The sequence below is a fragment of the Anastrepha obliqua genome, chromosome 1 (genome assembly GCF_027943255.1).
Source record: "Anastrepha obliqua isolate idAnaObli1 chromosome 1, idAnaObli1_1.0, whole genome shotgun sequence".
Classification (NCBI taxonomy): domain Eukaryota; kingdom Metazoa; phylum Arthropoda; class Insecta; order Diptera; family Tephritidae; genus Anastrepha; species Anastrepha obliqua.
The window spans coordinates 24,935,457-25,079,635 of NC_072892.1; the positions used below are offsets into that span (position 1 = coordinate 24,935,457).

The 144,179-nt window shown below is 36.7% G+C and overlaps 1 protein-coding gene across 1 annotated transcript; it reads left to right on the forward strand.

Annotated features, from left to right (window-relative positions):
* Positions 1-9,220: 9,220 nt before the first annotated feature.
* LOC129235492 (uncharacterized) lies at positions 9,221-90,402 on the forward strand. Its single transcript, XM_054869358.1, has 18 exons — positions 9,221-9,488; positions 12,775-13,037; positions 28,185-32,113; positions 55,039-57,491; positions 57,565-58,150; positions 77,051-77,311; positions 77,413-77,603; positions 77,672-78,022; positions 78,090-78,184; positions 78,249-78,471; positions 78,536-78,627; positions 78,722-79,455; positions 79,540-79,691; positions 85,255-85,322; positions 85,407-85,546; positions 85,622-85,743; positions 89,540-89,902; positions 89,975-90,402. The coding sequence occupies exons 1-18, from the start codon at positions 9,370-9,372 to the stop codon at positions 90,132-90,134; spliced, it is 10,302 nt and encodes a 3,433-aa protein (XP_054725333.1). The 5' UTR covers positions 9,221-9,369; the 3' UTR covers positions 90,135-90,402.
* The last annotated feature ends 53,777 nt before the right edge of the window (positions 90,403-144,179 follow it).

The following is a 144,179-nucleotide window of genomic DNA, read 5'->3' on the forward strand; positions in this document are numbered from 1 at the left end:
GAAATGAATCTATTTGAAAAAAAACCAGAAAACTCTGCATAAAAACTTTCAAAACTTTTTTTAACAGAGTAATCTGTTCAAAGACGGCTGTCGTAGCCGAATGGGTTGGTGCGTAACTACCATTCGGTAGTGCTCAGGTTAGAATCTCCGGGCATGAAACATCAAATGATAGAACACTTTTTTTCTAATAGCGGCCGTTGCCTGGCAGGCAATGGCAAATATATGAGTATATTTCTGTCTTGAAAAAGCTCATAAAAAATATCTGCCGTTCCAAGTCGGCTTACAATTGTAGGTCCCTTAGACCAGGCCGTGTTAATGATTCGCGTTAAAGAATTTTTGGCTTCGAATTGTTGCCCATTCTCATAAACTCTACGGGCAAGCTATGCCCTATAGATTTTCAACAATACTCAGATATGCGGAGTACAGTGGCCAAGCTAAAGCTCCGACATTTTGGCATGCTAAAGATTCAACCACACTTAAAGTGTGTGCAGGTGCATTATCCTGTTGAAAGATCCAATTAAAAGGCCCAAATGTCCCACGAATCTCGGGAAGAGTTGATTCCAACGGAGCTTAATGCTGTTTCCCGTTACTTTGTAGTCTACAATTTTCAATTCGATCGCGTCATAGTACGATTTTGCTTCCCATACCATAATATCACCTTCAAGGTTGTGATGTCGACTCAAGTACCTTTCCTCATAAGTCATGGAAGTAGTAGAGGATGAACGATATTCAAAACACCATAACTTTTTTGTGTGAAATTAGTTTTTATTGATTTCAAAGACAAAATTGTTGAAAAATGATTACAATTTTAACATACATTCACTTTAGCTCGATATGACCACCTTTTGCCTTGACTATAGCCTTCAAACGGTCAAAAAATGAGTTGCATGCTGCACGAATGTGATCTTGAGGTATTTTGGCCCATTCTCGTATACGAGTAATCGTTTTTTTCAGCGCATCCATACTGGCATATATTTTAGTCCTCACCTTGCTCTCCAAAATGGCCCCGAAGGAATAGTCCATCGCAGGGCCGTAGAGAGCATATCCGGGCCCCGGGGGAAAATTCCGGGCCCTGGGGGAAAATTGCAAATGCGGGTCCTTTCCAATAATGTCTAATTCATATAAATACGTATAATCTCGAGTCCGGGCCCCTCTGAGAACTCCGGGCCTGGGGGAAAAAGTACCCGATCCCCCCCCTCCCCCCCTCTCGTCGGGCCTGGTCCATCGGATTTGCGTCTGGCGAATTCGAAAGCCATTGTGTGGACGAAATGAAGGGTGGCACATGATTTTTTAACCATTCTTGGTTCACACGAGCTTATGAGACGGTTCCTGTTGGAACGTCCATGTTCTACGACCGAAATGTTTGCGTGCCCACGGCTCTAAAGCAGCTTCTAAAACATTTTCCCGATAATAAGTCGCATTCACTTTGACAACAGGCTCGATAAAAACGATTGGAGAGCGTCCATCAGCGGTCACTGCGGCCCAAACCATTACTTGTGATGGGAAATTGCTTCGAGTGGTCAAACGTAGGCTCAAATTCCCGGATGAGCGTTCGGTCAAGTAAACACGATCGTTTTGAGTGTTTATGAACTGCGCAATTGGGAAATTTTTTCATCAGAAAACACAATGTTAGGAAATTCGCCACTTTCGTGCAAGCGCAACAACTCCTTTGCTCTTTCGCACCGAACTTTTTTTTGTTGGGGTGAAAGATCGTGTGCCTTTTCGAACTTGTAAGCCTTGACTTTGAGCTCATTTTTCAATATGCGTCGAATGCTGTCTTGCGATATTTTCAGCCATTTGGCAATTTTTCTTCCACTTCGACGAGGATTTCGTTCAAGTCGAGCCTTCACTATCCGAACCATTTCTGGCGTTGTTGCGGTTATTTTTGGTCCACCTCCATAGCGTTTTGCAATGCTACCAGTATCATATAGTACGATACACAATTTCCATTCACCGGGAGCGTTATTTGTAACAGAACGCTAAGCCATGTGATCCCTTGCAAAATCGATACTGCGAAATTTACCAAAAGGTGTTTTTTTGTAATTTTTTATGCGTCAGATGTGCCGCTTTTAGAATAGTCCTTCGAGCAGTGGATTGCTGGCTGCAAAATTTGCCATTTCTTTAATTTTTACTATTGGAAGGGCGGAATTTAATGCAATCCTTTGGATTTTGCGCTTTTTTTTCAGAATTAAGAAGTTTTCTACCAAACATAATGAATGCCTAAAGAGCGATCGATGTAGGCCACCTGTAGGCGCTCTTATTCAAGTGAACCAATAAATTAAGCGCAATTTTACTTCTGCCAAATACCGTTGGTTGGAATATTATTTTGATGCATGTTTATTTTCGAGCAGAGTACAGTCTTCACTTTGGCTACTAAACCAAATACGGTTGCTTTAATAAAAATTTTATTCTATACAAATGAATGTCTCCTCTAATCAAATGAACCGGACTGTATATGAATAAATTTGGTTTTTAAAAATATTTTTTCCAAGAAATCAAAAAACAAAATCTTATCAAAAAATTATAAAATCGAATAAGCGCGTTAAACTAAAAAATACCGAAAACCAAAAACTTAGTTAAAAAAAACTTTCCAAATCAAAAGAAAAAAACATATGTAAGTAGAAATTATGAAATGCAATAAGTACATTGAACCAAAAGAACTTCTAAAACCTCCGTAAACGAAACTTTTTTGTATACAATTTGAAGCTGAAATGTTTGAAAATGTTAATTTTACCATTTCAACACTACAATTTTTATGTGAGATGTATGTAAAAGTTTTTTATGTACGTGTTTCATGTAAATTAACGCGACCAGCACGTATTATTTATATGATACTCATGTATAAGTATAATTAACATGACATTTGAGCATTACGCACGTGAGAGTAACGTTAAAAATGCATTTAAAACATGAAAACATGAAACAATGAAAATCATATCGAAATGGATTTGTTCTTTAATAAATTTAATTTTGCATTTTTCTGTAATAAAAAGATATGTACAGCTCAGTTATACGAGTAATTATAATATAAACCGGCGTTAAAAGTTCGTATTTCGCAAGATCAGCTTATTTTCATGCTCTCAAACGCGCCTTGAAGGTGAAAAGTTGGTGGTTTTACCAGTATTTGACGTACCACCTCAAAACCCATTGCTTATATGTTATTGTTTATTTCGTTTTGTTGCTTTTGCATAAATATTTCATCGACCTCTTCCAAGAAATTTTCATGAGTGTCTACAAATATTTAAGTATCATCCAGAATCCATTAGGTGCATCGAACAACAATTTAAAGTTGCTTTGCTCTCAATTAGCTGTATTTGGCGCTGATACTCTCAACCGACTGCACCCACACATTACCTGATGCGCGTGAATGTATTTGTTTTGGCTGCATCTGGCATATATTCGCACTACTGGCTGTCATCGTCGACATTTCAGCTCGTTTGTTTACGAATTTCCCACACAAGGTGTACGTACGCTTCTCAACGGCTTCAATTTTATGTTCTGTATACATTCGTGTGTATGTAAGCACATTTGCTACTACTACACGAATTTCACTGCTTCCCAGAATGTGCTGAGAAAAGTTTGTTCGTTCAATTGTGGTTTTACTATTAGATCTTTACATATGTATGTATGTATGTATGCACGTATTATTCGTTGCACTTTTCCTTTCCTTAATCGTAAACACAATCAATACAAAAACGAATGAAAGCGACGTTAATTAAAAACGAGTCATGGAATTACTCGCCGGTTGAATTGAATGTGTAAACAAGCCGCTAGACTTGGTATGCATGTATTTATATGTACCTACTCGTTTGCATCTCTTGGCTATACTAAAAATAGTCGGCATAAGTCGACGGCGAAGACTTGGTGTTTCTGCCGAAATTAAATAAAGACAACGAACGATTGAAGGAATTAAGAAATTAATGTTACCAAAGCGAAGAAGATCTCTTTTTTTGCCTTATTTTGCCTTAGTGATGGGAAAATCTAATAACAAGCATGTGGATGCTCACATACACTTATATATTTTATTGCCGTTGTAGAACGTGGTGCTCATTTTAATTGCTCATGCGATTGGGGAAATATGGGAAGCATATGCAGTAGCACGAGATAGAAAGAGATCACTTTGACTTTGTGGCAGGGAGCTAATTAAAGTGGTATTTTTTGTGTTGAATGTTTAGAACTGCTGACGATGTCGATACATATCCCACATGCGTTATTATATCACATACGTATGTATGTATGTACATATGAATATTGTATTATGCACATAACAAACTTCAAAGTGCTCGCCTTTTTCAGGTGTAAATGAACTCTGAACAAATTGAAATTACACATATGTTGTGTATGTATGTATATTTGTTTGGGCACATACATACATACATAATATACATATTTAATAACACGACCTTGATAAATTACCCAGTAGCAAAAGGTAGCAGCTAGTAAGTAAGTTGGTGAGAGCCTTACTGTTGAATTCTTCAATGAATTTTCACACATCGATGTCCTGGGAAACTCTGAACCAAGGCAAATTCATGCACTGTTTTAAATAATTATTGCACTGGGGATTATTGACAAATTTTGATACTTTATTTGTTCCTCATTTTTATATGCATTGTATATACATTTTTGTGTGGAAATATAGCTATAAGAATTTTTAGAAATATTTCGACTAAACAGTTTTATAGCCAAGCGAATTCTGGTGTAATAAACTATCAGTTTCAAGTGGCTAAAAAATTGCGTTGATTTTTGTTAATTCTTTTGCTTTCGGTGTCGGGTGTTTTCTGCGATATTAAGGGGACAGATACCTGTAAACGGCTGTATTTTGCCTGATTTTCATTAAAATTATTTAAAATGAAAAAGCCAATATATTTTTTTCAAAATTGGCATACAGTTTATTTATGCATTAAAATATTAAAGGGTGGTTAAGTTTCAAAGGCCGGTGTTGATTTTGAATAAAATACAATTTTTATAGGAAATTATTGTCACTTCTCTTTATTATGATAATATTGGTATGACTCAATTACGTATGGAAGAAAATGTTGGCCGCGGCCCCTTATCTAAAGGGTGGTTAAGTTTCAAGGGCCGGTGTTGATTTTGAATAAAATACATTTTTTTTAGGAAATTATTATTATTTCTCTTTATTATGATAATATTGGTATGACTCAATTGGAACAAAATATCGGCCAAATGGCCGCCGCGGCCTCGGCGGCACACCTCCATCCGATGGTCCAAATTTTCGATGACGCTGAGGCATAATTGAGGTTCTATGCCGTTAATGTACCGAATTATCCCATCCTTTAGCTCTTGAATTGTTGCTGGCTTATCGGCGTACACCTTTTCTTTTAAATAACCCCAAAGAAAGAAGTCCAACGGTGTCGTTGACGTTTAGGTGTGGTTCACATTCAACATCGGCCCTTGAAATTTAACTACCCTTTATAATTTTTTTTTTTAATAATTTCAACTGCCGGATGTTCACTCAATGCTTCCAGGAAGGCCGCAGCGGGGCTTCTCATCGGCGTCAGTGACCTGAATACAAAAAACCAAAATTTTTTTGTTTATTAATGTCATAATTTCTATATAAATTAAAAAAATGAGGGGGGAAAAATTCGCGGAATAAAATGCTTAAACAAAAAAAAATTAATTTTGGAGTGAATTTTCCTACTAGTTTTGCTTCGAAAACATTATTTTATCGAAAAATTTTACAGGTATTTGTCCCCTTAAAACAAAAAAAAAAAATCATATTGTAATGTACATAAAAAAGGCTATCGGCAGTTTGACATTTCAAATCAATTTTTTTTTTCAACCGAAAATGTGGGCTTTGTTAATAATAATATAATTGGCGCTTACACTCTTTTTGGTTGTTTTCCCGAGCTCTTCCTCCTATTTGTGGTATGCGTCTTGATGTTGCTCCACAACAGTTAACGTTTTAAGTCGACTCTGAACGTCAAATGTTTTTTATGAGGAGTTTTTTCATGGCACTCGTCGATTTGCCACGCTATTAAAAATAACTTTTTTCATTATGATGTTTCGTGCTTTGTTAACAGTATTCAAAAAATTTTACACAAAATAAAATTTTATAAATTTTTTTTCCAAAAAATGTTACAAAAAGTAAACTTTTTTATACAGATTTTGTTAATTAAAAATTTTTTATACATTTTCTTTAATAAAATTTGTTTTTAATTTTATAAATTTTTTTAAATTTTTGTAACATTTTTTAATAAAAAAAAATTTCAAGAAATGTGTAGCTAAAGCTTTTTTCCAAATTCGAATTCGAATCGAAACTGAATCTTTTTCAGACGAAACTGAAGGTGAAGTTTAGTAGTTCTTTTAAAAATCCGAAGTATATTCTTAATATTTTTTAACTTCATTTTGGTATAAAGAAGTTTACCAATTGAATTATTAAAAATTTGTCTCTTATCTATGAATTATTTTCTTTAAATTTCTCTATAAATATTATTTTTAAGGCATATTATTGATCGTATAGGCAATAAAATACATTGTTATAAAAAACGGGGGAAAAAGGGGAAATATAAAAATAAAAAACGGGAAATGTTGCCAAGCAAATATAGAAATGCTTGTCCAAAATAGCATATTTTTGCCTTCCATATAAAAATCAAATTTCAAAAATCAACAAAAAATTTGGAGCCACTTAAAATTTGCTCTTTATTATACTAAAATTTAATGGACTGCAAACTGCGTACCCAAATTTTTATTCGAAATCTGATAAAAAATTTTGAAATTTTGATGAAAATTTTACGAATTTTTATAAGTCTTGTACAAATTTTGAAACTTGAACCATTATGGATGGTATTTACTAAATTTTTATCAAAAAATAATTTAAGTTAAGATAAAAGTCAGAACTGGTCAAAATACTGAGGTGCGATGTATATTTTTTTGCGCGTGCTGTATGTACTTAGGAATTTGTGTTTCAGATCTCTATGGTTGTATGTATGCACGAGTTTCAATTCGACTTGCTGTGTGTGTGTGTGCTTTATTTGCACAGCCTCTATAAACAACCAAGAATACTTTCATATTTCATTACTTATAATTTACTTGGGTTTTATAAAGTTTGGAAATTTTTGTTTTCAACAATTCAGAAATTTATTTTAAGATACACATTTTAAGCGTACACAATTCTTGAAATGTTTGCCCAAATGAGATTTGTTGTAAGCGCTGAAAGGAAGACCCGATTCGAATAATGAGAAAATGTGCATACGCACTCATACGTACTGACACTCATACGTACTGGCAAACGCATGCACTACTCGTATTATCGCATATCATTTATCATGGTGTGCAATGCGTGTCAACACTTTGAAATGCGTGCGTTTGTTGTAAACTAAAAATAAGTGCAACAACTTGCAAATGAGCAAAATGTCTCCACGCGGCCACTTGCGAACATTTTGTACATTCTACACGTATGAGTGCGAGTACTCCCCGCAGGCATGCGAATGTGGGTTAAGTGTTTCCCTCTATGCGTAAGTGAGCATGAAGAAGAAGAGCAAGAAGTTGTACCTGCCTGGCTGATTCCCCTTTGTTATTTCTATTATAGTACTAGAAATACCCATGTAAAGAGTATTAAACAAAAATTGTAACTCTTTCCCTCCACACAAGTTATTAGTGAACAAAGTCAATTAATTCTACACAATCCTAGTGACTTGGTGTGTTTATGCGTGCCATATGCGCTGTAGGTAACTTCGCATAAGAAACAATCTGCCGTTCTGAGAGGACATACCAATGATAGGAGAGGCGCTCGGCCTAACATCTTCTGTCTGTTACACACACTGATTCTTTTTGCATCATAGGCTCGATTTACATCGATAGCATATCCCCTCTTGAAACTTTGATAGCGGCAAATATTTAATTCTTGTATACAACGGATTCATCGAGATGAAGTTTGGAATAAATTGAAGCACGTACTACGCATCTTAAAATGCCAACAATATGCTTCTCATCTAGGCGGACAGAATTACTGCGCCTGGGAATAGCAAAACCCGCATTTTATTATGATCTTCACAATGAGACTTTACAGAGTTACAGTTGGTTTACATTGTCGCATGATGGCATATAATTTGATTTCTCCTCTTCTAAGCTAATTTTAAAGCCCCTTAGCAAGACACTTGTTACAGTAATAATGTTACACCTTTTTTGTGTGTATTCTGTTATGTTCTCTTAATCTGTAATTGTTGTTATTATTATTATTGTATTATTTCTAGGGGATATACATATACAATATAACCCTATCTTAATTAGCACACTACTAAGCTACTAGGAACTTTGTTACTAAGCATTATTGTTTGTTGATTAATAAATTGAAATGAAATGAAATGAAAGCGTGACTGGTTAGAAATTAAAATACTTATTGCGAGAAAAGAATTTTGCTTGTATTATTTTAGCATTGTAACTAAATTTCGATTTCGGTCTCCTTTTATGCATATACGAGCACATACACTTACGAGCAAAATAACAGAATCGCGTATTTTGGCTAGCTTTGACTGCATTTATTGTTTTTTTTTTTTAATTTTCATTAATTTTTTATGAAAATTTAGCTCACATCAACACATAAATCAAAGTTTCACAGTCACAAAATTTATTAAAATTCGACAAATTTTCATCAAAATTTCAAACTCTTTAATCAGAAATTTTGGGTACGTAGTTTTAATTTAGAATTAAATTTTTGTAGAATAAAAAGTAGGTGTAAATTGGCTCGACACGCGCGTTACTTTTTGGTATTTTTTTTGTTTTTGCTGACGATGCTTTGCATTTTCCTTCATCTAATGAACGCTCCAAATTATCGTTGTACAAATCACCCGCTAAAAAAAAAAATATCTACAATCAACGCGAGCTTAAAGCCACTTCAAAGTTGCACTTTATTATACCAAAACTCAATGAGCTATAAAACGGCGTACTGGAAAACTACCAAATAAATCTGGTTAAAAAATTTGAAATTTTGCTGAAAATGCGTTAAGTTTTTTGTTTTCGATTTTGTGCAAAGTATGAAACTTTAACTTATATGGTCAATGTTGTAGCATGAAAATATATAAAATATAGTTTTTATAAAAAATTTATTTGTACACAAAAAAAAAAAACAACGAATAGCCTGCACAACAAGTCGCGCTGCTATTATTGTGAACGCAGGTGTACACATATACCTAAATGTTTGCTATTTATTCTAATAATAGAAATTATTTTTGCACCTCTTTGTAATGTTGAATGTTTTTAGGTTTTCTTCCAAATCAATCTCCATATTTGCTTGGCGTAATCTTTCCATCACAGCAAGCCGCTCATTAGCAAATCTGTAAAGTTACCTTCATATTCAATAATACAAATGCAATTAAAAAAATTTCAGTTAATGTTGGGAAATTAAACAAAATGCCAGAAACTTGCTGTAAGTTTGCCAAAGAATGCCGAACACAGAATTCCAATGAAGTGAGTTCGAATGAGAGTGCGAAAAGTGCGTGCAGCTACAAGCAACGAATTGCGTTGAACAGGTGAAAATTTCGTATTTTCAGATGTTGCTTGTTTTGCCTCTGTTATTTATCCCGCATGCTTGTGTTGCCCCTCCTAGTTAGTACATGTTCCTTCGAATTTTATATACAAACATACATATGAACCAATGTAGTTAATATCCAGGGATGGCAATCGTTGCTCTCCTAAGTTAAATTGAGTTACTATTTTCGAATTCTTGACTTCTCACTCCAGCTTAATGATAATTATGGTTTAATTTTTTACTGAAGAATATTGATTATTTCTTAATTTCAATGGTTTGGTAAAGAATAATGGTTATATTTTGATTTTCAAAATTTTACTCACGAATAAATTTTCAGTTTAGTAATTAAATTTTATTTTTCAAGGCGTAAAACTCAAAACGCGATGCAGTCTGGCGTTTAAATTTGTTGTTGTAAAAGAGTAAACTATTATTAGTGAGAGCATGAAATATTAAAAAGTGTATACTAATGTGGTAAAGTTTTATACAGGGTGGTACAAAATTAATCACACAAATTTTAAATCGTAAATAAAGAAATAAATTAAATAAATTAAATAAATAAATAACTAAATTAAAAAACTAAATAAATGATTTAAATATATTAAAAAAAAAAATTAATTAAAAAACTATAAATAAATTAATTAATTAAATAAATAAATGACTAAAATAAAAAAAGACTAAATTAACAAAAAAATAAAAATAAAAAATAAAATAAAATAAATAAAATGATCTCGAAATGGAATGGATTGAGGCACAATCATCCAATTTATGGTTGAAAAGAGGAAAGCTATTTTCTGAAACAGAAGGTTTCGTAATCGTTATCCAGGACCGAGTTATCCCAACAAGGAATTTCCGAAGGTCGATACATGGCGAGGCAATAGAAGATAGATGCCGAAGGTGCGGCATTTACGGCGAAACAATCGACCATATAATTGCTGGATGTAGCGTACTTGCCCCCCGTGAATTTGTCATGAGACATAACAATATAGCAAAGATTCTCCACCACCAACTTGCGATAAAACACGGTCTCTTACAAGAAGTCTTGTATTTTAAATATGAACGAAAGGCAATATTGGAAAATGCAAATTTTAAACTGTACTGGGATAGATTTATATCCACAGATCAAACAGCAGCTGCCAACAAACCTGACATCATCTTGTTCGACAAGACAAATAAAACGATCGAAGTAATCGATATAGCGGTGCCCCTTAATCGCAACATCCAAAGCACATACTCCACCAAAATATCGAAGTATGCAGCTTTGGCCACAGAACTGAAACGGATGTACAAAGCGAGGGAAGTGAATATAATTCCAATAGTTATATCCTCCACTGGATTAGTGCCTAAGCATTTAATAAAAAACTTGAAGAAGTATGACTGCCATTACCTCTTAGAAGACATGCAGAAGTCGACCATACTGGAACTTGGACTACGCCCCCTGGAAAATTTTATCCGGGATGTGTAATCTTCGGCAATAGCCGAGATGGATTAAGCTCAAATAAAATAAAATACAATAAAATATTAAAATAAAATGAAATGAAATAAAATAAAATAAAATAAAATTAAATTAAATTAAAATATAATAAATATTAATAAATTAAATGAATTAAATAAATAAAGTAAATAAATAAATAACCAAATAAATAAATTAAATAAGTAAAATAAACAAAAAATAACTTAATAAATAAATAAATAAATAAGTAAATAATAAATAAAATAAATAAATAAATAACTACTTAATTAAATTAAATAAGCAAATAAATAAATAAAAAAATATAAAAAAATAAAAATAAAAAAGTAAATACATAAGTATCATACATATCATACATAAATAAATAGAGCGCGTAAAGCTCAAAATAAAGACTTCCATCACTCAAAATTATTTAATTTTTTTTTAATAAAATAGTATAAAAAAATGGAGGATTAATTTTGCGCCGCCTTGTGAAACCTATAAGATGGCAATAATACTGCTCCCTCTTGTTCTTCTTGTTATAGTTATTATAACTTCGCATGCTTCTAGTATAATAATTTTGTTTACATAACGGTTGCTGGAAACAGTATGAAAGTATCGAGATAGATATAGAGATGCATACACCCGACGACAAAACTACTTCGACTAGTTTTTAAATTTTTTTCAATTGTCACTATTTTTGCATAAAATCATTGCTCATTGTCTAATAAAAACTATATAAGATTAGTTTTCCCATTTTATGTAATAATTTAAAAAATCAACAATATTTTCAGCCCAACTCCAAGGTTTTTAATTACAGTTTTAGAGCGATTTTTGGAACTCAGTGTTAGAGCTCATTCATTTTGAAATAAAAATTCGTAAATGCAGTTTTGAAGCCCATTGAATCTTAGTGCAATAAAGTAAAAGTTTGAAGTCGCTAAAACATTTCTTTGATTTTTGATTATTTTTTCCCCCGACGGTGTTGAGTATTTTTTCCATATACAAAGAATGTCGCTAGAAACGAGAAAAAATATTAATAATCTACGCGATTTATTTTACTTATTTATTATTTATTTATTAGAAACAATTTGTTCTATCATTTTGGTGTTTTCATACGTAGCTCCTCTGAACGGTAGTCAGGCACCAACCCATTCGGCTACGGCGGCCGCCCATTCAAATCCTAGACTTAATTTAATTTCGGCTGCATGAAGTTTTGAATTTAAGTAGTAAAAAATAATATAAAAAAGAGGGAATGACCATTACATTTTAGTAAAAAAAAGAAAACATAAAGAAAAATTCATTTTGAAATTAAGAAGCTGTCGTTATTCTAGAGCGAAGAATAAAATTATTCTACAGCGCAAACAAAATTAAGATAACACAAAATAAAAATAACAAGAAAACAAAAACCAAAACCAAATTTTAATCATTCTTCAAGTTTTGCAACTTTTCCAACTTTTGAGTCGCTTTGTAAAAAAAAAACGATAAATTTCCATCCCTGGCTAAAATGTATGCTTTGGTTCAAACAAAATGAATTGCCATAGTCTGAACTTATATCTACCCATAAACCAGTTTACAAGCGCACTGTTCTCATATAGCGCACACTTACCCTATGAAATGCTTACAACCCAAAAACGCAGCATACTTTCAGGCACTAATGCATTCGCTCGCCCTACCTGTAGGCAAATGCAAAATACATAGCAAATATAAAAACGCTTTTACGTAGCTTTAGCCAGCACATTTTCTAGCGATGTTATTTGAAACTAAATTAACGTATGCATAAGTCTACATGTGTATGTGTATGTGTATGTGATTATTTACGTGTTTTACTATTTCTTTGCAGACCAAAATATGCGCAAACTGACGAGGTGACGCAACTAAATTCAAATGATATTCAATATGCGACTACTCCCAATGCGACCACTAAGGAATGCAGTGGAGTGTCTAAAAGTCGTTGCTGTTTCTTAGATAGTAGTGATTCTGTATACGAGGCAAAAGTTACATGTTGTTGTCCAAGTCATTCGGAGGAATCGAATTCGTGTTGGAAATCGAAGCGAAGACAGATAATACGAGAAAGTTCTCATGCAGCTGGTTTGGACATAAACGGTTCGTATGTAGATATTTAACACATATCTGATTTCATTTATGCGTGCACACCTTAGTGCTCTGTATGTACAGTTTAAGTTTAGTGAAATGAGTTTCGTGTGAATTTTTGCTATTTTAGAAAAGCCGCTACCGAAAGTGATATTTGGTAAGAAACACAAAATTCCAGATACTTTTAGCATACAACGAAAATCGGCGAATGCACAAAAAAATTACTAGAATAATTCATAAAATCTGTGCAAAGTCAGAGAGTTGACATTACTGGCGCGTATCGAAGTTATGTTTAATTAGTAGCAGCTAGACCGGTCTATTCCCTTGTGTTTGACATTCCATTGAATCGAGGAAGTCGAGTGATTTTCCTCTTCTACGATAACGCACCAGCTCACCGCTCAGCAGATGTGGTCTCAAAATTAATGAAAATAGGATCCCAACTCGTTTCACATCGCACCTATTCCCCAGATTTGGCTCACTCGGTTGCCTCGAACTACTATTTGTTCCCCTATTTGAAGAAATGGGTGGCGGGGAAAAAAATTTTATATTCAAACCAGGAGGGGATTGCAGAAGTGAATGGATATTTTTCAGGCAATGACAAATCCTACTATGAAGGATGATATAGGAAGAGATCAGGAAACTAGAACAGCGTTGGACTAATTGCATAAGCCTAAAGGGAGGCTATGTCGAAAAATAAACAAAAATTTACCTAAAAAAATTAAGTAAAAATTACCCCTGAAATATTTCAAATGTACGAGAAACTATGGATTCTCATTAGGAAAGCTGCATACTCGGTTTTTAATTTGCTCAACAAGTTAATTATTTTAAGGAATTTACAGTTTGAAACAACTAAATTTTCAAAAAATTGTTTTAAATACAATATATATATAAATTAAAAAAAAATATATAAAAAAGAAATATATAAATGAAAAAAAACTATAAAAAAAAATTTAAATAAAAATAAATATAAATAAAAATAAATATATGAATAAAAATAAATACATAAATAAAAGAAATATATATATATATGCAGTGGACTCGATCTTAAGCAGTCCCCTATGGGACTGAAAAATTTGTCCGCTTATGGGAGGTGTCCACTTAAGATAGGTGTCCGTTAGGAGAGAGTACACTTTAAATAAAAAAATATATAAAAAAAAAAAAATAAATAAATATATAAAAGAAAAAAAAAATAAATAAAAAAATATATATAAATTAAAAAATATGTATAAATAAAAAATATTTAAATAAAAAAATATATTATATACATATAAATAAAAAAAAAATTAATTCAATAAAAAATATATAAATAAAAAAATATATATAAATAAAAAAAAAATAATAATTCAATAAAAAATATATAATATAAATAAAAAAATATACAAATAAAAAAAATATCAATAAAAAAAATTATCAATAAAAAAAATATATAAATAAAAAAGATATATAAATAAAAATAAATATAATTAAATAAAAACAAAATATACACATAAATAAAAATGACAACACTGCGTTTGTATCGATTTAGTATTTTGTTGATTTCCCTTTTGTTTTGATAACGGAAGACAGTCTTCGGGGCATCGACTCAACTTGTTTTTTTGTCACGTCAGATGAAATTTTATCCCACTCTTCCTTTATAGCGAGTTTCAGCATATCCATATTGGTGATTGTCCTTTTCCGGATTTGGTGATCTAAATGCTCCCACAAATGTTCAATAAGGTTTAAGTCCGGTGACTGTGGAGGATGATCCAATGTCTTAGGAGTACGATAAAGCAGCCATTCTTTTACTATTTTTGCTGTGTGCTTGGGATCATTATCTTGTTGAAAGATCCAAGATTCCTGCAAGTCTAATTTCTGCACACTGGTTAGTAAATTATTTCGTAAAATATTTAGATAATCTGTTTTGTTCATGGTACTTTCAATAAAAACCAAATTGCCAACTCCGCTTGCCGCCATACATCCCCACCCATCACCGAATCCCCACCGTGCTTACCTGTGGTTATCAAATTTTGGTCGGCATACTCTTTATTTTTGGATCTCCAGACTTTAATCGTTTTTTCTGTCCAAATACCTCGAACTTACTTTCATCGCTAAACGGGACATTATTCCAGAAAGAAGCATCCCGATTCTCGTATTTTTTCCATAATAAAGACGTTTTTTTTCGATATTTTGACGATATTAGCGGTTTTTTTCGTGGGAGACGACCATGTAACCCATTTGCGTGCAACGCTCGACGCATTGTACTGGCACTTACGCTAGTATCTGATGTAGTTGAAACTTCTTGTGATATTTTGACCGCACTTTTAAAGGGATTTTTCTTCACATCACGCACTATAGACCTTACTTCAGACTCATTTAAAATTTTTGGACGGCCTGCACCTGAGCGATTTTCTACTTTGTACTAATTCAATAAAAAATATATAAATAAAAAAATTTACAAATAAAAAACTTTACAAATAAAAAAAAATATGAATAAAAAAATTATCAATAAAAAAAAAATATATAAATAAAAAAGATATATAAATAAAACTAAATATAATTAAATAAAAACAAAATATATAAATAAAAATGACAACACTGCGTTTGTCATAGTCATTGGCGTCCCATTGAACAAAGATATTCATAAAACGTACATAGAGTAAATTAGCAAATACTCCGATTTGGGGATTGACATCAAGCGGTAGTGCAAACTGAGAAAGGTCTTTATATTGCCACTGATCATATAGGCCCACGGATTCGTTCACGTAAATCTGGTGAAAAACCTCAAGAAGTTCAAACTGTAAAAGCAACTTATCTATGACCTTCAAAAAGCGGCTCTGCTGAATTCTTGTCACATAATAAGAAATTTCCTTAAGTAAATTAGTAATACATATTTATTGTTATAATATTTACACCTAAACATATTAGTTCTATTTTAATTTAGAGTACGATAGTATAAGAACTTGTTAAAACAGTGTAAACATTTGACTGTGGCACAAAAAAAAAAAAAAATTTAAATAAAAAAAATATATAAATAAAAATAAATATATAAATAAAAAAATATATAAAATATAAAAAAAATTATATCAATAAAAACAAATATATAAACAAAAAAATATTATATATAATATAAAAATAAAGGTATATGTATATATGTAGAGCAATACATACCTCAACTTCGTCCTGCTTGCCGTTTTATAAAACAAAAACAAAATTAGTTTCACTCCCCTGCTATGAAATAAAGTATACGCAATGGATACCTTCGCTTACATTTACCCCTTCGGAATTTTAAAGCTCGTTAAAAAATTCAATTGAGGGGCAAGTGAAAAGCAGATCTATAATTTCACGCACATATGACCTTTTTTCTGAATACCAAAAAAAAGTTCATTGTAGTGGCAGGATACAAAATAAGCACTTATTTGATAGTCGGGTGCCTTCTAAGGGTAAGGCGGAGTATATTCTCGAACATCTTTGTGAAGATTTGGAATTTTGAAGTAGTAGTTCCATGGCTTTTCAGAAAACATTGCCATTAAGAGGTTATATACAGTTAGAATTTTCAAAAAATCGATTTTTTTATTTTTTTTTCTTAATGTACATAAATTTAAGAATACACACAAAAACTTTAATATCGTTCCGGTGAATAATTTCGAAGTTACACGCAAATTTGAAAAGGCGTTTCAGAGTGCTTGAAAGTACAAGGTACAAAATGGTGTTTTCAAAGTCGGTGAGCAAAACTGTGACTCAAAAACGCCTAAGCCGATTAGTTTCAAATTTTAACACGAGCTTTGTTAATTATATATATCTTTTATATTAGTACTTAATCCAAGATTTTTTCTCACCGATACAATTTTTTTATAAACAATTTAAGGCCGAAATTTCGGTCAAAAATCGATTTTTGTTTTAGAAAATGGCTTTCTCCTTCGATTAATTATTAGATTTAACATTACTTTAACGAAATCTGTTCATTCGTTAATTCAATTTCAGAGGATCCAGTTCAGTGGATATAGTGGTCACCGCAAAACGTTTTTTTTGAGAGAGGCTTTCGGAGATCAGCTGTAGCTCCTTTCTAAATAAATATTTTTACTAATGCTAAGTCTTAAAATATTGTTAAAAGATAAGATAAGATGTGTCCAAATTTTTAGATGAATAAATTTAAAAGTTTTCTCCGACAAAAATTCTGGAAAATTCGCTTTTTTCGGCCTTCTAACTGTGTATAACCTCTTAATTTTGATGCGTCACTTAATCAACTTTCACTCAAAAATAAATTAGAAAAAAATCCCGACATCATAGTTCCTTTTAAGGTGGGTATTTTTGCGTTGCTAAAGGTCACGGGAGTCACAGATTTGTATTATAGGTATTTGAGTCATTCCAGCAGAATTTCATAAAAAATGCAATAATTCTAAAAACTTTCGGCACTAAATAATTTTTTTTGATTAAATTTTTCCATAACCTCATGAACGTTTTATCAATCAATGTGCGAAATATAATGCAGTAATAGTTGTAGTAATATTACAAACCTCAATTCCGTTCTTCTTGCTGTTTTATAAAAAAACTAGCGTACCCTCCCCCGCTTCGCTAGGCGATAAATTCAATGATTTGCTAAAAGAGAATAAAATTAATACAAAACAAAGCAAGTTCTTTGATACAATTTCATTCGAACTTTATTGTAACACTTTTTGGTAGACAACGTTTTTGGTTTTTCCATCTTTCGCGTAAATGAATAATGACGATGGTTTACCTACTCGTGAGCAAGCTACATACGTTTGTCCATGAGAAAAAATTCGGTATTCTAAATTAATACCGCACATTTGTAGAGACTGTCCTTGCGCCTTATTAATTGTCATAGCGAAGGCAAGGCGAATAGGGAACTGCAAACGTTTGAAATCGAATGGTAAATCCGCCGGAATCAGTGATCTTCTCCTTTGTACTTCCCTTTCAAAATTGTTGCTTCGATAACGTTACCCATTACCTTCTTCAAAGCGAGTCTGGTACCGTCGCAAAGTCGTGGCACATTACTGTTGCGCAGCATAATAATCGGTGCTGCAATTTTTAATCGTAAATTATAAGCTGGTAGGCCTGGCAAATCGAGTGAGTTTAAGAATTCAGTGGGATAATTTACGACATCATCTTGATCAGTAATAGAGTCCATTGACTTATATGCAACTATGTCACCAGGTATTTGATCTAAAATAGCTGAATTTATATCATTGAAGTCCTTATTTTTCCCAGCTAAAATTGCTCTTTCACTGAGCCAATCATGGTTTTTGTAATGTTGAACTATGTTTGGAAATACACTCTGTATCAATGCCTCTTTAGACAGTGCAAAAGTGCAGAAGTTGTTAGGCAATGTAATCATTCCTGTTGGATCGACAGACATTTGGCCATTTCCGATTTTCAGTAATTGGTGTGAAAATTCAGCTGCTGATGGATCGTTCTGTAGTTGAACACGTACGTTTGTAGCAAGTGTAAGCGTGTTTACATGTCTCCATAAATACGATGATTTTAAGCATGCATTGATTTCATCTGCAGCCGTAGATTTTGGGATCACAGGTAATGTTTGCCTGAAATCTCCAGCCAATAAAATCATGGCACCTCCAAAGACTGTTTGGCTTCCTCGTAGATCTTTCAAAGTTCTATCAAGTGCTTCCAATGGTTTCTTGTGTGCCATAGTACACTCGTCCCATACGATGAGCTTACATACTTTAAGAACTTTTGCCATTCCAGATGTTTTCGAAATATTACATGTTGGTGTTTCATTTACCTGCATATTTAAAGGCAACTTTAATGCAAAGTGTGCTGTGCGATCGCCTTCCAGTAATGTAGCCGCAGTTCCGGAAGAAGCGAGTGCCAATGCAACGTTATTATCTGATCGAAGTGTTGCTAATATCAATGAAATCAAAAAGGTCTTTCCTGTTCCTCCAAAAGCATCCAAGAAAAACAATCCATCAGTTCCATGGCTAACATTATTCATGACTGTATCATAAACATGTTGTTGTTTATACACGACACAAATCGTTTCACAATAACGAAAAATTCGCATATTTATTCAAAAAAAGTTGTACATATAAAATGAATGTTAATTCGGAACTTAATCTAAGAATCGAGCAATTTTCACTAAAAACACAATTTGTACAATATTTTAATTTTTTCTTTTTTTTATATGAAGAAATTATTAAAAAAAAATTTTTTTTGCTAAAAACCTTCCTCTAGTGGATCCCTATAATATGAAAAAAGAACGAATAAAATTGGCCTCGTATCGGCCCAAAAAAATGCGGACAAACGAACATCATTTCATTTTTATATATATAGATTTAGTAGTTGAACTTTCCTTCTATGAAATAAAGTATACGCAATGGATACATTTATTCACATTAGTTTTAGTTGGAGAAAAAAATCGTTGGATTTGATTTATATAGAATGAAGCCGTAAAAGCTATCAATATTTATTTTCCCCAATTGCTGGCCTCATATAGGCCGAATGAGCGCTTGGTATTACCAGAAATGTTAATGATGGTCGAACTCTCACTTAATTGGCCAGGAGTACTTCCAAAGAAGTTGGTTAAAAGCTGCAGTGAAATAGTCTTTCTGCTCCTTTATAGATGGCTGACCCCAAATTTTCGCATTGACTGGCTTGAGTCTCAACCTACTGAGTGCTGGATTCACACATACATGAATGTAGTAGGTGTTTCATGGTTGTTGTTGTTGTTGTAGCAGCTTACTATGTTTCATGGTCTTCCCCTGTGGCTTACATTTGCTTCACTTTTTCTCCTTCGTAAAATCCATTTGGAATGCATTTGCTGTTACGAAACGGTGCCCCGTCACACAGTGCTGTGACTGCCTTCGAAATTCGAAAAATTTGTTGTTTTTTTTGTACACAATCGAATTTGGTCTCATTTAAAAAGGAATTTTTTACTACAGAATTAAAATATTGTTAATATTTTTTGGTTAATACGAGTACAATATAATTTTTGTGCTATCAGCGATCTATCCTGATCCGAGTGTAGTTCTGCCATGAAAGATGAAGAAGACTTAGAGGCAAACCATAAAAATATGCGAAAAAACATAAAAATATGTGGGATTAAGTTTCTTTAACTCGTATGAAACGTAAATTTTTTTAAACGTTTTTTATTTCCATAAATTTAAATAAAAACTTGATATTTCTATTGAAAAAATAAATAAATTAGATAATATAGATTATTACAAATATCTTATAACATTAAACTTATAATTCTTTATCGGAAGTCTGATTTCCAATAAATGTATCAAACCACATAAATTTATAAATCACTATTTTGAAATTTTCGGAGGAGTTTACTTTAGTGGTTTCTTGTTGCCTTCTAAAGGGTTTAGAGTTCGTTTTCTTCCTACATGTACACCCACTCATTCTGTGTCAGACGCTTATTGTGAGACAGAAACTAAATGGATTTTTCGATGATAAAAAGAGTTCATATTTGCCATGTATTTTATTTTCCACCCACCCTGCATATCTGTCGAGCATTCCCCTATCCGCCACCTAGGCATGTGTCCGATGGGACACTGGCAATTCCTGAAATTTTTGAACTCTTACTTACTTAGGTGGCCATAACAACCTGTTACCGAGTTACGGCCGACCTCACTAGCTCTCCTAGCCTCTGCTCCGCGCGCGCCTTCTCCAATTCTGTACACCAAGCGAGCATAGGGTTTCCTCCACCTGGTCTTTCCACCGGAGCAATGGTCTTCCTCTGCGTCGGCTCCCTTGGGCTTCGCCCTCGAACATCTTCTTTGCGGGAGCTTCTTCATCCATACGCACGACATGCCCTAGCCAACACAGGCGCTGGATGACGATGCGTTGAACTACGTCAATGTCGGCGTAGAGCTCATACAGCTCGTGGTCCATTCTTGAACGGTAGTCTTCGCCAACGCGCCCAGGACCGAAGATCTCACGAAGAACTTTTCTCTCGAACACCCCAAGAGCGGCTGCATCGCTTTGTGACACTACCCATGCCTCTGCGCCATAAAACAACACGGGTATGATGAGCGTCTTGCAAAGTGTCAGTTTGGTGATGCGAGAGAGGGCTCGACTACTCCATTGCTTACTTAGCCCATAGTAACACCTATTAGCAAGAGTGATTCTCCGTTTGATCTCCAGGCTGATATTGTTGTTGCTGTTAACGGCGGTGCCAAGATAAATAAATTCTGGCACAACTTCGAAGGTATAGTTGCCCGAAATGACGTGCGTTCCTCCACGCCGTGTGTTCCGCGTTGTAGACAGCATATACTTCGTTTTACCCTCGTTCACCACCAGACCCACTCGTGATGATTCCTTTTCGATAGCAGAAGACGCAGCGGTGACATCTCGCTTACAGCGGCCGATAATGTCAATGTCATCGGCGTATGCAAGGAGCTGGACACATTTGTAGAAAATAGTGCCATTACGATGCACACCTGCTTTTCGGAGCACCCCTTCCATCACGAAGTTGAAGAGGTTGCATGACAGTGGATCGCCTTGTCTGAAACCTTGAACGGTACTGAATGGCTCGGAGAGGTTATTTCCTACCTTGACGGAGCTGGTTGTGTTGCTCAACGCCATTCTGCAAAGCCGTATGAGTTTCGCTGATATACCGAATTCAGACATGGTGGCGTACAGGCAATCCCTTATCGGGCTATCGAACGCAGCTTTATAGTCGACAAAGAGATGATGAGTGTCGACTTGCTTTTCATGGGTCTTTTCCAGGATTTGGCGTAATGTGAAAATCTGGTCGATGGTGGACTTACCACTTCCGAAGCCGCACTGATAAGGCCCGATCAGTGTGTTGGCAAACGGCTTAAGTCTTCCACAAAAGACGCTAGACAGGACCTTGTAAGCGATGGTTAGAAGACTGATGCTCCGGTAGTTGGTGCAGATCGTCGGGTCATCCTTCTTCAGTACAAGACAAAGAACACTGAGATTTCAATCGTCGGACATGCTTTCCGCTAGCCATAATTTGCAGATGAGCTGTTGCATGCTCCCTATCAGCAAACCCCAGCGGGTTAAGGGGTTAGAATTTTCCCGCGGTAATGGATGCCTGTCGTAAGAGGCGACTAAAATCCACACCCCAGTCTGTTAGTTATGAGCATTAGCTCAACTATAATAGACTGAGGGAAACAGGTATAGTAAACGGCGGGGGGGACCCCATTAAGGTCGAGACCAGTAAGATCTTAATTATGGCAAACTGGAATGGAAAGGAATTTAGTTCGACATGGGCTGGTTACTGTGTTATTCCAGGACTTTAGTAGGCAAGGGTGATACCTTGCCGAAATGGCTCCTGGGTTAATGTCACGGTAGCCCCCGTCTTGAACAATTCAGCGGGCAAGCCGTCAGCGCCAGCCGGTGGTGGAACGTCCAAATTATCGTCGATTAGCGGTATCGGGTCATCTTCTACAGGGGCGGAATTGTGTGCGTCATCGCCAGCAAGTAAATTGCAGAAGTGTTCCCTCCATATGCCCAGTGTGGACTGGGTATCCATAACCAGATTTCCGTTTTCATCTCTGCAGTATGATGCTTCGGTCTTGAAACCTTGTGTCAGACGCTTGACTTGTTGATCGAATTTTCGAGCATCATTCCTGCCCCTGTACTCCTCTAGCAGCTCACGCTCACTCTTCTCCTGTTCTCGTTTCTTGCGTTTTTAAACTTAGCGGCCTAAAATTTATTTACTCATTCACAAAAAATGATCCAAATAAGCCTCTCTCTTTCTACCCACTCTTTGTTTTGCGCTCAAAGTGCTGTGTAAGAGAATCCAGGGGAAAATCTTGCGCACTTTTTACTTCACCTAATATTTTGCTAGGATTTTTAGCACACACGCACATAAATGTATTTTGTTTGCTGTAGCTACAATATTAAATTAAAATTTACAAATTTCGAATTTAGATGGGCCGTTTAATTGTACAAATACATTTGTTCCACACGACTAACTTTCTCCTGCTATGAGTAGTTCGAAAATGCTGAGCCAATCAATTCACAATAAAGTCATAAAATGCAGTGCAATAAAAGCGACTACACTACATACAAACATACATACATCCATATATTTACTTATTATACTTACATGCACTCATTCATGTGGATTTTACATTATTTTTAGACGCACAGACTCATCCGAAACGAAATCCAGCCTTTGCTTGTAGTAAATGCGAGTGCACGAATTAGCAAATGAAAATAAATAAATTATTACTGAGTATTCCGAATAATAAGAATGTGCACCCAGATGATTTGCTAAGGAAAAGGCGGAGCGCGCATAAATTATGCAACGTCAATCTTCTTAGAAAAAAAAGTTGGCGTTATAGTATTTCAAATAAAAAACAGACTAATTCTCCGAGTAGTAAAGGCGAAATAATTAATTATGCCCACAAATATATCTTTACAGTTACTCACATATGTATGTATGTATGCATGTGTGTACATACGCGCATATTCCTGCAAATATAAACACATGAGATGTTATTTTGAGTAAATTCAGTCGGCACACATTTCACATTTCAAATTCCACCTTTCATTTTACATTTCACTGGCGCTCCTATTTATTTTCGTATTTTTTAAGTCCCGAAATTTCCCGGATTATTTGCCTACAATCGAGATTTCAAATATCACCTTTTATTTTATATTTCATTCGACATTTTAGTCCCGATTTCTCGGGATTATGTGCTTTCGAACGGGACTTCACATTTCAACTTCCGTTTTGCATTTCATTCGCACTCCCATTTATTTTGGTATTTTTTCAGTCCCGAAATTTCCGGGATTACTTGCCTACAATCGAGATTTCAAATTTTACCTTTCGTTCCCGCTCCTATTTTTTTTTTAAGCCCGAAATTTTCGAGATTTGTAATTTCTTTTAAAGCACATGAAATGGAAGCAGAAAAATCTCTTTATAGCAAAAAAAAAGGAAGATTGACTTTAACTTTTTGGCAAATATTTAAAAAAATTGTTTTTGTTTTTTCTTTTTAATATAAAAGCCCCTGTAGTAAAAAGTAAAAATTGAGCCATTTACTGGTTGGGGTAGGAATGTGACAACTGATAGTTTTTTTACAAGCAAATCACTCGCTTCAAAACCTTTCAGAAAAAATACGACTTTATGTTAGATGAAAGGACTCGTTCAAATAAAAATAAAAACCGAAAATACAAAAAATAAATAAATTCCCTAAATTTTCAAGTTTTCTTTATAGATATATATAATTGGCGCGTACACCCCTTTTTGGGTGTTTGGCCGAGCTCCTCCTTCTATTTGTGGCGTGCGTCTTGATGTTGTGCCACAAATGGAGGGTCCTACAGTTTCCAGCCGACACCGAACGGTAGATATTTTTTATGAGGAGGTTTGCCATTGACTGCCGAGGGGCGACCGCTATTAGAAAAAACTTTCTTAATTTTTGATCTTTCACCGAGATTCGAACCGACGTTCTCTCTCTGAATTCTGAATGGTATTCACGCACCAACCCATTCGGCCACGGCGGCCGCCGTGGTTTTCTTTACTAATCTAATATTTACGCACTGACAGTATACAAAGTTAAGTCAAATCAGAAAGTTCTTTTTTACTTAGGCACTAAGGATACTTCGCCAAAAATTGAACAACCCAAAAAAAAGCTTCCTGAAACCCTTTCATTTTACAATCGCTCCAAATTCGGTGTGGATATAATGGGCCAAATGTCTAAAAAATACGCTGTTAAGTAGGGATCTCGGATATGGCCTTTACAAGTATTTTTTTTAATATTTTCGCCAAGGCTGGCATTAATTCTTGGATTCTGTACAAAGAACTAATGGGGAAACGGGTATTACCAGGAAGGAATTTTTATTTCAACTTTCCCATGGATATCAAGATTCATTCGAACCAGAAAACCTCAATGAATTACTGACGGCAGATTAAACTGAAAATTCTACAAAAAAATGCTGTCAAATGGGATTTTGCAATGAGAATAAGCCACGCCTATCTTTGTTGATTGCAAAAAATATGTTTTTGGGAAATGTGCTTCAAAAAATTTCAGTTTGCTTAAATTAAAAGCACAAAAAAGGCTAAGCACGAAATTACTATTAGTTAAATTTATCACAAAATGTATAAAAATTCTGTAAATAGAAAATAAAATCTGAACTACATGATTCTAAAAACCCAGTAAATCTTTTTTGTTGTGGTTTTTTTTTACCTTGCTCCTCACGGGAGCATAGGGCCTCGACAAGACTCAGTCTTGCGTTGCCTTCGTTAGTCTATTTTGATTTCTGACAGGGTAGGTGATTAGCCTGCCGCTACTAAGTAATAAATATTTTATTTCAAAAGACGACCAGGTCAAATCACCGGTTGGCAGAGATTAGGGTTGAGCATTTGGAACTACCACTAAATTGCACTAACACAAATTGTTTAATGATAGTTGAAATAAGTGTTTCATTATCACTATTTTTCAGTGTTTTGATAATCTGCTTATTGCATTCATGATTTAGTGCACCATGCCCAACCCTGGTAAAGATAGGTATTCATCAATGCTTAGTATATTATGTCTTGTGTTTATGTAATTTTTTTCAAGTGAAGTTGTTGCAAAGCAATGGAAATCTAAATCCCGGGGCCAATCCCATTATATCAGGATTGTAATACCGTGATCCCGAAAATTTCGGGATCGTAAAAGTTGCAAAAAATTACATTCGTAATTAAAGTGGTGCAAATTAATCATCCAATTTTATTTATGACTAACTTTCTTAAAAAAAATAAAAAAATTTTTTTCCTAAAAATATTATAATTAAAAAAGAAAACCAATTTAAAAAATATTATGTTTTTACTTAAAATATTTTTTAGGAAAAATATTATTATTTTTAAATATTATAATAAAAAAAATTTAAACATTATTTTTTTATTAAAAATATTATTTATTATTTCTAAATATTATAATAAAAAATAAGTAATTATAATTTGAGTAAAAAATAATATAATTGGTGCAAAATTAAACATCCAATTTAATTTTTGAATAACTTTCTTACTAAACAAAAAAAATTTTTTACTAAATATATTATAATATAATAAAAAAAAAATTTTTTTTTACCGAAAATATTATAATAAAAAATTTTTTACTAAATATATTATAATATAATAAAAAAAAAATTTTTTTTTACCGAAAATATTATAATAAAAAAAATTTTTAATATTTCTTTACTAAAAATATTCTTTTTGTAAAAATATAACTAAAAAAAATATTATTTTAGTAAAAAATAATATAATTGGTGCAAAATTAATCATCTAATTCTATTTTTGAATAACTTTCTTACTAAACATAAAAATTTTTTTACTAAAAATATAATAAAAAAAAATTCTTTTACTAAACAGATTATAATAAAAAACAAAAATTTAATATTTTTTTACTAAAAATATTATTTTTGTAAAAATATAACTAAAAAAGAAATATTTTAGTAAAAAATAAAATATTTTTTGCAAAATTAATCATCCAATTCTATTTTTGAATAACTTTCTTACTAAACAAAAAAACTTTTTACTAAAAATATTATAAATATATTATAAAAATTATAAAAAAAAAATTAAATAATAAAACTTTGATAGGGATATCTGCCCAAAAGCCATTACAACACGAAAAAGTCATTGCTTGATGAGGTTTGCAATCGGAGCATATAACTGGCTCAGATTTTTCCCAAAATTCAAAGGAAATTAAGATTTCCGTAAGTGCTGAGCACCACAAATAAATTTGCAGATATTTTTGGAACCTCTTTATCAATACCTAATGCATCATGCCAGGAGGTGTACTAAGTCATACAACGCGTGAAACTTTCAGTTTTTCGATTACCGAATTTTTTGGTGACTGAAGCACCTAAATGTGCTTGCCAATTGACCTCCTAGATCTGATTAGATTCCTTCAAAATACTTCTAAGAGGCTACCAGTTGCTAGTCTACAGGTATGCCGATGGATTCTAAAATTTACTTAATGATTTTTTGACATTTCTTTGTGTTATGTCTTATAACATTTTTACGATAATTTACGAAATATTAAAACAAAAATATTTCCAAAAATAAAAAATAAAAAATAAATTAAAATTACAAAAAAAGAAAAAAATTAAATTAAAATTAATTTTAATAAAAAAAAATTCCAAAAAGAAATTTACAAACAAAATATCGAAACAAATTTAAAATTGACTTTTTTGTAATTTTAATTTAATTTACATTTTTTCTTGCAGTTTTAATTTGGTTTTTGTTTGTACATTTTTTTTGTAATTTTTTTTCGAAATTTTTTTTTGTGTAATTTTAATTTAATGTTTTATTTTTATTTAATTTTAATTAAATTTGTTTGTAAGTTTAATTTTTTATATTATTATTAATTAATTTTTTATTTTATTTTTTATTTAAAACAAAAATTAAAACTTCAGCACCAAACAAAGTTAAATTAAAATTTCAAAAAAAAAAAATTACTTTAGTTTACGTTACTTTGTAATTTTAATTAAAATTAAAGAAATATAAAAAAATAATTAAAATTCAATTCAATTCACAAAGTTTTCAAACATTTGAATCGATTTCTATCAAAATGTCAAACTTTTAATAGAAATTTTTAGAAAAATTTTCAGTAAACAGTTCTTAATTTAGATATAATTAATATTATATATAATTTAATTTTATAGCCCGTTGCATTCTGCTAAAAGAAAATGAAGGTTTGAAGTGACTCGAAATTCGCGTTGATTTTTGAAATTTTTTTGCCGGCTTGTGCATATCCTTTATATAAAAAAATTTCGACGAATGTTGAAGAAAATGCATAACGGCGCACAAAAAAATAAATTATTAAAAATCACCGTGAATTTCGAGCCACTTCAAACTTTCATTTTGTTTTAGTAGAATTTAATGGGCTATAAAACTATGTAGTTTTGATGAAAGTTTTTTTAATTTTTTGTAGGTACAAAGTTAGAAATATTAAGTTATACGGTTTTTGTTGTATATTTCTATAAGAAAATAAAAAAATTCTTATAAAAATAAGTAAAAGGTCATGTAAGCGCAGCTATTATTGTGATCAGAAGTGTACATACTCACGTTTATCAAAAACAAAAAAAAAAAAAACAGAAAACAATTTCTGACATGCACATGTAGATGTGTAATACTAAATTATGATTTGTGTATTTTATTGGTAGCCGCACTGATTTATTTTTAAATAAACTGTCTCATCTTTTTCTGTTTTGATTTCTATTTTTCAACGCATGCAGCTAGGACAACCAACGAGGCAGCACCAACACTAGCAGCAACACCAAAAAGAATAGCAAAAGTGACTTCGTCACACTTGCCAACATTTCGAGGCAGAAATGGGAGCTGTGGCAGCCACACGTTGCTAACGGCCCTGCAACGAGAGGCGCACCAGCAGTGTGAGAGAGTGAACAGAAAAATTTCCACTTCGCTCCCAACAACGCCAAATTTAAGTCAGTTGCGGCGGCCGAAACCTGTACAATACCAGAAGTTGGCAGTGGAGGCCATAGATTTGGATGATGCGCAACAATTGCAGCAGCTGAGGCAGTTGCAGAATCAGCAGTCCGCTAACAGCCTGCAACAGCTGCAGATGTCAGCAACGAAATTGCAAAACACTGCGCGTGTTACTAGCACAGAGTTGTCGGCACAACAGCAAAAACAACAACATCAACAGCAGCAGCAGCAGCAAATGATCATACCGAATGTGCTGCCGCCGGTAGTGGGAGTCGATGAAAATGGCGCCAATAAAGTGAGGCAAGTACCAGCAACGGCGGCCACCAAACAAAAGATATTCCCCAAAACGAACAACAATAGCAACAATGAAAATCGAAATGAGCGCGCGGCAGGTGAAAAGTTGTCTACATTGATGTCACGCACACTGGCAGCGCCAACGGATTTGTCGACACAACCACTGATCGAGCAACATACAACCGACTACAACAAAAACAATCAGCATGATCAAAATAATGGCCACGCGCCCTTATTATCATCGCTGTTGCCACCTCCCGTACCATTGCCGGCCCCACAATCATCATCCATTGCAACGTCGACAACCACATCCGCCACATCGGCCAACTCAACTGACTCAGCCCACTCGGCGGCAGTCGTTGCCAAAAACACGCTCGCTTTCTGTGAGCATTGCTGTGAAAGCGCAAGCATGGCCAGCGGCGATTATGCTCAGGGCGCATACGCTGAATGTAAAAAGAATTCGAGTGATGAGGACCACGATCGATGCTATCGCGAGTTCACCGATTCAGTCTCCGATCTGTCGTCATACCGATTCGTCTCCGATGAGGATGAAGTAAGCGCGTGTATCGCCGTGAACGAAACAACTGCAAGCGAAGAAATATTCAGCCAGAAAACTAAACATCACAATATCAAAAACAAAAACAATAACAATAACAACATAGAACAAGACAGCATATTAGCCAAAAACCAACGCCTCTTGTCCTCGCAATCGCAATCGCACTCGCGGTCATCCCCGTCGCCGCCGTCGCCGTCGGCACCACCGCTGTTGCCATCGTTGTCGGGACAGACGAATATTCCGTCGCCAACATTGTTGTTACCCGCCGCCGTGCAAACAACAAAAATAGCCGCGTTGCGTCGTGCTTCGCCCACCATTTGTTGTTATACAATTGACAAACCCGTCAGCATACATCATAACGCGACTGTTTTGGAATACATACCAAGCGATACAAAGCGAACGTCGCCAACACCCACGCCTGGGAGCGCATCCGCAACTGCTCCTGTGCCAATTCCTACAACTAACACCATTAGGAGTGCCTACAGATTGAAACCGCAAGCAAGCGAGTCAAGTGAATTCCTTTACCCTGAGAGCCTCTTGTCCATATCGTTACCCAGCAATTACGGCAGTGTGAGAAGCATTGAAAGCCGCCACCTACAGCATACACAGTGGTCACCTCAGAATTTCAAACCTCCTCCACCAGAACCACCACCTAAGCCAAAACAAGGGGGCAGACGAATCTACCAATCCACAATATATTCGAGTTCAAGTGCATCAGTGTTGGAAAATCAGAGACAAAGGGCAGGAAACTTTCACGAGCAGATTTGTGGCAACTATCAAAACTTTCAAAGGGAAGCCCAAAATATCGAGAAGTCAAACGAGTTAGTCTCTACACCTACGCAGACATCTGCATTTGCTCCCAGCGGCGCTGGAAATGGATTTCCTGACGAGTTTCGCAACTCCGATGAACAATACTCGCGGCAGTTGTCGCGTTCCCTCGAACGCTCCGTTTCACCAGAGCATTGTGAATTATTGAGTTGCTTTGGAACGGTTAAAAATACCCGAAGAGAGTCGGCAAACATCACATCAAATGCAAATCAAAACGACAAGTTTTTGGGTGACGTACGAGGTAAAGAAAATAGTCGCCTCGACGAAGGCAGCGTAAAAAGAAGCGAACCAGAAGTCGAAATAGAAAATGACAAGGAAACGAAATTTGTCGCGCGTAGTTTAAGCGATAGCAGCTGTTTGGTGTCGGCGGCAACAACGCCAATTGCCAATGAAAAGTGTGCCATCGAAAACAAAAATAATTCCCACCAACATCAACTGACGCAGCAACCACGTCAACAGCTAGAGGAGCCACTCATACAACCACCAACACCACCGTCATATAATAAGAATAATTATATTAACAACAACAACAACAACAACAACAACAACAACAACAACAACAACAACAACAATAACAACATCAATAATAAACAGCGTTATTGTGGCGACTCCGAGCAAAGTCAACGAAGTGCAACCAACAGGAAGAAATCAGCGTCGACAAGTGTTTATGCTGTCGCCACTGTAAGTGATGGCGCGTTTGATATACCTGACACGCATGTAGAGCTTAGTGGTAGGAATAGCGCCTGTGGCGAATGCAACAACAACTATAATTGTAAAGCAAGGTGTCGCACTGTATACAGCCATACGGCGCCCGCGTCATCTGCACATCCTTGTGTTACAAGCGCCGAACCGTCGTGTTACAGCTCGCAGTCATCAGTAGCCTACTTGTCTTCGTCGCTACCGAAACGTACATTGCGTTACGATAGTTACGGTCGTTTGAAGTCGGAACGAGTTTCACGTCTCCCCACTGGGACTAAGTCACTGGCCAATGGTCGCAAGGCGGCTAGTGAGACGCGTTTGCATCGTGTAAATCATAATGCCCCCTCAACGTCTAAATACGATTTGCCACCCTCTTTGTCGGCCAATAATATTAAGCTAACACCGACTTTGTGCCGTAAATTTAACTACTTGAGTGATAAATTTGAAGACTGTGTTGTGGAGCGTGAAGAACTAGAATTAGACACGACAGCTGCACGAAGTGAAAACAATCTGCAACAAAAGCAGCAACTAATTGTGCAACATCGCGCTAAAGATCTTGCCGATGTCGAACAGATCTCAACGGAAGCGAACTCAAATACGACGGATGCGCTGCATGCAACCTCTGTCCGAAACACGCCATCCTGCCACGCATTCGATAAAGAATTGAACCTAAATTTTACAAAGACTATACCACCGGAGCAACAAATTTATAAATCTTTCAGTGATACTCAAAATTTTGTGGCAAATCACAAACCAAATCAATCAAATAACATTAATAATATTATTGTGGCGAATCAATCGAAACGCTTTTTTAGTGACTTCTCGCTCAAATCGGAATTTGCTGAATCAGATAGTAGTCTGCCGTGTCAGTGTTCCTCTAACCAACCCACTTCACCCACAGATACGACATCACCCACTTCGCCTGCATCGCCAATCTCACAGCTTTCGCCGAAATCGTCAGGTGGTTTGAATCAAAAAAATTCGCAATCTCTACCAAGCGTTCCGCAGTCGAACGGCGCACAAAGCCCGCTTTGGCTTAGTAGCGAAACTATTGGTTCGTTGCGTCAGTCTGAGCCGAAATCTGGCTTGGACGATTTGCAATCGAATTGTAGTGATCAGACAACAATTTTCCACTTGGACAACGAGTGTTCGCTCTCCGCTACATCTTTGTCGCCAACATCACAAACTCAACGCCAGTCCCTCGCTGGGTACAGTGCTCACGCCTTACGCAGTCCAGTTGTGCTGAAACGTATTCCAGCTATACATTCGTTCGGGTATATTCCGCCAATCCAGTCGAGCTTGCAGTCTAGTGCTAATGTACGTGAAAACGACGAAAGAGAGGTGAGTACAAGAACTAAGTTTGTTTGACCGAATTGCAAAAAAAAAAACAGAATAATGCGCTTTGTCCCTCCCGTAGCCTCTTCAGCTATCAATTTATGCCTTCGCGTGCATTTCTTCTTTTTATGGCACTTGCTAGCATTTGGGAACTGAGCGATTCCATGTCAAGTGATCCAAGTATTTTGGACATTGCAATAAAGGCTTCTCCAAATTGGTTTATTTATAGGCTTGAGAAGAATAAGAAGTAAACTCGACAATTTTTCAAAATTACTTAAAGATTTTTTGACATTTATTGTGTGTTAAAAATTTTGGTGTAGGGTTTTCATATTTTATAACATTTTTATGAATGCTTTTTTTATATTTTTTAACGATAAAATCGTCCCCTTAGTATAACAATAGCCTATGTGATCATAGGCTATTATTTTTTTATTGAATTTTTGGATTCTCCATCGTCGATTTTATATGTGGTCAAAATTTGGTCAAATTCTAGTTCCACAAAGTGCGTCAAAACGTCAGTCAATAATAATAAATATTTACAGACATAACGAGATTTGAGTGAGAGCTACTTTCGACAAAAAGTTTGAAATTCATTTTCTCAAAACATCAAAAAATTTATAGGCTATTTTAATACTAAGGGGACGAAATATAAATACACAATTTGCTTTTTAATTTTAATTTAAAAACAAAAATAAAAAATTTAATTTCTATTTTATGAAAATAAAAACATTTCCAAAACATGTTTGTTTTAATAAAAAATAAATTAAAAGTACAGAAAAAAAATTACATAAAAATTACCAAAAAAAAAATCGAAAAAATTAATTTCAACTAAAAAAAGCTCACAAAATAATATCGAAACAAATTTTAATATTTTTTTCGAAATTTCTAAACAAATTTTAAATAATTTTTTTTTTTGTAATTTTAATTTAATTTTATTTTCTGTTTGTAGTTTCAATTTAATTTTTGTTTGGACATTCTTTCCTTCTTTTTTATTTTTATTTTGTTTTGCAATTTTAATTAAATTTTTTATTTTTATTCAATCCTAACTCAATTTTTTAACAAGTTTTATTTAATTTTTATTTTGGCATAGTTTTTTGTGTTATTTTGGATTTCTTTTATTATTTGTTAATAAAAACAAAAATTAAATTAAAACTACATCAAAAAAAAATTAAAATTAATATTAAATAAAAAAAAAAATTAAATAAAAAACATTTAATTTTTTTGTAATTTTAATTTAATTATTTGTAGTTTAAATTAAATAAAAATAAAAAAAATTTAATCAAAATTAAAAAAAATTTAATTAAAATTCAAATTAAAAAAAAAATTTAGTTAAAATTACCAAAAAAAAATTGAAAAAATTAATTTGAACAATATATTCAACCAAATTGGAATATGAAATTTCCAAATGAATTTAACTGTTTTTTGTAATTTTAATTGAATTAAAATTGTTTTATTAGTTTTAATTTAATTTTTGTTTGGATATTTTTTTAAATATTTTTTTCGCTTGTTTTTTTTTTGTAATTTTGATTAAGTTTTTTATTTTTATTCAATTCTTATTACATTTTTTTTAAGTTTAACTTAATTTTTAGTTAAATTTTTTGTATTTGTAATTGTTTTTAATTAAAACAAAAATTAAATTAAAACTACACCAAAAATATTAAAATTAAAATGACATAAAAAAATTTAATTTTTTTTGTAATTTTAATTTAATTATTTGTAATTTAAATTAAATTACATAAAATTAAAAAAATGATATTAAAATTAACTTAAAATTTTGAAATCAACCATTAACAATGTAAATATTTTTTTTTAATTTTAATTCGTTTTTTAAAAATAGAAATAAAGCATTTTGTTTTTTAATTTTAATTTAATTTTTTAATTTTATTTTATTTTAATTAAAATTACCAACAATTAAATAAAAATTAAAAAATAAATTTTTGTTTGCTTTTTTAATTTCATTTATTTATTTTTGTAGTTTCAAGTAAATCAAGTAAATTTTTGTTTGAACATATTTTTTTGAAATCTTTTTTTAATACAAAAAAAAGTGGAATTTTATTCAATTAAAAAAAAGGTTTGGAAATTTTGTTTGAAAATATTTTTTCGAAATTTTTTAATTTTAAGTTAGTTTTTAATTTTGTGAGTTTTTGTTTTTGTAAAAAAGTTAATTTTTGGTTCAAAATTTGTGGGAAATATTTTGCTGTTTTAATTTTTTAAACCACCTTCCTCTTAGATTTTTTTAAATTTTTTCATTAATAGCTGAGACTAGGCCCAACTGCTACACCAACAACAATATTTAGGTCCAGTAATACCTGAAAGTTTCATAGTGGGATTCCCATAATTTTTTAACGCTTCGATCTATTTACATACGGATGTATAATAATATACGGGCATGTATGTATGTATACATGTACCTATGCCAGCGCTTCGCTAGGGCAGTATTTTGCACTAATTTTTTACTGGTTCGCTGTATGTATTTGACTACAACTCGGCAAGCCATAGGAATTCAGAATATTTTAAATTTTCTCCCAAAACAAAAATTTTTTTAAGTACTTTTTAATATGTACGAGTATATATATATATATATATATATATATGTATATATATATATATATTATATATATATAATTGGCGCGTACACTCTTTTCGGGTGTTTGGCCGAGCTCCTCCTCCTATTTGTGGTGTGCGTCTTGATGTTGTTCCACAAATGGAGGGACCTACAGTTTCAAGCCGCCTCCGAACGGCAGATATTTTTATGAGGAGGTTTTTCATGGCAGAAATACAATCGAAGCTTTGCCATTGCCTACCGAGGGGCGACAGCTATTATAAAAATGTTTTTCTTATTTTGGTGTTTCACCGAGATTGGAACCAACGACCTCTCTGTGAATTCCGAATGGTAGTCACGCACCAACCCATTCGGCTACGGCGGCCGCCGAGTATATAGGTATATGCGAGTATATTATATAAATGCTAAAAAGAACCGAAAATATTTCGCCTTAAAAAATTTTATACCAAAACTTTCAGCACTGAATAAATCTTATTATAAGTATCAATATTTTGAGGAGATTTAGCACCGTGACTTGAAAGATTTATTATGCATCCCGCCCTTCATAGATTCAGAGTATTTTTTTGAGCCCAACCTCCTCAATATGTTTTAGTTTCCCGTCGCCTTTTCTGTATCTGTTTCGCCTAGTCTATAAGCGTTGAGTTAACAGCTAACCAGTATCCGTTAACGCGAACAAATTCTAGTCCTGTAATTTCAGTTTGAATAAACTTTAGAATTATACTTTTTTTTCAAACTTTTTTTCAAAATTAATAGTAGTGTAGTAAACTTATTATAATTATTTTTAGTTCTCAGGTATTGCACTTCTTTACGTTACAAAATAGTTGGCCACAGCAGCTATGCAGAAGTTGTAGTTAAGGCTTGGTGGCACTGGGCTAATAGATATTTTACTTTGAACAGCAAATAATACAGGGAGAACTGCCTAAAATCAGCTAAAAAATGCATTTATTTTATTGCTGACATGTTGCTACTAATGAAACACGAAAATTTATTCATCTTTTTCATGCTGCAATAAAAATTTAAGATTTGTTGGGACAGTAGACGAGACTATTTTTTAATTTTGTAGCAGCCGAGGTAAGCATAAAATCATACACTAAAATACGCATTCCACATGAAATAAAGACAATCACTTGTTTTGGCGATTTCTTATTTAATTTATACTCGCATAATCTTTGCATTGTAAAACAAAAAATGTAAAAAATATTGGCATCCGGTTTTACTCTATTTTGCGATCGGAATACATGAAAGCTCAATTCGCTCCGCTGCATTTGCTTCGTTAAGGCTTCTGGGAAAGGTATATTCGTTTTCTAACAAGTTTTAGTTAATTGAAACCAAAAGACTTAGATAACACACTAAATTTGATTAAACTGTCGTAAAATTTAAGGATTATTTTCTGGAGTCCCAAAGTGTTTTCTTACTTAAGTTCCCATTTACTTCTCACTTCTGTTCCTTATTCACGTGTAATAGTTGTTAATCAATAATTTTCATTTTTAATTTTTATTTTAATATTAATTAATAAAATCCATATAAAATTCTTGGTCGTGAAATATGCGAGCAATTTCATAATGATTTCGCGACTAAGCTGTGCTTTGTTCAGCCTGTGAAAAAGTTCGCAACATGTTGTCAATTTAGGCAACATGTTGCTAGCAACTTTTTCTTACTACTGCTTAAATTGCGTTTGTTATTGGAAATTTCTTGAAAAGTGAGAGTTCGACGGTTTTAAAAATTGCGTTCAAATTGAAATGTAGCAAAAATTGTAGTAAAGGAATGCGTAAATAATGCAAATACCCAAAACTCAGGCAAGAGCAAGAAGGTGGTTTCCAGCGCCTTAATGAAAAAGTTGCTTGAATAGTGGGTGCAGCCACCATTTCTGCACCCACTATTCAAGCAACTTGTTCCAGAAGCGACATTTGTTTTATTTAAAATTTTCTTGTTTTTAAACTTTTTAATTTGGTTTGTTAAGTTTTTTCAATAGCTGCAGTTAAATGTTCAGGTGAAATAAAATGGTGTTGCCAGCGAAACTTCAGGGCTGTGAACAGACTCTTTATAAAATATTATACAGCTCTATGTGGAAATTCTGATGTAAAGAAGATGCTGAAATGGTAGTTAAGAACAAGCAAATCATTTTCTAAGAGCTCTCTTAGCCAAGACATAATTTCACATAAATTACGAGTTTCTGATTAGTCTAAACTCCACTTAACTTAGAAAACATAGACGGCTGTAGATTCTATGATGATTTGATGATTTTCAATATTAATATTAATATAATACAACTTGTTTCGACTTGATTTCAGCCAAATTTCAAAAAACAAATTATAATAACTCATATTGTAAAAGTTATCGCTGTTTGTGTGGAGCCCGTTTCTCCAGAAGTACCTTGCGGTGATCGTCACAAGTCCTTGGAGATTCATCTAAAAGCAATCGGACAAATGAAATTAATTTTACTAATAGATAATCTTGTGCCTGATCGAAGCTTTTTTTTTCAAAATTAACAATATGGCGAAAAAAATGCCAATTAATTGTTAAAAAAAATCGAAATTTTTGAAAAAAAACATTCTTCGATCAGGCATGAGTGTTTTATGTTTTTCAAAAGCAGTGTAAATTTTATTAAAATCTAACAAGCGGGTTTCAAGTTACAGTGATAACCAGTTCATAAAACATAGTTTTGAGAAAAACGCATTTAAGAGGTTACATGGGTTTCGTCGGATAAAAAAAGACCTATTTTGAATATTCTTTTTTCTGCGTAAAAAATTATTTATTTAATTCAAACTTTTTTCTGTCTTATAGATACATATTTAAAGAATAATTTCTGAAATTTCGGTCAAATTTGCTTGACATTTTGTTTTTTTTTTAAATAGTTGTAATTGAAAGAAAAAATCCTTCGTTCAAGCACGAGTAAATTGTATCTCGAGCACTTGTGTAAAATTTCATCAAGATCGGTTGAGTAGTTTTCGAGAACATTTGACAACCGACTTTGAAAACACAGTTCCGAGAAAAACGCGTTTAAAGTTTTGAGTAACAATAAAAGTGGCTTGGAGCGCACACCTTCCAAAGGCTGTATCTCCGAGACTATTATTCGGATCGACTTGAAAATTTAGGATAATATTCTTGAGATGTTGAAGAAATTAATAAGCCAAAAAGAAATTGATTTTTGAACCCACGAAACGCATGTAACCCCTTAACGTTTTGTTATCGATTTATGTCCCCTTTAGCGCCCTTTGTTAATTGTTGAAGAACTCAAAAAGTATTTGTCGGATTGGCTTCGAATTTTCACACAATATTTTTAAGATATTATACTTTACGAAAATGCAAAAAAAAATATTTTTTTTTTAAATTCCCGTAAAAAGTGTTGCACATCTTAAGGAATACTATGTGTTTGCTATTTTAGCTTTTCTAGCTTCTGCAGCTTTTACGTTCTTTTTATGCAGATTTTGACTGAGAAGATCCCTAGTGAAATTTTCCGAGGAATAATTTTCTAGAACATTTGAGCCCTCTAGCAAATTTAGAAATGCATTATTCTTCAATCTTCTTCAAAATAGAGTCAAAACAACCCTATTACAAGGGTGCTAACGGGTTAAAGCAAACTACAAAAATATTCCTCGTGAATTTCCTCCATATACCAGGTTGATACCTATGAATTGAGAATTTCAAACGTTTATTAACAAAAAATGGTTACAAATTTAATCTTCAAAATAATAGCCATCGCTAGCGACACATTTTTCCCATCTCCCAGGCAATTTGTGGATGCCGCGCCAAAAAAATTGGACGTCTTTGGCCGCAAACCAATCATCGAGCCATTTTTTTACTTCTTCGTGAGAGCGCTGCTCGAAAAGTGCGTGGCCCATCGATGCAAACAAATGATAATCGGAAGGCGCCAAGTCTGGTGAGTAAGCCGCATTCACCTGGGAACCGCTGATACGTACGTCTTCACCTATTCCCGGGTCGCTCTTGTTCGATGTGGCGGTGCATTGTCATCAAGAAAAATTACTTTGTGACGCGGATCGGCATATTCTGGGCGTTTTCGGTGTATAGCGCTGTTCAAATCGGCCAATTGTCGTTGGTAGTGTGCACCGTCAACTGTTTCACCTGGTTTCACCTGGTTTTAACAGCTCGTACTAAATCATATCACCAGAAAACACACAGCATTGCCTTGTGGCCGAAGCGATTTGTTTGGCCGTTGTTTTTGGCTTGCGCCGGGCGGTCCATACGATCGTTTACGCTTGGGATTGGAGAAACACACCCATTTTTCATCACCCGTAACGATTCGATGCAAAAAAGAATTCCTTTTGAACCGGAAGAGCAACATTTCACAAGTGGTTTTTCGGTTCTTTTGCTGCCTTTCAGTCAGTTGATGCGGCACCCATCTTGGTAATGGTTTTTTGGGTCACTCCCAACTGCTCTGCCATCGTTTCTTGCGTTTAACCATCATCTTCATCCAACAATGCTTGCAATTTGGCGTCCTCAAATTTTTTCGGTGGCCGGCCACGGTCCTCGTTCTCCACGCTAAAATCACCACTTCGGAATTTTTCAAACCACCTGAAGCACTGTGCTCTACTTAGAGCATGTCCACCATAAGCTTCTATAAGCCTTTAATGAGCTTGAGAAGGGTTTTTTTTTCAATTGATAATCGAAAATCAACGATGTCCGCAAATCGTAGTTTGAACGCACGAAATTCGACATTTTTAAGAGCGACAAAAATGCATTGTTGTATGAAACGTAACAAACAATGAACTGAATATTGATGACAGATGACAGACGAAAAAAAACAAGACATTTGGGAAGGTTTAAATATACGCCTAGCGACATCTATGCACTAATAGCTGAAAGTCTTATTTCATAAGTATCTACCTGGTATGTCCAAATTAGGTATTTTCCGAAGATAAGTATTCTAGCCGTTTTTTCCACTTTGTCGAACAGTGCTCAGCTACATACAATAGTTTAAAAAATATTTGGGCTGACAATACAAAAATCTTTCGAGATTATATGGACTATATGGCAATAGTATCTACTTTTATTCTGAGTAGCAAGCATTGTCTCCCAAAAATGGCTGTTGCGTTGTGTTATTTATTACACCATTTATGAAAAATCTAATAAGAGGAGCTTTTTTATACAATCGGAAGTACAATAGGAAGTTTGTCATTGCCCGCCGAAGAGCAATCGCTACTAAAAAAACGTCGTCTTTCTTTTGTTGTTTCGTGCCCGGAGTTTCGAACCTCGGAACTATTGAATGCCAGTCACGCATCAACCCATCGGCTACGGCAGCCGCCGACTGGCTCACTTCGCTTAAAAATTACGCACTTTTTCGGTGAGGCGCATTTCGAACTCCATATCCATGTATACATAGGAAGTTGTGCCTGTTTGGCCGCTTAGAAATGGAAAGTTATCTTTCAAGGTACTCTGTACATATACACTTTCAAGTGTCCACACTAGGCCCAAAAAGTTATCATACATTTCGTATTTCAAACACAATCTTCATCTATAGACCCTTTATTGCAATAAAATTTGTAAACTTCTTAAATAAACACAAAATTGTTTATTTTCAAAATTTCAAAATTCCAAATTTCACGTGGTACACCCTATACCATACACATAGGTACATATAAGACTGCCATTACGACGTACTTCTTCCAAGTGTGGCAATTGTACTTCTGCAAACTGAATATATTTTAAAAACAAACAAATACATTTCTGTTTTCCCTAACTTATTTTAACGCAAGTCCGCATACAAGTCTGTTTAGTAGTAATAACAGAAATTTTCATTTACTCACCCTTATTTATTTTTATTTGATTTGAATTTCGATATTCATTGAATCGCCATTAATGGACTGCCAGTTCGATTGTCTGCGCGCCACGCTGTGCCAGTACGGTCAAGATGCGCTGAATCTGCAGCTAATTTTATTATGATTTATGACAAAAACATTTTGGGCTTCTGTTTTTGTAGCAAAAACAATCGTAAATTATGGAGATCAAGCAGAAATTATGGAAAACTAATGGAAAATGTGGAGGAAATTAGTCAAAAAGGTGCAGAACTCGAAATGTGTATATTTGGACACATACCTATATGTACATTTAAGGGGTGGGCGAAATACTTTTTTTTTTCAGGGCCACGTATTTTCCTTCATGCAAAGTATGATCGACATTTTTTGTAAATTGAAGAAAATGGCTGACAGTGACTGTAAAAAAAATTGTTAAAAATTAATGGTATTTTGTAGCCACTCGCAAATTACACTTTGTTATACTAAAATTGAATGGGTTGTGCAATAAAACTGCATACTCGAAATTTTTCTAAAAATTCTGATTAAAAAGTTTTGGTGAAAATTTGGTGGATTTTTATAATTTTTGCATACAGTTTGAAAAAACGATTTGTATGGGTGTTGTTGTTGTACGAAGATACCAATTTTCATGAAACAATTAATTGACGCCAAATAAACCAAAGTAAAATAGCCCAAACTGGTCAAAATGTCGCACACCTATTTTATTGCCCTTGAGTGTATGTGAACGCAGCGTTGACTATTTTCGAAAGGCTAAATAGTTGAGTGGAAAGGCGAAGAGAGTTGGTGGAGTACACCAATAAAATAAATATATTAGGTGCGCAACTAAGTTGTTTGTCAATGGATGCCGTCAGCAGTGTTTGCTAGTCGATTCTAACATATCCTAAACGTCAAAAACCAAGCTTAGACATATGGTAAACAAACTGCTTCGACACATTAGTGATTTTGTTTTGGTATCATATACTTTTGGTGTTGTAAAAATTTCTGATTTTGTGCCGAATAATCGTCATTTGCGGGAAGTGTTGATTTTCCCTTTCATACGAAAAAAAAACGGCGGTTGAAGCGCATCGAGAGCTACAAAAAGTTTATGGAGATGCTGCTTTAAGTGAAACAACGTGCCGAGATTGGTTCCGTCGCTTCAAGGACGGTGGTTTTAATGTTGACGACCCTCCGCGTGAAGGAAGGCCAAAAAGCTTCGAAGACACTGAATTGAAGGCATTGCTCAATGAGGATCCATGTCAAACGCAAGAAGAGCTCGCTTCAGTATTATGAGTTACCCGCCAATCCATTTCCAAGCGATTGCATGCTTTGGGAATGATTCAGAAACAGGAGACTTGGGTTCCTTATGAGTTAAAACCAAGGGATGTTGAACGCCGTTTTTTCGCCTGTGAACACCTGCTCCAGCGGCAAGAAAGGAAGAGGTTTCTTCATCGCATCGTGACGGGTGATGAAAAATGGATTCATTACAGTAATCCAAAGAAAAGAAAGACATGAGGACTGCCCGGTCATGCTTCTACGTCGTCGCCTTGGCAAAATATTCACGCTGCGAAGGTTATGCTATGTATTTGGTAGGACCAAGTTGGTGTTATTTATTATGAACTGTTAAAACCAAGCGAAACCATTACTGGAGATACCGAAGGGATGTATCGACTTCAATTGATTGCGATTGAGCCGAGAAGCGACGGCATGAATACAATACGCGGAGAGGCATGAAAAACTGATGACAACGCTCGGCCTCATGTTGCCAAACCCGTTAAAACCTACCTGGAAACACTGAAATGGGAAATCCTCCGCTCCCCACCCGCCATATTCTCCAGATATTGCGCCGTCCGATTATCACCTGTTCCGATCGATGGCACATGGTCTAGCTGACCAGCAGTTCCATTCATATGAATGCATCAAAAATGGCTTGACCTGTGGATTGCCTCAAAAGATGAACAGTTTTACTGCGACGGTATACGAGATCTACCAGAATGATGGAGAAAAGTAGTAGCCAGTGATGGGCAATACTTTCAATGATTCACTTGTAACCATTTTTTCAGAATAGAGTTGTATTTTCATCAAAATAACAGCGAGAACTTAGTTGCGCACCTAATGCAAAAGCCAAATTATTTTTCTTTCTTTGTGGAATGGAATTTTATTCGAAGTAAAAGATTGGTTGACCGTTAAAATGTCAGCTTTAATGCGTTTGTGTAAAATATAGTGCTTCATATCGGCGCTAACCAGTTATCTTAATGAAAAAAGTAGTAAAATTAAACTTTAGATCTATTTTGAACTAAATTTATCTTAGCTTCTCAACCGTATCTAAACTTTTCATTCGTTTTCTAGGTCAGCTATCTTCCTATCAAGCGGCCACCGTAGCCGAATGGGTTGGCGCGTGACTAACATTCGGATTACGGAGAACGTAGTAGAAAAAGATTTTTCTAATAGCGGTCGCCCATCGGCAGGCAATGGCAAACCTCCGAGTGTATTTCTGCCATGGAAAAGCTCCTCATAAAAATATCTGCCGTTCGGAGTCGGCTTGAAACTGTAGGTCCCTCCATTTGTGGAACAACATCAAGACGCACGCCCCAAATAAGAGGAGGAGCTCGGCCAAAGACCCAAAAAGGATGTAAGCGCCAATTATATATGTATATATATATATCTGCCAATCCCATCTCTGCAACTCGAACCCATTAAATGTGGCTAAAAGTCGTTAGCCATAGAAATGACGTATCCATTATTTTTGAGAACTCCTTAATTTTCTTCTTGATTGGCACGATAACCGCTTACGTGATTTTGGCCGAGTTTAACAAAGTGCGCAAGTCGTTTCTTTCTCGTGCTAACTGGCGCCAATTGGAAACATCAAGTCAAGCCAAGTTCTTCTCCACCTGATTTTTCCAACGATGAGGTGGCCTTCCTCTTCCTCTGCTACCAGCAGTTGCTACCGTATCGAATACATTCAGAGTCAGCGCGTTTGTATCCATTCGAACGACGTGACCCAGCCAACGAAGTCGCTGGATCTTTATTTGCTATGTCTATGTCGCCTTGAAGCTCATACAGCTGAGGGAACCAAAGTATTTATGCCCCCAGAATCTGCGGCTACTTTAACTTCGCTACAAAACTCGTACCGTAAAGATTTGAAGATTGAAGTGGTGAAATGGTTGAAGTTCCAGATACTACCCAAATATCACTGAAGCGCAGTTTTGATACCATTATAAGACTTGCAACCAGCAGCTATCTACACCCACCCAGAGTTGTTGATGTAACGGAGAAGGTTGATGGGATTTAGGTTAAAGCACTGTGCCACGCTGTCGAAGAAAGTAGCACCCAGTGACCTTCGTCGTCTGGCTGCCAAGCCCCGACATTTACGGATTCAATGGTCTCCTTCTCTGAAAGGTCCACACAACTTCTGCAATGGGGATTAAAGCACAGCTACAAGTTTGGGAATTGAATGGTATGGAGGCGGGAATGGTGGATTGATCGGGGTCGCTCGAGGGAACTTCTAAGGCTAACATAGCCGCAGATCTCGAATTTGGTAGGTATCCCTACTGGACACTCTCCGTTATGTGTTCATGCGATGACACTTGGGATTGCTTCAAGACCTTTCTGCAGAAGCTATCTGGAGGATGAGATAAACCGTCTTCTCAGCTGCCCTGCCCTCGTCGGGCAAAAATTTATACATCTGGGCTCTGACTTTTAATACGAACGTAGTTAGTCACTGTTGGTCGTCATCCTCTCATCCAAAGTCACTTCTTCCTTTTTCCGCCTGTTTGGTTCTTTTCCTTCTTTTGTTTTGACGGCGCTATATATTTCTCATCTAACGAAGGCTTGAAATTTGTTTTATATGGGTAAAGTACTCAATACTGCCAAAAAAAGGAAAATTTGTATTTTGTACAAAGTTAAATGAGCTATAAAACTACGTACACGAAATTATTCGCAAAATTCTGACTAAAAAGTTTTGCTGTTCGATACGAAGAACCAAATTTTATACCAATACACTTGACCTCATGAGTTGATGAAAAATGCTTTACTCGATTGAATCTTTTTTGATCTGTAATCATATGGAAGTCGCTAGGGGCCAAATCAGGTGAAAACGGTGGATGCTCCAACAATTCGAACTTTAATCCATGGATTTAACTCATGGTCCATTGTCGAATGCTCTCTCGTCCTGATGAAAAAGGATGTTTTTCCCTCAGCAGGTCTAAATGGTTACAATAATTTTCAGAATTTATTTTTTAACCAGTTTGCAACTAATCCACAAACAAAATTCCTTTCGCATCCCAAAAAACTGATGCTAATACCTTCTTGGCCGATTTCTGGACACAAACTCGTTTTGGAGCCGAACAATCAGATCACACCATTCTTGAGCCTCTTCTTTTGATTTAGGATCACGCTGGTAGATCCAAGTTTCATTCGTAATGATGAATCGATGCACAAAATCCACTTTATCCTCTCGAAAACGCTCTAAATGTGGCTGAGAAAGTCGTGTTGTTGCACGTGTTTTTGTTCCATTGTTAGCGAATGCGGCACCCATTGCACACTCAGCTTTCTGGAATCCAATACTTTAGTCAAATTATTGCTTCCATAGCCCAATGAGATTCCTAGGGCTTCTGCTAAGTCCTCTTCAGTCACTCGACGATTTGACAATACGATATTTTGTACTTTTTCCACGATTTCTGTTGTTGTTGCTGTTTTTTTACGTCTTTGGCGTGGATTGTCTTCAAGGCTTGTACGACCTCGTTTAAATTCAACAACCCATCTTTCAATTATACTAATTGATGGCGAAAAGTCCTTATTTACTTTCAACATTCATTCATAAGTTTCCTGTGCTTTTAAATCTTCCAAAAATAAAACCTCAATCACTGCGCGATACTTGATTTTTCCATTGTAGAAAATACTGCGACACGTCGATACTGAATGGCTTCTAAACAAAGAATGAATTGACTAATTGAAATAAGATTTCACATACGTTCATATGAAGAGTGCACCAATATAACAAAAAAAAAAAAATTTGGTTAGGAGCCCTTTCTTAACGAGCCGCAAAACTCATTGAATAACGTAGTAATTTGAACACAGTTACAATGGTCTGCAGAAACCGCACCACATCATTTATTTGAACAAACTTGCTTTCTATCATTCACTTTGTAAGTAACTGTTTTATCTTGAAAAAATGTGCATACTGCCAGCAGATACATAGTTTGAGTCCCACCGTGGACATTAAGTATTTTAAAAACGGTCGCGCTTTGGCACGTAGACTGAGCTAAATTAGAAACGACAGGAACTTTGTTCCGATAACTTCGAGTTCATTTATTGAAAATAGGCCCCTCAGGCCTCTACTGTTTGGCGCGATCTAAAAGCTTTTCGAAAGGGTGTTTCAGCACATTGACCAGAATGCCCTTCAGGATGTCAGTATAAGTCTTTTGGATGGCCTCCACGGACGCAAAACGTTTTCATTTCATGGTCATATGCAATTCTCCGAATAGGTAGAAGTCACAGGGAGCCATATCAGGCGAGTACGGTGAGCGATTGAAGGTTAAATTGCGATTTCTAGTCAAAAAATCAGTCACTAGAGTGGATCGATGAATTGGTGCATTATCATACAATAAGCGCCAGCTTCCTCCTGAGATGTAACAAACGCTTCAAAACGCCAGGATAGAAAATTGTATTGACGATTTGGCCCATTGGCACGAATTCCTTGTGGATAATTCCCTTGGAATCGTAAAAACAAATGAGCATCGACTTGATTTTTAACTTTTCCAAACGCGATTTTTGGGGTGGTGGCTCGTCTAGGGCATTCCATTCGGCACTTAGACGCTTAGTTTCAGATTCATGTTGGAAACACCACATTTTGTCACCAGTTACAATGTGGTAAAGGAAGTTCGCGTCTTTTCTCGCCTCTTTAATGAGGTCTTTCGAATGTTGAAATCTGAGCAATTTTTGTTGCTCAGTTAACTTGTGCGGATTGAAACGTGCATAGACCTTTCGTGAGCCGAAATGATCAGATAAGATGCGATAGATCGATGTTTTGGAGATATTCAACTACGATTCCATGAACTTCAACGCAGGAACGAAGATTTCGGTTCATTTTTGATAAATTTACAAACAGTTTCGATGGAGTTTTCGGTGATTACTGATTTTGAGCGGCCCGTATGTTCATTGTCATTTATGCCCGCACAACCATCTCCGAAACGTGTAAACCACTCATGAACTCTGGCACAAGATAGACAATCATCGACATACACTTTTTTCATCAATTCAAATGTTTCTGTAAACGTTTTACCGATTTTAAAACAAAATTCAATATTAGCTCTTTGTTTGAACCTCATTTTTGTACCGATGTCACAAACATACTGACACTTTAGACGCAATAACTTCGCTTCCACTGAACCGAATGCCACCAAGCTTTGACAGGAAGCCAGCGAGGGATATAACTTCAACGCGCTAACTCATTAAAGAGATGGCGCCATCAAAACGATTCCTATGACGCAAGTATTTTTTATTTTGGGCGTCACCTTGTATATCCTGTTTATTTCTGCTATGAAAAAGCTGCTGTGTTCAAGACTTCGTTTTCGCAGCGGTCTGAAATTGACAATTAAGATTTCGGGCATGAGGAAGCTGTTGGTGTTCAAACTACCTATGATTTGACACGCATCAGTCCATGGCAATTAATTTGATGAAACCTCAACCAAACAGTTTTAAGCAATGAAAAACGGAAAAGTAAAAGAGCTCTGTGCATTTATAAAAAATCGAACAAAATTCGTTGAAAAATATTCAAAATTTTTCGCATAAAATTAGGCGATTTTGTGGTCAAATTAGCATCAGAGGTGGATGCGTTTTAAAAAGAAAATTGTGTTTGGAACACCCTTTCATTCTTTATTCGGAAGAAATATATGTACATATATTTTTTGGATAATGTTTGGGGAAAAGTAAACTTTAAGAGTTGGGCATGTATGTATGTATGTGTGTATGCATTTAGTTTGTGGCCGATCGTTGCTCGAACATTTTTATAAAATACTAAGTAACTTAAATCTCGAAAATTTGTTAGTTCCGATCACAAATTCAAAATCTTCGCTGATCAAATCATAAGTGAAACCTCGTAGAAAATATACATACATACATACATATTTGTATAAAATAAACGGCGTGAAATTGTTGTGTTCTGTGCATTATACATACATACATACATACATACATACAAACATACGTACATCCATACGTTTGTTTGTATGCATCTGCTGAGTAATTTCGGTCGTGAATAGCCCACTGCGTACCTACGCAAAAGCACACAACACATACATACACACATACATACAAGTCCATTTTCACAAATTCACCAACAAGAAAAATATTAAATGAAAACTAAATGAAACAACACAAGAAGACAATCTGAATATGAAAAGCCGAAAAGAGCAAAGCGAATAGGTAAGAAAATGCATAGAAAATTTGGAAAAAAGGAAGGCATGAAAAACAAAAGCCAAGGAACATAAATGAAAATCAATGAAAATTCATTATAGACATACTTACATATAAACACATACACGCACACACGCACACACATAAAGCTGTACACATTTTAATGTAGATATATTTTAATTATTTGTTTGTTTGTATGTGAATGCTTCGTTGTTTCTTATTATTCGCCCATCTCGTGGGCTCCCCTCGGCGCCTTCGAATATTGTCGGGCGTCAAAAACGAGCTGCCAGCCGCCAAGTCAGCGTTGATCTGATCGTTACATTTGTGTGGGTATATTTTTGTTTATGCTAAAAATACTGTTGTGTTTGTAGCCATCGAAGTATTATTACATGCAATGAGAAAGAAACGTCACGCAATAGAAAAGTACTATGGGCCGAAAATGCAATTTATACGCTCTAAATTTGGGAAATTTTTGGAAATATTTTGTATTGGCGTGAGAAATGTATGTATGTATGGGATGCAAGGTGGCCCAAAATTAATAACTAGCACGCATATACAAGGTGGCGCAAAATTAATCATCCAATTTTTTTTTTCGATAACTTTTTTACTGAATAAAAAAAAAAGCTACTTAAATTGATGGAAATCTTTATATTGACTATATTAAGTAGTAAAGCGATTAATTTCGATGCGCGTTAATTTAATACAAACTTTCTGTCAAGACTTTCAGCGGGACAAAGCTGTCAAAATAACATATAATTAAAAAAACAACACTACAGGGTTGCCCATATTTGACGGACCCATGTGTTTTTTGGGCCCGTTCCAATCGACGAGGCTTGTCCGCAGGCAACAATCTTTGCGTCAATTGAATCTTATATGGGAATAAATGCAAATCAATGCGGATAATTCGTTGTAAAGTGGTCCGAGCAATGCCCAACTGCTGAGAACAGCGATTTTGGGATGTCCTTGGCGACGTCTCAACACTGGCCCGTGTAAGAGCAATATTCTTATCCGATCGCCTTGGTCGTGCAAACCTTGGTCGTACCTTTCGTACAAACGTTTAATGGTGTTCTTAGAAGGCACACTTTTCACATTATTTAATTTTTTATACGCACGTTGAGTTTTCACAATTGACAATTTGGAAGCGCTCGCGGTGCGTGTATTGTTCCATGGTAAAAATCTGCTTGGACTCACGCTTCCAACGCGGTATGTCATTAAGCGATATGACGTCTCTGTCTAAAGATACAGGGTTGCCAGATGAGTCCGTCGAAAATTAACAACCCTGTATATGAATCACCCCGTACAGTATGTTCAGCTCAAATTCTAGCCGGCAGTTCTACTAATGTGGCGGGTTAAGCATTTTGAGCTCAATATCGAATATGCATTTGACAACAACCAGACAATACAAGAACAATAGAGAAGCCATTAAGAGGTTTTGGAAGAGTTTTGTTTTTGTTTTATAGTCGTTCTTATTACCAAGGAAGTCTTTCGAAGATGGATGGACGATGGAAAAAGAACGAAAGCCTGAGCAGCTAGTTTCCCTTATGTTTTTTTTAAATAAAGATTTTTAAAGAAGATTTACTCTTAATAAAAATATAATCAGCTTTCTTGACCTTTACCCTTGTAGTCGGTCATCATCTAAAGAAAAAAATTCAAAAATTTAAAAATTTTTTCTTGAAAAAAATTAAAAAATTAAAAAAAAATTGTCTTCACAAAAAAAAAAAAAATATTGTATTTCTTGAAATAAATTCAAGAATTCAAAAATTCGTTTCTAAAAAATCTGTTTATGCAGCGTAAGTTGTGATCACTTGAAGGTCCAGATATTCCTTATGTAGTCCAGAAATTGTTTGATAGACTCTGTAGCATGACACTCTATTTGCTCAAATCCAAAACCGTTAAAGCTCGTGACCTCAATTTTAGCCTATTAGGCGTCTATAATCAGGCCTTCCAGCGCATACAGCATTTCCTGCAAGCCAATAATGCCACTACTCTTCTTAGATAAGATAAATTCTCTGTCAAATTTGAACGCAATCTGCCCCTAGTTCCAAACCGAAGACCTATGCGAAGTGGTTAAGTTGCTTTAGATTAGGTTACGGTGTTTGCAATCTCCATAGGGATGTAGACCGGCCCACTTAGGCATGGAGGCTCATTGTGATACCACTTGCTTGAGCTCAAGCCTCTACCTCTACCTGCTGCTGTGGTGAAATTACTTCGTCTCTCCAATAAATAAAATATTGTGAATGGTTACAGGTAGCGGATCTGTTAGGCATCCAAAGAAGTAAAAGTTTAGACAGCGATGTCGCGTTCCGGCAAGAGCGAGCCAGTGACAGAGGAAAGGTTCAACACTCTTCACTGCCGTCTCGTTTCTGCAGCTGCAACAGAAGTTATTTGAGAGAAGCTGGTCTAGATTGATAAGGGAACTAGTTCTGTGTTAATTTCTGCTAGACCAAACCTGTCTAGTTACCTCTTACGAAGTGGAAGATTGGTTGTTAACTCAATTGGGTCGTAGCGAGTAGCTCGGCATTTTTGTGCTAAAATCTCTTCAAACTGGTACGCGAAATGTTTAGTTACTAAGATTTATGCTGAGTCGATTTTCATATTTTTAGCATCACCATTTTGGCCTGTATGTACCATCTCTGTGTGATGAAAAAGCAAAATATATTGCGAAACACTTGATTTTTGCCAAATAACATTGAAATAGAGATCCAAAGTTTTGGAAAACCATTTTGGGGAATGACGAGTCCAAATGTTATGTGTTTGGAAATGAGGGAAGATCCTGCGTGAGGCGTTCACCACTGCAGGAATTGAAACCGAAGTGAATTAAAAAAAGCAGTAAAAATGTTTGGCCCAACGGTTATGGTGAGGGGATGCTTTTACAACATCAGATGCTGGTCCGAGTGTACAAAATTCAAGGGAAAACAACTTGAAATATGTATAAGGAAATCTTGTAACAACACTTTTTAAGAAATTACTCCGACAATTTGACGCTTGCTTGGGACCTCCGGTAAGATAACGATCCCAAATACTGTGCTCGGGTAGTAAAATAGTGGACTAGCGCCAATTTTGTAATAACTCTTCAGTGGCCGGAGTTAAGCTACGACCTAAACTTACTAGAAAATGACAAATAAGGCTTCCTTACGGCAGATTATCCAGGAGGAATGACAAAGATTGCTCTCGTTCCCACGGAAGTCGGTTCTACGTTACTGGAACGATCTGGATTTATATCCGGCCGAGGACTGTCACTCCAGCAGCATTTTCTATTTCCATACAGCATCATTTTCCATTTTCCCTACATTTTCACTGACAGCCAGGCGGCAATAAAATCCCTTATAAAGTAGGCGACAACCGGCTTAACGGGATGATACTCGGTCATTTCGCCTAAATGTAAAACTTGGTACCGAACAGGCTAATGAGTACACAAATAATTACATATGGATACCCTTACAGACATGTAAGCTACTCATTTTTGAGAAAATTGTAAGAATAGCGAATGAAAGATAGCGTAACGGATCTGCAGAATCGCTCGACAATTGCGGCCGCAATTTGCAGCATCTCTGCTAAGCCAAAATAAACTATAACTATGATTGTCGATAGTAGGGAGACACCCCTAGAGTCTGAGCTTCTGAAGAAGCTGTCTAAACAAAGAAGAGGGAAAGACGATCTCGCACTTTCTGTGCTTTATCCAGGCGAAGATTCATTACTTTAGGTAGAAAATTTGTTTACTGAGTTTGAAGATCTAGTACTGTGGAAATCAGGGAGCTTTTACAGTTTTTGAAAAATTCGCATTGATTTTAAGAAGATCAGCAAAAATTCTCCATGCGGTATCCCAATGGGTAAGAAGCCTGAGTGTGTCCCATAGTGGACAGAAGCTACAACCGAACCTCATCTAAGGTAGTTTAGTTAATCAAAATATAAACTAACATGCACATGACTGATTGATGAGATAAATGGGCATGAAATCTGTGGTAGAATATATTATTTTGCTCTTAAACATTTAGTGATAAACTTTAATTAAAAAAAAAGGATAGCAAAAGTTGTGTAAAAATTGTGTTATTTTAATTTTTAAATTTCTTCCCAGTTGTCTTTTAAAAAAATGTCTGTAGTATTACTTACTTAGGTGGCGCCACATGGCTCGGTTTTGGCCGAATCCTAAATAGTGCGCCAGATATTTCTGTCCTGCGCTCGCTGAAGGGAGTTAGGAATCCCGAGCGCTGATAGGTTCTGCAGCACTTGGTCCTTCAGAGTAAGATGTGGCCTCCTTCTTCCTGTTTGCCGTTCTGGGCCTCCTTCTGCCTCTGCACCAAATAGCAGGATGGGAATGATGACTGTTTTGTAAGATGGCAATTTGTTCCTTCGAGAGAGAGCTTTACTTCTCAATTGCCGACTGAGTCCAAAGTAACACATGTTAGTAAGAGCTGTTCTCCGCTTGGTCTTCAGGCGGACATCATGTTTACTATTGATGCTGGTCCCAAGGTAGACAAAGCCTTGTACTATAATGAAACTTAATTATATGAGCCCAAGTGTAGTGAAGTGGTTTACTTCCTCTCTCAGATGCTGAGTGGACACGACTGCTCTCAGTATTATCGGTATAGGTTTGATCCATCCGCTTCACCACATTGCCCTACCTGCCCATAGGAGTTTGAAGACGCGCGACACTTACTCTTCTACTGACCAAGATTCGTAGGAGAATGTGAGGAGTTAGCCACGACATTTGGAAGACCGTCAAGTGAGACAAATTTAGCTGGCAGAATGTGCAATTAAAAACCTTGTTAGGAGCTACATGCAAGTTCGCCAAGCAAGTGAGAGTTTTTTTTGTGATGGGTGAGGTAGGGTTCAAAATGCCTTCGCATTACTAAAACAATTCCTACTCCTCTTCTGGGGAGACTCCCTTCCCGGAACTACCTTGCATTACTTCGGAAAGGCCCAGAACGGTGACTATTAAATGGACCAATACTGCTCATGCTATAGGCTCATCTTCTAATGTCTCTGTGCCATCACACCTGTGGTATGTATGGCATGCTCTCAGGTTCCTCTCACATGGGCATATGGATGTTATACGCCCATGCGAAAGGAAGCAATTGGGTTGAAGACGCGGAAACCAATAGAAGGTGGTCTATGACTACTAATTGTAAGGTCTTCAATGCTCTCTGGCCTTAAAAGGATAAAGTGTCTGCTTGGATTCAACAGATCAACAACCAGCGTCGTCATAGGTGTTGTAACGGGCCACTGCACTATTGGCATCCTAGCCTGTAGAATGGGTGTACCTGACAATGGCTTCTGCAGGAGCTGTGGAGATAAAGAAATTGAGTCGGTAAATCATCTCTTCTGTGAATGCCCTGCACTTCAAAGAAGCCATGCCAAATATTTGGCGATTATCTCTTTGAAATTTACAAAATTCCTCACTGAAGAACTTAACCTTCTTAAAAAGATCTAAGTGGTTTAAGCAACTTAGTTAGGGGATGGCAATCAAATGTAGCTATGGCAATAGGCCTTATGGTCTTGTGTGTCTTGTCTTGGACAAGCAACCTGGGTAGCCTAACTTAATCTACAGCAGCGACGTATAACCTCCATACATCATAAGTGGAGAGCTTGGACGCAGATTTCTTTTGTGGTTGATAGACATAATAGCGGCCTCGGTAGTCTAGCGTAAGTTCACTAGCCTGCCATCCCAGCGGTTGAGGGTTCGAAACCCACGTAAAGCATGGTTCTCGCACTTTTCCAAATTTACCTGCTGGCCCTGTTTCTAACAAAAAAAAAAAAAGAAAAAAAATCTCATCTCTCAACCCCAAAAACATATCCTTTCCATTCTTACTCCCGTACAATAGTCAGCGCATTATTTGCATTGTTGCTGCTAATACAAGCAAAAACAAACAGTTACATATTGCATCAGTGGCGCCAGCAAGAGGAAGCGGGCAATCGCGGTAATAGCGCAGACACACCAAATTTAGCGAAGTCATCAACTATCTGTGCGATCCTTCTGCTAGAAAAATGTGAAACACAGATGGTGCTCTAAGCAGCAAAGAAGGCGTTGTTCCTAAGCAACGACAGGTGGGCATTCCCACTATTTAGGACTGGTAGCGGCAGGCTAATCACCTACCCTGTCAGAAATCAAATAGATTAACGAAACCAACGCAGGACTAAGTCTTGTCGAGGCCCTATGCTCCTGAGGGGAGTGTACAAAGAAAAAAAAGGAAGACATAATCACGACTCCACCCTCGTTGTAGTGCAAATGCGGTGCTGGGGTGGAGGTCTGTCGAAGAGGGGAGGTTGGTTTGTTTGGCTTAGTGGGAGCAGGCGCCGCATATCATTGGAGCGACGGATTCAATCAAAATGTTTCTGACATTTTTATTTTCCACTTCCCAAAAATAAAAAAAAAAAACGCATATGTATCTCGCACTACCAAATCTATGCATCTTTGAAGTTGAACTGTATTTTGCATAATCAATTCACCGTAAGCTGCATGTGTATGTGTGCATAAATGCCCGTATTTTGATTTTGTTTAAAAAATGAATGCAATTTTAACGTTTCATAAATTAATTTTATATTTATCTACAATAATTTATTAAGTTGCCCATTGTTGTTGTACAAATAAAGCAATCAGGCATAAACAAATTATGCACCCATACAGTTCTACTCGTTGGCTCACATATTTCCACATACACGCGCAAGCACACTCACACAAATTCAGTTGGTGAGCGCTCGGCATGAGTAAGCCCCATTGAAATTGCCACAGATGAAAATGATTTTCCTGAAGCAAATAAAAAGGAAATAAACGCCGCAACAAATAAAGCAACAAAATTAGTGTAATTGCCATAATGGCGGTATGTACGCATGTACACATTCGTTTTTTCCTTATGTGTGCAAAAGGCTGTGTGTGAGTGCGCGTAATCCGTTCGCCTTGTACGAATGAATATTGCGAAATTTCACTTGCTTGTTTTTAGTTTTTATTTTGCACTTTGTCGAGAGCTTCCATTAAGTAGTCCAGGGCATGAAAATTCATAGAAAACGGAGGCCTATTGAAAGATGTTTTCGAAATTTACATATGTACGTAAGAACTAAGAGTGAGTCCATTGTTTATTAAACAGTCAGGCGCACCTACTATATACATACATGCACAAGTGGCATTCGCAAGGGACGGCGGGCGCTTATTTTTTGAAAATATGGCAATTGCGTGCAATAATAAACTTTTTGTTTATTTTTCCTTGCAGATTAACATGGAGAAGCGTAGGAATACCTTAGATCGTTTTCAACGTTTGGGCTTCGGTCGTAAATCCACTCCAGCATCAAGTGGCGCATCATCGGAGAGTAGTGGCTCCTCACGTAATCGCAAGTCAAACGAAAAATCAGAGAGATTGAGAGAATTAACAGAGCTGCTGCGCGGCGGCAATAGATCGTCGCCCACCCCACCGCCAATACCACCGCCTCGCAAGCCACGACACGGCTCTCATTCGGCGACCAATAGCTTGGAGCGCTCCGACACGCAAATGCATGCGCCCGCTGTGGGCACCGCCTCTGCTGGCACCTCATCTCTGGACAATACGCCATTGTCATTTATGTCAACCCGCACTGATGACATCTTGTTGATGGACCAAGAGGAGCAAACGATGTCAAGTGCGAACGACTCCACTAAGCGTGATGCAAATGACGATGAAAAGGGCGATTGTGGTAGAAGCAACGCACTCTCGACATCAGCAAAAGCAGAAGCAGCCACTGCAGCGGCAACACTAGCGCCAACAACCAATTTGTACGATACACTCAAACCGAATACAAGTCTGTCGAATTTCGAATCGTTAATGTCGATGAGCAGAGCGAAATCAAAGTCGCCGCCGCCGCCGCGTTCCTCAGGCGTTAGCGTGAAAAGTTGCTCTGTGAATGCCAATAGCGCACAGCTGGCCAACAGTACGGATATAGGCACCAAGTTGACGAGACCAGAATCTCGCACGGTAATCGGTTCTTATGCCCAGAAGGGAATACCATTTCGTTCGGCGTCGTTTTCGCAAATCGACATATCGTCTGGAAAGTACAAAAAGTCTTCGTGGAGTGCATTGCGTGATCGCTTGTGGCGAGATAAAGTAGTTGGATCGGTTGATTCAGCAACTAGTAGAAAGAACCGAGGTAATGAGGAAGCGGTGACAGTGACAGTGGAAGAGAAAGTGCGATCCGAACCCGATTGGATTTACATACCGTTGAAGAAGAAAATTGAAATGAGTATTAACTTGAACTACGGTCAGGATATGAAGAATCTAGAAAATGTCAGCGAATCACCAGATACCATACTCGAGGAGGACATATTCAATACCGATGTGGAGCAAACGTCAAGTATTACAGAAGAATGCAAGGCCGCCGCGTTCAAACCTAATCTTGTAATAGCCCATGCCAAAATGGAATCCTTAACAGATACAATTCAATCTGAAAATGACTATGCGATTGAAGCAGGGGAAGTAGCTGTTGCCATTGAGCCAGTGCCTGCTGTTGTGGAGGCGGAAGCGGGTGCAGTTGAAAAGGCAAAAGTTATTGAGCAACCAACCATACTTGAGCCCATTAACGCCGAAGGTAGGGAAACGAATGTGGCAACTGTAATGGAGGAGAGAATTCCACTGGAATCACCGCCCGATAATTTTCTGCAGACGGCCACTACCTGCCTAATTCCGGTGCCCGTATATGAGTGCGCTGCGCAGGACTGGCGTTTGGAGAACCCGCCACAGGAATGGGTGGAGGTACAGCCCGAGGAGTTTGGCATAATACCGGAGACAATAGAGCCGCTGCTATCACTCAGTGATTGTGTAAATGTGAAGCCTGTACCGAAAACGGCGCAGGAATACCGTGTGGAAAATGTGCCGACAATTTCGGTAAGTCGTTCTTCAGAAGAGGCGGACGATAAATGCATTTTGCGCAGAAAAGATGCCTTAGACGATGAATTCTGTAATCCTGTGGAGAGACGGCAAGCTTCAATAGATACTGCTGAGTTGAGCAAGAGATATAGCCATGATGATATAGACGTTGGCACAGAGAAACGGGCATCGTTGGATGCCATCACCACACGACACAGTGCAGACGAACGTAAACGCATTGATAAGTCCAAGCGACGGAAGGGCATGTACATTGACAATGCTGCTTGGAGCGAGTCTCCCGATGGCGATGGCCACGGTAGGGGCTTGGCATTGGACATTTCGTTGGCTAATTTTAATGCGATCAAGCCGGACAAATCAGAGGAATGTGGCATTATGTATATTAACAGTCCACCCACTGATGAGAATCGCACGCCGGGCTCACTGTGCTCACCCGAAATAAACACACCGGAATCGGATAAACCACCAGTATGGACAAAGGCCGATCGCCTTGCCAGCTTTAGTCTACAAAGTTCGGAGGAGAAGGATGACATGCAGTGTGGAATTGGTAGTGGAAGTGGTGGTATTTTGCGCAACAATAAAAGTTTTCCTTTCTTACGCACAGACTCGGTGTCCGATAATGAGAATGAGCGCGGACCAATGCATGGTCGCGAGCACACCAGTCCCAGTCCTGTGCCTGGTGATTACGACTTCAAACGCTATTCCAAACGACCATTGCGTGGACCTTACGGCCAAATGCTGGAGAAAGAAATGAAGAAGCCCAACAAAATGCATTTCGAGGAAATCTTGGAGGACCTGCGCGAGTCCGAGAAGTAAGTAATGGACAATTATGCAATTCGTATGTCATAACTATTTTAACAAATTTCCGCTTTTACTCACCCCCAGCTCAACACAATCGCGTCGTTCACGCATCGCATACGACGACTCCAGCACCATTACGATGAGTACTACCCGTAATATTCCGCACCATTCGAATTCGATGCGTGTTCGCAAATCGAATACGTTTCTGCCAGTACCCGCCCATACAAGAGCCGCATCCACACCGTCACAAATAGAGAATACAAGTAAAGGTGCGGGCGTCGGCAGCTTGGAGAAGATATATGCGCACGAGAAACGCTACCAAAGTACGCTGGACAACTCAGTGACATCAGATGATAAGGATTATCTAGATGCCGGTCATCATTATCAACACCATCATCCTCATCATCATCATCAGCGCGAGGCAAAGCGAGCCGCCTCGGAGGCTCCAGCCCAGAAAAGCCATCACAATAAACGTAGCCAATCGATGAGCGGCGAGAAAACCGCCTCGGCTAGCGCCCATGTCGCACATCAGGCCAAACGCAGCCTCGATGCAACCACCAGCGGAGGTGCCAAGACCAAAACAGTAGTGCCATCACAGGAATTGCTGGCCGAACTGTTGAAAGGCTCTAGCGAGAAGCTGATATCCGAGCAACGCCAACAAATGGCTGCGGTAAGTCAAAAGTGCCTTCTACGTTGCGTTGTGTATGCACACAGACATATTTAGTTTAGTATTCGTATGTGCCGCAATTGAAAATTTTCCATCGATTTCCGGTTGCATAGACAGCAGCACACAAAAGTATGCAAAGCGAATAAAAGATTTCAATAGCTTTTATGGGCGTACATACATATATATGTATGTGTGTGTGTGTATACAAATAGTAAACATTGTTTTTGCTTAAATGTCTGTTTCAATTTTCACAATCGAACAATTGACTTGCGGCTGGCAGTTGCTGGTGGGCAGAACGGTACTGTTAGTTGCGACAGCGTGCAACAGGTTTTCTTCATTTCATAAGACACATTACGACTTTGCCAATCGAAAACTAGTCCATAGATAATTTGGAAAAAAATGCATAAATATGCCCTGCTGTAGGCACACACCCCCCTACTATTTATATGGGTATAGTAGGGCGGGTCGATTTAAAAATCGCTCATTTCTCTGTGAAAATCGTATTCTAGGGATCAAAATAAGGAACTTTGCCGAAGGAACCATACCTCTAAAACGAATTGTGATGTCCTCCAATTTGGGTCGAACGAAAAATCCCACTTTGACCCATTTAGATATATGACCGACCCCCACTAACTTTGGGCGGCCGATCCACCCATGCCAGTGGCACACCCCCTGGAACTCCCCTGGGGGGTTCCCCAAACAATCATTTCAAAATATCACCATTTTTGGCCTTTACATTTGGCCTAAAAAGTTCGACCCAAATTGGGGGACATCAGAATTCGTTTTAGAGGTATGGCTCCTTCGGCAAAGTTTCTTATTTTGATCCCTAGAATATGATTTTCACAGAGCAATTGGCAATTTTTTTGCCTCCCCACAAATCGACCCGGCCTAGTGTATATGCATGTATGTATGTATAATTGATATGAAAACTTAAAAGTTAATCGAAAAGTGCATTTATTTAACAACCATAAAAAAAACCGTAAAGAGACAAATAGGGTTTGTTCCATACAAAAATATCAACCACTTTTTGAATTATTTTTTTTTATAAACTTTTTTAAATATTGGGTTGCCCGGAAAGAAATTGCCAATCTTTTAAAAGAAAGTAAATACGTTTTTATTAAAACTTAGAATGAACTTTAATCAACTATATATTTTCCATTTTGTTCGATAACCTTTTGCCATCTTTCCGGCAAATTCATTATTCCGCGCACATAGAACTTCTGGCCTTTATTTGCAAAAAACTGAACCAACTGCGATTTTATAGCCTCGTCATTGCCGAAAGTTTTACCATTTAAGGAGTTCTGCAAAGACCGAAACAATGTTAGTCTGACAGTGCAAGGTCTAGGTCTAGGTCAAGGCTATATGGTGGATGCATCAAAAGTTCCCTGCCAAGCTCTCTCAGCTTTTGGCGAGTGACCAAAGTTGTATGCGGTCTAGCGTTGTCCTGATGAAATATGACACTTTTACAATTGATTAATTCTGGTCGCTTCTCGTTGATGGCTGTATTCAATTTTCCCAATTGCTGGCAGTAGACATCCGAATTAATCGTTTGGTTCCTCTGAAGCAGCTCAAAATATACCACAGCCTTCCAGTCCCACCAAACTGACAGCATAATCTTGTTTTGGCGAATATCAGCCTTTGAAGTGGTTTGTGGCGCTTCATCATGCTTGGATCATGGTCGCTTTCGATTGACGTTATTGTAGACAATCCATTTTTCATCACCAGTGATAATCCGCTTCAAATACGGATCGACTTCATTGCGTTTAAGATGCATATCACAAGCGTTGATTCGGTTTATTAAATGAATTACTTTCAATTCATGTGGTACCAAAATATCAAGCGTTTTTACCAGTCCAAGACTCTTTATTTGCTCAAGGACGGTTGATTTAGGTATATTTAACTTCTTTCGAATTTCACGAAAAGTTACATGACGATCCAATTCGATTAAAGCCTTGATAACGTCGTCAGCGACATCACTTGGCCGACCTTTACGTGATGTCGATGAAGACGTTATCAAGGCTTCAAACGTTTATCTTTAAGTGAAAAATCTTCAGAACGGAATTTGATAAACCAATTTCGTCACTGTCTTTATTTTAAAGCTTTATCCCCATACAAATCACGCAACTTTTTAGCAACCTTCGCTGTGCTTTTTCCTTTATGGAAATAATAAAGTAAAATATAACGAAAATGCCATTTTGCGGGCTCCATATTAAAATTGACGCCAAACAAACAAATATAAATAAAATTACGCGCACTTTTTTTTCTAAAGCAAGCCAAAAGTGACAGCTAATAACTGTCAAAAGAAAAAATTAAAATAAATAGTCACAAGCTGTTCAAAACAATTATCAACGCCGTCTATATGTAAAATCGACAATTACTTTCCGGGCAACCTAATAATAGTTCTGGATATAAAATAAAATTGCAAAGAGAAATTATTTCTCAAATATCAGTAAAAGTTGAGGAATAAGGTTAGAGAAAATTGTTAATAGCAAAGGCTAGGGAAAGTTGAAACGTAGCTTGAGATCAAAGGGTATATCGAATATTAGAAGCGGTTGAAGGACACTGCCGTGTGGTTCACCTGCTTCCATTATTGGTATATCAAAATACCCATCTTCTAATTTCACATAAAATTCTCTTGATTCGTTCCAATCAAGCTATCAACAAGTCTCCTGATAGGTGGTTTGCATTAAATTTTTTTCAATTTTGTTTGTAGTCTTCCATAGTGAATAATTTGTCGTTATACCGAGTTCAAGATTTTTATGCGTCTTTTAAGGTTTTTTATTTTTATGATCAAATAGCATTTGTTTGATTTCCTTTGTGGCTGCATTCAGCTTGCTTTTCTCCAGTGGCAGCCTTTGTGTTTGTCAGCGTTTACGTAAGCGGCTTTTGTTTTAGATTTTTCCTTGGATGTGTGCAGGTATGTTACAGCGCGAGGAACAGATAGTTTCTTGTGGAGTGGATTTCATAGTGGTGACATTTATTATTGTGTTATTAAAAGAGGCTATCCTGCAGGAGCCGAATGGGTTGGTGCGTGACTAGCATTGGGAATTCACAGAAAGAACGTAGGTTCAAATCTCGGTGAAACACCAAAATTAAAGAAACACATTTTTCTAATAGCGGTCGCCCCTCGGCAGGCAACGGCAAACCTCCGAGTGTATTTCTGCCATGAAAAAGATCCTCATAAAAATATCTGCCGTTCGGAGTTGGCTTGAAACTGTAGATCCCTCCATTTGTGGAATAACATCAAGACGCACATACACCCAAAAAGGGTGTACGCGCCAATTATATATATATGTATATATATATATATATATATCCTGTTTCAAAAATTAGCAATACAAGAATTGAATTATTGTTTATAAACAAAATACGGTATGAAAAAAATACATCAAAATTTCCAACTTTTTATTCAGAATTTTTAGCAGAATTCTTAGTATGCAGTTTTATAACCCATTAAAATTTGGTATAATAGAGTAGAAGTTTCCTATTATTTTGAGCGCAAGTGTACGTATCCCATCGAAATGCTCCTCTCAGCAGCTAAAAATTTTCACAAGATGCCGTCTAAGTCATACTAAAATTAGCCACGAACACCTCCTAACTGGGAAAGCAGCCCCCGAGTGTAGTACATGCAACCGCCCATTGTCTATAAATTACATTTTAGATCATTGCCCTAAGTTTTCCAATAGTAGGAAAAACATATTTAAAAACCAATCACCTTCCGTCGCATTAAGAAAATACTCACCCGATAATGTTAAAGATATTTACAAGTTTATATACCAAAACAATCTACTATATCTTGTATAATACAATGATGACAAAATCTTAATGTTCCCTATCTAACGTTGTTATACTCAGTAATGTTAAAATATATTGATAAACATCAGGCCGATAGTCCTAGTAGCTAGTGTCTCTTTTTTGTAATATAGTTTTTTATAATATAATTATATTTTATTATTAATAAATAAATAAATAAATATTCCCATGCGCATTTTCTCTCAGGCAAAGTGACCAAACTTTTTCATAACTTCCAATAGGATTATGCGATAATGAGCTATAAAATTTTCCACCACATAACGCGACGTAATGTTTGCGGTTTTCAATAATTTTGTTAATTTTCCTTAAATCGGGATGTTGGCTTCCCTGGCATATGTAAATGTGTGTATGTATGCACACTACAACGATTAAAGAGACGAAAGCATCAAGAAGAGAGCAGCAAGCAGCGGAAGCTCAAATCGGGTGGCGGAAGCTAATGAGAGTGCAGCTCATTGCGCATGCGGCCAAAGTGGAATATAAACAAACTTTTTTCAAATTATTTCTACCTACATACATACATACATACCCACATATGTATGTAGCTATGTCCGTGAGTGCAACCACAATTTTCCCACGTTTGCGAGCCGATAAAGAAATGATTATTATTTTACCCACATGTCGTAGATATGTTTGTGTTGTAAATATTGTGTTTGTTGTATGTGTAAGCATATATGTATGCATGTGCACAATTTTTCGTGTTCTTCTCGCGTGCGGTAGCAACGCGGAGTGTGGCGTAGTTTAATAATCGTCTGGTTTTTCTGTTTGGAACACTTGTTGTTGCCGCTACAGGTATCGGAGAGTACATACATATGTACATATTTACAAGTACATATGTAAGTACATCCCTCCGGGAGTTTTTGGTGGAGAGTACGAAAATTTGTATATCAGAATTTTAGAAACGATGGCGCTCGGAGAGACTGGAGCCAATCAATGTGCGCGCAAGAAGAAGAAAATATCCAGTGGAAGAAGAAGACCAAGAGGTCACTAAGAAGAAGAGTCGATAGTAGTTATAGTTGTAGAGAAGTAGCAAAAATTAAGCATTTTTACGTTGGTCGGATGTGGCGAAAAAAATTTTTCGTTTATTTTATTTTTCGCGTCGAATATTTAAACAACGCGAAAAACGCTTACTTTTTTTATTGATTACGTTTGAAAATAAAAAAATATATACATAAAAACAACAAAATACAATCATTTAAAAAAAAAAACGAAACGAAAGCGACCACCAAGAAAATTCAGACAACACACACACAAAAAGTAGGAAGACTGAAAAAAATTGTGGGCAAAAAAAATTATTAAATTCATATATATTTGAAAGAAAATTTTTATACTAAAATACGTTAAAATGAAGTTGGAAGTGCAAAAGTGGGAATGGTGTTTGAAAAAAAAAAAAACAAACAAATTATTGTAGCTGAGACGCAATTTTCTAATATTTTTCATTTGACTATATGTATACCGACATATGTACATACATATCTACTTGAATGCAGGCATGTGATTTGGTGTGTGGGTGTGTGTCAGCAGTGGAGCACTGTGAAAATTTGCATCTGTCCCAGCGCCATCGTAAAAAGTAACATTTCAGTTAGGATTCTGGGACATCGGATCTGGGACATACATACGCCGATTTATAAGTAGTGGGCTTTACAATTTATGGTCTGCCTTTAAATATTGCGTACACTAAAAGGCTATTTGCATACACAAAAAATCAGTTGAATCCTTTTGTTGCCTCTAAGAGATGGGGTATAAAAATTTTCACTTTGTGTACACAAAATAATCGCACCTGCGTATATGAAGCGTACATAAGTATGTATACACAAATTTTCTGACTGTTGGCGTTACGTACATGCATTCTCGTACATGTGTTTGTGTGTTTTGTATGGAACAAAGTGCGGATGATTACAACAATGGTAAAGTGGCCACTTGTTCGTGGCAGTAGACAGCGCAATGGAAAGTCCTTTTCACGGGCTAGCCACGAGATGTACGAAGTCCACGCAGTGATAAACAAAATGCATACCGACTTACATTATACATATAAAAGGGAAAGATAGAGTACTTTGCTAATTTTTGCAAAATATATATTTTTTAATTTACCTGTAACAATTTTTAATAATTAAAAAAAAAATTTTATATCAATTAATATACTTACAAAGGCAAGCATTTCGCTGCGTTCGTTCATTGCGCTAACTTTGCTCCCTTGCATCTCTTTGGCACGCGCTCTTCTACAATTACTGCTCTTCGATATGTGAAACATGTCGCCTCTCGCCGCTATGAGAAATGGGAGAAATATTTTTTGTTTGTTTTTTTTTTGGTTTTTTTTCGGTTTTTTTTCGTTTTTTTTTTTTTGTGTATAAATATGTTTTGCAATTTCATTACTTAAGGAGCAAATATTTAGTGTATGCGGATTTTGGACTTTTTGGTTTTTCTATCACTTTCGCAAGAAGCAAGAAGACTAGAATATGGAAATAAATTATGAAGATATAAAAATATTTATATATTTGAAAATTGAAAACACTGCTTAGCGTGTTTTTGCTTTTAATAATTGTAGCCGCTAAAACGTTTGGCATGTGGCGCTTGCTGGCTGGTGAGTGCTTGAGAATTCGTATTCCAAAAATAATCGCATTTATGTTGAATGTGGCTGCGCGCCTGCTGCAATATAATAATGATCAACATATAGAATTGAAAATGCGTCTTTCCCCCCACTGCTTCTATCCCCCCTCCTGCTCCTCACCCAAACAAATGAGTTGTTGTTCGGTCATTAGACGCCACTAGGCGTGAAAGGCGGTAAATTCATAAAAAAGTGCACACTTTATGGTTTACGCATTAGCCCGCAGCACCACCAACGTTCTGCGCTTATGTACTTGCCACATCGTAGATCAATGTAGGTGCAACACACATTGCCGTCCGCCTCTCCTGCCCTAAAACCACTTCGTTGCGAATAGCACCAGATGTCACAAGCACGCGACAGGTTTGTTAGCCCTGTAATTTATACAGTTGTGTGAAAAATAATAAGGATAGGGTGGCGTAAAAATGAAATATCAATGCAAACCAAGTAAACCGAGCAAATTGCTGCCAGTTAACGGTATATTATCATCATTTAACTTTTTTCTTTTTCTTGATTGGCGCGATGAGCGCTTAAGTTCGTGCTAATCGGCGCCAGTTAGATACACCGAGTGAAAGCAGGTCCTTCTCCACCTGATCTTTTCAACGTAGAGGAGATTTTCCTCTTCCTTTGCTACCAACTACTGGTACCGCATCGAATATTTTTAGTGGCGGAGCGTTTGTATCCATTCGGACGACATGACCCAGCCAACGAAGCCGCTGGATTTTTATCCGCTGCGCTATGTCTATGACGTCGTAAAGCTCATACAGCCCATTGTTCCATCGCTTGCTATACTCGCCATTGCTAAGGTGCAAAGGTCTAAAAATCTTCCGCAGAATCTTTCTCTCAGACACTCCAAGGAACGCCTCATCGGATGTTGTCATCGTCCATGCTTCTACGCCATACATTAGAACGAGCATAATGAGCGGCTTAAAAAGTGCTAGTTTTGTTCGTCGAGAGACGTGTTCACTACTCAATTGCCTACTGAATTCAAAGAAGCGCTTGTTGGCAAGAAAGATTCCCCGCTGGATTTGGCAGCGTTAATCAACTTTTCTGCACTATAAGGAAGCATGTGGCCATCGCCACGGTGTTTAGGCTTAAAAGTATGGCGCTATGGAAAGACCGGCGGTTTGGCCACAGCTCTATTTTGCATACTCTGAATCGTCAGAAACAAGAAATGGACTTGTCTATTCCTAGACTAACCTTTGACAGAATCTTCTAGATGAGAATATCGCCAAAAAGAGAGTGGCGCACATCAAGGTCATAGAAAAGTGGGAATTAAGTTCAGATGGATAGCCAGGCAGTCATTAGATCAATGAATGCGACTATATTAAGATCAAAGCTTGCACAGGAGTGCCGGGCAACCCTAAATACTATTAGTGTCGTATTCAAGGTTAGTCTTATTTTGGTTTGGGGGCACAGAGATATTGAGGGAAACTGTAAAGCTGATGAGCTAGCCAGGAAAGGTACTACTCTTCAACTGCTCAGTGATGAAGTACCATTGGGATACCTAATGGCCACGAGCAGAGTAATAATTAAAAACAACCTTATGCAAGAGGCCAATAGGGCATAGAGAGATGAAGGCACATGCGTAACGGCTAGGTTACTGTGGCCGCAAATAAAGAAGAAACAGACAAAGGAACTGTTTTGCCTTTCAAGAGAGGATATCTCGTAGTTCGTGGCTTGCATCACCAATCATTGGGTATTTTACAGGCATTCATTGAGAGTAGAAGTTTTCTCCCATGAATATTGTAGAATTTGTAGACAAGAGTAAGAAACAGTTGACCACTTCCTTTGCAATTGTCCAGTCTTAGCTAAAATCAGAGTAGGTTTTCTAGGCAAATATTTTTTCAATTCTCTTACGCAACTGTCCGGCGTGGGTACTGGACCAGTTCTACCCTTCATAAGAGCCACAAAATGGTTTCACGAAGAAAAATAAATGAGGATCCCATGTCGCACAGTGGTATCACAACGGCCCTGCGAGATCTAAGTGAGTTGGTCGTACAGACGGACTAACATCCTGTAATTCCATCACATTTCTGAAACCGCACCAAGTTTATTGACTTCGAGCCAGTGACTTTATTATTTGTCACATAACTGTATATGTAAGTTTGTATATGTGTATATACAAACATGTGCATATGCAATTGCCTTGAATGTTGCTCATATTCACTTTACAACATCACATTTAGCGGCGCAATGACAGTGGCTGCAATGAGGTACCAATGGGTGCCTTCGGTATGGGGCAAGAATTGAATAACTACGCTGTATGCAGCTATTTTTGCTTAAAGATATATGTATGTGTGTAATCTATGCATGTACATACATATGTGAGTAGGCATAAGTGTGTGTCTGCATGAAAACATTGTAAGGTAGGCAAAGGAAACGCATTGAGTTGACACAACCGCCATATCCCTTTGGCTTTTTAAAGGTGTTAGAATGCCCAGAGGGGTTTTGTTACATGTATGTACATGCATACATGCATACATATGTGAGCGTGTGGGCTACGCAACTGAAAGTGGGTCGCTGCGGCTGCCATAACCGATGTTACTGTCAAGCGATTGTTTTGCTCAATACAGGTTGTTTACATGGCACTTGCAAGTATGCGAGCACATACACACATGCATACATATGCACATATGTACGTGCATACAAGAATATCAATGTGTGTGTATAATAGTTTTTATAAGCATCATCATCCATCGCGAACGCCAACTTTAACGCCATGCTATCGTCATTGTTGCCTAGACATTGTGTTTTACCTTTGCATGAAGTGTTTAATTGCGCGTACGAGTATGTGCTTTGACTGTGGTGAACAATCATACGCCCCGTACACCTAATCGCAGGCACTTAGAAACGCCATCTCATGCCAACATTTGTGCAGGCAAGCACTTCTTTCGCACTTACGCATTCTTGCGTGTGACATCTACAGTGAAGTTTTACCATTTTAATCTTTGCACGACGCTTTTGTGAGTGACACTGAAAATTGTCGATGTTGTTGGTGAAAAAGTGTGCATCTGAGTTTCGAAAAACCCCAATAGCAATGGAAATTCAAACAGCAGTGGCAAATAATAAGTGAAAATTATTATTCCAAACTTATCACAAGCAGATATAATCTGCATAATGCAGGTGCACGAGCATGTTGTAATACGCATTCAGTGAAATTACTTGATTTGGGCAAGTTTAAATCAGCGCTCACTCTACGATTGATCTCCGCTTCTCACCTACATATATAGAACTGTGATTTAAAATTTGGGTACTTTGTTTTCGTTTCGTGTTTACTCTGCGATTGATCTCCTTATCTCACCTACATGAATACAACTGTGATTTAAAATCCGAGTCCTTTGATTTTGCTTCGTGTTTACTCTACGATTGATCTCGACCTCTCACTGTATATGTATACAACTGTGATTTAACATCCGTGTCCTTTGTTTTTGTTTCGTGTTTACTCTACGATTGATCTCGGCCTCTCACCTACTTGTATACAACTGTGATTTAAAATCTGCGTCCTTTGATTACTCTACGATTGATCTCGGCCTCTCCATCTACATTTTTACAACTGTGATTTAATATGCGGGTGCTTTGTTTTTGTTTCGTGTTTACTCTGCGATTGATCTCGGCCTCTCACCTACTTGTATGCAAATGTGATTTAATATTCGGGTGCTTTGTTTTTGTTTCGTGTTTACTCTACGATTGATCTCGACCTCTCACCGTGTATGTATACCACTGTGATTTAATATGCGGGTGCTTTGTTTTTGTTTCGTGTTTACTCTACGATTGAACTCCGCCTCTCACCTACTTGTATACAACTGTGATTTAATATTCGGGTGCTTTGTTTTTGTTTCGTGTTTACTCTACGATTGATCTCGACCTCTCACCGTGTATGTATACCACTGTGATTTAAAATCCGTGTCTTGTGATTCTGTTTCGTGTTTACTCTACCATTGATTTCGGCCTTTCATATGCATTTTTACAACTGTGTGTTTGAAATTTGGGTGCTTTGTTTTTATTTTGTGCTTATTTAGTGCCAGTTGTGTCTTTTTATAACCATATTATTTTTAAACTGCCATTCTAACTGCATATACATACATACATTAAAAAAGTGTACTCACTGGCCCATGCAGTTGACAATCGCGTAAAAACTACTTCAAAGAGGCGCAAAACCATAAAAAGCCTGAGTGGGGAAATTGCGAAAAAACAAGCATAGTTCGAACTAAAAGTGTGTACAGCCTTGACAAACGACAACGTAAACAGTACCAACACCAAAAGCAACAGCAACAGCAACAGTTAAACGGCATATTCTTCCTGAGACAACACGTTGTTGTTGATGTGAGTAGATAAATAAGGAGTAGCTGTTGACACTCTTGTTGTTACTGCTGCTGTACATATGTATGTGGGGCTCTCGTTGTTATTCATATTCACTTCACATCAATAAGCGCTTCCAGTTTGAACTAATCCAACTACAAAAACTCAAGGGTTTATGCATATCTATTAGGGTGATTCGTTGTTGCTGGGTGAATTTCTTTTCCATAGAAATTTCATATGCATGTAGTTTAGCGGGAAAAATGTATTTCAGAAAAAGTAAAGAAAAACAATTTGGGCATAACATTAAACCCTCAACTTTCATTAGTTTATCCCACAATACTCGAGAAACATATTTTAGCAATTTGAGCGAGAAAGGGTTCAAGAAAACATTTTTGAGTATGAGATTTGGCGCAAGATTTGAAAAACAAAACAAGAAATAAACATTTAAGGAAAATGAAATAATACCCAGGGATAGAAGGAAGATTTGCTGTTTAAAAATGGTACTTCTTAAGCTTATTAAGGGAACTGGGTCTGGATGAGGTACTGTGATGAGTAGAGGGCTCAAAATATTATGAGATCCAAGTGCAAACCTCCAATATGTGCAAGACATAACATATACAAGGTGGCACAAAATTAATTATCAATTTGGCTTTTCAATAACTTTTTTACTAAAGTGTTTTCCAATAAGAGGTGTTATTTTGATATCCAAAGAAAAATGCTATTTTTAATAAAATGATCGGATGTTTATTTCATTATAAAGTGGAAGGTATGCCGTTAATAGTAAAAAATAATATCAGGCAAATGACCACCACGACCACGCTTACAGGACAATACCCTTTTCATGAAATTTTCCATAACCGAATTGCAAAGTGGCTGCCCTATGTCCTCGATAGCCTCACGAATTCCCTCTTTAAGGTCTTGAATCGACCCTGGGCTGTTGGCGTAGACCTCCTCTTACACGTGGAAAGTCACAAGGTGTTAAATCACAAGATCTCGGTGGCCAATTGTGATGACCGCTTCGAGAGATAACAGAGTCCGGAAACTTTTCCCGTAAAAGATCAATGGTTTCGTTGCTTGTGTGGCACTTAGCGCCGTCTTGTTGAAAATAAGCACCTGTTATTGGAAAACTCTTTACGTAAATACAATGATGTTATTGAATTTTTTATGAAAACCTGCGGGAATGATGATATGAAATTTCAAGGATATTTAAGCACGCATTTTTCAAAAGACATTATTGCGCTGGTTTGTTCCGCTGAAAAGCGAAAAAATTTTTTTTTTTAAAACTGCATATATTCTCTTTCGTTTGATATCTTAACTGGTATCACAAAGTGAAATTAAGTATTTAAAAGAATTTCTCGAAAATTCCGTATTTTGAAAGTTTGATAAATGAAATTATGATATTAAGAAACTGAAAAACTGAGTATAAATGAAATAATGGCATTAAGAAACTGAAAAACTGAGTATAAATGAAATTATGATATTAAGAAACTGGAAAATTCATTACGAAAGTGCTTAGCAAACTACTAATTTTCCTTTTAGGCTCGGGAAAAAACTGAGTACTTTCCCCATTTTGCTCAAATAGCAATTACATCCAATTACTATATTCTTAAAAATATTTTTGTTGTAAGTTGTATTTGCAGTTAACTCTTCATAAATAATATATATAAAATATCTCCACTCTTCTAAAAAGGCAAATCAACTACTAGTCATTTTTATATCATACTTACAATGCATTCGTAACTGCAGACTAAAAAGCTCATTACAAATGCCTGTGTGTCTAAAATCCTCAGCTGTGTCTTGCAGGGTATGCTTTATTCCACTTCCCCAAAGGGCTATTTATGTGCCCATGTTGACATAACTGCCGTGTGCATACTTACATACTCGAGTTTGTAAATAGTTACATATATCGACAGGTGGCTCTAAGTATTTGCATATACACACACACATACATACATTACGTTTATTTATGTATGCACATGGGCAATATCCGATAAAGGCTCTAGCTCATATTTTGTTTTCTGATTTTTCCCTGGCCTATGTAATAACTTTACCTACGTAATAATTCACGCGGATCAACAAGTAGCTGGGCGACATTTGTGTGTATGTAAATGCTGCCAGTTGAGTGAATCGATTGCGCTGTAGTCAAGCGCGTCGCGCGACAGTCAATAGCAGGCTTCGGATGTGCAGTAATGTGGGCGTTTGGCGTTGAAGCTTGGAATGCATCCTATGCAAAAATAATTGTGCAGGCATTCCAGCGTGGATAACAAGCGCTGACAAGCGACCTTTGCGAGACGTGAACGCTGCTGTGTTGTCTACACAAAGTGTCCGCAAGGCATGTATGTTGGAGCATTGTTGCCTATTTTTGTTTATAAGAATGCGCAAATTCTCTTTGAGCCACCTTTGTGAGTGTTTCCTCTATTATATGCCTCGCCATAGTCAGCGCCATAAGTGGACTCGAAAATACTTATAAAATGTGAATAATAGGCGGTGTACAATCTCTTGAATTCAATGCATAAATACGACGTACAGTGTGTTTGTGGGAGTTGTTAGGATTCTATAATACCGTATTACGCATAAAAATGTCGATTATGATAAACAAAAAAATTTATTCTTATTTTCCATTTCTTTGAGTGGGGCTTTCTCAAATGCCCTGTATGCCTAGCAACTTCTATGCATTTATTTTAGCTTTCTAACAACGGAGTACTTTCTAAAAGTTTTTAGTGCTTGAGGGTTAGTTGTTATACATTCTGGCAAAAAAGTACCGGGAATTGTGCAATAAAACGCAAGATAATTGTTTAAACATCAAAATTTATTTTGTCATCTACAAAATAGGCTCCATTCGAAGCAATACACATATGCCAACGATTAATCTAGTCATCAATGCACATTTTAAATGCGTTTGAAGAGATTTTCTTCATCTCTTTCAGCGAATTCGCCTTAATGTCCTCTATCGACCCAAAGCGGCATCCGCAAAGTGGGAGTTTAAGTTTTGGGAAAAGGTAAAAGTCACAAGGGGCTAAATCCGGTGAATACGGTGGTTTAGGGTCAAAAAGAGTTTACAATATGAACCTTGTGAGACGGTGCGCTATCATGGCGCAAGATCCATGAGTTTTGTACCCACAAATTGGGCCGCTTTCTACGGACATTCTCTCTCAAACTCTGCATAACTTCGAAATAATATTCTTTATTTGCCATAGAACCATTTAGAATAAATTCTGAGTGCATAATACCATGATAATCAAAGAAAACGAGTAGCATGACTTTCACTTTTGACCGACTTTGATGTGGTCTTTTGTGTTTCGGCTCATGTGGATAGCGCCATTCAGTCGCCTGTTGATTGGTTTGCATGTCAAATTCATATACCCACGTCTCATCACCTGTTACGATGCGCTGGTTAAACGTTGGGTCCGAATTCACTTGCTCAAGCACGTCGTCAGCCATCTTATTCCTATGAATTTTTTTCAACAAATTCAACTCTCTTGGAACGAGTCGAGCAGCCACGCGTCTTGGCGTCTCATGCCCAATCGATGCTGTAAAATTTTGCGTATTGATTCGTGAGACACGCTAAGGTCACGAGCTACCTCCCTCAAACCTAAATGATGGTTTTCCAGCACAATTTCCTTGACTTCGTCGACGTTTTTATCCGTTGAAGACGTTGATGGGCGACCAGATCGGGGCAAATCTTTTACAACTTCTCGGCCCTCTGTAAAAGCCTTATATCACTCGTAGACCCGTGTTTTTGATAAAGCACACTCGCCATAGGCTTTCTGCAACATTTTCAGCGATTCGGCACACGAAACCTCGTTCAAAACACAAAATTTAAGACAAATTCTTTGTTCGATATTTTGACGTGATAACGTCTTATAATTCGATTTAGCCGGCTGCACGCACGAAAAAATGTATCGTTACCTTGCTCATTTGTCGTTACCTTGCTCATTGCCGTTACCTTGAATGAACTGCAAGCGAAAGTGCGGAACGAACGACAAAGCAAACGAACGGCAACGTTCCACATCTGGCTCTGTCCTACTTGAGTGAGCATATATATGTATGTATGTATATGCGCATATGTAGGTATATAAATTCACATACTTGTATTTGCATATGCCTTCTTCCTGTGTGCATGGTAATGAACCATTTCTCTGTTGAGAATAGGACGATGATAGAAAAAGCCGGAAATGAAAGGGAGTGTTTCGAGTGTAAAGTGTCTTGAAAAAGGCAAATCGATGATGGTGCCTCTTAGTGTTGTTGACTTATTAACGTCTGATGCACAATCGAAATTGAAGATATCTTTCATGAATTTGATAAATGTTTCGTCATTTTTCACGTTTGTGTAAATATAACTTGACCTATTCCATTGCAATTCCATTTACCTCCTCCTCTATATCCATACAAAATATCTATCAAACAAATAAAATTAAAATTTTGTTTTGAAAATTGCAACCATTCCATCAATATTTTCTTATGACGTTGTCACGTTAAACTATCGTCAGTAAACCGACTTTACAGACAACCTCTTTTTATCCATAGTTCAAAATTCCCAATATTTTTTTGACGGTTTATACTATATGCAGGGAAAGTCCTTCTAGACATTATTGTTCAGGTGATTTCTGATTAATTTGGTCCTATGATATGTTGTACAAAACTTAACCGCTTTCGAGATCTCGATTCGATTTTAAAGATTTTTTTTTGCTTGTACGTCTACTTTGTTTTAAATGTTATAATAGTTCAAGTGTCTGATATTTTTTTCTGTTTTTAGTTAAAGGGTAGTCAATCAAAAAAATCATCAATAAAATTTAAACCAAGGCTTCGCACTTAATGGTTAATGGTTGCTTGATAAAGTTTCCAGCTTACGATTTTTTACGTCATCACATCATCAAAAAAAAATTATTTTTTGTATGGAAACTATTCTGAGAATTAAAGTGTTTTAAAAACTTCTTCTAGATTAAGCGATAAACGCGTAAGCGATCGAATTTAACAAAGCGCGCCAATCGTGTAGCCAAGTCCTTCTCAGCCTTATACTCCCAACGCAGAGGAGGTCTTCCTTTTCCTCCAAGTGGTACCGCAACGAGGTCATAATGAACTGCTTCTATCCATCACAGGATGGGATAGGACAGGATAGGATAAATGACTGCCCATGCGAGGGTCTACTTGGACAAATAATCAAATTCGTCCATTGTGATGCCATGCAGAAAAAAAAACCAGGAGAAGAACCGAACAGGCGGTACTATACAAATACGCAGATGTAGCAAAACAGTTGGAACCCAGATATCTTAATGTTACCGGGACGAGAGCAGGACAGCTGAGGCGAAGATGCCACCTCATCTTCTAGAAAGCTTCTGCAAAACGCACTTGAAGCGATCCCAAGTCCCACCGCATGAATACTTAATGGACAATGCCCGGTAGTGATACCCGTGGTTAATCAACTTTGAGAGCTGTGACTTTGTTAGCCTTAGAAGCTCCTCGACCGCCCCCGATCTGCACGTGGTCAGAAGAATCTTGCGACTTTGCACGTTTGCGTACTAGCCGAGTGCTCCCTGAGTTGATGCTACCCTCCTGGAGTAGACAAAAGGTTCTCAAGGGAACTTTACTACTCTCATTTCGGACCAACTCGAGCGTCCCCTGTCTGGCCAGCTCATCAGCCCTGTAGTTTCCCGCTATGCCACTGTGACTGGGGACCCAAATGGACCTAATGACGAAGTATCAGGCTTTTTCCAACTAATTTCGAACGCACAAACAACGAGCACAGATTCCTAATTTTTGCTTGGCTGTTGGAGTAGATATTTATCTCCCTTACAGTAATTACAGAAGTAAGCAACCAATCCTGCTTCTTTAATTGCGGGTACCCCCAGCTTGGAAAACATTACAGTGGTTCGGTAGCCTAAATTTTAGCTTGATGGGGAGCTCCTCGTAGAATACTATTCCGCCTACCCTTTCAGGAGTTTAGGTGACACCAAAGTATGGGACTACGTCAGGGAAAATTCCTCCTAGTGGGTACAGCTAAAAGAGGTTCAAAAAACTCATCACTCATAACTCATAGATAAACTGAGACGGCATTTCCACATGCCGTTAGAGGCTACGCAGTTATCTGCAGGTGATGGGGATATGGCCCACTGGCTCCTGTCGTTTCTGTGACCAATTCCAGGAGACTCCGATGCACCTTCTCCTTGAATGCAGCGCTATAACGTGGAAAAGGTTGAGACATCTCGGCCATTTGCAGCCAGAAGAAGAAAGCCACATACGCTCAGTTCAACCCAGTTCTATCTTAAGTTTAATAAGGGAGCTGGGTCTTGATGTGGTACTGTAAGATGAGTAGAGGGCGCAAAAGACTATGAAGTCGAAGTGAAAACCTCAAATAAATCGAAACCTAAATATTACTCTTCCGTCCAGTTTCGAGCTATGCGTAAACATGTCATGCAATGCCTTGCCTTCAAATGTTGCACTCCACCCATTCCTCACTTGAGCGAATATGAATGGAAAAAGTGAGGGAAATATTAAGAAATTGGGCGAAGTTAAATTTTTTTCCAATTAAGGCACTTCAAATCTTATGAGATAAGACAAATAATGTTGATAAGACAAATAAATTCTTGAACTTCCAATACTACTGTTCGGCACAAAAACAAATTTAGAAGCAAAGCAAAAAAAAAAAAACACAAGGCGAAACTATTAAAGCAACATAGAGGGAAGTGAAATTTCTGATGAGCTTGCCAGGATGGGGACTGAATTAACCTCAGAAACTTCTTACCCGGGCATCGAAAACACTCCTGACAGTTGTTAAAGGAGAACTGCACAAATTATTTCTCAGGAAAGCGCAGAAAAGATGGAACTCCATTTCTTCGTGTACTATTTCGAAAACCCTTTGGCCCCAGTACAATATACGGAGGATTCAGAAAGTCCTTTGGACTCCTCGTCATTCAATTTCCAAACTCGTTGCTGTGTTTACCGGTCACTGGACGATCGGCACACACGCAGAAAAGCTAAGAATACCATTTAACCCTTTCAGACCTTTCAGAGAAAGAGACTGTTGATCAGCCAGACGATTAACATCACTGGGTGCTCCTTTTTTCGACATCCTAGGGCAGTGCGCCAACCTAAATCCCATCAATATTCTCCATTATATTATATAAACAGCTCTGGCTGGCTGTAGATATATGCCTGTTGGAGTGCCAAACAGAGAGGCACTTCAACTATTTCACCTACCTTCCTATTAAAGGTGGGGTTGGTAAATCAGCTGAGTTGGTTTTTTTCTTTCGCCGTGTCCATGTGGCTGTCAGTTTATAATGAAACACGGCGAATTCATTATTTGTTTTCTAGTTTTTCAATACTTTGCTTTGACAATCAAACGTACAGAACAGTGTTGTTGGTCTAGTGTCACCACCTGTAATGAATGCGCCTTGAAAAAAATTGATTGAAAACAATGAAATTATTAAAAAAATTGGCGATGCGTACTTAACTGCTGTAAGACAGTCTTAGACTAATTAGGGTTACATTTTATTCGCAAAACAACAGAGAAGTAATTACCAATGGATGCGTGAAAATCAATTTTAGAGCTCATCAAAGGAAAATGCTGTTAATAACTAACCTAAAGTAAATAGTAACTAATACAATACATAAAAGAAAAAGTTTAAACTAGTTGAAAATTATAATCCACAATAAGTAAGAACCAAAAATTTACTAACGCAAAAGAAAAAAAAAATCACAAATAATTAGCAAAAGATTAAAATAAAAATTAAAAAAATGACGCATAATCGTGAAAGTCTACGCCTCAGCTTGCTTGACTTGCAACAGAATGCGGCGGCAACGTCGAACGGCAACAGCAATCCCAGCGTTTCACAAACAATGTCAGTGATGGCCAACCAAGCCATCACAACCGCAGTGAACCGCATCAATAAAGTAATTGTCGCACATCAGAATGACAAGTGCGAGCGACTGAAGAAAATGCAATCGATCACCTGCTCCGACTCGGAGGACGACTCCGAGAGGCGGGCACAACTCGAAATAAACAATCGATGGAATTATGGCGGCTATGATGGTGTAAGTGAAAAATAATAAAACAGGGTTACTTTTTGATGCCTCTATGCAACTGGAAAGAGATTTTTATGAAGGCGATAATGACTTTATTACTAACTGTCTCGAATTTTTACCTAAATCTATTCATGTAATTTTTGTCATTTCTAAATCGAATTCCTCAGGATACGCGCACGCATGTGGTGCAGGAAATCTTACGTAATGAACAGTCCTATGTGGAATCGCTGCAGACAATCGTCACAAAATATCTGAAGGTACTCAAGTCTCCCGAGCATGCTGGCATGATCGATTCACGCACCGTGGATGAGATATTCTTCATGGTACCCGATATACTAGAGATTCACGAAAAATTCCATGCGGAGCTGAAATCGCGCTGGGATGGCTGGGATGCGAACCAGAAAGTTGGTGACGTCTTTCTTGAAACGGTACGACGAATCACATTCAAAAGTGTAGCTTTTTCTTATTCTCTTTTCAAAACCTAATAAGTACTCAACAAATATTCTTCTTACTTATCTGACGGCAATAGTTTTCAAAGTTGGAGGTGCTGGAAGTGTACACATCGTTTGTGAATAACTGCAATCGCGCGAAGAATGCCATCCGTAGTACGAAACATCAACGACCTTCGTTTGCGAAATTCCTCGAAATGACTGCACGTGAGCATAAAGGCAAATTGACGCTAGACAATTTACTCATAAAACCGGTACAAAAGTTCCCGAAGTAAGTTGTTCTTCTAGGCTCCTCACTGCCTGTGTATGACTCACACGAAATCCTTTTACCCCATTCAGCTACGAAATGCTCTTTCAAAGACTTATCAAACACACCGATTGCGATCATCCCGATCAGAAGCATTTACAGGATGTGCTTAAGCTGGTGCATGACATACTCGTTCATATCAATTGTAAGGAGCGTGAAATCCTTGAAAATGGCCAACGCGAAGCGACTTTGCGCGAGCTCGAGGGCGTTATTGAAGGTATCACCGATCTGATTACACCCGATCGGCAATTTCTGCTCTTCGACTTGGTTTCAATGCCGTCAGGGCAGGGTGCACGCAAAGAGCGCGGCTTCTTTCTTTTCAATGATTTGCTAGTGTTGACGAGTATTAAGAAGCGTAGCGGCACAATACGAAAGCCAAATCCGTAAGCACGATTTGAGTGTATGAAAAAAAAAATATGTTTTTCTATTTATGCTAACACTTTCTTACAGTTCTACCTGCCCCGGTACAGTAGCCTCTACATTGGATACCAACAAATACAAGTTCCTGACAAAGATCTCTTTGGATTGCTTAGAAATTGTGAAGAGTAAGTGCTCGGTAAGGTATTGGTTTCACTTTTTAATTTTGCTCCTTCTGCGCGCTCCTTTTAGCTAAAGATGAAAACGTAAAGCGTATTATGCTTGAAATCGAAAATTTAGCCGAGGACTGCAATAAGCTACAAAACATCGCCAGCATCACTACATCACTCAAGTACCCACACCAGTATCTGGAGGATGTCATACGTGAACTACTGCGAGATGTGCAGCGACAGCTATCAGAGCGTCAGACTAATGACACACAACTGAATATGCTCGAACTGCTGGTCAACTCACCGTAAGCTAATAAACAAATAACCACTCCTGCATCGACCGAATTCTATGTAATCGTCTAATTCTAGGAACGGAAGTCAGAAACTGTCGATCGTCTTCAGCAAAGCTGAGAAACGCACTCAGTGGGAGAAGACCTTTAACGAAGCTAAGCAAAAATTGGGTGGGAATAAATAGCATTCTTGTATTATTCTGTCATTTACATTGACGCGCTCCTACCCTAAAATACGTGTGCATTTCGATTTTCTCATTTGTAGCTGCCACTCTCGAACGACATCCTATTCCAGAGTTCTTGATGTCCATACCAATACGCAAAACGCGAGCCGGCTTGCAGTTTACTTGTGCCGCAGCCACGCTCAGCGAGAAACGTGACGTGTGGGTGTGCAACAGTGACGGCTACGTCGGACAAGTGTGCATTATGTCTCTGTACCCGGAACCAAATGTGACCAGCTGCAATGGCGTTTGCAATGCTCGCATCCTTTGTGTGGCCTCAGTTCCCGCCTACAACTCGAACAATAGAAACTCTGCAAACAGTGGCGCGCAGCTGCAACAGCAGGCACAAGCAACGCACCCGCGTAGCGCAAGCACTACGCCGCAACACAGCTACACACAGCAATTGCGTGAGTATCGCAAAAGCATCTCACCGAACTTTCAACCGCCGCTTGCAATTGGCACGCCGGAGAAGAAGAAGACGCCATCTTCAACTGTGGCAGGCGCGGCTAATTCAATTGGTGCGGGCGCCGCTACCACAACGGACAATGGAAATAGCGAAGGCACGGCGGACAACCAATTGGATTTGAATTTAAGCTCCAGCGATGATGAGACGGATACTGGCATAGTAAATATCAGCAGCGTTGGTGGCGCGGCGAGCAGTAATGGCAGTGGCGTTGTCGAGCGCGTGCCGAGTCCCGCTCCGTCAACGCAGACAGTTGCCTCGGCGACACTGCCCGGTAGCAGTAGCAGTGGCACACCGTCGCATCACTCGCACCAAGTACGTCATTTGAACTAATTTGGAAAGGAGAATTTTAAACATTAAATACAAATAAAAATATTTACTTTCTTGAATTAATTTCAGGACTCCAATCCAGATGAGGGAGATGGCAACTTATCAACTATGTGGATCGGCACGGAGGACGGTTGCATTCATGTCTACAACAGCACCGACAATATACGCATAAAGAAGAATAGAATAAAGATTGAACATCAGTCGGCTGTATATTCCATATTGTGAGTAGAAATAATACGAAAAATTGAAGAACTAATACGATGCAGGGGGTCCTATTACGACCGCATGTTTTTGAAATACAAAGAAAGACATACAGAACAAAAATCCGCGGTTATTAGAAAAATTTAGGTGTTCCGGCTAAATTGCCTGAATGACGCTTGGAATTTCATTGCTGTTGTTGAAGCAGCGAAAACATTTCCCATAGATGTACGGGGAGTGCTGCTGGAGTGATAGTCCTTGGCCGGATATATATAGGGTGGGCCATGTAAAATTTGCTTTTTGAATCGGCTATAAAAAAAAACTAATCAATATTTTTTCAAACTTTTTTTTTTGTTTTAAAGATTGAACATTGTCATTTATGAATGAAAAATAATATCGTTTAAATGACTGCCACGACTGGCTTTACAGTAGGCCAATCGATCAACCCAATTTTCAAGCACATTTTCGATTGTTTGGGCTCCAATTTCATGAATGGCAACTTCGATTTCGTGTTTTAAAGCATCAATCGTCTCTGGATGGTTCGCATAGCATTTGTCCTTAACGACTCCCCACAAAAAATAGTCCAACGGGTTTAAATCACAGCTCCGAGGCGGTCAATTGATATCGGGATTTCGGCTGATTATTCGGTTTTCAAAAACGGTAGCCAAAAGTTCGAGTGTAACTTTGGCAGTGTGACAAGTTGCACCGTGCTGTTGAAACCAAATGGCGTCTATGTTATCCTCTTCATCCTCGTTGAGCATGTCACGGTAACGCTCTCCGTTTACTATAACCACGGCTCCTCGCTCATTTTCGAAAAAAATGGCCCGATGATGCTGCCACACCAAAAACCGCACCAAACAGTGACTCGTTGGGGATGCATTTGCTTTTCTACAGTAATTGGATTTTCAGTGTGGATTTTCGGGGCCCCAAATCTGACAATTTTTTTTATTGATTTAGCCACCGATGTGAAAATCAGAAAAGAAGAAGAAGACTCACCACTTTGGAAATAGGTTTCCAATATTTCCCAATTTTGTTCAAGCGTATAGCGTCGTATTTCGTAAATGTCAAACCTTTAAGTAAATTATGAACACATTTGACATGTCATTTCTGTTACCATTCTCAAAAAAATAGGTGGTTCAAAAAGCAAACGCTATATGGCCCACCCTGTACATAGTAAACCCGGTAGCGTAGAACCGACTGTCGGGGAAATTTCTTTTAACTGCGTCTTTCGTGTTAGTAATAGTTCTTAAACTTATTGACTTTGACACAGGAAAAAGTCCGGCACCGGTAATGAAAATTAATGTTCCCATTTCTCTACAAAAATGTATCTGATATTTTACAGATCTTTCACTTTTAAAAGTAAGCTAGACAAAGTAACATCTGTTGTAAAATTTGTTTATTAAAAACTTCGCTTTAAAATCTTCTATTTTTTTTATAAAAAAGAGCATGAAGAAAGGAAGGTTTTGATTCTTATTAAAACGCTGAATGAATATTGGCCCCAGGCCTCTTCAACCACTTACACCCTTAATTAGCTGTTTAGCCGAGCTCCTGCTCTTATTTGTGCCGTGCGTCTTGATTGTTGTTCTACAAAAGAAGGGACCTACAATTTTAAGTCGGCTCCGAACGGCACATGGATTTTTATGAGAACCTTTTCATGACAGTAATAAACTCGAAGATTTGTCATTGCCTGACCAGGGCCGACCGCTATTAGAAAAAAGTTTTTCTATTATTTGGTGTTTCATGCTCGGAGAAGCGAATCTCTGCATTTCCCGAGTGGTAGTCACGCGCCAACCCATTCGTCTACGGCAGCCGCTGAACCTTACCAGGCGGAAATCCTACAAGAATAAATGTAATAGCGGGAAATTGCATAACTTTAGTGGTCAATTCACAACACCGGAACTCCACATACAACTTTCTTCCTCTAAATTTCGGCTTCGCCACTTGAGCCCGGAAGAAATTATTTTATATGTCGCGTTATCGGCCGTTAGGGGTGATCGAATTCCACTCTCATTCTCGAGGAAAGCCAATTGACTTCCTCTAACTGCAAGGAAATGAAATTGAAGATGAACTGGCCAATTGTGGATTAGCAGTTACCCCACAGGGACCAGAGCCAATAAACGGAATCAGTTCTGCAGGAATCATGAATTGGATCAGCAATTATGTATGAAATGTACATAAAGAGCGATGGTCCAGTCTAGAACGCTGCAGAGCTGTTAAGTGTTTTGTGACAAGCCCGAACAGAAAACTGTGGAACTTTCTTCTAAAACTTGGAAGAAAAGATGTTCGGTTGATGGTTAATATTATTACAGTACACAGCCCATGGGGTCAGCGTATGCCCACTATTGGAATTATTATTGCCTGTCTCGCTTACAGGACGCCGATAGCATTCAGCTTTTTTGTTGTGAGTGTCCCACCTTTGCTAAAGCAAGGCTATGAATTTTGAGTTTCGATGTCATGCGAATGATTAATATTTGTTCTCTCAGACTGCAGGATATTTTGAGATCTGCTAAAGAAATTGGAAAATTCTCACAGGACTCTCTGTCTCTGTTTTTTATTTTTGTGTAGGAGGGGAAGCAGCAAAAGCCTATGGTCGAAGCCGTGGTGTGGGACCTACTAAATCCCCCCTCATGTGGTATGTCCTCCTGGAACTTCACCGTTAAGTAGTACGTCAGGAGGCCGTTGTGAGTATATTGTTACTCAATCGTCTGTTATTGTCATTCTGTTCTGTACATTGTGTTAAGCAGCTGTTTCTGGGGACCTGCGTGCATATTCCGCGTATTGAAGGTTCTTCATGATATTTGCGGTCACTACAAATGTAATTTTCCAGTTTTCTTCGTTTTCGCACGTATGCGGGATACAATTTGTCTCACTTATGTTTTCACCAAACGCTCTCTCAAGCATATTTCGCTCATTAATGAACCGCGGCCATTGGAACAAGATATGCCTTGCCGTTTCTTGCTCTTCGGGGCACTGCGGGCAGTATGGGTCGTTCTCAAGATGCAAGCTGTGTAGGTATGCTTTGAAGCAACCGTGCCCAGTAAGCAACTGTGTGATACAAAAATAAATTTTGCGCAATCCACCTCGCAATGTTTGCTCCCGTCGTATCTGCCACTTTTCCATTTTTCCATTTTTCCATTGTTCTCTGTTTCTGTTTCTGTTTCTGTCTCTTTCTCTGTCTTTGTCTCTGTCTCTGTCTCTGTCTCTGTCTCTGTCTCTGTCTCTGTCTCTGTCTCTGTCTCTGTCTCTGTCTCTGTCTCTGTCTCTGTCTCTGTCTCTGTCTCTGTCTCTGTCTCTGCTTCTTTCTCTGTCTTTGTCTTTGTCTTTGTCTTTGTCTTTGTCTTTGCCTTTGTCTTTGTCTTTGTCTTTGTCTTTGTCTTTGTCTTTGTCTTTGTCTTTGTCTTTGTCTTTGTCTTTGTCTTTGTCTTTGTCTTTGTCTTTGTCTTTGTCTTTGTCTTTGTCTTTGTCTTTGTCTTTGTCTTTGTCTTTGTCTTTGTCTTTGTCTTTGTCTTTGTCTTTGTCTTTGTCTTTGTCTTTGTCTTTGTCTTTGTCTTTGTCTTTGTCTTTGTCTTTGTCTTTGTCTTTGTCTTTGTCTTTGTCTTTGTCTTTGTCTTTGTCTTTGTCTTTGTCTTTGTCTTTGTCTTTGTCTTTGTCTTTGTCTTTGTCTTTGTCTTTGTCTTTGTCTTTGTCTTTGTCTTTGTCTTTGTCTTTGTCTTTGTCTTTGTCTTTGTCTTTGTCTTTGTCTTTGTCTTTGTCTTTGTCTTTGTCTTTGTCTTTGTCTTTGTCTTTGTCTTTGTCTTTGTCTTTGTCTTTGTCTTTGTCTTTGTCTTTGTCTTTGTCTTTGTCTTTGTCTTTGTCTTTGTCTTTGTCTTTGTTTTTGTCTTTGTCTTTGTCTTTGTCTTTTTTAGAGACATTAGTCTCTGTCTCTGTCTCTGTCTCTGTCTCTGTCTCTGTCTCTGTCTCTGTCTCTGTCTCTGCTTCTTTCTCTGTCTTTGTCTTTGCCTTTGTCTTTGTCTTTGTCTTTGTCTTTGTCTTTGTCTTTGTCTTTGTCTTTGTCTTTGTCTTTGTCTTTTTTAGAGACATTAGTCTCTGTCTCTGTCTCTGTCTCTGTCTCTGTCTCTGTCTCTGTCTCTGTCTCTGTCTCTGTCTCTGTCTCTGTCTCTGTCTCTGTCTCTGTCTCTGTCTCTGTCTCTGTCTCTGTCTCTGTCTCTGTCTCTGTCTCTGTCTCTGTCTCTGTCTCTGTCTCTGTCTCTGTCTCTGTCTCTGTCTCTGTCTCTGTCTCTGTCTCTGTCTCTGTCTCTGTCTCTGCCTCTGTCTCTGTCTCTGTCTCTGTCTCTGCTTCTTTCTCTGTCTTTGTCTTTGTCTTTGTCTTTGTCTTTGTCTTTGCCTTTGTCTTTGTCTTTGTCTTTGTCTTTGTCTTTGTCTTTGTCTTTGTCTTTGTCTTTGTCTTTGTCTTTGTCTTTGTCTCTGTCTCTGTCTCTGTCTCTGTCTCTGTCTCTGTCTCTGTCTCTGTCTCTGTCTCTGTCTCTGTCTCTGTCTCTGTCTCTGTCTCTGTCTCTGTCCCTGTCTCTGTCTCTGTCTCTGTCTCTGTCTCTGTCTCTGTCTCTGTCTCTGTCTCTGTCTCTGTCTCTGTCTCTGTCTCTGTCTCTGTCTCTGTCTCTGTCTCTGTCTCTGTCTCTGTCTCTGTCTCTGTCTCTGTCTCTGTCTCTGTCTCTGTCTCTGTCTCTGTCTCTGTCTCTGTCTCTGTCTCTGTCTCTTTCTCTGTCTCTGTCTCTGTCTCTGTCTCTGTCTCTGTCCCTGTCTCTGTCTCTGTCTCTGTCTCTGTCTCTGTCTCTGTCTCTGTCTCTGTCTCTGTCTCTGTCTCTGTCTCTGTCTCTGTCTCTGTCTCTGTCTCTGTCTCTGTCTCTGTCTCTGTCTTTGTCTTTGTCTCTGTCTCTGTCTTTGTCTTTGTCTTTGTCTCTGTCTTTGTCTTTGTCTCTGTCTCTGTCTCTGTCTCTGTCTCTATCTCTATTATATCTTATCTCTTTCTTTCTATTACTTCTCTTCTTTCCTCCTTAACTATCTACCCTTTTACTTTTCATAGCTTTGAATACAAAGGGCTTTTTAGCCTGAGTGTCTTAGGAGTTACCAATCTCTCGGTGCTTCTTGGCTCGCCCTTTTTAAATATCAATTTTTTTCCCTCTGACTACTGTATGAGTATTCTTGTGGTGGATGTCTCTGACTTTGATGGATCGCTTTAAGTTCTTAGTTCCCAAAATTCGACAATTACATATTTTTTTGACGTGCCTATAGTGTTCGAAATGCGATTATGACTCTGAGAGTCTGAAGAGATTATCTTATAAAAAAAATTATCAATTATTTCTTAACATTTTAACACGTTAAATTTCTCGGTTAATCGGACCACTATGGGGTGCGCAATATACTGGCGGGTTTTCGATCAAAAAAATATAAAAAATAAAAAAATAAAAAATAAAATTTCGTCAAAAAAATATAAATTAAAACAACAGCGGTCTTAATAGGACACCATAAATTTTAAATAAAATTCATTGTGTTTTGTCATCATAAATTGCAACTACTTTCATTGGACAGGTACCTGGATAATCGCGTGTTTGTGTCTTTAGCTAATGGTGATATTTGTGTCTATCTTCGCGATGGCGGTAAGTTTTGGCCTCCTTATACTCATTTATGTAAAATCGAGATATTTTAGTTTTTAATTTTGCTATTTTTTTTAATTTGTGTAGCTGCTTGGAATACCAGTTCGTCGCACTGTCTTCCAATTGGCACCGTGTCGAGTCCTGTAACTAAACTGCTAAACGTGCACGGCAGGCTGTGGTGCTCCATACAAGGCATTGTCAAGGTTTTGGATATGGACACATTTCTGGTTCGTTGTGTTCTCTAACTAAATTTGCAGCTTTTAAAAAAATTTTAATTAACTGTAACGTCTCAAATGCTTTAGGTGGTCAACCAAATACAAGTCTCATCCGATTCGAAGCCAGTTACTAATATGACGGTATCGAACAATTACGTGTGGATTTCAATACAAAATTCGGCGAATATAAAGTGTTTTCATTCCATGAGGTAAATTTGTTAGCGCTTTTTATTATCGCTTGTGCTTTGTATCTCTTTAAAACGAATGAATTTAGAATGCCTGCTTCGTTTTTAAAAGAAAGAGATTTATGCTCGATTTATGGAAATTGCATGCGAGATTGTGGAGTGCACGATGCGAATTTTTACAGAAGAAAATATTAAATATTAAATGCAATCCGCTGTCTTTGACTGCTCTCAGGTTACTATGCCAGTGCTAGTGCGTCCACTCCAATCTACCAATTGGTACTGTAAATGCTTTTAGCGGTTTGGGGCTCATGTCGGTTACGGCCACTGACGGCTGGTGGCCGCGTAAAACATACCAGACGCTGTCATATGTGCGAGTCGCTTTGTGCAGAAGTTCGGACATTGAGACCAAGTTAGCACAGTCTCAGTCCGCTCCGGAAAATTGCTCGTGGTTCTGCGACTCAATTCTTATTTCGATATGAAAATTATGGTGGAGAAATCGTCTCGCCGTACATACGTTAGGAGCAGTGTGTGATCCAGCAACTAATAAATTAACCATTGGGCACCCGGCACTTTTTCGTCTTTGGACGTGTAACAAATTTCTATTATAGCCACGTAGCTCCCTAAAATTTAATTTTCCATCGATTTATAGATATAACCTTTTAAAAAAGATCCTCGAACAGGACGAAAAACCAGACCCGGGTGCCCAACTGAAGGTTTTAAAAAGGGTGTCCAACGGAGGTTTACATCTCGTACCTTTTCCTCGTAAATCTCTCTTTTCATAGGGGTATTCAGAGAGCAGTAGGCTGAAAATTTAGTGAAAAAGTGCTTCTACTTGCCCCTACCAGCATGAATCGTATTTCTTCTCATTTACACACCGATTCAACCTAAAACAAACACCACTATTTTTCTTTATAAAAATATGATTCATACTACGATTAAAATTAGTTTCAAAGGTTGCACATATATTTAAAAAAATTTTTAAAATTTAATCAATACCTTAAACATTTTATCCAGAATTTTCCTCTTTACTTAGTTTTACATTCGTCTGAATTTTACCCCAAAAAATATATAACTTTCAAGCGATTACATCATACCGTTGATTTTTGACAATTTTTTTTTGCTGAGATGCCACACTTTTTCTTTCATACAAAGTCCAGGCTCGAAATGTTTATATTGAAGAAAAACCCACCACCGTCAGCCAAAAAAAAAAATTCCAAAAAACTAATGGCATTTTGTAGTCACTTTGTTGGACTAAAATTCAATGGACTATAAAACTGTTTACCCAGAAAAATTTTATAAATTTTAAAAAGTTGCAAATTTTGGTGAAATTTTGAAAAAATTTGTACAGAGTCTGAATACTTGCGTTATATGGTTTTTGTTGTATTATGAACGGAATTTTCATAAAAAAATAGAGATTTTGTTTATAATTTTTAATTTAAAAAATCGTGGCGATACAAATTACGAGGTTTGTTTGAAAAGTCTGTGCAAAAATCAAAACTCTTTAATTGTTTACCCCAAACCCCACCACTTTTATTTTTCGACATAATCTCCTTTGATTCTTATACACTTTGTTCAACGCTGTTCCAGTTTGTTGGTCTCTTTCCAATAATAGGATTTGTGCAAGTCTGAAAAATAGCCATTCGTTGCTGCAATTACCTCTTCGTTTGGATATAAAAACTTTTTCTCCGCCTCCCATTTCTTCAAATTGGGGAACAAATAGTAGTCCGAGGCAATCGAGGAAGTCTGGAAATTAGGGGGGATGTGAAACGAGTTGGAACTCTATTTCGATTAGTTTTGCGACCACAGCTGCAAAGGCGTGAGTTGATGCGTTGTCGTGATGGAAAGGGAAAATAATTCGACTTCCTCGATGCCAAACGAAGGACTTTTTTGAAAATCACTCGACTTCCTCGATGCAAACGAATGCCAAACGAAGGACTCTTTTGAAAATCACTCCACTTCCTCGATTCAAACGAATGCCAAACACAAATAAATAGGCCGATATGACTGAAACTTGGTTTGTGTCCTTCCAAGAGATGCCACTAACAAAACATAACCTCGATACCCGCCAGAAATGCCGTCTCGCTGACTTTCCATAGACTTTTTAAACGGCCCTCGTAATAGTGCTTACGCAAGTAGGGAGTAGGAAGTTTTTTATTAGCTTGCAGTTAGAAAAGGTTGCTACAGGTGGCGCAAAATTAATCATCCAATTTTGTCTTTGAATAACTTTACATTTTTTTGTTCCTTATTTAATCATTCAATTTGTTTTTGAATAGTTTTTTCACTAAATAAAAAAAATAAATATTTTGAGCAATGAAAATGGCTATTTTGAGCTTTACACGAATTATGTACATATTTAAAATTAAACAGTGATTAGTTTGCAGAAAACATGGCTTTAATGTTCAACGTCAACTTAAGACTAATCTGTACATTCTAAAATAAATTGCTTATTACCTAAAACAAAGCTGCATTTTATGAACAGTTAAACAAAAAGCATCACGCCACCTAAAAGCTCAGTTGCAATGGTGTTTTTCCATGCAATATTCCTTTTCACTATTTGTTTATTTGTTGCTACTAGAAGTGTTTAATTAAGGTTCCCCAACATTGTTTTTCCATTAAGAGTTCTTAACATTTAACTTCTTAACATTTACCATCGTTTATATTGTTTAACATTTCTTTAACATCACTATTGTGTTATGGTAATGTTAATAACATTAGCTCTGTTATTAACAGAGGCTTATACATAACTCGCGGTTCATTGCTTGTCTGTTTGCATACTGCAGCTGTCTAGTTCGCTAGTGTTAAAAATGATTGATGTACGACCACATTTGCAAAAATTTGGTGATCTTTCGTTGGGGTGATTAATTTTGCGCCAGCTTTTATATAAATAATGGCTGGAATTTAGAATAATGTATATTGGGCAATTTTTGGCAAATTATTATGTCTTTATTAATGAAACTTGGTGGAGATGCTAGTGAGGTGTTAAGGAACACTCTTTATAACTCCAAATTATTCGGGAACTAATAATTTCATAATTATTTGCTTTCAAAATGCCCTTTGGAACTTCACTATAATTTGCCACATTACACTATATATTTTTTAACACTTCACTAAAATTCACCAAACATACACTCACACGTGTGTTTTTACTGATTTTTATCCTTATAATCGAATTATTTTTATTAAAATTAAATGCAAATTCATTTGTCCCTGCAATCTCTTTCCAATTTTAAACGCGAATAAGAAGAAGATTGGAATGACAACAGTATGGTGTTGCCGGATGCCTGCAAATGAAACAAAAATATGAACGAAAATTAAGTATTTGAGTTTAGTGTTAATGATGGGGATGGGGGTTATTGTGCCTCCTTTCTACATACACGCATATGATGTTTTAATTTTGGGTTCAATGGTTTTAACACGGAAAGGAGTTCTACGCAAAAATACTGTGTTAATTAATTTAATTTAATTTTAACTACTTTATTATTTTTTGTGATATGCTTAATATCATTGTTTTTAAGTTTAAATGAGTTGTATTGTATGTTTTTATTTTCAAAAATATTTCTCAATTTTAAATTACAGCGAAAAATACTGCAGTTTTACCTCTAACCCCCCCCCCCCCCCCCCCCCCCCCCCCCCAACCCCCCCTTTTAACATTTGTTTTTCAAAGCGATATACATTATACTAAAGTTTTCTCTAAATAATCCACATCAAAATAATATCAGTAAAGCTCTTTAGCTTCCAAAGCACTCGCCGCGGCTCATGCAGTTTCCCATTTTCCGTGCCTGTTAATTATTTTACTTATCCATAAATTCTTCTCTTTTAGTAATGCGTTAATAGCCGAAATAAATCTGGCACCGGCTGTGAATAAAATGCTCTCGAATTGCGATGAGATTATACGCCAGCACAAGGCCGCATGCTTACGCGTCACATCGCTGCTTTCGTGTCGAGACCTCATTTGGATTGGCACCAGTGCGGGTGTACTGCTCACCATACCAGGGCAGGGATCCGAAAAGGATGTCCAAAATGTGGTGCCCACTGGCATTCCCCATGGGCATACGGGACATGTGCGTTTCTTGACCTTTGTCGAGACGAGCGGTCTAACATCGGAAGGCAGTGGCAGTAGCACCGGCTCAACGGGACGCGATGCCGAAACAGCGGTGAGCAGTACGGATTACAGGAGTCAAAGGTATGGGATTTATGCAATTTATTTATTTTACGCAAATTAATTGCGGGCCTCTTTACACTTTCACATGCGCAGCACTGCTAAACATGCGAAGCCAAAAGCGGAATCCAGCACAATTTTGGTAATATCCGGCGGTGATGGCTACGAAGATTTCCGAAATTCGGGTGCGAATTCGCTAAGCGAAATTGCCGGCCGTGAGGATAGCACCAATCACTTGCTGATATGGCAAATTTGAAGTAGGCGCCGCAAGAACCGTTGGAAGGAATTGCTTTCACGGTGGAAAAACAACAACTAGTGGTGGCAGCGTAGTCCGGGCGGATACCGGCGCAAGCGTGGAATTAATCGGCACACGAGCACGAGCATCTAAACGCAAATGCAACGCGAGAATGTGACGAGATATTTCCTGCTTCGCAGCTACCGAACGGCTACCATATAAGCTAAACCAAAACACATACACACATACAAAAAAAAAAAAAAGAAAACTCAAAAACTACAGAGTAGCGCCGGAAAGTGAAAGCGTTCAGAGAAAATCTCGAAATTCTTTGAATGCTGCGTTGTGAAAGTGAGTTGGGCTGAAATACAGTTTACTGAGATTATTATTATTGGCGCAAGAGCTCGCATGCATGCATGCAAACACACCTACATACACACAAACATGCACAGCATTAGAGGGGGGCGGCACTTTCGCTGTGTTGCCACCAAACGATAATAAATTCGAAAAGCGATTACGCAAAAAACTCTTTTAATTGTTAAGTGAAACAAAAACAATACAAAATTGAAATTGTGTGTACGCCTGTGTATACGATGTAAATGTTAGTTTACAATTGTAATATTTCTTTTGACCCTTTTAAACTTATATTTACATACATACATACATATATATGCAACAACAATACATGCATAGAAACATACTTACAAATATTGTTAAGTGCAAAATTCCTATACATATTAAATTATACATAATTATCTTCTATACATGCATGTATACATACATACATACATAGATATTACACACACACACCTACATACATATGTATGTAGTATGCGGTGTATAAGTACACACATACACGCACACACATATTTAATTAAAATTTATATAGCGAATTTCAGCACATAATTTTTTATCAAACTACTTAGAAAGTACGCATAGACTTATGTACACACATACATACATACATGCATACATATGTACAATGTGTGCCCACGCAGTATGTGTGCATACACACACACACACAATATTCGGCAAATGAAACATGCAAACAAGCAGTAACAAAACAACAACAAAAACAAAAACAAATGTATGAAACTGAAACTGAATAATGTGCCAAAATGTGTTTCCTTTGCTATACTAATACATACATACAAACAAAATGAATATATGTAATATCGCAGTACATTGCGAAACTAAAGTAGATAATATAAATAAATGCATAGAAATCCTAAATAAAAGTATGCATATGTATGTACACACATACATACATACATATTTAGACAAATCAACATTAACAAGTAGCTTCTGACAGTTGTTTGACATAACTATTTTCTTTATTTAAGAAAAAAAAAAACCACAAAAAAAAAAAATTAAGAAACAAACAAACAAAAAATAGAACAAAAAGAAAAATCCTTTTGTATTTTAAGCGTCGTAAGAATTATAGCAGAATGTGTAAACTAAATACCTACATATATAATTATATAAATACATACATATGTATACATAATTGAAAACAAAAAACAACAAAAACAAAAAAATACATGGAAGCATACAAACTTACCTAAAATCATATTGACGGGGTACAACTGATAAATCCCGCAAATATTTTTGAACCGATTGAACAATAATTAAATAAATCTACTATTTAAGCACTATTTACAATAAACTAAAAGGAACTAATCATAAATAAATTGTATTTGTAATTGTTTAAAATATGTAAATTAAATAAAATTAAAGCAAGTCAAAGAAAATTCAAGTGAAATTAAAATTTTCAAAATAAAATAAAATTAAATAAAATACGAAAAAAACACAAAATCTTCTATATTTAAGTATGTAAATTTGGAAAAGCGTTATGTTCAACCTGCATACATACACACATATATACATACACACATATGTATATGTATAGCCAAAGCAGAGAATTTTAATCCATTAATGTTAATGCATTAACATTCTCTGTTAATCCATTAATGTTAATCCATTAACATTCTCTGGCCAAAGTGAGTTGAGATTGAGCGCAGCCTGCATAAAAAAAGCAAAAACGAAAACTAAAAACACGCAAAGCAAAACAACGCAAGGCGAAGTGAGTTAATAGGTTTGTTCATGTAAAAATTATCCAGTTACTTAATTTCCGAGATTTCACACTCAAAGCGAAAATTATCAAAAAAAAAAGTACACGAACGCAAGGCGCATTCATTAAAAGTGGTGGCGCTTGACCAACAACAATATTTTTTGTGGGTTTGATTGTCACGGCTAAGCATTGGCGAAAAAAAAAAACAAAAAAAAAACAAAGAATGAATTCGCCTTGAGAGCCACTTGGACATGGCGAAAGAGAAAACAAACAAACAAAAAACAAATCAGCTGATTTACTGATACCAAATTTAAGAAATGAAAGTAAAAATAGTAAAATTTGCAAGATTTACCAAGAGCTCATTAATTTTTTTCTCGGGAAAAAATCACAAAAATACATTTTTGTTTCAGTTGGGCTACCTCGTTGTTGTTGTGGCATGTTTATTTATTTCAACATTACTTATTCAAAACCTAATCCTAAAATGAAAATATAAATTAAGGGATTACATACAGTTAAAAGGCCGAAAAAGCGCTTTTTCCAGAATTTTTTGCTGAGAAAACTTGAATTTATTGATCTAAAAATTTTTACCCACATTAAGTTAAATTTTAACTATATTTTGAGGCTTTGTATTAGTAAAAATATTTATTTGGAAAGGAGCTACAGCTGATCTCCGGGAGCTCCTCTCAAAACAGACATTTTCGGTGACACATATATATTGCTGAACTGGATCCTCTGAAATTGAATTAACGAATGAACAAATTTCGTTAAAGTAATGTTAAATCGAGTAATTAATCGAAGGAATAAGCAAAATAAATATTTTTGACAAAATGGCGGTTTCTAAAAAAATTCTATTTTTGACCAGAATTTCGACCTTAAATTGTTTATAAAAAAAATGGATCGCTGAGAAAAAATCTTCGATTAACTACTAAAAAATATATTTAAGAAGCTCGTGTTAAAATTTGAAACTAATCGGTTTAGCCGTTTTCAAATAATGTTGGTCACCGACTTTGAAAACACCATTTTAAGAATTCATTTACATGGGGCTCTCATTAGTTTCATCGTGTCAGCTGATACGGGCGTACGTTTACGTTGGTGAGTATGGGCACCATAAGAAGTGCAAGCTTAAAACACAAAAGATACCTTCATAGCTTTCGATTTGTATTTCGGAAACTGCAGCAACGGTGGCTGGAGACTGTGGTTCAGAAGTACCCAACTCTATATCATTGGCTGATTCCTATTTAATTTGACTTCAAATAAACTTTATAAATTTAATCTAAAATATATTTACTTGAATTCACCATTTTAATCACCAATTTTATTTAAATTTAGAACTTTGACTCGATTCGCAAATTTAAATTCGTGTTTATTTTCAACTTGCGATCAGCTGTTCTTCTCACTTGCAAATTATTTCAAGTAAAAATGTATGCAGAAGAAACTGGCAACTTCCCCTCAAAATTAAATGCCATTTTGCTCTCTCCCGTTTCCACTACCTTGCAAATTTTCTAGATACATGAACACCAAAAAGCACTTCATGAACAGACCTAATGCAATAGACGACGCGCCTGAACAATTTCAAAACTCACTAAAGGAGTCAAATTTATGTATAGTAAAATAAAAATGGGCAGTAGTTGGCAATACTGGCAGCCAATCAACAAATAAATACATATACCGGCGAAAGTGATTTAGCTCACCATCGGGTATGGCGAACATTACTTAAATTTTTATATACATATGCATACCTACGCACATACTTACATACATACATTTATGCAACCGATTTGTTCAAAAGCAATGCAAAAATATATATTTACAAACATATGTGACATTCAATATTAAACCAAATGAAATGTACTGTAATTTTAACTGTTACATACATACATACATACATATATAAACTTACAATAATAATGCTTGAAAAAGGCGGCTAAAGGCTTATAAAGTCCCGAAAGTCCTAATATCAAAACAGGAGTTGAGACAATTTAGTGCCAACGGGATACTTTTGTTGTATATGCACACAAACACATGCATGCACGCAATGCTAGTTTTATACATTTTTTAACGGCGAAAAGTTATGCATACTCAGCAAGGACCAGCAGAGCTTTGACGAGAAATCAAAATTCAACAGACTTCTTCTATACTTCGCACTGCGTCGGCTAAACGATTGCTTGCATAAGTCGTTAAAGAGATTTTTTATGTGGCGGGTCATCTCATGCGCTGCAAAGTATGCACAGTTAGGCCTTAACTTCAGGAGTATACAGGTGGCAATGGTTGACAAACGCACTTGTACTCGTGTGTGAGCAGGAGAAAGTCCCAAATATTTCATACACAAAAGGTCGCAAAGTGTGAATAGGTTTAATATGGCACTGATATACTTCCCCTACTTTTCTCTATACACTCCGTTGTAAAATTATAAAAGGGGGCGTCCATAAATTACGTGAGATGTTTAAGGGGGGAGGGGGTCGAGTCAAATCTCATCTAATCTTACGTTGGAGAGAGGGGGGTTCTCGGCAAATATCACGCAATTTTTTTCTGATTGAAACAAAAAAAAATTATACTATTTTGGTCCATTATCCAGATTGTACATGCTTAAGATCTAATCTTAAGCGTAATCGTAATATGATTAAGATCATTCATTAATTCGTTCGAAAGAAAATAATTTCATTCATACTTCGACGTTATACATTACTACTGTCAAACCACCATATTTGTTTTATACCAAATAGCTCAATTTAATCTGAATTTACTGTACAGTGTAGCCCGTCGTTTGTTTTCGCGCCACTATCAGCCGAACGCGAGACTCGATGAACAAGAGCGTACGAGCTGAGTGGCAGCGACACACGGACACACGGATCTGCATATGATTCTTCACGACCGTTTTCTGCCACCTCCATACCCTATCACTCAGGTAGATGGACGTTTGACAAATCCGGACTTTAAAGAGCATGACGCAAAGTCATTTGATCCATTTCTAATACGCCTACCGATTCAACCGCCTTCATCAGCACGCCTTATGATCTCTATTGCCCAAGTACACGTGATGATTTAGAGAAAAGATGCTGCAGTACACGCGGTATTTACTTCGCATCTATCACAAGAGCTGCAGAGCACAGGCGAGCAGCTCACATTGCACCAGCTAAACAAGCGCGAATGTTCCGCAAAGTGCGACCCTCATGGATTGTCACAAGACGAGCTAATGAGTTACTGTGCGCAAGCGTCAACGGCTTAGACTGGCTAGATCAGAACGAAGTTGAAGGAGCAGATGATTTTACTGAAAATCTTATGGACATGTTGGTCCCAATAGTCTCTCTTGAAACCGCACATGATTCTCCATGGACTGAATTAGAGTAGATATTCTTTTTTTAATCGCAGTAGTTACGATTGTTAAATTTTTATTACATTTATAACTCTCAGCAATATTGATTACTAGTCTTAAATAGTCGTAAATAAAAGCACGGAGCAAATTTTTTTTTTCTTTTTACAATAACAATCCAACGCGTTTACATAAGAAACCCACATTTTGAAAAATCTCACGTGAGATTGGGGGATGGGGGAAGGGGTTGAATAAAATCTCACGACATCTCACCAGGGGGGAGGGAGGGTCAGAAAATTAAAAAAAAACACCTCACGTAATTTATGGACGCCCCCAAAGCGCCTCAGTTTCTTATGAAAATATAGTTCCTACTACAACAAAAAACATATAACGCAAAGTTTCAGACTTTGTGCAAAATTTTTCAAAATTCCATCAAAACGTGGAACTTTTTAACAAACACTTTAGAATTTCTGGGTATGCAGTTTTATAGCCCATTGAATTTTAGTCTAGCAAACAATTTTTTTTAGCAGTAAAGAACTCCCGCCGTAAATTGGAACAAAGGTAAAACATTTGAAAAAAACAGGCACATTTTCAGAATTTTCTGTTTTCTAAAATTATGCCGGATGTTTGAAAAAATTTGGTTGTTGTACCAGCACAAGTATACCCCGAACATGTACGGGAAACGCTGCTGAAGTGGTAGTCCTTATTTACATATATATGTACCCTATGATCTGAAAGCCCCGGGAGTGTTTCAATAAAATTTCAGGCAAATTTATTTTATCTCCTTCAAAATATATCCACGAAGTGGAAGAAAAAACTTGCGCTATTAGAAAAAACGTTTTCTTCATTTTGGACTTTCACCGAGATTCGAACCAATGTTCTCTCTGAATTCCGAATGGTAGTCACGCACCAATTCATTCGGCTACGGCGGCCGACAAACCTTGGTAGAACATAAATCCGGGTCGAACCGACTGTAGCTTGAAGCGGTTAACGCAAATGTTAGACGCCGTTTGGCCGTCATTCTAGAATCCAAAGCTCCTTCTTTCTTTTGCCTCTTGTTTCCCGCTCTCTGTTTTTCTTGTGAATTTGATTCTTCGTCCAAGAGGGCCCCTCGCCTGGGCAGCCATTTGTCCTTATCTAACCTAAAAGACATGGCCAGATGATTTAGATTTTGTGTGTGAGTGTGGCCCTATGTCCGACCAGGGATGACTGGAATTGAAAAGACGATGAAGAAATAATAACGATTTATTTTTGTTTCAATATCTTGTTGAAATGTCAGGTACGGGAGGCCAAAACAAGTATACATAGTGGGGCCATGTATAATAACCGATACACGAACTACTTATAAAGCAACAACACAAACTCGGATATCATCTGGTGGCGTGTAATAGGTACGGAGTCCTGAAAAAATGTTCTTGGGGAAAAATTCAAATTCATTCTCATTTTAAAGATAAACACAACATTTATTTATGTTTCTATTTCATATTTTTTAATTAATGACATTAATAGTTGGCGGATATTGTGCAGATACACACACTGTACTAATACTACTCGTAAATGTATTAAAAAGCAAAAATTCCGTTACAATAATTTCATAAGAAGAAACCGGTCACTCTATTTGAAGTCAAAAGGTTAATTGTAATGAAAAAATACCGTTATGCCACTATAAACGAGGTGAGTGTTCGACAAGTCATCTTGGTTTTTTTTTTGTTGGGACAGACTAGCAAGTACAGCACTCAAACACAATTAAGTTTCTTGTACAGCTCTCGGGTTCCCCTTTCAATTTTCTTTAAATCTATTCTACTCGATCTGAGTAGATCTTGTGGTGCCCAGGAGCCAAGGTGGTCGCTTTTTAACACATCAGTGCCAAAGGCTTCAAGCTTGATTCGAGCGAAAGCGGGGCAGACGCACAGGAAGAGGTCCGCCGTCTCATCCTCCTCTCCACATGCTGGGCAGAGTGCAGAGTGAAGAGTTTTCCATGTGCTTTGCCCATAGAAAGGGCAACTTCATCAGTCCAACCAGCTGCCTACAGTCCAGCCTGCTTAGTGACAGGAGGAACTGCGACAGTCGGTCGGACATGATAGGTAACATCAGTTTTGTCCATATGCAGCCTCTCTCAGCCTGCCGAGCTTGGGTTAGAGTAACCCGTTTATTAACCGTGGCTTTGGGAAGGGAGGTGCAGAACGGGCTCCGAGCGAAAGAAGTTGACCTCAGAGCCCATTCTGGCTAAAGAGTCAGAGATCTCGTTACCCACGATACCCACGTGTACCTGGGCCCATGTTAGCATCAGGCTATTATGTCTACCGACATAGTTCAGCCCGGATTTACAGGACTCGCCTACTCTTGAAGTGGTTGCGGGCTGTCTATGGCCATGAGCTGTCGCTGCAGACACATCTCCATCGGTTTTCCGCAACAAAGTTCATCGCTTCTTGAGCAACTTACACCTCCGCTTGAAACACAGATGCATGCATTTCAAGACAAGACATCACTTATAAATGTTTCTTAAGTATCTCTCAATTATCGCATCTTTAAACGGTTACACAAGAGGCGCGACTTCGAGGAAGCAAGGAAACTTCGGTGTGGCCGCCGACTCGGAAATGAAGTTATCAAAATCGATAGCAGAATTCTATATAGCAAACAAAAAAAGAAACAAAGCAAGATATCTTTAAAAAGGGAATAGTGTAGGTACAAAGTGGCGCAAAATAATCACCCTATCGAAAGATTTAAAAGTTTTGCAAATGGCGTTATAAGTCTATCACAGCTGACACCTGTGAACTAGACAGCAAGCAATGGAGCGCGTAAAGCGCAAAATAAAGAGTTCCATTACACCAAATTTTTTCTTTTATTTAGTACAAAAGTTATTCAAAAACCAACTAGGATGATTAATTTTGCGCCACCTTGCATATGTGCTAATTCTAAGTGAATTGGCTCAGAGATCGACTGCCATTTCCATCGACCTACCCACCTATGTATCATACCTTTGTGTGTTAATTGATCTTCCAGGATTCAACAAACTTCTGTAGCCACTTTTTACAAGTCTCTGCCACTATATAAAGTACATATGCATGTACGTATGTATGCGCATTAGACCGTTATTTGGCTGTCATCGATTTGCGCTTTAATAAATATTTTTCTTAAAATGCGGCACATTTGTTCTGCTTCACTAAACAAAGTATCTGAATTTTTTGCAGCCGTGTGTTTGTGTGTGTTTGTGTGCGTATCAGCATATCCCAAACTACATACAAATAAGATACAGAGCAAAGATTCAAAAGCAAAACGAGCAAAAAAAAAAATTCGCGTTTTAAAGTTGGTTAACATATAAAATTTGCTAAATGAGAAAATCTAAACAAAATACCGACAGATTTTTAAATAAATGTTAAAAAAAATAAAACAAAAAACGATTGCAGCTAAAAATTTAAATAGGCAACTTAAAAATCAACAATTAATAAATTATAAATAAATAAACCTGTTAAATTTTTAAAGACAAATTTTTGAATGAATCTTTTACCAATGAATTTTGTTCAATAAAAATATACAAATAAAATGAAAAACAAAGCCGCAGAAAAAAGTAAAAAAAAAAAAATGTTGGAAAAGTTCAAAATTTACTAAACATATATGTAAATACATAAATAAATAGGTACATATCGCGCGTTTAATTATGTAGGGAAGTGGCTCAGAATTTTATTAAACATTTTTTTAAATTAAAATTTTATTTTTTAATATTTACATTTTTTTTATTTTATCTTATTTTTTTTTAGAACTTTAACATACATTAAAATAAGCGGCTGTTGAGGTTATGCACAATATTATGGAGTTTTAATAACTTTTTTTAATAATTTTTTTTATTTTTCACGATTTTACCATAAATTAAAATAAGTGGCTGCTGAGATTATGCACAATCTTATGGAATATTCAATATGGCGAATTTTAATACATTTTTTTTTAATTTTGAAATTTTTTTTTTTTTATATTTTTATTTTTATAATTTTTTATTTTATATTTTTCAAGATTTTACCAAAAATGAGAATAAGCGGCTGCTGAGATTATGCTGAAACTTATAGAATATGCAATGTGGGGAGTTTTAATGTTTTTTTTATTAGATTAAATGTTTTGTTTTTAATATTTACATTTTTTTTTTGAATTTTTGTAAATATTTTCCATTATTTTTATATTTTTAAGATTTATTTTTTTTTAATTAAAATTTTTTTGTTTAATATAATATATAAAATTATAAAAAAAATGTTTTTTAATATTTATATTTTTTTATGTCTTAAGATTTTACCATAAATCAAACTAAGAGATTATGCTCAATCTTATAGAATATTCGATATGGCGAATTTTAATAAAATGTTATTTTAGTATTTAAATTTTTTTTCTAATATTTAAAATGTAAAAAAAAATTTTAATATTTTAATAATTTTTATTTTTTTTTACAATAATACAATTTTTTTTTTAATTAAAAAAATTTTGTTTTTAATTTCTTTAAAATATTTTTTTATTTTAAGATTTTATCATAAATTAAAATAAGCGGCTGCTGAGATTATGCTCAATATTATGGAATATTCAATGTGGGGAGTTTTAATATTTTTTTTTTTAATTAAAATATTTGTTTTTAATATTTAAAATTAAAGAAAAACAATTTTTTTAATATTTTTATTTTTTTTATGTCTTAAGATTTCACCACAGATTAAAATAAGCGGCTGCTGAGATTATGCTCAATCTTATGGAATATTCAATGTGGGGAATTTTAATAATTTTTTTTTTATTAAAATATTTGTTTTTAATATTTAAAAATTTTTTTTTAATATTTTTATTTTTTTTACTATGTCTTAAGATTTTACCATAAATTAAACTAAGAGATTATGCTCAAACTTATGAAATATTCAGTGTGGGGAATTTTAATAATTTTTTTTTATTAAAATATTTGTTTTTAATATTTAAAAATTTTTTTTTAATATTTTTATTTTTTTTTTATGTCTTACGATTTTACCACAGATTAAAATAAGCGGCTGCTGAGATTATGCTCAATCTTATGGAATATTCAATGTGGGGAATTTTAATATTTTTTTTTTAATTAAAATATTTGTTTTTAATGTTTAAAAATTTTTTTTTAATATTTTTATTTTTTTACTATGTCTTAAGATTTTACCATAAATTAAAGTAAGAGATTATGCTCAAACTTATGGAATATTCAATGTGGGGAATTTTAATAATTTTGTTTTATTAAAATATTTGTTTTTAATACTTAAAAATTTTTTTTTAATATTTTTATTTTTTTTACTATGTCTTAAGATTTTACCATAAATTAAGCTAAGAGATTATGCTCAATCTTACATAATATTCAATATGACGAAAATGCTGGAAATAGTTTTAGTTTTTTAGTTAGTCTTTGCTACCTTTTTTTTTATAAACACACGACGCCAAACTGATGCTTACAAAGTGATCGAATTCACGTGTTCCACCAGCACAGTTCCTTTTTTTTCAGAGGTTTCAGTGAATTCAGAAACACGCCGTTTGAAAGTATTATGCGAAGCTCTTTGCATTTTTTGTAATAAAGAAATTTAACTCGGAATAAATTATATTAAAAAATATATGAAAAAATTTAAGCTAAAAAGTATCCGCTGTCGCCAATCGATGGTCGTGATTGGCCGCTACCAAAATATTGCCTCAATCGCATCTGCATTGCGCGCGTTGACGCCAGTTAGAAACACCAAGGGCGGTCAGGTCGTCGTCGACTTGGTCTTTCCAACGTTCTTTTCTGCGAGTTCCACCAGTACATTTCGAAAAGAACACCTTTTTTGCTAGAGTGTTGTTGTCTATTCGCTTAACGCAGCCACTGAATTTTGATGCGCTTCACCACGTTGATGTCGGCGTACAGCTCATACAACTCGGGGTCTCATCTTTTATCGGAATGCATCATTCACACAAATGAAACCCTGACCCTTGATCTTGCTAAGAATTTTTCTCTCGAAAGCTGCAAATGACCGCCCATCGGTGTTCGCCAATGTCTACGACTCAGCGCTATACAGTGGGACCGGGTGGTTGAGTGATTGATAGAGCGTTTTGCTCGTGCGCCGAGCGAGAGCTCTACTTTTCAATTGTCTACCGAGCTCCAAATAGCACCTGCTGGCAAAAGTTATTCTTCGCTGTATCGCTTGGCTGACGCTGTTGTTGGTGTTCCGCTCTTAACCAATATAAAAATTCTTATCGAGCAGCCTGCTAGCAAATGATAATTATATTTTGTTTATCTGTCTGCCAGATTTTTAGGAATATTTCGATTTTTTTCATAATTAGCAGTTAAATTAAATTTTTAAAAATTTATTTATAAAATTTTGTTTGCTTTTTTTGAAAAAAAAAATTAATTGAAATACCTCTGTGTATCATTAAACAAGCGCTATGTACCATAAAAGTTCGTTTTTTAATAATTCTTGAAAATTTTTTAATCGCTGCCGCTATAGGTACGCCAACCTAAAAAAAAAGATACGACTTTGTCTTTTATTACAAACAAAAAAGGTGTTAACATCATGATTTGAATGAGACTTTCAAGACTTTTTCTAATCAAAAAACCAAAAGCAAATTTGTACATGAAAATGCCAAAACGCGCAATGACTTTGAAAGAAAAAAAAAGTTACAAAAAAATATTATTAAAAAAAAAAGAAATATATCGCATAATTGCAACTTTTAACAATAAAATCGTAATGCATACAAATTATAATGTGAAATAAATGTTTAAAAGCGCTCTTGAAGCTACTCGTGCATACTCGTATTTGTATGAATTTTATACTAAATTTTCTTGAATTCTGTTCTTACACTAAAAGCTGCGAAACCACATGGCAACGTATCTTCTGTGCTATATTTTCTACTTTGCCTGTTATAAAACTACCTCAGTATGACACATGGGCTGAAAAGTCCCGGGCCTAACAACCTGAACAGTTTTGACAGTTCATTTGCTTCTCGTTTAAATCTAATACTTTTTTTTGAAATTTTTTTTTATTTTATTTTCCTATAAAAACTGTATAAAACCAAGTTTCAACTCTGTGCAAATTAAAAAAAAAATAACAAATTGTAATCAAAAGTTCACATTTATTAAATAAGAGTTTTAATAAAAATTCTGAGTATGCAGTTTTATAACGCACTAAATTTTGGTCCAACAAAGTGCAAGTTTCAAGTAGCTGAAAAATCGCATTGATTTTGAATAATTTTTTTTCTGGTGATGCTGTGCTTTTTCTCCACTCGAATTTTTTTTATGTGGAAGAAAATACCCAACACCGTGAGCAGAAAATATTCTCAAAAATCAACAAGATTTTTGACCTATTTAAAATTTGCACTCTTTTAGACTGAAATTTGGTGGGTTATAAAACTGCATACTGAAATTTTTTCTTGAAACTCTTATGTAAAAAATGTGCAAATGTGAATTTTTGTTAAATTTTTTTTTAATTTGCAAAAAGTGTGAAGTGTAGTTTATATGGCTTTTGTAGGAGATTAACTATATTTTCATAAAAAACTATTAAAATTAAATAAGGAATAAATGAATTGTCAAAATTTATCATAAGCCCTTGTGTTGTAGTTATTTAAGGCAGCATACAGGGGGTTAGGGGTAGTCAGAGACCCGTAAAAATGATGATTTTCAATAATTTTTGTTAGTCAATTGCTTTATTTGGGAGCGTGTCATTATTCTGTATTACAAAATTCTGGGTGACAAAATTCTGTAAATGGCAAAAAAATTCTGCTTTTTAAAATTCTGTTTTTTTTAAATTCTGCTTTTTAAAATTCTGCTTTCTAAAATTCTGCTTTTTCAAAATTCTGCATGTTTAATGCGAAAAATTCTGCTTTATTCAAGTTTTGTGATTTTCGTCATACAAGAAGAGAGTCAAAGTTCTCATCTCCAGGTGATATTTGATAGCAAACATATGTACATACCAATGTATAACTGTTATCAACTATAATTAATGTAGGTATGTACATATGTACGAGGGGATTCTGCTGTTTCCGTGGCGCCGCAATCTTATGGCGGATTCTTATAGAACTCGACAAAAGAAAACGAAATGAAGGAGTAACATTTTTTGATATCTCGCTTAGTTTTCGAGATATTGAATAAAAAAAAAGGCTGGAAGGCCTCAATGGTTTTAACACGGAAAGAAGTTCTACGCAAAAATACTGTGGATTCTATCGAAACTGAAGAAAAAATTATTATTATTATTATTGTTTTTTTTAATTTAATATCTCGAATAATAATAAAAAATAATAATAATAATAAATTAAATAATTACATTACCTCTTAAACATCGTTAACATTATATTTTAATACAGAATTTTGTAATACAGAATTTTGAAAGCAGAATTTTAGAAAGCAGAATTTTAAAAAAGCAGAATTTTAAAAAGGAGACTTTTAAAAAGCAGAATTTTGTTTTTAGAATTTTGTACATACAGAATTTGGACACCAACCCCTTTATTTTACATAAATAAAAAGATAGCATTAAAACAACATGTTTCGACTTGACTTTAGCAAAATTAAAAAAAAAAAAATTAGTAATTGTAAAAGTTATCGCTGTTTGTGTGGAGCTCGTTTCTCCAGAAGTTCCGTGCAGCGATCATCACAAGTCCTTGGAGATTCATCTAAAATCAATCGTACAAGAGAAATTAGTTTTATTAATAGATAATCTTGTGCCTGGAGGAAGCTTTTTTTTCAAAATTAACAAGGAAATATTTTCCAGATTTTCGAGAAAAAAACCGAGAATTAAATGTTTAGAAAAAAATCGAAACTAAAAAAAAAAATACTTCCATCAGGCACGAGTTTTTTATGGTTTTCAAAAGCAGCATAAATTCGATTGAAACCTACCAAGCGGTTTTTAAGTTACAGTGATCACCAGTTCAGAAAACATAGTTTTGAGAAAAACGCATTTAAAGTTTTGCTATCGGCTCCGGAACGCCCGAGCACTCTTTGTTAATTGTTGAATAACTCGAAAAGTATTTGTCGAATTCACTTCAAATTTTCACACAATATTTTTAAGATATTGTATTTTAACAGAATACAAAAAAAAAAAGAAATCAATTTTTTGAAAATTCTGACTACCCCTAACCCCATAAGTAATCATCTAAATATCTGCTGAGGCTAGCTTCAAGCTGGAATTACTTCTTCTAAAATTTATTTACCATTCTCAATTTTCTCTTTTCTTTTTTTATATGAAACTGGCATCCTATTTTTGAGCTTTTCGGTTTCCGTACAGTACTTACTAGAAGTACATACCTACACACATCCTCAGATTCATAATCCTTGAAAACTGCTGTCTGTGCTTCCAAATTTTCAATACAAATATTTACTATTATATATAGAAATGTGAAAATGTCAAATCATAATTCAATCACTGATGCTCCACTAAGTAATTCATAGTACATGCAAACATACATACATAGAAAAATGTGTGCATATGTATAATATGCATAAATATAGGTTTTCATATGCTTAGCTGCAAAACGACGATTGAACCGATGCACTCGTACTTACATAGAACATACATATTTACATACGTGTACATACATACATATACAAGTATATATGTACGAGAATGTTGTTTGATATTTTAGATGTGTATCTATTTCGTGATTGATTTCGTGTACCGTAACGTGAATTAATTGATTAAAATTTATGTAATCTTATCTTTTTTGAAGAAATTGAATGAATTTGGTAAAATATATCAAAGTATATAAATCAATAATTATGTTATTATTGTTGTATTGTATAAAAATAAATTAAATTAAGTGTTGTTACATTCTACATACATACAAACATACTTAATAAACCAATTAATATGTAATAATTGTAAGTCTAGAATGGTTTGATTTAATGACGGATTACTGTGTCAGACTCAGCAAAGGCGGATTTTGTAAAATAAGTGGCCAATTAAGAGTGTGGAATCAAGTTAATAAACGTAATAAGATAAGATCTGAAAACAAAATTTAAAACAAATAAAAGCACAAGTGAATTGGGTATATGGATTTGTTGGATGCTTATTGTATGATCTGAATTAAGAGTTATGTAATAAAAACCAAACTGAGTTGATTATTTATGATTGGATGAGTGTTTCATTTAGCAATAATTTGTCTATTAAGCAAGTCGGCTTTTTAGTTCTTTCTGCTTTAGCCGACAACGATCCTTGGGAATTAGCTTACAAGATAGCTATGAGCAAAATTAAAGGACCAAGAGCGCCACAGCCGACCTGTCCGGTGCTAATGGAAAAAAAGTTTCAGTACTCTTTCCCCTACAGGAAGCAGGGGACTCACAAAATGGCGTAATAACAGAAATTGTAATGGTTCCACAAGTTACAGAAGAAGTAGTTCTTAGGACCTTAACGAGGATAAAGGATAGCAATGCCCCCGGGCCTGACGGGATTCCCAATATAGCGTTAAAAGAAGCAATACGGTCAACTCCAGAAATTTTTTCAGACATATACACGGCATGCCTCACCGAAGGAAAGTTCCCAGCGAGATGGAAAATACAACGTCTGATTCTCCTGCTTAAACCGGGTAAACAACACGATCTACTTCTGTCATACAGACTCCTATGTCTGCTGGACACAGTGGGGAAGGTACTGGAACGCATTATTTGCGAACGACTTCAGGAGCATCTGGAAGGCTCGACAGGTCTCTCAGACAACCAATTCGGCTTCCGGAAAGCTAGATCTACGGTGGATGCAATAAGAACGATGGAGGAAATAGCACACAGGGCTATAAATGCGGGAAGATCGGCAAGAAAGTTCTGCGCTTATAACTCGGCAAACTGGCTCAGCATCATCACGGCTTTCAAAGGTTTCAATGTACCAGCCTACCTTGCCAGCATAATCAGCAGTTATCTAAGTGACCGCATTCTGCGATAAGAAACTGAAAATGGCCAAAAAGCGTACAAGGTCTCCAGTGGTGTATCACAAGGATCAGTGCTGGGACCAACGATGCAGTCCTGAAGGTGAAGCTTCCGGCAAGCGCCGAAATTGTGGGATACGCGGATGATATTGCCCTGGTGGTAGTTGATTGGAAACTTGACCACTTAAAGGAAAAGTGCAACGATGCTGCAGCGAGAGTGCAACGATGGCCTAGCGAGGCTAAGTTAGATTTAGCCGGTCACAAACCCGAAGCAGTTCTAATAAATGCTCGAGGGCGAAAGTCGTTTGAGCTGAACATACTAGGTACACACCGTATAATTTCGAAAAAGGCGATCAAATGTCTTGGGATCTGAATCGACACAAGAATTTGTTTCAGGGAGCATTTAATAAATGTTAGTTCCAAGGCCGCTTCTGTCAATGGTGCCCTGACGCGACTTCTCCCTAATATAGGAGGGCGCCAGGGAAAACGCAGACGACTACTGTCATTGGTTGCTGACTCTATAATTCTTTATGCAGCACCTATCTGGGCGGGGACCAAAAAGTTTAATCTACGGGAAGTCCCCCAGACCTACAGGCAAGGCGCGCTGTGTGTAGCTTGCGCGTATAGAACAGTGTCTGATGATGCAATCTGCGTAATAGCGAGAAAGATACCTCTAAACCTCTTGGAAGATGAAATGTTTCGGCTCTATAACGGACAAGGAGCGCGGCTCACACCAGGAGAAAAAGCAGCGGAGCGACTGCTGACAATAGGCCTGTGGCAGCAGCGGTGGAATGGGTCACAAAGCGGACGTTGGACCTACAAACTCGTACCACATATTGATGAGTGGTTAATGAGAAAACATGGAGATACCGACTATCACCTTTCGCAGTTGCTCAGCGGGCATTGCTGTTTTCTGAAATACCTGTACCGTTTTAAGCTGGCAGACAACCCTTTCTGTCCAAACTGCCCGAATACTGGCGAAAACGCAGAACACGTCATGTTTTATTGCGACTGCTTTAGAGAGGAACAAGCTATGCTGGAGCAAGCCCTGGGCCATCAACCGTCCTCCAGCACCCTCATACGAGATATGTGCGCAACTAGCGGTAAGTGGGAGGCAGCGCAAACGTTCGCAAGTAAGATTATGACGCGACTTCGCCATATTGATTGGGAACGCAAAGCGTTTCAGCAACAGAGAAGGCGGACAGTTTCTGACGAACCGACAACAAGCACAGACGTTTGAGTGAAACACTCAATATAGTATCGTACAGAAGACAAGATGGTAGTGAGTTAAGATAACACTACTGCAAGTTTTCGGATGTCTCCTTTACTTTGGAATCACCTATAAACACAGTGGGAGTAATTGGGACTATCGACAGTGTATAGCCTTTATATGCCTACAGGAGAGGAATCTGGATGCAGGTACCTGTTGTGTCTTCTGACATAAACGCAGCTCTGCCCACAAGTTATACTTTTGTGGTCCCAGGGTAGAATGAGCCGAGGTGGAGGATTGTTATAGTATTAGTGGGAGCGTGCCCCACATACCATGGGTGTGACGGCCCCTTTGAGATGTTTCTGACATTTTGATTTCAACCTCCTTTAAAAAAAAAGGTCTTTCTGCTTTTTCTTAGCCGTTTATTATAGTTATGACACATGGGCTGAAAAGTCCCGGGAGAAAACACGTTTTTTTTGTTCAAAATTAATTTTATTCATTAAAGTAAATACCATCAAGAACCACACAATCATTCCAACGCCTCTCTAACATTTCAATACCTCTTTTGTAGAAGGACTTACCTTTTGCCTCAAAATAGGGCTTCAGTTTCAGCGATAACCTCTTCTTTACCGGCGAGTATTTTTAAGGCCTGCAAGCATTCAGAAGCTGGGTAAAATTAAAACACGAACTTCTTTTTGATCCATTGTTTTGAAAATAACAAAAGTAGCGCCACTCTTATCACCACAACTCACGAACTAATGAAATTTTAATAGCTGTTGTTGTTGTAACATTGGCAGCGTAACATTGGCCATACATATACGGGGAATGCTGCTGAAGTGACAGTCCTTGGCCGGATATAAATACGGGTCGTTCCGTGTATGTAGAACCGACTGTCGTGGGAACGGCAGCTGTCTTTTTAATGTGTGATTAGAGATATAAATCGAATACGAGCATATCGATGAGAATGCGGCTGCCGTGGTCGAGAGTATGCAACTGAATCCATGAACTTCGTCTCGCCATCAATCGAAACTATTCGACATTTCATACAACACTTTGTTGAGAATTTTGCACAAACACCTTGAACTGAAAAGCCTAATTTACTCAGCACTTGCAGACTAACCACCTTATGCGCTTTTCAGGCTAGAATTGGAAGTTGAGTTTGGCTGAAATTGGAGCACATATGTCAACAAAAAAAAATGCTCCATCCGGGAATTGGAAACTTTGCGTTTGATTTTCAGGATGCATGCCATTGCTCCACATCACACAGTCACAGTATCGAAAGAATTTCGAAAAAGTTGCCAAATCGCAGTTCGATCTACCTTGAGCGTCACTTAGCCGTGCAATTTATAGAACAGTTGTTATTAGGCAGGTTCGTAATTTCGACGTTGGGCCTCTCGACGATACGCAGATCTATCAGGAGGGGTACCCCTTAGGACGGTATACTTTCTCCTCTGCTGTGGATACTGGCAATGAATCAATTGTTAAAGAATCTAGAGGAAAGGAGGATATACCTAGTGGCCTACGCAGAGGATGTCGCAATATTAATAAGAGGAAAATTGCCTGTTACCATCTGCAATATAATGCAAAATGCTTTGAACGATGTAAGCCAGTGGACTATATCGAGTGGTCTTACGGTAAATCCCAACAAAACAGAAGTAATCATGTTCACCAGAAAGCACAGGGAGGGACTCACTCTGCCAATTGTGGAGGAAGCGAGCTCCTAGAACTAGTATTAGATAGAAATTATCGTGGAAACAAGCGATTGATGATACACTAAAAAAAAAGAGGTTGTCTATAAAGTCGGTTTACTGACGATAGCTTAACGTGACAACGTCATAAGAAAATATTGATGAAATGGTTGCAATTTTCAAAACAAAATTTTAATTTTATTTGTTTGATAGATATTTTGTATGGATATAGAGGAGGAGGTAAATGGAATTGCAATGGAATAGGTCAAGTTACACTTACACAAACGTGAAAACTGACGAAACATTTATCAAATTCATGAAAGATATCTTCAATTTCGATTGTGCATCAGACGTTAATAAGTCAACAACACTAAGAGGCACCATCATCGATTTGCCTTTTTCAAGACACTTTACACTCGAAACACTCCCTTTCATTTCCTACTTTTTCTATCATCGACCTATACTCAACAGAGAAATGGTTCATTACCATGCACACAGGAAGAAGACATATGCGAATACAAGTATGTGAATTTATATACAAATGCGCATATACATACATATACATACATATATATGCTCACTCAAGTAGGACAGATCCAGATGTCGATGTGCTCTTTGTCGTTCGTTCCGCGCTCTCGCTTGCAGTTCAAGCACATTAGCTTGCATTTGCTTGCGTACGGAATAGATTCGTATATTTGATATGTCCATATGACTTGTATGCATCTTTACATATAGATTTGTTCTTTTTGGAAATTGCGCGAAATTGTATATGTATATGCATGTTTATATACAATACATATATTAGTATAAAACATATCTTATAAGGTATATGGTAAATATTACCATACATTTTTTCTTTCATATATAATATAATAAAAAAATTAATAATAATAACATTAAAACAACAGGTATTATTAACAAACTTGGTTTTATTTTAAATTCTTCAAGTAAATCAAATTAATAATAATCAATAAGAAGGCATATGCAAATATATACAAATACGTGAATTTATATATGTACATATGCGCATATACATACATATATACGCTCACTTAAATAGGAGAGAGCAAGATGTTGATGTTGCCTTTCGTTTGCTTTGTTTGCTTTGTCGTTCGTTCCGTGCTTTCGCTTGCAGTTCATTCAAGGTAACGACAAATGAGCAAGGTAACGGCAAATGAGCAAGGAAGGGTCTCGCAAGAATACTAGATAAGAATAGGTATCTTACATCAAACGACAGAATTTTGTAAATGAGTAGAGCTGCATGTAAATACATCCTTTACCACAAATTTTCCAAGGGGAGAAGATTGGGATAATAATGGGGTAATGGACAATAGAGATGGAATCAGTATCTATACTGGTGATGCCAAGGTAAATGAACAAGTAGGTGAAGGCCTTCACTCGGAGGAAATAAGAGCCAAAATATCATTCCGGCTACCGGATCACTGCAATGTATTTCAAGCTGAAATTCTGGCTATCAGGGAAGGCCTGTTAGCCCTAAATAAAAGTGTTCTCACCACAAGAGCAATAAATATATATTCAGATAGCCAATCGACCCTGAAAGCATTACAATCATCTATCACCGCAGAACTATCACAGTACTTTACAATAAACCTGCTCTGGGTGCTGGGTCACAGCGACATAGCAGGCAACTGCAAAGCAGATGAACTAGCGAGATTGGGTGCCACATTACTGATCCAACCAGGCAAAGCGAATATACCTATACCTTTAGCAACTTGTAAGATACTTATAGACAAACACATTATCAGTGCTGTCAATGGGCTATGGACTCAGTCCCTGACCTGTTCAACGAGTAGAATGACGTGACCAGAATGGAACATGGGCCGCACAAACCGACTGTTGAAACCGAACAGGAAGGGCATGAGACATCTTCTTGGGATTCTAACAGGGCATTGTCTGATTGGCTGATATGCCAGTAGATTGGAAGCACCCTATAATGACTATTGCAGAAGCTGTAACGACATTGAAGAAGAAGAAGAGACTATAGAACGGGTGCCTGGCTCTGGATGGAAGAAGGTTCAATATTTTAGGAAAAAGTTCCTTGAATAACTTGGCAGAAGTAGCCAATTTAAAAATAACAAGTCTTGCTAGATATATTAAAGCAACAGGTTGGTTCAATGAGGACATGGTAGAGTGAGGAGAGGGGACAGCTCTGGTGGTATCACAATGGGCCTACAGCAGGCCTAGGTGTGTCAATTGACAACCACTACCTATATAGCAGTAGTTTGTTGTGAGTTGACAGAATAGAGTGTCTGCCAATAAAGTAAAACGGTTTTTTAGTTTTAATTTCAGCTGTTCACGCTTTCTCTTCTCATGCGAATAACTAATTTTGGAGAACTTTTTTACTTTTGAGAATTTTTTCCTTACTACTTTTCTAGATGTTGTAGGCTCAGGAAATAAGTAAAAAAAAAATCAAAAATCGTATAATTTGTACTAGCTAGATGTTTGGCCGAAGAAGAGACTAATTTGTGATGTCCAAGAGATCAGAAATTTTACGTCATCTTCCATCGGCTGACGATTTTTATAAGCTGCATGTACCATCTTTTGACTGATACCTATATTAAAATCATGGAGGGCGTGTAAGTATCAAAGAGAGTTTTCGAAAATTTAGTTCTTTGAAAAATTCAAATCCATAAAAAATAAATTGAAGTGAAAATTTAAAAGATCGGCATGCGAATCAAGTAAATCGAATTAACGAATCGACATCAATGGCAACGATTACACTGTGCATTAAAAATTAATTTTTTTTTTTATCTACAAAAACTTTCAAATGCCCACGAAACTATAGATTTTATACATAAGGGTGGCGCAAAATTAATCACCCTGTATTTGACACTTTTGAATGAGGCAGCTTCAGTATGCAAGCAGACAAGCAATGAATCCCAAAAAAAGGTTCCATCACACGAAATATATTTTTTTCATTTATGCAAAAGTTAACAAAACGTGCCAGTCGTTTCTTTCTCCTGCCAGCCGGCGTCAGTTGGACACAGCAAATAAAGCCAAGTCCTTCTCCATGCAATCCAAGTCCTTTTCAACGCACAGCAGGCCTTTCTCTTCCTCTGCTATCACCAGTTGGTACCCCATCGAATACTCTCAGATCCGGAGCATTTATCCGAATGGATACAGGACGACATGACCCAGTCAACGAAGTTGCTGGATCTTTATTCGCTGCGCTCTGTCTATGATGTCGTGAAGCTCATGCAGATCAGCGTTCGCCTACGGTACTCGCCGTCGCTAAAGTGCAAAGGTGCAAAAATCTTGCGCAGAATCTTTCTCTCAAACACTTCAAGTGTTGCTTCGTCGAATGTTGTCATCGTTGTCTTACGATAGGACGAGCATGATAAGAGCCATATACAGTGTTAGTTTTGTTCGTCGAGAGAGGACTTTACTTAACTTTAGTAAGCAGCTCAGTTTGCACTAAGTGAAGCAAGTGCACTTGTGAAGTGAAGAAGAAGCACTTGTTGGCAAGAAAGATTCAATGTTGGATTTCAAGGCTGCCATTGTTATCGGTGTTAATGCTGGTTCCTAAATAAACAAAGTCTTTTACAACCTTAAAATTATAACTGTCAACAGTGACGTGGGTGCCAAGACGAGAGTGCGCTGACTGTTTGTTTGAAGACAGGAGGTACTTCGTTTTGTCCTTGTTCAGCACCAGACCCATCCGCTTTGTTCCTAAGTTATCAAAAAAAAAAAAATATATATATATATAGATGACTAGTTTTGCTTTGCCTTCTTGGTTATTAAAAAATTATGGGTTCGTGTGCATTTGAAAGTTTTCCTAGGTAACAAATGAAAATTTAATTCCAGCGAAATAAGAACATCCCTAATATTCTTATCAACTACACATATACACACACATGTATGCAGGCATGAGTAAATCGTTAAAGTTTTGCGCAAATATTTCACTCATTCGAAGGAAAAATCTCAAAATATTCAAAAAACTTTAGTACCTAATTTTTTGAATTTTCCCTCACTTGTGACGTTATAGTAATGAAGTGGTCACTGGAACCGGCCCAACTGCTGCGAATAATTGAAACAAATTCATTAGCAATTTCCTTCGTGTGGGACGAATTTGGTGGTGCGTGTGGTTAAAAAGTGGGTGGGCATAAAATTTACATAGGCATGTAAATATGTGCGGCCTACGAAAATCACACAACAACATAAAGAGAGCAAAGTAGCAAAATGACAATGAGCTCATTATAACGCAACAACCGCTACGAGCAGAGCAGCGGTATGTATTGTGGAATAGCGCGTAAAGAGGCGCAGTGGCAACCATGGCTGCCGCAACTTTGGAAACAAAAGAAAGCAACAGGGTCAATTGTCAGACAGCCGGCACTGAAGGATTCGCATCCACAACAGTCCGTTGGAGACGTTCAACGAAAACAGTCGATTATGGCGGAGAATAAAATGCTCAGCGAAAATAAAAAATAAACAAACAAAAATTGTGGAAACGAGCGCAATAAACAGCACACACCAGAATTAGTGGTCCAGCAAGTCAAAGAAGTGATAAGTTAAAATACATTAGGAAATTAATTTAATTGCCGTGTCCGTGATTGAAATCCGTAATAGCTATTAATTAAGTTGGCTCGGCGTGGCGGAATAAAAATTCTTGTCAAGGTGGGGATTTGTGTGAATCCATTAGATTTATTCCTTTAGTTTATGGCGAAGATAATTAAATATTAAGTGATTGAAGCGAGTTACAACTACAAATATTCATTTGCATATGCGCGTGAAGTAGATATACATACATAGATATGTGTATGTGTGTGTTTTAATATACACCTGGAGTGAAATATTGAACTCTACTTAATTAGTGGTGACAATTTTAATGGTTTATTTAAATAAAAAATAAAAAAATAAAACAATCTTCGTACTTAGTGAAGTAAATCCGAATTAAATGCCTACTTTCATGCATTTGAAAAGATATTTGGTATGCAAATCTTCGAGTATTTGTTGCTCCATACTGGGACTAGTAGATGCATTTGAATAGGAACTGTAAGTATATTTATTAAATTTGTTAATTTCTTATTATATATTATTTTTATAAATATAGAAATTAGCATCATCGTAAGCTTTCACTTTTATGCAAATGTCAAAACAGTTGTTGATATTGCCTAGGGTGGTCCATGTACAGTACCACATATTCGTATCAACCCACTCTTGATTTTAGCTTTGCTACCTTCTCTCCCTTTTCTCAATGCATTGCTCACACAACTTCTAACTCATATTGTTTGTCAAACTAACGGAAATTTAGATTGCATGCAAAATCCAAGTTTCCTTGTTGTTGTTATACCTACAAGGTGAAGTCCAAAATAAAAAAAGACTGAGCTAAAATAGAAACGGCAGGAACTTTGTTCTGATCACTTCGAGTTTATTTATTCAAAATGGCCACCTCTGGTCCCGATACACTGTTTTGCGCGATCTAAAAGCTTTTCGAAAGAGTGTTTCAGGTCATTGACCGGTATGTCCTTCAGGATGTCAGTACAAGCCTATTGGATGGCCTCTACCGACGCAAAACGTTTGCATTTCATGGCCAAATGCAATTTTTCGAACAGGTAGAAGTCACAGGGAGTCATATCAGGCGAATACGGTGAACGATTGAAAAAATGCGATTTCTGTTCAATAAATCAGTCAGAGTGGATCGATGGGATGAGCAATTTTTGGCCCTAATTAAAAAGATGGCGCCATTAACCGGTTTAGGAGGCCAAAATGTTGTTGTTTTTCGAGAATTTTTTGAACAAAGAAGGAATAATCAGAAATTGTTTAAGTTTAGAGGATATTTTATTTATATTTTTAGGTACACTTTTAAATTTTTTTGAAGCTATTTCCGCGGGAGATAGTGGCGTTAGAGCGTGCTGTCCATGGACGATCGCCATCCGAGTGTCTTGCTGCTGGGAGTTCTTGAAGTTGCAATTTTTCTCTGAAATCAACAGCATTTTTTTTTTATTAACAACATATAATATTTCCTAAGAATATGAACCTAATTGTGGTAAAAAAATATTGAAAAAATATATATTTTTAATGATGGCCCGAAGAGAATAATCCATCGGATTCGCGTCTTGTGAATTTGAGAGCCATTGGGTGGATGTTACGAAGTTCGAAACGTTGCTCACTCGAGCTTGGTGAGACGGTGCCAAGTCCTGTTGAAACGTCCATGGTCTGCCACCGACATGTTTGTTTGCCCACGGCTTCAAAGCAACCTCCAGAATACTTCCCCGATAATATTTCGCATTTACCTTGACACCAGGCTCGAGGAAAACGAGTTATGGTGCGACAAACAATCGAGCTCACGAACATCGCTGGTTGTGATTTCCCAGCCAAATATAATGGAATTACACTATTACGTTTGAAATCCATCACAAAATCCAAATCCGCAAAATGCTTGCGCTAGCTTGTAAACAATACTCTGGACTGTCAACTGCCAACTAACAGACAGCTGATGCCCGTGCAGCAGCGCGAGCGGTCTGAAGGTCAATAATATTCCTTCGAGGGGCTTAAATTGTTGATGGATTGTTCAATTGACAGCCACAAAAGATCATTTGCCATGTCTCTGCAGTGCTCACCGTTGACCGAAGTGGCGTTTCCAGTAGCAAGAAAAATTGGCCGATATTGCCACCGCTTAAATATCCGCCCCGAATTGCCTCTTGACGATCTCGTGCTGGTTTTCCGATCTCCAAATGCGGAGTTTTGATTGTTAACATAGTCGCAGAGATGAAAGAAAATGCGCTCCGCTAGAAAGGACGACTTCAAATTATTTTCAATAAATGCATTGTTTGGGTATTGCAGTATTTCGCAACGCCATCCAAGCTAAAGCGATGCACTTCATTCTTCTAGGTATTATTGCACTGAGTTTCTGCCAGGGAAGGAGCTCTTCCTGTCAAAATAGCATATGATTAAAAAAAAAACCCACACACACAGGGGTGGCCCAACCCTTTATTGAGTTTTATTGCCACTGGCGTTGCTTAGTATCGATATTAGCCGATATTTTATATATCAAGTACTCAGAAAGAAAAGTCGCCGCAATTCTTGTCAATTGCTTTTGCAAATATCCATATACATGCGAGTGAAAAAATAAGGCTGAAGATGAAGGGTTGGATGGATGATAAAGAGACGGAACAGTATGAAAATATTTTATGTGACGAGTTTTACTGCAATAAGTGACGAATTATTTGAACAATCAAATAGTACATGAGGTATGTGCCATTGGAAGCTACAGCTTTACTTTATCTTTCAAACAGCATACAGATTCCTCTGACGAAAAATTCAAATCCTTTTGACTTAATCCATTCATTGAGCCAGTTCGCGATGCTTTCGTAAGAAGTGAACCACTCTCCAATAAGGGCTGATTGCATTGATCGGAACAGATGATAATCCGAATGTGCAATATCTGGGGAATACGGCGTGTGGGGCAAGATTTCCCAATTTAGTCACTCTAAATACACTCTGGACCGATTGGCCTGGCGTTGTCATGCAGCAAACCCAGTTTGTCATGTCTACCGTCCCATTCCGGCCGCTTTTCTTTGAGAGCTCGATTCAAACGCATTGGCTGCAGTCGGTAACGATCGCCAATGATGGTGTCAGATAGTTTAAGGAGTTCATAATAGATGACATCCTTCTGATCCCAACAGGTGCACAACATAACCTTTGAAGCATGAATATTTTTTTTCGCTGTTGATGGACATGGGTCACCTGGCAGGCTCCAACTTTTTCGACGCTTAGGGTTATCATAATAGATCCATTTTTCATCGCTAGTGACGATGCGATGCAGAGAACCTTTTCTGCCGTTCAAAAAGCCTCTCACACGTCACCAGACGTCTCTCGATATCCCTCAACTTCAATTGATGTGGCACCTGCCACCAGTTACCTACTTTCTGGACTATTCCCATCGCGTGCAAACGTTTACTGACGGTTGATCTGTCAACATCGAACTCTTTATACATATTATCAAGTGTTCGACGTGCGTCTTCTTCCGATAATTGTTGTAGTTGAGTATCTTCGACTTTTTTCGGTGCCTCTTCGCGATTTTTATCACTCACGTCGAAATTGCCATCTTGGAAGCGTCGAAACCACTCTTTTCAAGTTGTATTTGACGAAGCGTGATTACGGTAAATATTGATCAAAATACGACACGTTTCAGCTGCACTTTTCTTTAAAAGGTAATAATGAAGCATGACTTCCCGCAAATGTTTTTTTTTCGGGACGAACGTAGACATTTTTGACGTCAGATCAAAAAGGATCTTTACGCTTCAAACGAATGCCAACTACTGCGATCGAGACCTCACATATACACCTTCAAATCACCAGTATATTATTAGAGCGTACACAAAAATAGTATCGGCAGAAAGACCTCTTTTACGAGGGCGGAAACTTATTGCCATACCCAATATATTTTTTTCAGATTTGATATAATTTTTTACTAAAAAAAATTGATTTTGAGTGATCGAAATCTTTATTTGTACCTTCATAATTTTTGCTATTAAGTGGAAAAGTATATATCCGTCAAGTGGTCAATTAAGGAAAAAACCAAAATTTGTGTCCTTTGATACATTTGACCTCAAAAGGATTTTCATATATCTACGTATACCTATCTCTACATCAGCGCTACCTAGTGAATCCAAATAGACTCTTAATAAACTGGTAAAAATACATCACAATCGATTTAACGGTTTATAACAAACATTCTCACTATTTTAGTAGTAAGTTTCGATTTTTATTTTCAATACTCATCATACGTACATTCACATTTACATCCATACTTGTACATGAGTATCCGTGCATGTCTGTGTTTGTTTGTGATGGAGGCAGGTAGCTGTTGCCCACGGCTTTCATGAGCAGCATTAAATTGCAGCCAAATTTTATACTTAAATTGTTTTATATACACACATACATATATACATCTGTATATACATAGCTTGATGTTTATCATCTGGAAGCCACTAGCATGGAAATATAATATATTGTATATGTGTACGTACATTAGGCTGGGGCAATTGGTATGTAATAATTTTTCTCGCCTTTGTTTTTAGCACGTTCGGGTTCTACATGAAATTTTAAGAAAAAGTGTTCAGTGGAGTAGAGAGATAAATCAAATTTCAAACACCCTAAGTTATAAAAAGAAGTTGTCTTTAATTAATACGAAAATTAAGAGGGAGTTATGCAATGAACATAGAAAGTGGAAAAAATACACCACCTGTTTTTTAAATTCAAAATGAATTGTAAATAAGTTGTTAATTGTAAGCAAAAACAAAAACAAAAACAGCCATGGTTAGAAAAACATGTTAAAAATTAATTTTCAATTTACATATACAAGGCCTATGCCAAAGATCAACTTTTTGAGCTACAAAAATTATTTGGTGCTGTTTGCGAAAACGGAATTCGGAGAAAACGATTCAATCAGGGGTTTCAAGGGCTGTATAACCACTCGGATATTATCACGACAATAAAGTTTACCAGTCTACGATGAGTTGGCCGCCTTATAAGAGCAAACGAAGCGTACGCACCGAAGAAAATTTTACTGGATTCGGACTGAATAAATGGAGGCAAAGTCAGACCAAAACTTCGATGGTTGGATGGCCTAGATCAGGATACCGAGCTATTTTGGTATACGTTGTTGGTGAACTAAAGCGGGAGACCAATTGAATTGGAGGCAAATGTTACAGCAGACTCGGACTGGGTTGTTGAGCTCACAATGATGACGATGACCCAAAAAATTGCATACATTTCATTAACTTTTCCTATTACAACATTAAAAAAATACACAGAAAAATGTCTTCACAACGCCATCCTGGGGTTCTCTAAATAAGAAATAGATATCAAAAATAACTGCAACGTTCTGAAAATTTCCAAGCACAAGTTTGTATTATGAACAAATTAACATTCGTAATACTTTAGGTTAGGCAGCCGCCGTGGCCAAATGGATTGGAGCGTGACTAACATTCGGAGTATGTAGGTTCGGGTCTCCGTGCGAGAAACACGAAAATGAAGAGAAAGTTTTTTCTAAAACCTCCGAGCATAGTTCTGCCATTAAAAAGCTCCTCTTTAAAAATAACTGCAGTTCGGAGTCGGCTTAAAACTGTATTTTCTTCCATTTGTGGAACAACATCAAGACATACGCCACAAATAGGAGCAGAAACTCGACCAAATACCTAATAGAAATGTATGCGCCAATTATTTATTTATTTTAGGCTAAGGTGGTTACCACGCTCCATAAGATTGTAGAGGGAGCCAACTTAGGCTTATAGGCATATTGTGATACCAATAGTTTAGACTCAAGTTACCCCTCTACTTCCCAACATGGTGAAACTACTTCATCTGTACCTAAAATGCTTTGGATGCTAGACATCCAAAGTAGTAAGACCCTAGCGATATCGCATTCTTGAAAGAGCGGCGCAGTTACAGAAGAAGTGTTCAAAGATCTTCATCTTTTACTCGCTTATGCAGCTACGACAGAAACCCTATATGTTCCCGTTTGGCCCAGTACTAATGATGAGGGATCCAGTTCTGTGCTTATTCCTTCTAAGCCAGATGTCTTTAGTTACCATACAAGTGGGCTCCGTGTTCCATCTACAGTTGGCTTGTGCGAAGTAGAACGATCTGCTTCGGAGCTTGCTTGAATATAAAGATATGCCAACATATTGAGCAGCGTTGACCGATTTAAGATCAGTTTCTCTCCTAGCCACCTCGTACGCAATGGAATTTTCGGAGATGCTTGTGTGTTCAGGAGCCCAGACAACGTTCGTGGTGTACCGCTTAGTCAGCTCATTTAGAATATCAGCTCGCCCCTGAAAGAACCGCCAGGTGACGCTTTAAGTCAACTTATTTGAGTTCTGTTCCTTTGTTAGGTTGCTACGTCTGTGATTAAGATTTCTACCAAAATTTAATCGCTATTGCTTAACAATTGTAAAAGTTACGTCGTCTTGAGTAAATCGACCTCTGCACGTGTTTTCGATTTTTTATACTTTTAGAAATGGATTTGGATTTGCCAAAACGAGTTTGTATTAAATGTTGCTTTAAAAATGGATTCAATGGTGCGAACATCTTAGAAATGTCTAGAAACTGTCGTCATTATCCGTGAATTTTTGACCAAGAACGAAACAAATTCCATTCAACAGCCATCGAGTTCGCCTGATTTGGCTCCATGCGATTTTTTCTGTTAGTTAAAAAACCACCATGCGGAACGCATTTTAGCAGCCGTAAGGAAGTAATGGACAATCGAGGACGGCTCTGATCGCTATACTGAAATCAGAGTTTTATGTTTTGAGAGCTGCACCAAACGTTGGCATAATAACGCTGCAGTTGATGGGGAGTATTTCGAAGGCGATAATATCACTTTTGTGGAATGAACTCATATTTTGAATTTTCTGAATATATTCCAGGAACTTTTGGATCAAGCTGGTAGATGCTTGCTATATATGATTGCTACTTCGGAATAAGTATTAATGCGCTGTAAAAATTTTACAACAGCTTGACTATTCCAGTTGGTAGTGATCAGTTTTGATGCAACATACGAGTTCCGCACCCACAACGCAGCCCTTTGTAAAGGGTTTTTCAATTGGCGCGGGTCGATTTTGGCGCCCTGTGGCAGCCATTTTGTTTTGGTGACATCTGTCAAATCTTTTGTTTATTATTCAGTTGTTTATGCCAAATCATCATGGCAAGTTACTCGATTGAACAGCACGTTCAAATGATAAAACTTTATTATCAAAATGAGTGTTCATTAACGCAAACGTTGGGCGCATTGCGACCATTTTTCGGTAGACGTGGTGGCCCTTCAAAGTCGACTCTTCAACGTTTGGTGGCCAAATTTGAGACGACCGGGTCAGTAAACAATTAGCCAACACCTGTACGTCCAAGGAACGCAAGATCAGCCGAGAACATTGCCGCGGTCCGTGAAAGTGTACAGCAGAACCCGAGGCAGTCTATTCCTCGCCGTGCACAAGAGCTTGGCCTTTCGCAGACTTAAACTTGGCGAATTTTGCGACGGGACTTGGGCCTACACCCGTACAAGATCCAACTGACCCAGGAGCTCAAAGTTGATGACCATAGACAACGCCGTTTGTTCATTGACTGGGCCTCGAATCGTTTGGAAGAGAACCCCAGTTTTGGACGAAAATTCATCTTTAGTGACGAGGCTCATGTTTGGATGAATGGCTCTGTTAACAAACTAAATTGCCGTATATAGGACGACACCAATCCACACCCGGTTCACCAGGTGATAATGCATCCTCAAAAAGTTGCCGTTTGGTGTGGATTTTGGGCCGGCGGCGTCATTGGTCCGTACTTTTTTGAAAACGACGTTGGTGAGGCGGTCACTGTCAACAGCGAGCGCTACAAAACGATGATAAGCAATATCTTATGGCCCATATTGAACCATATGGACCTAGACGACATGTGGTTCCAGCAGGACGGCGCTACGTGTCACACAGCAAACGCCACGATTGACGATTTCAGCATCTACCCGCCCTTATTGAAAAACCCTTTAACTATAAACTCAACTTGCCGTAGACTTAAGGGTAGCCATTGGCCACCACGGATAAGAACGGCTCGGTTAGAATCTGGATCTGCAAGGAACGATGTCAAAAAAAAATGTATCCGCCCTAATGCACATACAAACGTATTTATGCACATCTGTTTGGCGAATTCATGCGTGATATGTATCTAGGCTATATGGCCTATTGGCGCTAAAATAATGCTAAAATGCTCGTCATTAGTCGTCATAAGCAACAGAGATTTTTTCTTCATACATTTTTAGAAAATAAATTCGTGTTGTGAATAGGTGAAGATATAATGAATGTGTAATAATAAAAAATATTTGTACTATTTATGCATTGAGTCGATGTGTTCAGCGCTGAACGCATCAGTGTTCTTTGTTTGTTAAGAGCAGCAATGCACCTGCGCCTATGTTCTTATGTTTGTATGTATGTATGTATGTACGCATCTAAAATGTGCTCGTAATTTGCTTTAATGAAGCATTACATTTCTTTGCAATTTGGGATGAAAAAAATTTTTCATGCGAAATATCATTTTCAACTTTTTATACTCTAAGCAATTAAAATTACCTGCATTAATTAGTCTGCTCATTTTTTCTCGGAAAAAAACTGCATAAAAATATTTACGTCTATATTTAAACAATCTTTTATTTTTCCACATAGTCTTCTTCTAGGCTTATGAGTCAAACCACGTCAAGTGGGCCCCGAATTTTCCATCAAATTCTCGATTTTAAAATCAAATGCATTTTTGGATAGAGAATTTGTCACATAATAATTGCTGTGAATAGTTTTTTTTATTTCGCTTCTTGTTTAAGTTATTAACAATTGAATTTTTTTGCATGATATTCTTGTAAAATCAATATCTCAGAAACTGCAATTGATAATTTGATGAAATTTATTTCGGTTACCGAAAAATGTTTACTCTACCGATTTAACGTTCAAAGACTGTGTATTTGTTGAAGCAATAAGTTTTAACAATAATTTTTATCAAAAATTGCAATTATTTTTGCGTTCTTCACGCTCTAAATGGACAATATTACAGTCAGATTAAGCGCACAATGCTCACCTTTAATAATCTGTAAAAAAAACTTTGTTCATCCAATCCGTTCTGAAGATATCGAATTTTTTGTGAGTCGAGGCACTACGCACGAAAACGAACTTGCATGAACATGGCTGTGCAGAGTCGTATCCGTTCTGAAGATATCGATTTTTTTGTGCAACGCGACGCGCTTCACAGTTGGCCTTGCATTGTCCCATGGGATCATACGCTAAAACGTATAGCACTTAAAAAAGACATACAAAAGGATTAAGGATTCAAAAATGAGGTGTTTCATTACTAGAATTTTTATTACATACATCAATATCTACATGAAAACATACAAAATTTAATTAGTAATAATAGTCTCGAAACAAGATGTGTCCTCGGAGAAGATTTTACTTCGAATCTTTTTGTTACTTGCAGGTTCGAAGTGATGAAATTGCCGCGTTTTTTTGATAGCTATTGCCTCATTGAAGCGTTTGGAAATTTTTTTTTCATGTGCATCATGATATTTTTGCGAACAAAAAACAAAATCTATCGATTTAAACGCACCTTTGGCCCACTCGAAAAGAGCTTTAGCATCGCGAATATGATTTCCAGCAACACACTGCATACTTGCTTTTCGAGCTAGTCTTTTAACTGCTCCGCCGACCCCATCCCAAGCTCCCTTGCCATGGGAAGTCGCGAAGAAATTCCATTCAGCTTCGATTCCGAAATCTTTTTTGTGGTAATATAGGTTCAAAAAGTTAGATTTATTCTTGTACTGCGATGCAGCTCCATCAGATAAATAAGAGAACTTTTTTATATTTCTGGATCCAAATTTGCTTTTAAGATATTTAACAAGTCTTGTGTTGAATAAGTGAACCGAACTTGTATCGTGGGTTAGTTTTTCAGAAATGATGACAAGGCTTAAATGATGCTGTTTACCATCGATACAATAGTAAATTACATATGGATGAATGGTAACTTGAGTATTTGACCAGTGATGAGCTTGGATCGCATCTTACACTTGAATTGTGTAGTTTTCTGCAAAATCTAACGTGACAACGAATTCCCCCATCACTTGCAGTATTTTTCTTTTCAACAAAGTAAGCTGCTTGGGCTTTTGATAAAAAGTCATGCTTTAACACGGATGCTAGATCTTCGCTTAACTTTTTCAAAAACTCAGCTATCTTATCCGTCGTTTGTAATATACTATATCACAACTGCAAAAAAAGTGTACAAGAAATTGCACTGCTAATTCATTTAAAATTTTTTAGTTACCGATCAGTGTTGATCCATTGAGTAAACGTGACTTCTTCAACGTTATTTTTAGTCAATATTTCTTGCAGTTCATCAATGATCGGGGCCACTCCAGAACATTTTTTACATTCCCCAAAATAACAAACTGACGTTGATATTTTGCACACAGCACGCTTTATGTAATCGCCCATAGATTCTTTAAAGGCGATCTTACGTGTGCAAAGTTCTTGCTTGATTCCATATATTTTTAGAGCCACATTTTGATGTATTTTGCAAACACATATGTACATTGTGCGTGCCGTTTTGGTCTGCAAGAATACATTGATGGGGTCTGAGGTATCGAAATCTTGATAAACCAATCTGAATGTCAGGATACTCTATTTTAAAGTGTTCATATAAATCCACCAAATTGTAAAGTAACAGTCTCTTCTGCGGTTTCAATTTCTTTCCATTTTCATAAACAGTTACACAATCTTTCATTCCAGGTAACAACCTGCTGCAATAGTCTGATAAATAGAAAGCTTTAACTTTTTCAATAGTCGAGCTCGGAATACGTTTTCCACGCTTCTTATCAGGCACAGATCCAACCCCCCTTTTCTTTTTCAATTGTTTGGCTTTTGATGCCATCCTTTTCGAAATACTAAATGTTTCACGCATTTGTTTCGATGTTACCTCATCTGGTACCGTTGTTAAAATTTGAATTTTATCATTTGTATTTTTTTTCTGACGTAAAGCAGACTTTATATTCTCCACAAATGCTGAATTCAATTTTTTTTTCCTTGTTGAATATTAACTCTCGCGGTATTTATTTTTTTCGTTGATGATTTCTACTATTATCTCTGTGACATTCATATCACTTAATTTTGAAAAACGTCGTTTTTTTATTGGCGGTTCACCAAGTTCCTGTAAAATATTGTTCACCTTTTCTAATTTTAGGTTATTCTGAATTTCCTGGTTTTCAAAATTAGCTTCACTATCCGAACATTCTTCTGCATCACAGGAATCTTCAGACTCATCGTTTTCTGCTCCTTGGCCAGCACTAGAAAAAATTAATCAAAATTTTCTGTCACAAATTTTGAGAACTAATTGACTTTATTTGCCTAAATAATAACTATTCAATGCACAATATATGTATATAAATATCAAGATTATACCCACTGTGGACTTGGACGTATATACGCTGCACTTTCAGTAACACTTCCATCTCTATATATCTTCATACGACATGATTTGTAAATGTATTTACCGATATATTGCTTGAATTTTACATCCCAGTGAGCGGTTATTTGGAATAAATTATGACGTACGTAATTATGACCTTTTTTCCCCAACGGATTGCAACACTCATCAGGTCGAACCATTTTCATAACAATACATAATAATTTTTTTCTAACCTCAAAGCACAGACAGCATACTACTAATCACAGCACACTGACACTAGAAGTTGCGGCGACTGTACGACTCTGCAAAGCCATGTTCATGCAAGTTCGTTTTCGTGCGTAGTGCCTCGACTCACAAAAAATTCGATATCTTCAGAACGGATTGGATGAACAAAGTTTTTTTTACAGATTATTAAAGGTGAGCATTGTGCGCTTAATCTGACTGTAATATTGTCCATTTAGAGCGTGAAGAACGCAAAAATAATTGCGATTTTTGATAAAAATTATTGTTAAAACTTATTGCTTCAACAAATACACAGTCTTTGAACGTTAAATCGGTAGAGTAAACATTTTTCGGTAACCGAAATAAATTTCATCAAATTATCAATTGTAGTTTCTGAGATATTGATTTTACAAGAATATCATGCAAAAAAATTCAATTGTTAATAACTTAAACAAGAAGCGAAATAAAAAAAAACTATTCACAGCAATTATTATGTGACAAATTCTCTATCCAAAAATGCATTTGATTTTAAAATCGAGAATTTGATGGAAAATTCGGGGCCCACTTTACGTCGTTTGACTCTTATACATTTCATTCAACGCTGTTTTTTACCATAGTTTGTTGACCGCCTCTGAATTATAGGATTTGTTCAAATCTTAAAAATAGCCATTCGTTTCTGCCAACACCTTTACGTTTGAATAAAATCTTTTTCCCGCCAGTTATTTTTTCAATGGGGAACAAATTGTAGTCCGAGGAACTCAATGGAGTTCTGGAGCTTGGATTATAAGAGGGATGTGAAACGAGTTGGAACTCTATTTCCATTAATTTTGCGATCACAACTGCTGAGGCGTGAGTTGATGCGTTGTCGTGATGGAAAGGGAAAATCACTCGACTTTCTCGTTTCAAAGGAAAGGGCAAACACAAAGAAATAAACCGATCTGTATGAAACTTGGTGTGTGTTCTTCCAAGAGAGGCTACTAACTAAACATAACCTTGATACGCGCCAGTAATGCCATCTCGCTGACTTTGCACATACTTTTCAAATACCCCTCCTAATTGATCAGTTAATTGTTTTTTTGTTTTGTCTTATTCAAAATAAACTTTTTTCATATAAAACCAGCAGTCTAGTAGAAATTATTTATTTCTTGGAAGTTAATTTGAATAATAGCGATTTTAAGAGAAAGGTTACAATTTTTTAGGGTTTCAAATAAACATTCATCGATTACTTTGCACAGCCATTAATACTTCACTAAAAGTGCCCCTTTTTGTCTTATTCTTAGTGAAACATTAAAACTGTGGGGTAAGCGGCTGAGAACATAATTTTGGGGGATAAACACTTCCAACTCGAAGGCAACAAAACACTGCCTTGGTTTTATTAGGGTGGTGTCCTACGGTCCATCTAACAATCGATATTTTGCACATTTAAATCGGTAGTCATGTTACGAACCATTTTGGCGCTGGAAATTGTCCACCTTAGTGCAGCAATTTGATCTCATCTTGCTAATAAATAAATATACAAATTTTAGTTCACCACAAAAAATTGAGTTTTATTTCTTACTAGCTTATACCCGTGAGTTTCATGTTTGGATTCTATCAAGAAGTATGCAATGTAAATAAATAAAACAACTTTAACTATTTTAAGTCAGTTAAGGTATTATTTAAAACGATCGGATATACGACATTTTTTGTTATATTATTTTGAGTATAAATAAAAAGGTTTTTCGGTGCGCCAACTCTGGAGCAGACTACATATAATTGGCCATGGGTAAAACACGAGTTGGTTAGATTGCTGGACTGTTTACTTACCGATAAAGCTTTACCAATAAGAGAATGCATTCAATTCAGCAATACCTCTACCGTTGATATTATAAATTCGTTTCTATATCAAATGGTCTAACCCCCATTTTTCTCTAAGCTCATATTTTTTCTAGGAGTACTAAATATTATACTAACTTCATTAAACTTTTTACCAATTTTTGCTATTTTCCGATAAATGCGTCCAGTGATATGCAGTATGAAAAATCCCATTTGTATAGGAGGTGTCACGCCCCATTTCTAGTTATCACCAGTTTTCATGCAGGTGTTAGGTATTAACCTCATATAATCTCTTACCAAATTTCAGTTGTCTAGCCCAAATACTTCCGGAGATATGGACAATGAAAAATTGCATTTATATGGGAGGTGCCAAGCCCCCTTTTTCGTTTTTCTCAGTTTTCTTGGAGGTGTTAGGGATTAATCTCATATAACCCCTTCCCAAATTTCATTGGTCTAGCCTAAATACTTCCAGAAATACGGACTGTTAAAAATTCCATTTGTATGGGAGGTGCCACGCGCGCTATATATATCAAAATATTTTTTAGTCCATGACCATCCCGGTAAGGTATCCAGTTCGTGTTTCAAATTTGGTTACGATCGGTTTATGCGTTTAGGACGCAAGTCGATCTATAGATACATACATAATTTGAATTTTATATATATAGATTATTATTATTGATTGACTGTTTGTGCACTGTGACCTCAATAGATTTATTGTGCAGCTATGTAGCCTACTCGAACAGTTTTAAGCTATTAATAAATCCTAAAACTGCTGTAGGCTTAATTTCTACGAGGAGGTTCGGATTTATAGCCCCATTTCACAGGTAATTTAATCTGCGTCGTGCCACTGCTGGGCAGTCGCATAGAACGTGTTCTGCCGTTGTGCCTCTTTGCAGAGTCTACAGGAATCGTTTTCTATCACATCTATCTTTTTCATGTGATAATTAAGTTTACTGTGTCGTGTTAGTAGTTCAGTCTAAAGTTTTATGTCATTTCTGCTTAGATTGAGGATTGCTTCTGCCTTTATCCATTCTGAAGCTATAAGTCTTTTCGATTGCCGCATGCCCGATTGAGCTCTCCAGTGATCGATTAGGCCTCGTTGTTCCTGCTCACGTAGAAAGGGACTTTTGAAGCTTTTAGAAAGGTTCAGGACCTATGAAAGGAGTGTTTGCCCCCTTTTTTGCCAAACTGTCCGCAATTTCATTCCCTTCCTGTCCCTCATGTCTCGGAACCCACATCAAGGTAACAAAGTTTCTTGATGCTAGGGTGTTGAGGATTTTAAAATATTCCCAGACCAACCTTGATTGGAATGAGAAGCGATTTTAGAGCTGCTTGACTGTCAGAGAGAATGTTTATATTGGCACCGCGCGTGTCACTCCGTATATATTTGAGTTTTATTCATTCTGTATCTTATTCAAAGATAGGCTTGCATTTGAACCAGCCTAGACACAATGTGAACTAAGCTTTTTTCATGAAGAGTTACTCCATTTTAGCAACATCATAAGCGACGAAATATGATAACCAATCGCATGCCAAAGAGTAAATTACTAGATGTTTTTAGCCTAAAAGTCTAGGCGAAAACTAAAGGCTTAGTAATAAGATATCCTAAGCCTTGGTTATGCTTAGGCGATAGTGCATCTTAGTTGAAAGTTTCTGCAAGCCAAAAAAATAAAATATGTAAAATAGCAAACTTATAGCTAAAGGAACATACGGGGTAATGAGATAGCGGATGAGCTAGCAAGAGAAGGTTCCACACTAGAAATAGCAGAGGCGGTGGCGGTGGCAGTCTCCACCCCACTCAACACATTAAAAGCATCCATTGCTTCACACTATCATGCTTTAGCCGAAAGAAGATGGAAACAACTAACTACATGCATTACAACAAAAAACACATGACCGTCATATTTACAAAATCCAGAGGACGAATGATCTGTTAGGATGCTCTCGGCCAAACATCTCACACATCACTGCTACCCTTACAGGCCATTGAAAAGTAGGGGTTCATGCAGACAGACTCAACCTCCCCTTCAATCCCATCTGTAGAAGCTGTCAAGCGGAAGGGGCGAAGAAAAGTCTTTTCCACTACTTATGTGAATGTTCAGGGCTAGCTAAGGTGCGACTTTGCTCCTTCGGCAAGCCTTTCTTGCAGCAAATTTGCTGCTTTACTTGGACCTCACGAAATGGATCTGACTTAAAAAAAAAAACAAAAAAAAAAAAACAAACAACATCATACGAGGACGGTGGTAGTAAAACGGTGCTGGCCACTAATTAGTACTCAGCCACTTCAACAACAGTAACATAGGTATTAATTGTTTTTGTTTTTAATAGTACGAGTATAATTTTTTGTACCATTTTGATACTATCAGATGGATACCTGGTTAGGATTATTACAACCAATGGCGGATCTGGAGATGATGCTAGTCGAAGACTTCAGATAGCAACACAGATTTTTGGGCGACTAAAACCAGTTGAGAGAATCTCCTTTTTTCCAGAGATGTAATAAAAAGTGCGGGTTTTTATCATAAAGTATTTGGGACGCATTTACTGTCCAGCAGTCGTTAGGAATAACAGACTATGGGAGATAACTCAACAAGATGCTATTAACGTTGCAGTTAGGAGAAGGAAGGCGATGGATTGGTCACGTCCTGCGTAGACCGTAACGCAAATAGCCATCGAATGGAAATCACAGGGCAGCCGTAGGCCAGTACGCCAAGCACATACCTGAACAAGGCAAATCGAGCTCACAATTGCAGCCCGAAACAAGACCTGAAGAGAGATATAATGCCTAACTTTAGATAGAGAAAAGTTAAATACTTTTATAACGGCTCTATATTCCTTGTAGGCATAATGGGAAAATATATACATATCAGATGGATATTAACTGCTAACTACAGAATTCATTTTCTAGTTGGGATATTCTGCTTATGATTTTGATATAAATTTATACATAGGAGCTGATTTAAAATGTTGAGTTAATTTTCTTAATTTTTTTTTTCTCTTTGCCTACTAGACGCTAAAACTTTACTTGTACGAGATATTAATAAAAGAATAATAAAAGGGTCATTGACTTGCCACACACTTGTTTAACGCCACTTGCCACACAATATTAGTTTAACGCTCACGATACCCTTAGGCGATTGAGGCACATAAAATAAAGAAAGGCGAACACGAATGAGCTATTTGTGGAACAACATCAAGACGCTCGCCACAAATAGGAGGAGGAGCTCAGCCAAACACCCAAAAAAGGGGTGTAGGCGCCAATTATCTATACTATAAAGGTGAATGTCTGTACGTTGTCCGCGCATCACTACGAAACGACGACACCAAATGACGTATACATTTTTATACATTCATATTTTCACCCAATTAAGGTTATAGGCATGTTTTTATGATGGAACTCCCTTCCTACAACCCCCAGGCCGCGCCAACACTCTCATTCGTCACTAATAGTCGAATATTTGCTCAAATATATTCTGAACAACCTTAGTTTTTCCACCACCAGTTTTTCCTATTTCCCACTATTTATAGCACACTCTAGACTTCATAATCCGCAGAAGCTGTTCAACTATGACCCAAATGCAAAGTTCAAAAACGGTTTGAGATAGAAAATTAATAAAAATAATTTTGCTTGATATTTTTCTGATTGGTTGTTTTGATTTTATTCAACGAGGCATAGGAACGGATGCCGGGTATTGTAATATTGTATTATGGTTATTAATAAAAAATTATTTTCTATGAAATTATTGTTTGTAATTCTTTTATATTCATATCCTAAATCCCTGAAAACTACTCCTATGCGAGCGGGGCCGCGGGTTAAAGCTAGTATATACGAGTATATAAACACGAATGAGATACAATTGTGCTTGGCTTATAGAGTGCCTTAAGATTGAAATTAGAATCGAGTTGGGAATATGAAAGTTGCCTTTTATATTTTACGCCCAATAATAAAAACACAGTAAAATAATGATGAAAATGGCTTTATTGTTTTTCAAAATATTTTCTTTGGGAGTCAATACATTTAGACGTTATCTGAGACCAATTTCGAAAGCAAGTTTCCCACTCAAAAGTAGATATCTCCGAAACGAGCTGTTTTAAGGCTCCAAAGGCTTGTTAAGGCGTTGAAAGACATTGAAAAATGTTGATCTCGCATTTTATGTTCGAAATTCGGTAACAAAAAGAAGTCACTAGGTGCCAAGTCAGTGCTGTAAGGTGGATGACCCATTATTTCGACCTTTTTAATGGTCGCATACCCTTGGTGAAAGATGATTCGTCTTTGACGAATTCTCTTAAATGTTCACTTCTGATTTTATTCGGTGTTCGGGGACAGAAAGAAATCACGAGATGCCAAATCAGAGCTATTCAGCTGACAACTCATAAACTCGATCTTTTGAGAACTCAAAAACTCTGATACGTGAGAGCTCATATTAGTCCGGGAGCCAGAGGTAATTTTGACCTCATCATTTCATGCCGACTGATTTTAATACTGAAGGCAGACGCCATCGAATGGATGACGAAACCAACCGTCAGCTGGTTCAGTAGCCGTTGGTTACGTGCGTGGGATGCTGCTACTAAATGTCAACAATACATGGAAAAAATTTCAGCCGGTATAAAATGAGTTGGTAGAAATTTTTTTTCGACACGTTTCGCAGCATCCCACAATCACACCCACCGCGGGTGCGCCAGCTGACGTTCACTTTCGTTATTCATGAAAGCTAAATCACAAGTATAGTTAAGAATTTAACGGTATAAAAACGCAGTTCAAAATCGACCCCTGGCTCCCGGACTATATTGTCTTGGCGAAGGATTACTCGGATTCAGCTGTTGGTTTTCCCTAATTCTCTGAAAACTTCAGGCAAACAAATGGTTGTGTCCCGCTCAAAATTGATTGTGTTAAGTTTCTCTAGTGGTATAGTTGCAATATGAACGGATTTTGCGAACACTTCCAGAAGAGACGACCATTCGCTTTGAGTTGCTTCTTCCGTGTAACAACTTTTTTGGTGTTAACCTCGTCTTGAAACATCTATGCCCTCGATTGCTGGTTTGTTTAGCTCATATGCATATATTTGAGAAATGTTACCTTTTACGATTTCATAAACTTATATCCATATTAAGCTACATACTTAAATTGTTTAATACATTTGAATCGAATTAAATGGAATCTTAGTTTTAAGAGAAAAATATGAGTTACAATAAAGTCTTCCTGCTTCTGTGCAAGTCATAAAACATGTTCATAAAAATATTAAAATGCTTCTGCTTAATTTCAAGCACTATAAACTAGAAGTCTTGCTGAGGTTAAACACACTTTAAAATACAGTACTTTTCTTATTTATTTATATAATATTTTATTTTTTCGAATCTTTTGACTTTGTTTTGATCACTTCAATCAATATTTTCTATCATTATTACTCACGTTGCTCACCTCACTCCTTGTAAAAATGTAGTCTAATAAATGGGAGAAAAAGTTTTTTCTCATAGCAGTCACCCCCTGGTAGACAGTGGCAAACCTCCGATTGCCTTCTGCCCTCAAAAATCTCCTCATAAAAAATCATCTGCCGTTTGGAGGCGGCATAAAATAGCTGGCATGCGTATTGATTATTTACTAATTTTGTTATGAAGGCGATTTATTATTTAACTTCACAATTTAAATTCTAAATACAGCACAGACTTTTGCCCGAGGCGCGCGAGTTGATACCTACGATTGCCTCATAAATGCGAAAGTAGAAAGTAGATGAGAAGGAGTACCGCTGAGTAAGTATATTTAGCTTGGCTACAATTGCGCCCACCTATATACGTACACACACAACTGTTTACGGTTATAGATTTGTCTATGTAAGCATACCCACTTCGTTAGCTGTAAATGGCTTTCGTTGTTCTTACAAATGTTAAGTATACGCCGTGTTATCCATTGCCGAAAAGTAAATAAAACAAAGCACAAGTTTACCCTTTGCTTCGCAGTTGACGAAAGTTGGAAAAGTTTTACGAAACGCGATTATGCCAAGATATTTCAGAACTAAAATTCAAACTAACTGTGAAAATACCTTAATTTGGGCTCTGTAGGTGAAAGTTTTGCCCAACATTTGAAAATCAGCATGCAGCTAATTCTTATGCGAGTATTTGTAGGAATCTCTTTAATGTTCTTTTATTTTCATTTTTTTTTTTTTTTATTGAGGTATTTTATGAATACAGATTTAAATTTCATGTTATTATACCTAACGTAATGCTAGCAATTAATATTTTGCTGCTTCATTCTCAAGTAAAGAAGCTTCAGGATTTATGTGTTTCTTTAGACAGTGAGATTACATGATTTATTACACAAATTTTATTTGTTTCGGTTTGAATGCATAGCCTAGGCTTTGTTACAGTAATCTAATTGAAGCTCTCGTACTTGATTTTTAGTTCATTTTTGCGCGTTTCTTTTGTGACTTGGGTTACATTTTGGCCACATGCTATGATATGCAAGTGTGAATTGCCATAGCAGCAATTTTATCGCTCATTGGGAGTTGGCAAACGGGTGTATACAATATGTAGATATTGTGTCGGACAGCTCAAAATTTTGTTTACCGTACGAGTACTTTACTTTTTAGTACCTATTACACTGTACGACAAAATCGAACTCTTTCCAAAATGACAAGGCTCCAATGGCTAATAACGTAGACTACCTTGGCCGTATAGACGAAAATCTGTTGTCGGCAAAAGCTAAGTCAAAATCTGACATCGGAAATTAATAGATTTATTTGTACTGGCGTTATGCGCCCACTGATCAGCTCGATAGCAATTAATTATCATCGCCATTGTCAATGGCCAACAATGGATTATTGTAGAAGGACAAACAAGTTTTTTTTAGGACGGTCAAAATTTTTCATTTTTTTGCACATAAAAAATAAGTAAATAAATAATCAACATAAAAAAATAAGTAAATAAATAATCAATATTTGAATATTCGTATGGTAAATTGGCATAAAAAAAAATAAATAATTGGCGCTTACACTTCTGTTAGGTGCTTGGCCGAGCTCCTCCTCCTATTTGTGGCGTGCGTCTTGATGTTGTTCCACAAATGGAGGGACCTACAGTTTCAAGCCGACTCCGAACGGCTTTTTCATAGCAGAAATACACTCGGAGGTTTGCCATTGCCTGCCGAGGGGCGACCGCTATTAGAAAAATGTTTTTTATTAATTTTGCTTTCACCGAGATTCGAACCAACGATCTCTCTGTGAGTTCCGAATGGTAATCACGCACCAACCCATTCGGCTACGGCGTAGCACATCGGCATAACACACATAATTTGAAAACAATTTTTTCAATACACACCAGCCATATTAACCCTTACACATTGCATTTCGACTTATTTCTGGCGATTTAAGGTGAATTTTTAACTTGTATGTAATATGAAACTTATATTCGAATTTTCTGACAAATATTTTTGTAGTACATTTTAACCCGCTATATCCCTCAGTTGTGCGCATTTTTGACAATTTCCCATAAAAGAGACAAAAAATACCCATCTATTGTGTAGTTAGAGGGTTAAAATGTTCTACAAAAATATTCGCTGTGGTTTTTTCTATGAAACTGCTGAACATATCATATATCTTAAATGTAAGAATCACACAGTTTCCTATGTCGATTTACCATAAGAAAGAGCAAAAAGATGAAAACTTTGACTTTTGCACTTTTGACTTTGAAAATTCAGACGTAGACCTTCCAATTCGCCGCTACACGTATATTGTTTTGTTTGTTCATCTCTATCGGAATCCAATTTCAGAACCTTCTTATTAATTTTTTTTGTGTTGCACTGTCTTATCAAAGTAAGATACGAACATGTCTGAACTGTATATTATCTACCTATAATATAAAAATGAATCGCAAAATGTGTTGGTAAGCGCATAGCTCAACAACGCACGGACCAATATTAACAATTCTGTTTTTAAAATGTTCCTTGAAGACCAAGGATGGTTTGTACGGTGAGAAAAATTTGAATAATTTCCAAGAAACCCCTAAAACAGCCCTTTTCTTTTTTCCCATACAAATATTGCGCGTTCGTGTGTGTGCGTGTTCGCGTTGGAGGATCTAATGCGTTCACACAAAAGTGATAATATCGTGAGCCCGACCAAATTGAAAAGTCAAAAAATGTAAGAGCTATAGATTTTATTGGCCTCGCAATATTCTTTCTTTTGTTTTAGTTTGAGAACGCGACATAAATCACATTTTCACGTCGTTGCATCTGTCAAACAAACCGCGTTAAAAAGCGTTTATTATCTTTAATAAGTAATTTTGATTGTTTTATATAGGGGTTTGCGCACAGTGTTTTAATACCTGTGATTAATAATTATGGCATGTGACATAATTTAGGTAATTATATTCGATATGCCTCCTATAAGACGAAGTAATTTAGGTAGAAGAGCCCGAAATGCTACAAACCAAACTAATTACCGATATAATCATACTGCACAAGAACGTGACGACCGAAATGAACGTGAAAGAATTCATATATCACGAACGCGGGAAGCGAGAGCGAGAGATTCAACTAATAATCGCGCAAGTTTGAATCGAGCTGCTTTCAATTACGATTTGTCAATTGACTACAGCAGTGGTCGCCAACCTTTTCAATGTGTTGAGCTACTTTCAAGATTTTGAAATAAACAGCGAGCTACTTGCACAAGCCAACATAAATTAAATAATACACAGTTATATTCGACATAACGGGTGATCAATTAAGAGGAGTTTTTTTCATTTGCGTTTTTTTTACAGATCGCGCGCGAGTTGTGGCAAACTGTCATCGTGGATTTGTTGAACAGCGTTTGGCATTTCATCATGGAAAGACTCACACCGCAACAACGTCTACAAATTGTTCAACTGTATTATGAAAATCAGCGTTCTGTGACAAATGTTTTTCGTGCGCTTAGACCGCATTATGGTCAACATAATCGGCCTGCCTTAAACACTATTCGACATACCATCAACAAATTTGAATCCGAATATTCATTGGTGGATAATTCTCGACCGAATAGACCACGTCCAGCAAGAAGCATTGAGAATATAGCGGCAGTAGCAGAGAGTGTACGTGAAAACCGCGATGAATCGATTCGGCACCGTTCTCAGCAACTTGGACTGTCGTATGGAACAACTTGGTCAATTTTACGGAAGGATCTTCATTTAAAAGCATACAAAATACAGCTCGTACAAGAACTAAAGCCAAATGACCTTCCTGCACGTCACCGTTTTGCTGATTGGGCTCTTGAAAAGATTGAAGAAGATCCGCTGTTTTCGAGCAAAATTTTGTTCAGCGATGAGGCGCATTTCTGGCTCAATGGTTACGTCAATAAGCAAAATTGCCGTATTTGGGATGAAGAGCAACCAGAACAGGTTCAAGAGCTACCTTTACACCCAGAGAAAACAACGGTCTGGTGTGGTTTATGGGCTGGTGGAATCATCGGTCCATATTTTTTCAAAAATGATGATGGCCGCAACGTAACTGTGAATGGTGCTCGCTACCGTACCATGATATCGGACTTTTTGCTACCTGAAATTGAATCTAATGATCTCTACGACATTTGGTTTCAACAAGACGGAGCCACTTGCCATACAGCTCGAGAAACAATGACTTTATTGAGAAGTCATTTCGGAGAGCAGCTGATTTCACGTTTAGGACCTGTGAGTTGGCCACCAAGATCTTGTGATATCACACCTTCGGACTTTTTTCTTTGGGGATTCGTGAAGTCCAAGGTCTATGCTGATAAACCAGCTACGATTGAAGCTCTGGAAGCCAACATTACGCGTGTTATTCACGACATACCAGTCGAAATGCTCGAACGAGTGATTGAAAATTGGACCTTCAGAATGGACCACCTTAAGCGTAGTTGCGGTCAACATTTGAATGAAGTCATATTCAAAAAGTAAATGTCAAAGAATGTCCTTTCAAATGATAAATAAAGGTTTTGAACATAATTTACATTTTGGTTTTTTTTTAACTATTGAAAAAAGCACCTCATGATTGATCACCCGTTACAATACATGTATTTATTTTACTAATATACGTTCTATATATAATCAACTTATGACTTATAGTGCTTATACTTATGCATAACTACATCCATGTTCACACCTATCAATAGTAACAAAATTTTTTGCAGTCATAATGGCAAATCACAAGCGACTTAAAAAAACAACAAAACAGTAATAGTAATAGGACTATGGTTAAGTTCGTGCGGTTTTTTTTCGAAATTTGAAACTTTATTGACGTAAAATGGTTACAAATTTAATATTCAAAGTATTGTCCATCGCTTGCTACTACTTTTTTCCATCTTTCTGGCAATTCACGGATTCCCTTTGTGAAAAATTCGGTCGGTTTTGCCGCAATCCACGAATCGATCCATTTTTTGACTTCATCGTAATTACGGAAGTGCTGGTCAGCCAGGCCATGTTGCATCGATCGGAAGAGATAGTAATCGGATGGCGCAAGGTCTGGACTATACGGCGGGTGGGGTAGGACATCCCATTTGAGCGTTTCTAAGTATGTTTTGACCACTTGTGCAACATGTGGCCGAGCATTGTCATGTTGCAAAATAACTTTGTCGTGTCTATCGGCGTATTGCGGCCGTTTTTCTCGCAGTGCTCGGCTCAAACGCATCAATTGTCGTCGGTAGACATCCCCCGTAATCGTTTCATTCGGTTTCAGTAGCTCATAATACACAACACCCAGCTGGTCCCACCAGATACACAGCATAACCTTCAGGCCATGAATATTCTGCGCCGACGTCGATGTTGAAGCATGGCCAGGGTATCCATACGTTGCCCGACGTTTTGGATTGTCGTAATGGACCCACTTTTCATCGCCAGTCACAATTCGATGCAAAAAACCCTTTCTTTTGTGCCGTTGAAGCAGTTGTTCGCATGCCATAAAACGGCGTTCAACGTCTCTTGGCTTCAATTCATACGGCACCCAATGGCCTACCTTTCGGATCACTCCCATGGCTTTTAAACGTTTGGAAATGGTTGATTGATCAACTCCCAAAGTTTTTGCAACCTCTTCTTGCGTTTGAGCCGGATCTTGATCGAGCAATTCCTCCAATTCGGTATCCATGAACTTTGGCGGCGCACCCTCGCGTTCTTCGTCTTCCAAGCCAAAATCACCACTTTTAAAGCGTGCAAACCACTTCTGGCACGTTCGCTCAGCTAGAGCATGCTCACCATAAACTTCCACCAAGATACGATGACTTTCGGCTGCTTTTTTCTTCATATTAAAATAATGAAGAAGAATTCCCCGCAAAAACACATTATTTGGCACGAAATTCGACATTTTCAAGTGTGGTAAAAATATTGTTGTTTACGCTTCAAATAAAAAACTTATACTGACGTTTGTGCCTTACGACAGTAGCTCTCCAATGAATGTTTGGAAATGTGGATCGATGGAATAATAATCAAGTTACGCCATCTGTTGTAAAACCGCAAGGAACTTATTCATAGTCCTATTACATTATTATATAAATAAAATATGGGCAGGTAAAAAGAGCATATTTAATGAGAAGGTTGACATTCTGACTCATCGATAATTTTTTTAATATTTGCAGTGTAATTTGATGCAGTCATTCGAATACAGTTATCCAAATGTATATATGTAAGCCGATTGCGGTATTTATTTTTAATAAATTTCATATTGGAAAAAGAAGATTCACACAAATAAGTTGAACTGAATAACGCTTTCACTTTCCACGCAACACGACATAAAACTGAATACTTATCTTTACTTACTAAAGTCCATATACATTTTGTATTTGAACCTAAAGATTTTAAAGTCAAGTCACTTTGAAAAGCAATCAGTTCCATTTCTGTCACAGCAATGTCTTCGCCAAAGTTGTTCATAACACAAGTTGCAAACTGTTGTATATCAATGTCCATGAAGGGTGAAACAACAAATTGCGTCACTAAAGCAATTTTGTTGAAATCCTTGAAACAATTTTTGAAGTTTTCCTTCAAGGTAGAAACTATTTCCATATGATATTTACTGTCAGATTTTTGGATATATTTTCGGAAAGAATAGGAAAATGCTTAGTATCGCGGTTTTTTGGGTTTTGTTCCCAAAATTCAAGTTTTGTAATAAATGCATTTATATCAGAAATCATTTCCGCGAATTCTTTATCCCAGCCTTGAAGCTGCAAGTTAAGCTCATTTAATTTCTCTGTAATGTCCACAAGAAAACCAAAATCTCTGAGCCAAGTCGAATTTTCCAGTTCAGGAATCGATTCATCGCCTTCTTTGAAAAATTGGAGTATAGCAGGCAGGACATCATTGAAACGTTTGAGCACTCGTCCTCTGCTTAACCATCGCACTTCAGAGTGAAGAAGTAGCTCTCCGTATTGACAGTCAATTTCATCAGCCAAGGTTTTAAATAATCTTCGTTGTAACGCTTGAGCTCTAATCTTGTTCACAATTTTCACCACCAGTTTCATAACGTTGTTCAAGTTTAGAAAATTTCCACATAATGCTTGCTGATGTATAATACAGTGGTAACTAAGAAATTGTGGAAAACTTTCATCCTTATGACATAGCGCCACGAGCCCCTTATCACAACCCACCATAGCTGGAGCACCGTCAGTTGTCAGGCCTACCATTTTTGATATTGGAATTTTCTCAGAAGAGATGAGATTTTTTAAATGAGAAAACAGCTCTAGCCCAGTAGTATGTCCTTTGAGTGGAATAAACTTCAAAAGATCTTCTTTAATTGTAAAATCACTAAAATCCATCCTGACAAATATGACCATCTGTGAGGTGTCAACTACATCTGTTGATTCATCCAGTTGCAGTGAAAAATAAATACAGTTATCTAAGTCACTTCTTAACTGTAAAAAAATATCATTGCTCATTACTTCTACTCGCCTCATCACTGTATTAGCTGAAAGTTGCATAGATTTTATAGCAGACACTATTTCGTCTTTATTTCTAAAGTTGGCGAATAAAGAATCTGCAGCTTCCAAAAATGCTTGTTTTATGATTTCCCCGTCTTCATAAGGTTTTTTCTTTTGTGAAATTATCTGGGAAACACGATAAGATGCTTCAGTTGCAGCCTTATTTTTGTCGATTGTTTTCAAAAATATTGACTGTTGTCCAATTAACTGGATTTTTAAATGTTTCAGTTTTTCTTTTCTGGTGGCAGAATTTAACGGGAATGCCTTCTCAAAATTCGAATGTACGGTTTTATGTTGCCTCTCAATATTTCCTTTTTTAGGAACTGACACAGATGTATACATAACAAACAAACACTTTTGCCTTTAACTTCTGTGAAGAAGTATTGTTCTTCCCATTCCGAATGGAAACGGTATGTCTTCGCCTCCTTACTAGTGCTTGCCATAATGTTTCGAACTCTAACCCAACCCATGAAAATTTCTGAAATTTGCTAATACTGGTATGATATTCAGACTTTTGGATTTTTTGCAACGTGGGCAGCGCGAGCTACCAGAATTGCCTTTGCGAGCTACCGGTAGCTCGCGATCGACGGGTTGGCGACCACTGGACTACAGTAACTATCAATGTCTTACTATTGGAGCTATGAACTTGGTTTGCTCTCATTGTAAGGCATCGAAATACATATAAAAATGAAGCCAATGGATTGTGTTGTGCAAATGGGAAAGTGAAATTGATACCATTGGATCCACCACCAGAGCCATTGTACTTATTGGTTTCAGGAATAGGACCTGATTCCATACACTTTTTGTCAAATATCCAACAATATAGCAATTGCTTTCAAATGACGTCATTTGGGGCAACAAACGTAGTTTCTTTGGGAAAATTTCATGCCAACTTTTAAGGTATGAATTATAGCAGTTAATCATAATTATTTTAGTGAACAAAATTTTCTGTTAACTAAGTAAAGATGTATCATTAACCTTCAGTTCCCTAATCCCCAAGAAATATATTACTTAGTCATAATATTATTTGGTGATTCAGTATTAGCAACACTTTTTTTATTTTGAAACACAATATAATTATTTGATGATGGATATTAGTTACAAATAAATATTACATATTGACATATCTAAGCATATCAATTATTATTTGGTGATTCAAATTAGGAGACAGATATACTTTTTAGGAACAAATATTATTTATATTTGTCCAAATCATTTTTTTTTAAGTTACAGATACAAGGCCATATATATCATAGAGCAGGTTCACTATTACCAGTGTCAGATAGCAATTATAAATTCCTGCAAATTTATTTCATGGGCAATTCACCACAAGAAATTTATATGCCTTGTTCACATAACAATTCAATAAAGAGGTCTATTGTAGAACAATTACAAATTTTATTTCATTAGCATCAATTTATTATGTTGTTTAAAACTGCACTGGATCTGATGCCATCTGATAACCACACTATTGTAATCAGAGCTGATAAAACACCTGTTGGCCAACATGCAAGACGTTTTAATGCCCCAACTATTGATGAAGTTGCAATCGTTGTAGTTGGAGAAAACTGGAGTCCCGTGATATTGTTTTACATCGTCGGAATGATCAATCGGTTATTAACCCTAAGTTAATAATAATAATAACTAGTATATAACCCCCGAAAATCGGGTGGCCTTTTTCCCACGGAAAGTAAACAGCATATGTGACACTTTTATATATTAAAAGTTATGATGATTAGAAAAGTGTATATTTTTATTCATATGTAATATGTAAGAACTTATGCATATAAGATTTTTAAAATTTTTTCAGTATTTCATTCAGTATTTTTTTTTTAAATTACTTCATTATAAACTACATTCAACGTCAAGTTTTCGTTATTGCCCATTTGAACTCGTATATTTTCCCAGGATCTAACCCGGCTTAACGCAACATAAAGTAGTCCGTGAGCAAAGCAAACCTCCTTTAAATGAAACCCCACCCTTGATAATGTTTGCCCCTGGGTCTTATTTATTGTTATGGCGAAGGCTATTGTAATGAGAAATTGGAGGCGCTTGAACGTAAAAGGAAGTGTGGTTTCGCTCGGCTGCAAATTTATACGAGGCAATAGAAATCGCCTTCCCTGAGCCTCTCCGCATAACACTTCCGCGTGCAAACAATTCGGATGCATTTGTTTTATGATAAGTCGTGTGCCATTCACCAACACAATTATACAATTTTTTTTTGCCATTCGTAAAATTTCTTGGATTTGCAAAATTTTTTTTTCACAGATCTTTACGTTTTAAACAATTTTAAGAAGAATGGTAAAAAAAATTTTCAAAGTTCATATTTATATATTATATGATTTGATAATGGCAGCATACATAAAAATATAAATGTACACACATAGAATACAATACAAAGAAAAAAAAAAACACTTAAAAATGAATATCTGTGTCAAAAAGTTCGTTGATTTGATGGGTATTAGTGTTCTTTTAAATGGCGTTGGGCATCGTCTATTACTATAAAATTTGTCTGAGAATAGCCCAAATACAGTTTACCTTTGAAAGAGTATCAAATAAATAACTAATTTGTCTCTCTCTCCTCATTTTTTAAAACTATTTAAAATTTTGAGTTTTGCAAAAATGATCAAACGCACACAAAATTTTTAAATACATACATACGTTTATATATTGTAGTTCAATTGTACCATATATGAACGAAAACAAAAGTGGATGCTTCTACCAATCATATCCAATACGTGACGTTTCAAACATTTATCACTTACTTACCTGCTCTTAACTGCTCCACTTCAAGTAGGAACTCTTCTTGGTCGTCCTCTAGGCATATTTTAAAATTAAATATGAATGTACTTTTTTCTTAAAATAAATTCTATTTTGCGTCTGTCCAAAACTCTTTCTAATTTGCACTGTTACCGTTGTTATGCCTTTTATTGAGAAATATCTGAATTTTTAGTAATTTTTTAGATTTCCGATACGATTTTCTGTGAAATTTAATCTTTTATATGTAACCCATCTTACATAAAAGAGCGTTTTGGAATCAGGTGATCTCAGCTGTGGGCTGTTTTTGACAATCAGCGGAGATTGTTTTTACTTATGTATCTGTACAATGAATATGGCTAAGCAGACTTTCGCTTATTCTAACTCCTTTCGGTACAGAGTGCAATAAGAGTCGAAAGTTTTTAACGAAATTCCGATTGCTCAATTTCAGTCACATTCTGAACATGGAAATTTACATGATTTTGGTCCCATTGTTCGATAGGTAAGAATGTGGTCAAAATTAAAGCATTGAGAGTCAAGTTTGAAAGTTGATTGTTCTATGAAAATTGGAAGACTTGGTCTCTGATATATAAAATTATTTATGATTTCCTTGTGCGCACAGTATTCCGGGGTTTGGTATAATATAGAGCATTCAAAAGTTAATGAAGTCAATCCACTAACTCAGCATTGGAAAAATTGCACATGCATATTTCTGGCAGGCTTAAGCGTACACGTTAAGGCATTCAACATGTCCGCATTAATTTCTGAATCGTCAAGTTGTTCGACCTATTAGCAACTCCCCGCCGAACAGGAAAGCATCTACAGGAACAACTAGAACTATCTCTCCCTCCACGCTCGCTGCTCATCTTTGGTGGCCGGTTACCCGAACACTGCTCAGTGTTCACAGCCGAAGTGGATATATGCAAAGGAGCGGAATTCGCGTAGCTTAAAAAAGGAAAATTCCTCATTTCTACTGATAGCATAAGGAATTACAAACAAATGATAGCTGCAGATTTTGCTATGAGCTAGAAGAGAGGGAAACTCTTCAACACCTTCTACTTTCTTGCCATGCATTACCTAGAATCCGAATGAAATGTTTAAGAGCTCTGCAATATGAGAGGTTAGAATGTCTCTCGGGGTTAGCGCTTCAGAGCTTACTTAGATTCGCAAAAGACGCAGACTCAAGCTCCATCTGGTCCCACTAAGCACCAATAGGTCTATGTGATGGCTTCAGCCAGCTAAGTCAACCTAACCTAACCTAAGTAACATATATCGTCCACTAAAGCCGTTTA

Coding starts and splice junctions, on each gene's coding strand:
- LOC129235492 (XM_054869358.1), top strand. CDS start 9,370: ATGCCAGAAACTTGCTGTAAGTTTGCCAAAGAATGCCGAACACAGAAT. Junction 78,185..78,248: donor TTGCTTAGAAATTGTGAAGA/GTAAGTGCTCGG, acceptor CGCTCCTTTTAG/CTAAAGATGAAAACGTAAAG. Junction 89,903..89,974: donor ACGGATTACAGGAGTCAAAG/GTATGGGATTTA, acceptor TCACATGCGCAG/CACTGCTAAACATGCGAAGC.